This window comes from Giraffa tippelskirchi, chromosome 10 (assembly GCF_054371585.1).
Source record: "Giraffa tippelskirchi isolate mGirTip1 chromosome 10, T2T-mGirTip1v1.2.pri, whole genome shotgun sequence".
In the NCBI taxonomy this organism is placed as follows: domain Eukaryota; kingdom Metazoa; phylum Chordata; class Mammalia; order Artiodactyla; family Giraffidae; genus Giraffa; species Giraffa tippelskirchi.
The window spans coordinates 5,713,251-5,837,348 of NC_137284.1; the positions used below are offsets into that span (position 1 = coordinate 5,713,251).

Genomic DNA, 124,098 nt, shown 5'->3' on the forward strand with positions numbered 1-124,098 from the left:
TGTGCCCACCCCCAGCAGCTGTACGGCAGGCACCCTCCACCTGGGAACACCAGGCAGGGGCTGCCCCGGCCCCAACTTGTGAACTCTGCCAAGCAGGCTGGGACCACGGAGTGGGGGGGCTCCAGTGACAGGACACAGCCCATGTCCTCAGAAGGACATGGGCGGAGGCTCGGGCAGGCTGCCCCAGCAACCCCTGCAGAGGCCTAGACACCGCAGTGTGGACATCACCCAGCAGGGCGGGAAGGCCTGTGGTAATGGCCGGGGTCCCAGGCACTCACCCTCGGCCCAGGCAACCTAGCCTCCGGTTGACATCTCTCTGCAGCAGCCCCTCCAACAAGGAGCGGAGCTCAGGGGAGAAGGAGTCGGGCAGCTCCACAGCCTGCAGGGAGGAGGAGGGGACGTTGGCAGGGGCTCACCCCAGCCCCCATCACAGCTCTGGGCCTCCTGAGGCTGCACTGGGCAGGGGCAGGTGGGTCCAGGCCCCCGGCAGAGGGAGAACTTCCGAACGTTCCTAGCAGGCAAGTTTGCTCTGACAATGTGGGGAAGAGAGAGCCTATAGGGCCAGAGGCCAGAGGGTGGGCTGCTGGCGGCCAAGACCCTGATGCCCACAGGAGACCCCAGCCACACTGCAGCCCCTCATGAGCTCCTCCCAGCCTCCCCGGGTTGGGACCCTCCACGCACCATTGTCAATGTCATTCTGTCGATCTCATGCTTGTCTTTGGTCTTGTGCTGCCGGAAAGGGCTATGCCTGGGCAAGAAAAGCCGAAGTCGAAGGTCAGAGAACAGGAATGTGCAAACTGAGGCAGGCTGCATGAGTGCCTACTGCTAAGTCACTTCAGTCGTGTCTGACTCTGTGCGACCCTGTAGACTGTAGCCCTCCAGGCTCCTCTGTCCTTGGGGATTCTCCAGGCAAGGACACTGGAGTGGGTTGCAAAGAGTCAGGCATGACTGAGCGACTGAACTGAACTGAACCTGCCATGCCCTCCTCCAGGGGATCTTCCTGACCCAGGAATCGAACCCACATCTCTTATATCTCCTGCACTGGCAGGCAGGTTCTCTACCACTAGTGCCACCTGGGAAGCCCATGAATGATCCTTGCCAAAGCCAGGGATGGTGCCACCCCTGACAGCCAGGAGGCAGGGACCGCCTGCCCCCACCCCCCAGCCTCCTTCCTGGCCTGGGGGAGAGCCTGTTTCTGTCCTGTACACCCGCCCGGGGATGGCCTGCTCACCCTCGCAGCAGCTTGAAGAGCATGCAGCCCAGGGAGAACCAGTCAGCGCTGCTGTCGTAGGCCACACCCTTCTGTAGAACCTCGGGAGCCATGTACCCGTGGGTGCCCCTGGCAGAGTAAGGAGGCCATGAGTGGGCCGGTCGGAGGGTGCAGGAAGGGGGTGTGGGGCTGGGGCACTCACACACTGGCGTGAGGCTTCTTCTTGGAGAAGTCACAGGCCAGGCCCAGGTCTGAGATGCGCACGTGGCCATGCTCGTCCAGCAGGATGTTGGCGGGCTGTGGAGGAGGCTCAGTGAGCAGCTCAGGACAGGACCCGGCGGGGCAAGACGCCAGCCGGGCGGCTGTCTAGAGGTAAGGGTGTCCAGAGACAGGGCCCTGGGTTGGGGGGCATGGTGGTGGTAGGGTTACGGAGGGGAGGAGCCAGGCCAGGAAAAGGGCGGGGCACGAAGAGGGGAGGAGCCAGGCCGGGAGGAGAGCGGGGCGGGGAACTGAGGGGCGGGGCCACATCGGGAGGAGGGCGGGGCGGTGCCTCACCTTCAGGTCCCGGTAGACCACGAAGCGGTTGTGCATGTGCTCCAGGCCCAGGATTATCTCCGCGGCGTAGAAGCGCATGTCGGCCTCGGAGAAGACCCCGTGCTGGGACAGGTGGTAGTGCAGGTCCCCGCCTGAGGGAGGCAGCCCGCGGGGGGAGGGGGCGCTCAGCTCCCACCCCGGCCCCCAGCCCGGAGATCCAACAGGGGCCAGGCCAGGCACTCACCGTTCATGAGATCCAGGATGAAGCTGAGCTTGTCTGGCGTGTGGAAGGCGTATGACATGCAGACAATGAACGGGCAGTCCTGGGGGGGGTGGAAGAGGTCAGCGCAGGCTGCACTGGGTTCGGAGCGGGGGCTGAGGCCGGGCGGGCTGCCGCTCACCCCGGTGCTGACAAGCGACAGCATGATGCGCTCGTTCAGGGCCAGGGTCTCCCCTTGCTTCATCTTGATGCGCTTCTTGTCCAGACACTTCATGGCGTACCTGGGGGAGAGGGGCCGGTCCCTCAGTCGGTCCACTGGCACCTGCAGTGCAGGGCCCCAGGGGCGCAGCGGGGTGTGGGAGGTCCTCAGGGCACCCTGGGGGGGTGTCCCTCCTTCCCCTCAGGCATCCCACCCGAGGCAGCGGACCCAGTGCTCACATCTTGCCCGTGTCAGCCTTCCGGCAGCCGTAGACCTCACCGAAGCCACCTCGCCCGATGATGCGGTGCACGCTGAAGTCGTTCATGGTCAGCTGGGGGGGGGGCAGCCGGAGTGGGGGTCACTGCAGGCTGCCCAGGCCCCACCCCGGGAGCAGCAGGGGGTTCTCCCAAGGCCCCTGACCCGGGGCCACCCTTCCCAGGTGCTGCCCTGCCTGGAGCAATCCACACTGGGGGTCCCAGCACCAACCCCACAGCCGCCCCTGGGGGTTGAAGGTAGACTCCCCCGGCTGCCCCGGGCCCTGGAGAGGAGCAGCAGGGAGAGGGCTCTGCACGCCCACCCAGCCCACTCACGTGGATGTTGAGCTCCACATTCTTCCACTGGCAAAATCGTGTGAATTTATCGCTGCAAAAGAAGAAAGAACCCAAGCTCAGCTGAGCCTTAGAAAGTGAGCGAAATTGATGCTGGGGGCAAGCTGGCCTCACCCACTGCTATTGCCTGGGCTCCCAAGCCTCAGGGTCCTCTTCCGGGGCTGCCAGAAAGAATGCCAGCCCGGGCTGCCTCCACCCGCCTCCCGGCAATGCCAGCAGTGTTATCGGTCTTTGGGTTTCTGCTTGGATCAGATAAACTTAGAGGTGAGATCTTCCTATCTGGCCCCAACTTCCTGCTACCACATCCACAACAAGGTTCATCTCGTTTTCCTCCTTGCATACATCCAGTGACACACCACTCACTGCCGGTGAAGCCCCTATGCCATGGCTGGGCAGCTGGGACACATCAAGGAACACCCCCCCGGCTGGCTCTGCCATGAAGGCTACAGGGGGCAGAGGGGTGGGCAGTGTGTCCTCTTGTGCCCATCCTTACCACCAGCATGATACTTCTCATCCCCAGTGGGCCCAGCAAGGGGCTAGACAGTCCATGGGGAGAAAGACACATGGGTGGTCCCTCGCTCCTTTTAGACAGGGACAGGCTTTGAGGTGCCTAGTGCTGAGAAGGGTGGGGCGGGAGTGTGGGGGAGGTGGCGACCTCTCAGGAGTCCCCTCACTGGGGTGTAGACAGGCCCAGGTGCCCACATGCTGGGCACTGAAGCAGGCCGGCTGCTCTTCTCCAGGGCATCCGCACCCCTTCTCTGAGAGGCCTCTTCCCACCTTCTGCTCCTGCACGTGCCCTGCTCTCACCTCTCGATGAATTTCTGGAACACGTCTCCTCGGAGGTTCTGGCAAATTTCTTCAATATATGGCTAAGGAAGGGAGCGGGAGGTGGGTGACTGAGCCACAGTGGGAGCTGACCAGACTCCGGGGCCTGTGCCGCCCATGGGGGACCCCCGCTGGGCTGGGCGGGAGCGGGGACAAGCCCAGTACACACCTGGAAGAGATCCGGAGGCACCTGCTTCTTCACCAGATGGCCCTTGACGTGCTCGATGGCGCTCTTCGAGAAGGGCTGGGGAAGGGAGAGGCGAGTGACTTCTCCGTGGGGCCGGCCCTCTCGTCCCCACACCCAGGCCAGCACGCAGCCCCCGGGCACTCACATGTGAGCAGGCCAGCAGCTCCTTCATGATGTACATGTCGAAGATATCTCGGCTGCAGGTCAGGCGCTCCTCCTCTGTCTCCAGCTTCTCGTATTTCTTGATCTAGAGAACAGGATCCCCACAGGTGAGCCCTGGCCCAGCGGGGGGCGGGACTGTCTTACAGGTTCAATGAAAGCAGCCCAAGCCCCTCCCTCTCCCCATGCGCAGCAGGGCCAGGCCAGCCCGGCCTCACCTCCTCATAGAACTCCACCAAGGGCTTGGCCTCCTCCAGGTGCTTCAGGCAGAAGTCTCGGAAGAGCAGGTACCCTGAAAGCAAGTGTTTTGCGTCAGGCTGAGTCACAACCCCACAGAGACCATCCCATCATGGTAGGTGGTGTGGGCTTGGGGCTTCCTGGGCAGAACTGGCCAAGGAGGTGGCAAAGGTGGGCCCTGCCCCAGACGGAGGCTGGGTAAGGTGGCCTCAGAGGTTGCCACCAAAGAGTCTCAGATTCAGGGTCGGGGCGCCCGAGTTCCCACCCCTCTCAGAATCTGCTTCTTCTGATGGTAGCTGGAAAGTGGCAGGTGCCCTGGTGAGGAAGAGTGTGGGGCTGACTCTGGCACCTGGGCCCCCTGCCCTCTCACTGCAATCTGGGGTCTGCTTCTTCCCCAGGAGGGGGACACACCCAGTGGGCAGGTGGGCTGCATAGGTGCAGTGAGATCTGCCTAGGCCTGGCCAGGGCTGCTGCGTGGGGGCTGGGGGTGCCCTGTCCTTGGACCTTATACCACCCCCTCCATCATCAGGCTGACTCTCACAGCTGCCACTCGAAACAGGTGGACATGAATGGCAGGCCCAGTGGGGGAAACCGAGGCTCAGGGAGATCTGTCAGGCAGGTGGTACTTGGCAGCCTGAGTAGAACTCGGGGCTCTTCTACCAAGTGGCAGGTCCTGGGAAGGACAGGCCGGAAGGTGTGTGCAGAGGGCTCCAGAGAGCACAGCCTCTGGGGATGGGAGGGGGCGAGACGGGCTGCAGGAAGGGCAGGAGACCTTGCAGGACACGGGCCAGGGGCCGGGCCCCAGAGCAGCCCTGGAGGGCCAGCAGAAGGAAGGGTGGCCCCGACTCCCTCTAACACGACATGGGTGCCCAGGCTCAAACTGGGTGGCTTCGCACACCTCTGGGGGCCCTGTCCCCTCTGACAGAGCTCGTGGCCACGGCTTCTGGTAAGGGCTGATGGGCCTTTCAACAGCGGACCTTGAGGAACTCCAGCCCCGGGCTTCCCAGTGGGCGAGGGGCTTTTCATTGCCACCACCGCACCTGGCCCTCCAACAGTCTTGCGCAGTGGGGCTCCAGAATGCTAGCTCTTAGGTGAGGCTCAGAGAGGGACAGCGATGTGCCCAAGGTCACACGGCCCAGGCGGGGGACCCACGCGGCAGGCGTCCCGACACACAGACTCCCTAAGCCTGACCTTCAGGCCAGGCAACTCCCATTTCAGAGCCGAGGTCCCTTCTCCCGGAAAGGCAGCTGTGTGCGGCCCCGAGCCTGCTTCCCCGCGCCCCGCCTCCCGTTTCCTCGGGTGCCAGGTCGGCGGGGCGGACCCACAGCACCTCTAAGGCCGGGGCCCTGGAGGAGGCGACCGAGGGGCCTGCCGGCGCAGGTTGTTCACAAAGAGGGCCGTGGGGGCGGGGGCGACCACAGCGCGGCAGGCGCCACAGGAAGGGCCCCGCCCCTTCCTGTCAGTTCCACCAACGGCCCCAGCAGCTGTGCCTGCGCCAAGGGGAAGCTGCAACTCTCGAAAACAAAAACCCCAAAGGAGGAACTTCCCTGGCGGCCCTGGAAGACTGCTGGGCCCCCACCCCACTTCAGGGGCCTCCCGGAGCGACAACCAGGGGCTGGGAGACGCTGGGTCCCGGCCCTGCCGCCAGCAGCGGGGCTCGCTGGCTGCCCTGTGCTTCCCCCATGGTGGATGGGAGATCTCTTGGCAGAGAGGGGGCACACAGCCCAGTCAGCTGGGGTGGCGCACAAAGGCTGCCCCGAGGGCCTCCTGCCCCCACCCCCTGGACTGGCAGCCGGACCGGGAGGTGGGGCAGATGCCCTGGGGTTGGCAGAGCCTCCGCCATACTCACCCAGCTTCTGGGAGAAGATCTTCTCGAAGGTCACCTCACCCCGGTCCTCCAGGTACTTCTGCATGACGCTGCGGATGCTGGAAAACAGGGGTGGCAGTGGTGACCCGGAGGCCCCATGGCTCCCGCCAGGCCCGCTGGCCCTGCTCCCCTGGAAGGTGGCTGCGTCTGCCCCCGGAATCCGGAGTGGAGGGCACTGCCGGTGGGTGTCATGCTACCTTCCAGGAAGGCAGCCACCCCGTTGGACCTGACCGTGGGTCACACTAGTGGGACCCGAGGAAGCCTGTCTGCCCACCAAAGCTCTGTCTCCCAAAGCTAGGGTGACCAGCAGGTGGCTGCTCAGAAGTCTGGTCCCAGCCCTTCCTCGTGCTGGCTTCAGGAAGTTGGCCGAACCTCAGGAGCCAGGCCTCATTCATCAGCAGATGATGGCTCACGAAAATACGGCCCATCCTCACAATGGCATACCGCTTGGCCATGAAATGGAGTAAAAGGCTGGTATACGTGTGCCCCACGGTACGGACCGACCTGCGAGTGTTCCACCAAGTTAACAGTCACGAAAGCCCACACGTTATATGATTCCATTTATACCACAAGTCCAGAAGGGGCAAATCTACCGGCAGAAAGCAGATGAGTGAGTGTCAAAAGCTGGAGAAGAAAAGAGGAATAACTTCTAATGGGCTGGGGTTTCTTTATAAGGTGATGGGAATGTTCTGGAATTAGGCAGAGATGAGGGCTGCACAACACAGTAACTGAATGGAAATCCACTGAATTCAGCACTTCAGCAGGATGCAGTTTTTGTCATGTGGATTATTATGTCAATATTGGGGGGAAAAAAAAAAAGAGAAAGTCAAGCCTCAGCTCCCTTGTCCCTAATATCTAAAGTAAGACCCCTGGCCCTGAGCTGCCTCCAGGGCAGCAGAGGAGGCAGGGCTGCCCCTGTGACCTCGGAAGCCCAGGTTATCACACTCCCCGCCCCCAGTTATCTCACCCCCAACACCAAGCGCTCTGGGAAAGTCACACCTGGCCCAGCTTCATGCCTCAGTGGCAGCTTGGTCTCCCCTCCTTTCCTGGGACACCTGCAGTCCCGCCCAGCCATCGGCTGCGGTCCCACCTGGCTCTCGAGATGCTCACAGGGCCTCAGGATACGGAGGGCCACCAGCAGGCCACGGGTGAAAAGGACCCTGTGTGCCCACCTCTCCGTATCCCTGCCCACCTCGTGGAGGCCAGCACAGGGCCCTGCTGCCCACCACCTGCTGGAAGGCACCATGCAGCCCTGCCCCCAGGGAAGGCCCACCCAGGGCACCGGTCCTGCATCTGCGGTCCCGTGACATTAGACAGCATGAGACAAACTGCGTGGGGCCCAGTCGGTTGGAGGAGACTCAGGCAGGAAAGAAGGTTCTGGGCCATTGGGAGAGGTCGCGTGGAGGAGGCAGAACCTCACTGCGTTCCTCAAATGCAAACAGGATGTAGACAGATGGTGAAGCCCAGGGCAGGTGGTGGACGTGGGGACAGGCATGGGAGGCCTGGCCAGGGATGAGCTGCTGGGCAGGGAGGAGGCTCGACAGACGACACTTGGGAAGCTCGGTTGGGCGGCGGGTGAATGGACGGACAGAACTGAAAGGCCAGCTGGGGTTTTCGAGGCCCCATCAGAGAGGGGGCCTGAGGTCAGAAGGCCAGTGCAACCAGCAGACCTTGCCCAGCCCCTAGCCCTAACCTAGCTTCGCAGGTGTGGCGACTCCTGCCCTTTCCTTCTGAGGGGGTCGGGGTGGAGGTCCAGCCCTGACCTGGCCAGGCCCTTGCCTACACTTGAGTCATACAAGGCAACACAGGCGCTCACAGAACCACTGTGAGCACAGGCCCGGAGCCGAGATCCCAGGAGCTCGGAGGCCCTGTGACCCTCTGTGAGAACTGTCTCCAACAGGAGAGCAGGGTGCCGATGACTCAGACGGCCCTCCTGTGTCCCTATCCTGTGACTTTGGCCGACAAGAGCCCCAGCTGGGGGCCAGGGGCCCAGTGGCCCTGAGCTACCACCTCAGAGCTGGTTCCATCCCGGAAAGCGAGGACGCCCTCCATGGCCATGGGGACTCCAAGGCTGGGCAATGGCCCTGAGCCAGGCTGGCACACCTTCCCTCCTGCGGATCACACACCCACTCACAGCCACCAGCCTCTGCCAAGGGCACGGCTCCCTGGCCCTGTGGGACTTGCAGGGACTCTGGAGGCGAGACCCGACCCCAAGGCCCTCCAAGCACTTAACACACATCAGGAGTTTAAAAATCTGTGACACTGAGCAAGATCCAGCCCCCGACCCATGCCTGCAGACTAAAGACGGGAGCCCAGGGAGGCTGCGGGCCGCAGTGTGCGCCCATCCCTTCGGGCTCGCAGCCTAGCGGAGGGCAGCTCAGAGCCTCCCATTCGGACTGGCACACAGGCTGGGCGGTGTGCTGGGCGGAGTAGAGCAGGGGGGCCCAGTCCAAGGTAACGGAGGCTCAGCATGTCCACAAGACCAGGCAGCTGGGAGGTAAGGGTGGATGGCCCTCGGGACCCCACGAGGGCCAGATTTCTCCTGGGAGGCAGACAGGAGGCCTGGGCCCTCAACTGCCCTGCGGTTCAGCTCCTGGGTCTCTGTGTCCACATCCCATTCCTGGGTTTCAGGACCTCTTGGTCTATGGAAGGGGATGGTAACGAGCAAGCAAGAGAGAAGTATCACAGAATGTCGATCCTCCATGGAGGGGGACGGTCAGAGGGGTGGTCAGGGGAATGTCCAGAGACAGGTAGGTGCAGGTGACAGGCAGGGTGACACCACCCTATCAGATGACCCCATGGGGCAGCTGGGTGTGGCCCCTGCAACAGTCACTGGGAAGCTCCGCCACCCCCTCGCCCCCAGAATCAGCAAGACTGGCCCAGGCTCAGCAAAGGTGGCACACAACGGGAATGCCCAGCTGGGAGCAGGGCCTCCACTTCCCTCTGCGGGACCCAGTAGGCTGGACACACCAAGGCCAGGGAAACGGGCTCTCCAAGGGCCTGCCTGAGGACCATCGGAGCCAGCAGCTCTTTTCTGGGCACCGCGCCGGGCATAGGCCTCCTCCTCCCTCCCAGGGGCTCTGCCTGCCGGCTGGGCCCTGGGCACAGCAAGCTATACCCCGCCTCCCTCGGAAGACCGCACGGGGTGGATGGCCACAGCATTCTTCCCAGCCCGCAGCACTTCACTTTCTTCCTTAAAAAGAAAAAAATGTTTTCTAAATAAAATAAACAAACCCCCCCAACCCGAACCAAACACGAGGTCAACCTCGGCAGTCCTTGAAGGGGAGGCCTCCAGGCAGCAACATTAGGGTTTCCTGTCTGTTCCCATGGGGCTGGGGCCCAGGGAGCTGGCAGGTTAGGAAAGCGTGTCGTGGGGGACGCTCCTGCCAGGGTGGCAAGTACAGGCTGGCACAGGAGGCGGTGGCGGACTCCTGGGCTGGGTCACCTTTGTCTCCTACCCCCGCACCCTGATACTGGCAGAGTCTGAGTGGCGATGGGCCCACAGCAGCATTCCTGACCCCACCCAGGTCAATGACTCTGATAGCCAGGAGCGTGCGGCCCCCAGATGGACGTCGGGCTGTCGGGGGAGCCCCACGCCTGCATCGTTCCTCCGTCCCTGCCCCCAAAGGACCCTCCGGCTCTCAGCCTCTCAGGGGGAAGGGGCTCGGCCGTCCTGATTCCTACAGTTGCACGGTGTCCAGGCTTGGGCTCCAAATGGCTCTTCCCTCCTCCCTCCCAGAGGCCAGGCCAAGTTACAGACTTTAAATGTCCAGCTTCCCCATTGTAAAGTGAGGATGTCAACAAACGCTGAATCGCCAACACTGAATCGCCAACACTGAGCTGACCGCTGAGAAAGCCGGAGAGGACATGGCGATAGGAGAACGCAGCCTGTCGTGTCGGGCCTCCTTCTCCTGGAGGGAGCCCCCCCTTCTAGAATCTGATCATATCTGCCATGTCCTCAGAGAGTGGGGCTATGACTGGACCCTTCCGCAGGGCTGGGCCCGTGAGCACCTCCCCGAGCCTGAAGGGCTGGAACTCCACTCTGCTCACAGACCAGCCCGGGGGGCCCCGTGGTCACAGCCCAGTACCTGCCCTGCCAGGAGCAAGGGCCCCCTGGTAGGAGCTGCCTGGCGGCCGGGGAGACAGCACTTCCGGCCCCCCAATGCCAGCGCAGGCTGGGGTGATGGGGCGGCAGGGTGAGGGCTGAGGGGGAGAGCTTCCGGCACCTTCTGGTGCCACGTGGTTCAAGGGGAAAGCTAAGTCCCTCACTCTGTGGCGCAGTGGCCTCCCAGATGACGCCCACTCAGGGTCACAGACCACAGCCTGTGTGGATGGGGAGGGACCACAGGGTCGAGAGCAGACACTCATCTTGATGGTGAGGAAATCGAGGCCAGAAGAAGCTGAGAAGCATCACACCCTGAGTCCCAACCAAGCCAGTGGCGAGAAAATGTCCAGCCCCCGCCTGAGAAAGGGCCCCCCACCAGGCGGGGGCTCCCCCGGCCTCTTTGGGAGAGCTGGGCGCAGGGTCCCAGGGGACCCTGGACTTGTATCCTGGCTGCGTGTGCCGATCAGGCTGGGGCAGCCCCAGCTGGCACAGGGCAGGGCAGGGGCCATGGCTCCTGTGCTCCTGGGTGACAACACGCTAGAGTGACAGCGCAGGCTGGCCCGGGGGCTCTGCACTCGGGGGCAGCCACGCCAGGAAGCGACACGCTCTGGGAGAGACTGCGGGCAAGCCAGCAGAGCAGAGGCTGGGGCACTCCTCTGGGGCATTTCCAGGAAACCTGGCACCAAGGTGGCAAATGCTATGAGGAAGTCCTCTGGGGCTTCTGACGAATATTTCTCAATGACTCCCCTCGGGGCTGACAACATCCTCAGAGCTCGAGGAAGGACCACATACCAAATGGGAAAGAGCGACCGAATCGGCCAGCCCTGGAGCAAGTCTGGGGCCAGGGAAGAGAAATGACACCACGGGGCACCGCACTCACGAGCCCACCGAGGCATGGCAGCCACGAAGTGACAGCTCGAGGGAAAAGACACTCCAGTGGCCTTGTGGCACCCCGCCGCTCACTGCTCTCGTCCCGTGAGAACAAACCCGGGACAACTTCCAGGGCTCCCTGCCTTGCACTCCCAGGAAGAGAGCTATCCGGAACCCCAAACCCAGAATGCCCTCCCTGCTCAGAGAACAGAGCAGCGGACACGTCAGCACCAGAAAACCCACTTCAGAAACCCTGCTCTTCAGCCAGTCGAGACACTACCCTGCCTGTTAGCAGCGACGCAGAGGGCAGGTTACTGTCTTAGAAAAGTTTGCAGCCAAACATCTCATTTTTTAGTATCTCCTGTTTGAAACAGATGAGGGATAACTTGAGTGTAACTCTGTTTTCTGTGACCAGCAGAGGACATTGGTCCCTTGGGGCCACAGTGAAAAAAGAAGGGCAGGTGTGGGACTTCCCCGGTGGCCCAGCGGTTGAGATTCTGCGCTCTCAACGCAAGGGGGCCCGGGTTCGATCCCTGGTCAGGAAACTAGATCTCACATGCAGCAACAAAGATTCCTCGTGTGCCAACTAAGACCCGGTGCAGCCAAAAAAATAAATAATAAATAAGGGCAGGTGTGATGGAGGCCGTGTGTTCTTCAAAGGCTCTCAGGTCCTTGTGGCCTCTGCTGTCTGTTCTGAGGCAGGAACATAATATCCTGGAGGCTCCAGCTGTGTGCACGCAGCCCGGCTCCTCTGCACAGCCTCCCCAGGTGCCCGCGGCGGGCAGGAAACGCCGCCCCAGACTGTGCCTACACCTGACGTCACTGGGAGTTTACTACTAAGGACTGATTGTGCATTAATAGGGCACGTTATTCCTGGCTTGACAGAGCCCAGATTCACCGGCACGGATTCCAACCTGTCAAGCTCACGCTCCCTTTGAATCCATTTACTGAGAGAACGGCGGGCGGGCTAGCAACTTAGTGGCAAAAATGTGAAACCCCATGATCTGGAAAAGAGAACAGATGGGGAAAGAGGTCCTGGAGACCCACTCCTGGGGAAAGCGGGGGTGGGGGGGAGCTTCGAAGACCCGGAGGGGATGAGTGCCCTAAAAGATAATCTTGTTTTTGGAGGCGGGGGACGGGGTGTGGGGGGGGAGGTGGAGGGATAGGGTGGGAAAATGCTGCTACTGGAGCGGAACGTTCTGGGTAAGGGATAAAGGCTGCAAGCAGCAGGGTTTCTGCTGGTGACGGGGAAGTGGAGGGAGGAGGAAGCAAGAAAACCACTGCCTGTGCTTCTTCCCTCCGCAGATCAAGGGCAGGAAGTCCTGGGAGCAAAGAGTTAACAGGAACGAAGAAGCAGCGGAGGAAGAGCTGCGGGTCTGGGAGACAGGGAAGCCAGAAAAGGGCAGGAAGGAGGAAATTCATGGCGGGGGGAGGGACCAGGAAAGAAAGAGCCGAGAGAAGGAGAGGCTGCAAGAGGCACCCGGCTCTGACATCTGCCACTGGGGCTGCCGCAGTCACCAGGGAGGACTGGGTATCTCCCAGGACCGCCCAGGCCGGTCTTCTCCGCCAGGAGTCCAGAGATTAATTACAAGAGGCCTCCGTGGTCATATTAAGCAAATGACGATCATTACAGGACCCTGGCCGCGGCTGGGAAAGACAGACAGCAGCTTCTCCAGAGAGCAGCACTGACCACAGACCCTGAGAGCCGAAGGAGCACGGGGGTGTGTGTGTGTCAGGAGGTCCACCGGTCAAGGGCAGCCTCCTCGTTGGACCGAGGTGAAAACTGAGGCAGGCTCGGCCAGGATAAAGGGTGTCCCTAGGGCCCAGGTGAGCTGGCACTGCAGCGGGACTGCAAGCCGGGTCTCCGGACTCCTGCCACACAGCTGCCTCCCTCTGCCAGAAGGGCGAGAAATGAGTCTGTCTCCTTTGGATTCTATGGGGTGACAGAAAGGGAGGCCCCTCTGCCAACTTGAAGTGGTCCTGTGCCCAACAGCTCCTGTTCCCCAGCCCTGAGAAGTCAGAGCTGTGAGCCAGCCCAGCTCCCGGCCAAGCCACAACCCAGGCACCAGCCGCAGGGAGGCTGCCAAGATGGACCACCCCAAGGTGGGAACAGCTCCAAATGGCACCTTGTCCTAGGCAAACTATGGCCTTCCTCCCTGACCCCGACGTCATGGCTGAGGGGAAGATGTGACCCCGGGCAGGGAGTGGGCTGGGCCCTATGAATCAAGACAGCTGATGGTGTGGGGTCTGCCCTGTGGCTTCCAGGCCACCCTCCCCCCAGACCTATGGCTCCCTGGACATGAGGGGCCAGCTGGCACACATTCCTTAAGAGAAGGACCAGGGTGAGCGCAGAGGTCCGGAAGGGTGGGTGGAAGACAGGAAGCACAGCGAGGAAAGAGCACCTGGGAGCCCGGAGACCCCAAATTCAAACACCACCTCGCCTCTGCGACCAAGTCTCTTCCCCTCTCCAAGCCTCAGGTGCTTCGACTTATTAAGTGGGAAAATACCACCTGCCATGCCCGTTTCCTATGGTTGTGAAAAGGATAAAACAAGGTAAAAAGCACTTTGCAAACTGGCAAATGTAAGATACAGTCATAACAATCTTCAGGGCAAGAGGCATCAGACCCAGGGAGAGTGCAGAGCATAAGGCAAAGGACAGCGTCCCCTCTGAGGTGGAAGGTGTGGGTTCCGAGGCCCCTGCCCAGCCTCAGCTCACGGCGAGGGCCTCGAGTGCATCTCACAGGTGCCGGCCATCCGCCCAAGGTCGTGCCGCCAGGTGGTGACCCCGATAGCCCCTGACCCCTGGCTCTCGGCCTCCTGCTGCTCCCCTCAATCTCACAGCCCCCCAGCTTCCAGACACCACGCAGCCCTGCTATTTCTTGAGCAACTACTACATGCAAGACATGGCCTTGCCAACCTTGTGGGTTGGTTTTATGGATCGGCTGAGATGACAGATGTCAGAAATAAATAAATTATCATGATTTCCACCACTATTCCTTTCAACGCCGTCGATATCAAGGGTGTAATGGGGACAGAAAAAGAGGAACATCTTGTTTCTCAGGGTTCCAACACCTGCAGAGCCAACCCGAGGCGGGGCCCCACCGCCAGCAATGCATTCTGGGGCGAGATTACCCAAACGCAGAGAGTTCCAGAAAAAGCCCCGCCTCACGCTTTGCAGAAGTCTAACCTGCTGGAGGGTCTCGAGGCTGCGGCCACCACGGAGAGCCGCTGTGCGCCCCAGAGGCCAGCTCCCCCATTTCCTCCCTCGTGGCTTTGTCATTTCTGAACTCATTTTTTGTTCTAACTGTCGCTGCTCCCCGGACAGCCCCCGGCTGGCAGTCAGTCTGGTTCCTGTTTTGAGAAATCTGATTGCAAATGTCTTAGAAAAAAAGGGCCCTAACGGCCTTTTCAGAACGCAGCCCAATTTTCCTGTCCCAGGCCTGGTGTTCAGTCAATCCGAAACCCAGTGAACGGGCAGGAGAAAGGTATTGGCGACGCGGCACGGTTCCCACCCTCCGAGGCCGTTTGGGCCCCGCTTCACTCAGGAGCCCACAGAGTCACAGCCGTTATTTCACACTGTCCACTTTTCACAGATGAGAAAACTGAGGCCCAGAAATGAATGGGAAGGGACTTGCCCAAAGTCACATGATAAGACCAGGACGGCTAGGATGGGCCCAGGGTCCTGGCTGGCAGGGCATATGGCTTTTTAGGTAGAATGGCCAGGCCTGGGCTCAGGCTAGAGTGGTGCACCCAACATGGAACCACAAGCCGGAAGCCCTGATTCTGGTGGACCAGCACCGCCCTGGCTTACCTGTGACACTGGGCAGACCACTCATCTCTGGGCCTTCAGCTTCCCGATCTGTTCCATGGAGACAAAACCACACCTGACCTACCGGTCCCCTGGGTTGTTGTGAGGCTCAAGGGATGGGAAAAGACTCTCGAAGCCATAACATGCTGGACAGCCTCAGCTACCGTCCCTACGCTGTCCACTCCTGCGCCTAAACCCTGAGCAGGTGGAACTTGGGTATCAGGTCAGTTATCTCACAGAGAGGTGGCAGCTGTGATCCAGCTGCTGCAGGCATGCTGGGACATCCCCTGGCAAACAACACCCCTGGGGTACCACAGGCAGGGCTCTCGCCAGAGGCGGAATTCCAGGGGAGAGGGACAGAACCACGGGGAGCACACCGGACCCTGCTCCCCACCGCTCCCCCAGCCCCCAGAGTACTCTCAATTCCCACCCCAAGCCAGGGACCCGCCGGAAGACCGGGGAAGATCCCCGGAAGACTTGTCTGCCCCAAACCTCACAGAAGGGTCCACCCGAGGGGGCCAGGGTAGGGGCCGGTGGAACCCCAAAGGGGGTGGTGCTGGGAGTCGGGGCAGCGACAGGATGGACGACACAGTCGGGCCCGGGGAGATGGGCAGGCAGAGGCGGGGGACCCCACGGCGGGAAGGGGGGAACCCTGGGCTATCCGGAGGAGGATGAAGGGGGTGCACGGCGCCCCCGGGGGAGAAGGCAGGAGCGAGAGGGCTGACGGAGAAGGGGGCCAGGCGGGGTGTGTGAAGCGGAAGGGAGGCAGGCAGAGCTGGCCCAGGGGCACCGGGCGGGTCGGGGAGCCCGCGCAGCCGGAAAGCCCCCGCGCTGGGGCGCCCCGGGTTTTCAGGTGCACAGGGCCGGGGGCGCCGGGGTCCGGCCAGGGCTGCCGGACGCCGGGCGCTGATGGGGGCTGAGCGGGGATCGCGGGGCCAGTGCCCGGGCGGCCCGGGGCGCGGGGCCGGGGCTCGGGGCTGCGGCGCCCGCCTCACCTGGGCTCGGGCAGCAGGATCTTCTTGCTGGCTCGCGCCGCCGGCGTGGCCTTGCTCTTCTCCATGGCCATCAGGTAGCTCACGTCGGCCAGCACCGCCTCCAGGTCCGCCATCTTGGCGGCGGCGGCGGCCTCTCCCGCCGCTCGGCTCCGCTCCGCTCCGCTCGGCGCGCACGGCCCGGCCCGGCCGCTCCGTCGGCCTCGGGCGCCGCCGCCCGCCCGGCCCCGCTCGGCGCCCGCGGCTCCGCTCGGCGCGGCTCACAGGCGGCGCCGCCCCATGGCGCCGGCTCGGGCCCGGCCCCGGCTCGCTCGGCTCCCGCCGGGACTGCAGTCGGGCCGCCGCCGCCGCCGCCGCCCGCCGCCCGCCGCCCCCCGCTCCCCGGAGCCGCCGCCGCCGCCGCCGCCGCCGCCGCCTCCGGCCCCGCCTGCCGCGCACGGCGCCAGCGAGCCCGCGAGGGGCCGGCCGGGCGGGCGGCGGCGCCCCCTGGAGGCCGCGGGGCTGGACCGAGCCTGACCCCCGCGGCCACCCCGGCCTCGACTTTCCGCCCACAGCTCCCACTGGCCGTGACCTGTCCTCTGACCTGGGACACGACAGGGACCCTCGCCCGCAGAAGACCCTAGACCCAGACGTTGACCACGACTCGGGGCACAATTCGGGTCCCAGACGCCACGATAGACCACGGCCAGCACCCCAGACTTGGCATTGCAGAATGTGACCCCAGGGGCTACGATAGACCACGGCCGGGACCCCGGACTGGCATTGCAGAATGTGATCCCAGGGACATGGATCTCAAACTAGCTCTAACCCCTGACTCCTGAACTTGGACACAGTTGGAAACCTGAGACCAGGCCCGATCACATTCCTGACCCCAGACTCCAAACAGGACCCCCAGAACTAGACCTTGGACCACCACCTCAGACTGACCATGACCTCAGGTCACCATTCTGGACCCAACCCCCTTCACACCCAGACCCTAACGCTGACCCCTGACCCCCAACCAGACCCTAGATCTAGATTTGGGGCCAGGACCTCAAACACTGATCCCAACCACAGACCATGACCTTGATCCCAGTTTGGTTGCTGAGCCCAAACTTGGGCTCAGTCCACCCCCAGACTCAGATCACTATCATGACTCCAAACCCTGGACTTGGGGGCAGAGCCTGGGCCTGGACTTGGACCATCAATCCCAGACCAGGGTTCTGGACCCAACACCAAAAATTCGGGACACGGACCCAAGACCAAGACATCCAACCTGGACCCAGACGACCTGCAGCCCTTAACGGGTCGTCATGGACCTGGGACCTGACAACCGCCATCAGACTCCAGACTTACCCCAGTCCCAGCCCCCACTCCTGCTCCAGACCCAGTCCAGGCCCCAGGACTTCCACTCAAGACTGAGTACCGTCCACCAAAAACCTGGGTGAGAATCACTATGATTCCACAAAGTGGGATCCAACTTCTGTCAGCCTGGGGTAGAGGGCACAGGGGTCACTGGACTGCCTGGCAAGGGAGATTTACTCTGATGAGACTGCACGGTGGAGGTGGAGGGGATCCATGGATCACCAAGCATCAGCCCTATCTCAACGTGTTGCTCTTAAGAGCCTCTCTGTGTTTTCCAAGGTGACAAGATTCCCTCCCAGCCCTGGGCCCATGGAGCCAAAGCCTCATGCCAGTTTGTGGGTCAGTAACCAGGACCTTTTTGCAAAGCCTAGGACTCGCCACCTCCCTCGTCGTGTGCACTTCTCAGACTATCTTCTGAGATCAGCCTCGGCAGAGCCTGGAAGCAGAGCACATCAGTCAGGATGGTGAGGTCCCCTTCTCAGTGGGTGACCCCGGCATCCACCCAGACACTCGAGCCAGAACTCCAGGCATCACCCTTGACTCCTCTGTCTCCCCATGCCCTAACCTATCACCATACCCTCTCATCCGGCCTCCTGAGAATCTTCTTAAACCTGTCTGCTTCTGAGGATCCCCCAGGGCTCCTGCCCTAATGCAGGCCCTGACCAGAGATGCCTTTCTCGAATCTCGATCTGATAGATTTACTGTCTGCTTAGCGCTGAGAAGCAGTGCTCCAGGCCTTCTGGGGATGCTGAGAGTGAGGAATTCAGAGGGGGCTCCAGGCCCCCACCCCACTCTGCCGGAAGCAAATCACGTGAGCAAGTTCCTTAACCTGCAAGTCAAGGTCTTGGATGACTGAGTCCTGGCCCCCTCTCAGGCTGGTGTTGCCATCATCCCCCAAGCCTGAGGTCCCCCCCGCCAGCCTCTCCATCAGCTTTTACCTCCGGGCCTGTGTTCCTCCCTCTGTCTCGAAGCACTCTGTGTGTCCTCTTCCCTGGCTAACTCCTGCCCTTCCTTTGAGACCCACCTCCTCCAGGCCACCCTCCCCAATCCCCGTGTTCCCAATTATGTACGTCTCCAGTTCTGCACTTAGTACCTATTCCCTTGATTCGAAAACATCGTCAATTGCAAGATGCACCTCAATTCAAGCTTTTGACGGGGGAATGGGATGTGTGTGTATGTGGTTGTTCAGTTGCTCAGTCATGTCCAACTCTTTGCGACCCCATGGACTGCAGCACGCCAGGCTTCCCTGTCCTTCAGCATCTCTCGGAGCTTGCTCAAAACTCAGGTCCATTGAATCAGTCCGTGAAGCTTTATTCAATGTTTGCATCCACTGGAAAATAAATGCCTCCTGACGTTCACACCTCCTCTCACTGAAACCAATGCTCCCAGTTTACTTCTTGCCCCCCAGAGCCCACCATGAGACCTGACACAGAAAGATATAGTCAACATTTGATGAGTGAATGAGTGACTGAGTGAATGAGCCCCACAGCCCAAGGGGGTACACGGTGTCTGGGGTAGAAGATGGCCAGAGTAATAGGAGGATGTGACGGAAGGCCTCCGACTTCCTCTCCTCCTGCCTCTCCGAAACTCTTCAGGACTCTAACTACAGTCACTCACTGGCCTGGGGTTCCTGGAACAGCTCCTGTTTTAAAACTTCTGTCCAGTGAACTCATTAGGCCAGAGTCCCTGTGAATTCTGAAAAGGCCCCCATCCTGCTCCCAGAGGAGGCCCGACCTCCTCCACACCACCTGGAAACCCAGAAAGCCCTTCCCACCCACTGCCCAACCTGCAACCCAGACAGGCGTGAAGCCAGGATTGAGAGAGAGAGAGCCACCAGGGCCGTCCTCACTGATTCCTGGGATCCTGGAAAGCAGCTCCTGGAAGCCCTGGCCTGGGGAGGCAGTGTTTTGGATGGTGCTGCCCTCTGGTGGTTGAGGGAAGGTCGACTGTCAACTTGCCTTTTCAGGCTGGCTTCAGTCCTTCTCAACCAGCCTTTGTCTGGTGCCTAGACGGTGCCAGCCTCTTGCTGGGGTGCTGGGAGTGAACGAGGAGCGGAATCCCATCTCCACCCAGCTGGCAGGCCTGCAGATACAGCCATACCTGGCATCTCCCCTGGATGACTAATGCATGTTGCAAACTTAACATGTCCCACGCTGAGCTCTCGCTCCCACCGCCCAGCCCAGTCCAACCTGCTCCTCTCCCGCTTCCCCTTCTCAGCTGTGGCTCCTTCACTTTCTAAAAGCCCAGGAGTCACCCTCCATTCCTCTCTTCCCTCACCTGCTCCTGTGCCCCCTCTCCTGGCTGTCATCCAGCTTGTCCCATTGACTACTGGTGTGACTGTCTCCAAAGTATTGTTGTTGTTCAGTCGCTGAGTCGTGTCTGGCTTTTTGTGACCCCGTGGACTGCAGCACGCCGGGCTCCTCTGTCCTTCACTATCTCCCTGAGTTTGCTCAGACTCATGTCCTTTCAGTTGGTGATGCCATCCAACCATCTAGTCCTCTGTTTCCCCCTTCTCCTCTTGCCTTCAATCTTTCCCAGCATCAGGGTCTTTTTCAGTGAGTCAGCTCTTCACATCAGGTGGCCAAAGTATTGGAGCTCCAGCTTCAGCACCAGTCCTTCCAATGAATATTCAGGGTTGATCTCCTTTAGGATTGACTGGTTTGATCTTCTTGCTGTCCAAAGGACTCTGAAGAGTCTTCTCCAGCACAAGGTATTGATACATCTCAAATCCTTCCACTGTGCCCTACTAAACCTGATCTGAGTCCCATCACCTCCTGCCTGGCACTGACGCCTGCACCAGCCTCCACCCTGCCTCTCCTCTAGCCAGAGTCTTTTACAGAGTCTTCACAGGCCTAAATCCAACCCCATCTCCAATGACAACCCCTGCACTTAGGAAACCTACCCCTTTCTGTGGCCCATGAGACTTACACTCTGGCCCCTGCCCATCCCTCTAACTCAATCCTCCTCCCCTTCCCTGTGCCCTTTAGTCTCCAGTCTCTCTGATCTTCCTTCTGTCACTACAACTAGCCAAGTTCATTTCCACCTCTGGGGTGTTGACTTTATAATTCCCCTTGCATGGTATGACTTCCCTTTCACTCCCTTTCCATAAGGCAGATTCCTGCTCACCCTGCATCCCATGGGTGGAAAGGTTCCTGTTCAGAGGGCTCTCCCTGGGTGCCCCTGTTTGGTGTGGTCACTGCTACATTCCTCACACTGGGTGCAGTTAGGGCCACAGAAACAGAACTCAGGTCTGGTGAGGAAGAAGGCCCCCTCCAATTAACCTGGCAAGAGGATATGTGAGGAGGTGGCAGGCTCAGAAAAAGAGAGGAAGAGTTGGCGAAGGTCTTGAACTTGACATTGTCTGCACATGGGCAGGAGTAAGGTCAGGGGTGAGGACTGGCATGTGCCAAGGCCCAGAAGCACAGGTTTCCTCTTGCTGGGGCTTCACCTCTGTCTCCATCCTGGGCTTTGAAGAGCCAGGAGGATGAACTTGAGGGTGTCCCAATCCATACAGCTTACCAGGGGTGAGCAGACTGACTGGGAGAAACTCCTGCTTAATGTGGGCGGCCACCTCCCTGATGTCCGGGGCCCACACAGTGCTGGGCTCTGGCTGGGATGCTGGGATTTCACCTCGTTTACTCACTAACTCGTCCAACAGTGTACCTTGAGCTCCTACTACATGCCAGGCCCTGGTGCTTGGCCTTGGACATCCGACATAGGAGAGACAGCAAATCTATGGACAAACCATACATAATAATAAACACTGACGCTTCCTGGGTTCTCTCCATGTGCAGGCCACTGTTCCTAGAACCCAGATGATCTCATTTAATACTCGAAACATCTTTATGAGGCAAGTGACAAGTTATGGTTAGGGCCGGGAGCCTGCTCGGGTGAAGTCGGGGGAAAACTCTTGAGGACTGGCACTTCCGCCAAGGACACAGGTCTTGTGCTCGTTCCTGCACAGTCCGAGGGCCTTTGGTAGCCCACAACTCTGTGCCAGGCTTCCAGGCCGCTGCTCCGCCCAACCCGTCTCCTGGGAGCAGTGCCTCTCCCTGGAACCCTCCGGAAGGTCAAAAAAGCCCCCGCGCCGCCCGGGGCCCCAGTCTCCCTTTTCCGCCTTGGAGCCTCAGCGAGACGTGGCCCCGCCTCTGGATCCGGCTCCGCCCCCCGCCCCGCCCACAGGGCACTCTTAGAGCCGTCCCCAGTGCGCATGCGCCTCGTCTTCCGCGACTGAGGCTGAATCGTGCTGAGCTCCTACAGCTTGTTTGTACCTTGACCTTTGAGCGTCTCAGTCAAGGTCTTGTAGCCCCCGCCGGCCCCACTGTAGCCACTGGTACTTGCCGTGTCAGGGAGAGGGAGGATAGGTGTGGAAAAGCCCCTTGCTGGGTGCTTTAGATGAAGTTACTTAACCTCTCTGAGCCCTGCCTTTCTCTTCTGTACCCTAGCCTGGCCTCACTGAATTGTTTTGAGGGTAAACGAAGATGTGTGTGCAGCGTTGCGCTGCGGGAGATGGCTTTCTGAACGGTCACTGTTACACATCCTGAGGACCTTGGACCCCACTTGTGTGTCTCCCTCTCAGCGTCCTCCATGGTCTTTCTCTCCTTTCGTTTTTCTTCTCCCTTCCCAGCTTCTTTGCTTCTTTCTCTGCTCCCCCTTTTCTGGATCTTTCAGGGTGTTTCTCTCTGGGTCCGGGTCTCTTTCTGCCTCTCTACCTGTCTTGCCTTCCTGGCACTGCCATGGCGCAGGTTTAGGAGACAGAAGTCTAGGCTGAGGGCAACTCCAGGTGCTCCCCAACCTTGGGTGTCTGCTCTCACTGTTTCCTGCCTGTACATTGGTGTCAGCGCTGGGGGTTCCTTTCTGGTCTGGGCCCCTGGAAGGAGGGGGAGGTAGGGTGACTCTCCCCAGCCAGCATGTGCCAGGCCTGCTCTGCTGCTGGCTACCCGAATGGCACTTAGCACAGAGCTGACCTGGGAGGGCTGGAGGAGCTGGAATTGGCCTTCTCCCCAGGTCCAGCTACCTCATTTGTGGGGTCCACTGCAAATAAAGTGCACAGCCCCCTTTTGCAAAACTTAAGAATTTCAAGGGACTTCCTTGGTGGCCCAACGGCTAAGACTTCGTGCTCCTAATGCAGGGGGCCTGGATTCGATCCCTGGTCCTGGAACTAGATCCCACATGCAGCAACTAAGGAAAAGTTGACATGGGACAACTAAAAAAGATCTCACATATTGCAACAAAGATTGAAGATCCTGAGTGCTGCAACTAAGACCGGCACAGCCAAACTAAAAATAAGAAAGAATTTCAAGATGGTGACAACAGCACATTAAACTAAGTCTGGGATCCATCTGAGGGCAGGGCCCCATGTGACTGCATGGCTCACTCACCCATGAAATTGGTCCTGCTTCCCTTTCCTATAAATCCACCTTTCATTGTGCTCAGTAAATTTCCTTATCCCTCCACTCCTGGAGCAGATGGAGGGGAAACAGAGCTAGCTAAGTCTAACCCCACCCTCAAGGAGTTCAAAGCGCCATGGGAGGGGCTGTGCGCACACACCCAGTCTGGTTGCTCAGCAGGCACGAGTGACCGGGGGGAAGGCCCAAGCTCCGGAGGCCTTGGCCCAGTGTTCACGTATGTCCCAGCTCTGCCTCCACTTCCTCTCTCTGAGCCTAGGCTTTGTTATCTGTAGAGCGAAGACACCTGCCCACTCCTTTCCTTGGATGGAGTTTGAGTGTGAAATGCCATTACTTGTACACAGAGGCTAGGAAGTGAGGTGGATAGGACTGACTCTGCAGCCAGTCTCCAGGTTTTACTAGCCAAGACACTTCAGGCCAATGTCCATAACTCAGTTTCTCATCTTTAAAATGAGGGTAGGGCTTCCCTGGTGGTTCAGTGGTAAAGAATCCACCTGCTAATGCAGGAAACAGGTTTGATCCCTGATCCGGGAGGACCCCACATGCTGTGGAGCAACTAAGCTTGTAATGCCACAAGTATTGAGCCTGTGCTGTGGAGCCCACGTGCTCCACAAGAGAAACCATCACAATAAGAAGCCTGCACATCGTGACTAGAGAGTAGACCCTGCTCTCTGCAACTAGAGAAAAAGTCCATGCAGCAACGAAGATCCAGCACAGCCAAAAAAAACAAAAACAAGATAATAATAGTAGAGTTGCTATGTATTTACAGTGGCCAAGACATGGAAGCAATGTAAATGTCCATTGACAGATGAATGGGTCAAGATGTGGTGCACATATACAATAGGATATTACTCAGCCATAAAAAAGAAAGAAAGAATGCCAGTTGCAGCAACATGGATAGACCTAGAGATTATCACAGTAAATGAAGTCAGAAAGACAAATACCATGTGATATCATTTACATGTGGAATCGAAAATATGACATTAGGGACTTCCCTGGCGATCCAGTGGTTACAATGGGATGCTTTCACTGCCATGATTCCTGGTTCAATCCCTAGTTGGGAAACTTAAGATCTCGCAAGCTGCATAGCACAGCCAAATAAAATATGACACAAGTGAACTTATTTATGAAACAAAGACTCTTAAGACATAGGAAACAAACTTATGGCTGTTTTTGTTGTTCAGTTGTGGTTATCGAAGGGGAAAGGGGGTGGTTGTTCAGTTGCTCATTCATGCCCGACTCTTTTGTGATCCCATGGACTAAGCACGCCAGGCTTCCCTGTCCTTCAGCATCTCCTGGAGTTTGCTCAAACTCATGTCCGTTGAGTCATGAAAGGGTCTAGGAGAGGGATAAATTAGGAGTTTGGGATTAGCAGGTAAAAACTACTAACTATATAATAAATATATCCTGTGCTACTGTATAGCACAGGGAACTATATTCAATATCCTGTAATAAACCATAATGGAAAAGAATATGAAAAAGAATATATATACATGTATAACTGAATCACTTTGCTGTACACCAGAAATTAACACAACATTCTAAATCAACTATACTTCAAAAAAAAAATAGGGTTGCTGTAAGGATTAGGAGTTACTACGTGTAGCTACTTAGACCAGTCTGGGTCAACACATAGAAGGCTCAGTAGATGCCAGCTGTTTTTATTATTTTGTTGCCTGTGAAAGGTATACAGGATGTCCAGGTTAATCCCTTCTGATTGGAGGAGAAACAAGAAGGGCTTCTGGAGGAAGAGGTGAAGGAAGGTAGGTTTTCATAGTTGTGGTGAGGGTGACACATCCTGAGCACAGCAACCCTGGGGGCTACAGAGGTGCCTGTTCAAGGCCTCTTAGAAGCACCTACCGCCAGCCTGGTGCTTCTCCTTTTACAGATGACGGTGGCAGGTGATGCAGAGGTCAGTGCAACATGACCCTGGAGAGTTACACATGACAACTTAAGATTCCTGTATACAGAAGGTGTATGGACGGTGTACCAGCAAAGGGGACAGCAAAGGCCCAGAGATAGTGGAGGTAGTTATGAGGGTGGAGAGTTGTTTAGTTGCTAAGTTATGTCCGACTCTTTTGAGACCCCATGGACTGTAGCCTGCCAGGCTCCTCCGTCCATGGGATTTCTCAAGCAAGAAGACTGGAGTGGGTTGCACTTCCTTCTTCAGGGGAATCTTCTCGACCTAGGGATTGAACCCGTGTCCCCTGCACTGGCAGGTGGATTCTTTACCACTGAGCCACCAGGGAAGCCCGGAGAGGAGGGGTAAATGATGAGGGAGCTTGAGGACTTATCCCGAGACAAACACACTGATGGGTTTTAAGCAGAGAAGTAGTCAAATCTGAGAGAAATGTTCTGGCTGCCAACAAGGCAGATGGGGGTTGGACTGCAGGCTCCTGCTGGAGTCAAGGTTCTGGAAAATGGTAGCTTCAACTAGGGTGGCAGGCACGATGTTATCCAGAGGTAGATGGGTTTCTGTGACGTTTAGAAGGCAAAATGGACACTCTGCCTTCCTTGGCAACGTCAAACACGGCCACAATTGCAGCCATCCTCAGGAAATGGAATCAGCTGACTGTCCAGAATCCTTCTTCCAGAAGGTGCAGAATTGGAGATGGTCCTTAACAACTTGGTGAGGAGAATGGGCAGGGGCCCCCCAGATCCCCTCAAGGGAGAGATGCGAGCCTTCTCGGGACCTCCCGGGTGTCATATCAGGTCTCCTGAGATGGTGCAGTCAGGTCTGAGGTCAACAGCAGGCAGCATGCAGGACACTCGTCTAAAGGTTGGAAGCTTGTACTCAACAGGCAGGACCCAGTGGGACAAATGCCGATGGAGCGGCATACATACCTTGCTTGGTGGCCTCGAGCAGGCACTGTCCTTGAGAGGCCTGTTCTGCAGCTGGAGTGGGTGGAGGTTGGCCGTGGCCTTGGCTACTGGCTCTCTAGGGATGGCCAGAATAGAAATCCCCAGGCCTGTTCATAGGGGAGCACCACAGAGTCCTTCAAGCTCGCCCCAAGGACTCAGCAGCACCTCTCCAGGCACCGCCTTGTGGGGAGAAGTCAGGGTCAGGTAATTGTATACCTAACCTATTAAAAAGTTCCCTTTGATGTTGTAAAATATAAGCAAATACTGCTTTCGGACATTAAAAAAAGAAGGCAAAGCAAGTCACAGGCACACAGCAATTCTGTTGCCACTCAGGGATGGGGGAGGAACTGCGGGGCTCAGGGGTGGGAGGCTGCAGCAAGTTCAGACTTCCTCTTTCTCATGCACACGTGCACACACACCAAGGCAGAAAAGTTTTTGTTATTTTTGTTTTGGTTTTGAAAGCCTTTTTATTAAAAAAAAAAAAAAAAAACAAAACACACCCCAAATAAAAATATTTCCCACGGGAGGCTATTTCTTTTTTTGTCTTTTAAAAATTTTTATTACACAAATATCTCCCATTCCCACATGTCAGAGGAAAGATGTCCTTGCTCTTTGTAAAACCAATAGTGGAGAACGTTTAGAAAACAAAAGTCCGTCTAGCTTCCCTCCTTTCCCTGGCCCTAAATAACCCCAATGTGTCAACTGAGATAGCGTGACTTGTCCTCTTAATGCTTACATTTAATTTTTTTTTTTTTAGCACAACATTGGAGATTGACTCTAAATCAGCAACAAAAAAATATATATTTACAATATTTCTCCGAAAACAAAAACACAACCAAACCCTTTAAACATAGTGACTTTAGGAGTTTTATTTATGGAGCAGTTATTTTTTTTAATCACCAAGTGATTTTATATTATATATATATATAAATTTTCTTCCTTTCCTTTGTGGTTTTTCGCCCCGGTGCTTGGAAAGATGGCGGCAGGGTGTCTGGTCCTGTGGTCTGCGGAGGGCAGGCTCTCCTGGCAAGGCCATGTCTGCGAGCAGATGGCAGGAAATTCGGTGCAACTCCCGGGTTCCTCTGTCCCCGAAGAGAGACATTTCTGTCCTCCACACGGACCAACCCTCACCTCTAAAAACCATTTTCTCCCTCACAGTCCCAGAGAAAAGAGAAACCCAGCAAGGGCACAGGTCCATTGGCTGCCACTCCTGGGCTCCCTTTTCCTCTGACCAACTTACGTGCGCGGTAAAAGCTTGTTTTTCCAAACGCAAAACAACAAAAATAAAAGCCAAAGCCCAAAACAAACCGTCAGCTTGGAAATCTCTGTGGGTGAGATGTCCCAAAGTCAGAGGCACTCTCCCGGAACAATCCCTGCTCTGAGGGGGTCTCTCCACCTCCCCTTTTATAAAAAGACAAGAAAGCAAAACAAAGTCATCTTTTCAGTATTTTCCACAGGAGCAACCGAAAAAAGGCAGGAAGCTTCCAATTATAGGTCATTAACAATAACATTAATAAGGTTTTTGCTCAATACCCAGGGTTCTTTACAGAGAAGTTCCCCTAACTGAGGCACTCTGGAATAAGTCACTGGCATTTCCTCAAGGTGTCAGCCCCGGGTGGCTGGGGCCTGGAGACCAATGGCAGGGGCAGAGGTCAGGGGAGCAGACTGCTGCTTTCGAGGTGCAGCAAGAGAATCAGAAGATTGGAAGAAACTGACACAATGCCACCCCCTCCCAAGACCCAGTTTTCTCTCAGGAGGCCAGTCAATGCCAGGGTCAAAGCTGGGCTAGGTGGCAAAGAGGAAGCCCCTCTGCCTCTATTGCTTTGGAAGTGGCAAGGGGGCACGTGGCGTCTCTCCTTGGGGCGGCTCACACTTCAGACCCCTGGTGCCTGGGCTCCTTGCCCTCCCCCACAGGGCTTCAGGAGGAGGAGAGCCTGAGGCTGGGCTGCAGGAAAGGGGCCGGGAGGGGACGGGCTGCAGGACGAGACGGTGGGGCAAGGTTGTGCTATCGCCTTCCTTTCGGATGGGGAGCGGAGTGCAAACCCGCGTCTATCGTTTATCAGCTCTTGCCACTGGCTGCTGCTACTGAGCATCTCCTCACACACTTAAATATTGACCCAAAAGAAATCCCGACCTTTCGTTCCTTTTTTTAAAGTGCAAAAAGCTCTCTGCTGCCCTAGAGAGAGGATCTTTGGACAGGCCGTTCAATGCAAAGTAAGAGGGGGCAGCTGACGGGGCTCGACACAGGGCAGTGGAGCGGGAGACGCCAGGCTCCCCTCCTTCCCTCTACACACACGCTTAACACACTCAGCCACACACACAGAGGCACATGCACACCCCCTTCCATGGCGGCAGGCAGAGGGCAGGTGACTGGCTTCTAAGCAGGACCCCCCACCCCTCCGAGGGCGCCCGATCAGTAAGCCGCTGGGGCTGGACAGAGGCCTGGGCTTGGATGGCTACAGGACCCGAGGCCCGGAGCCTGCCGGCGGGGGCAGGTGGGGACTTGCCTAGTTCTCTAACCCCCCCACTGGGGGAAGACAGGCTGCTCCCTCTGAGGATAGACATCCTGGGAAAGCCCTATCCAGGCAGGAACGAGGAAAGTGTGGAAAAGGGCAGGGCAGGCGGAAGAGGGAAGGGATGGGGAGATGGTGCCTGTCTCAGGATCTGCCTGGGAAGCAGTAAAATGGGGTGTCCCTGGGATAGACAGTTCCAGCTCCTCTGAAGAGCCTCAACCCCAATAAGTGCAACAAGGACTTCATAGAAACTAGCAGGAAAGTCTGGGGTGGGGGAACCTCATTCTGTGAACTACCATGAGCATTGGACAGGATCAAGCTACAAGGAGAGGAGGGAGAGCACAGACACGGACAAGAGGTGTGGACACCTCAACAGCACCAGTGTGATCTGCATGGGTCTGGCCTTCCTGGGGCTGCTGGCCCCTCCTGCGTAAGCCGGGAGAGTGTGACGGAAGAGAGACACGCACTGGACACCACGAGGAGAACCTGGCCACGGAGACAGGGCTGCTTTCTTCCCTGGGAGTTTGCTCAGAACCAGGCACTGCTGGGGACCATGGATGGGGAGGAGGGCCCCAGGGCCCAGTGCAGGTGATGGCTGCACAGACACCCAAAAGTGAGAACCCGGCCTCCTGGCCGACGAGTGAGTGGGCGGGCGAGCAAGCGAGCAGGCACTGTGACAGCACACAGCCTGCGCTTTTCCCCTCGGATCAATTTGCTACTCCCTTCTCCTTAGGAGGGAGAGGAACAGGCTGGTAAGCCTGGGGTCCACCCCCCTCTCTGCCCTGACTGTAAGGGAAGGGCTCAAGGGACAGGAGAGCAGAGAGGGAGTGTCACGCTGGCCTCGGAGCCCGTGCAGGGGCGGGGAGAGAGGCTCTCCTGGCTGGGGAGTCAGGGGAAGATCGGTTTCCTGTTCAGTCTGGGCTGGGTGTGTCTTAGCTGATCTTCTGTATCAGCTTCTCATCAGACAGGCAGTAGAGACTGTTGATGGACAAGTCTGAGATGAAGTGCTCGCAGGCTTTTCGAGTGATCTGCTTGCATCCTCGAAGGTCGATCAAGGTGACGTTGGCGATGCGCCGTAGGTAGATCAGAGTCTGGTCTGTCAGTTTATTGCAACCTGTGGGGAAAGTGACCACAAGGAAAATGCTGCATACACACACCCAAAGGAGCCTGCTTCTGAAGCCCAATTCCCAGCTTTCCTCAAAAGGCTAAACAAAAGTCCCTCTTTTCCTCTTAACTAACTGGCTCGGAGAAGGAAATGGCAACCCACTCCAGTACTCTTGCCTGGAAAATCCTATGGACAGAGGAGCCTGGTAGGCTGCAGTCCATGGGTTCGCTAAGGGTCGGACACGACTGAGCGACTTCACTTTCACTTTTCACTTTCATACAATGGAGAAGGAAATGGCAACCCACTCCAGTGTTCTTGCCTGGAGAATCCCAGGGATGGGGGATCCTGGTGGGCTGCCGTCTGTGGGGTCGCACAGAGTCGGACACGACTGAAGTGACTTAGCAGCAGCAGCAACCTGGCTCAGAGACCAGAAGTGCCATCAGCATGACAGCCTCTGAAGGCCCCTGCCACTGTACTCCCTGCACTGCAAGGCTGACCAAACTGCAGCTGGGTGCTGGCTGTGTTCTTAAGCACCTGACAACTGCTCAAGGCCTTGGTCTCCACCAGTTACGAAAGGAACAGAGTTCCATGTCTTGTCCATATGTGAGGAAAAGAATTAACATGGTTTAGTCAACAGCCCATGTTCTTTCTGTTCTACTGGTCAAACTACAAGGAGGGCTGAGCTTCCAAGGGGCAGGGGTACCATCTGTCACAAAACGCGGCAGTGCCATACCTGCCATGTTGAGCTCTGTGAGGGAGTAACGAGTGGAAGACCCAACAGCGGTGAGTAGATTGGAGGACTGGTCTGTCAGGTGGCTGCAGTGACTGAGGTCGAGTCGAGACAGGAGGGGCATGTGGCGAATGATGAGACGAAGCGTGGCGTCTGTGATGTCAAGGCCCGCCAGCCGGAAGTCGGTCATGTTCCGGAGCTTGCTGCGATTGTCCTGGCCTGCACAGGCAAGAGAAGGACCTAGATCCAGACTCTTAATTCTAGTTCAGCTCAAGCTGCAGGCAGCTTCAGTCATGGATACTTGCTGGCCGGGCTGTGCAGGGGTTAACAAGCAGAACTGCCCACACCCAGCCCTGCCTTCAGGGAGCGAGCAGTGTGTGGAGGCCGTTTCTAGGAAACCAGACACGTTTTCTTTCTTCCCAGCTGCTGGATTGTGCCTCACTCACACAGCAAAAGGGTATGTGTGGAATGCTCCCCTCCTTCCCACACTCCCACACTTTTCTAGGCCATCATGGAAACAGCCTTCAACGTTCTACCTCAACCATGAAGCCTTCCCAGACTTCCTCAGGCTTATACTCTCTAACCCCCAAACTCTACTGACCCACAAAATGGACCTACTCCTTTCTTTGTAGGTAGTCATCTGTAAATAGTTAACCTGTACTTGTACATAGTCCATTGTTCTGTTTTCAACTTCTACTTTTCAACAGTGTCATTTCTGGGACTCCCTTAGCTTCTGGGAATGCTGAAAGACAAGCTACGCCAAGAGGAGCACAGGGAAGTCAGGCCCAGAGCATACCCGGTTTATCCGCCGGTGGAGTCAGCAAGTCCCGAATTTGAGGGTCCTTGATTCCTACTGCCCACCGAAGATCAAGGGTCCTGAGAAGGGGGCAGCTGGAGGTGCTGAGGGCAGAGACTGCAGACCAGGAGCAGCCTGCTAGGAGGAGGTCTTTCAGTCCTGCAACGGAAGGAGATAGACATGCAACAATACACTCTACCGGCCGTCCAAAGCCTCAACTACCAGCTGATCTGACCAAGGTAAACAGATCCCCAGTCTAATGGAGGGAGGGACCATATCCTAAACTATTTCTAGTAATCCAGCTCAAAGACTTCTATGCCCTCCTAAATTACATCTAACTCTGGTGGTAAAATGGATTGCTTAGTTTCGAGCAGAGTAACGTTAAGTGTGAGTGACTTCTTTTTCTAATACCTCAAAGAGCTTAAGGGAACAGTCCTTACAAGGGGCTAATCAAGGCGACCTCTTACTCAAATTCTCTCTTCAGTGACTACACCGAGAAGACCCGCAGAGCTGGTGGCAGCACCTGACCCCTCTCTCTTCGTCTTCCGCAGCGACTGGCCTGCCAGCCCACAGTGGCACCTTGGGGACTGGCAGTTAAGGTGGCATCGGCCAGGTCTCTTGCCAACCAGAAAAGCAGTGATGGCACAGACTGCTGCCCTAAATTGCCCTAAAGCGATTCTAAATAGCGCTGCCAATAATGAAACTTTCCCCGCCAGCCCTGGGCCCCTGGAAGGACAGTGTGGGGCTGCTCACCTGGCAGCCTATTGACGAGCCATGTCAGCTGTTTTTTGGAGATGTTGGTCCAACTGAGGTCGAGGCTAACTGGCTGCCTCTTGATGATGCCACTGAGAGCCTGGGGTACGATAGCCTTACACCTACTCAAGTCAATTTTTGTCCAAAGTCTCTTGTCGCAGCACCTGGAACAGAAGGAAAGAGAACCAGTGGTCAAGAACTGATATCCTTTGTCAGAGGAACTTCACCACAGGCTGCTGGAGGCTTCTGGGAAAAGCAGAGCCTTGGAGGATCACCCTCCCTACATGTTTCTACATGCATATAAGGATCATGCCTTGCCATTTTTTGCCTCAGACAATAGAGGCTCTTTATTAAAATCAGGCCTGGAGAGTCCTCCACCACCCTTGGGTTTCTGCCTCAGTGCTATCTTTACTTTTTCTAGCCAGTCTACATCAGAACAGAAGGGGAGAGGCCTGCCCTTCCGCGACAAGTCCACAGGCCACAAATAGCACTGCAACACGCGGCTTCTCTTTAATATTTTATAGTCTCTGCTCCCCAGCCTGGCTCAGCGTCTGGATGGCAGGGGAAGAGATGGCACATAATGGGAGTCTTATGTGGCTCGGCCTAGAAACTGAGGGACTAAGACCTACAAAGAGAAATATTAGGAGAATCTGGGTGGATCACATGTCAATTCAATTTGGGAAGTAAACTCATGGTTGCAAACAATGGAGTCTTCACTTAAAAGACTGAAAAAACTTCACCCAGCGCACATGAAACTAGTGCGGCAAAAACAGAGCACTGGATCTCAAATTTTTAATCCTCTGGTGGAGAATTTATTAAAAACAGATTGCCCAGCCCAACCCTCGAGGTCCTGATCAGCAGGTCTGAGATATGCCCTGAAAACCTGTGTTTCTAACAAGGTCCCAGATATGACACTAGTTTGGGCATCACACTTTGAAAACTACCATAACAGGATTTGACCCATATACAAAAGATTTATCCTAGGGTTCAGGAGCTTAAGGAAAAACAATGTCCAGTGGAAATCTTTGTTTATCACCTCTAGGGATGCTCCCTTATGTCTTAATGTTTAACTTGAGAAGAAATGACAGGTTTCACTAAGAAGGACAACTAAGTCTCAGGAAGCTTCAAAACTGAACCTTGCTTGCTGGAGAAAGGCATTCTGGTCCAGGTTTGGAGTATGAGAATTAAAACTGTGAGCCTGTGAGCACCTGCAAAGTTTCTGAAAAGCATGTATACCTTTCTCGTGAGATGGAGACGTAACGGGGCAGGGGTGTAAGGGCAGTCGTCTGTGTCCCCAGCACCAAGAGTGACTGGCGTATCACAGGCTCTCAACAAATGCATGATGCGTTCAACTGACTGGGGGTAGGGGGATTATGACTCTGAAGTTTTAGGACACACTATACGAACCCACCCCCAAGCCCCAAGGTACAAATCCATTCAAAGTCCAGTAAGGAAAGACGGGAAAGTACAGAGTAGGGAGAAAGGGCAAAGGGCCAGATTTCCCTGATGACATCTGCAGGCACGATCAGCCACATCTCGGGAAACAGACTGGGTGGATTTAATCTTTTAGGGCCCAACCAGCCTCCAGGAGCCAAGACACATGCTGTTCTCACATGGGAAGCTGCCAACCTACGCCCATACCCCTGTGCCTGATCCCTGTAGCCCTGCTCACCATTTATACCACGTCTTGCACACTCGCATACATTCACAAAGTTCTCTGCGGCTGAGGTAGCGGAAGACAGACATCCAGACCTCCCGCTGCATCCAGCTTTCGTCTCCATCCTGAGCCCAACTGCCCCGGCCATTCAGCCTGGCCGCACCCCCCTCCTCTGCACTGTCATCTTCCTCCTCCTCCTCCTCCTCGTCCTCCTCCTCTCCCCCCAGCCCCTCCTCATCCCCGCGCTGGGGGGTTCGGGCTGGGCAGTGCTGGACCAGCACACGGGGGGAATGGCGAAGGTTGGCAGAGGAGGCCGTGATGGCCTGCAGCTTGGGCACAATGGATGTCCCGTGGAGCTCTTTGGTGGGCCTCTGCAGCGTGACAGTGAGGTACGATCCCCGGATCTTGGCTTTCTCAACTTCAGACAGCTCCTTTTTGCCGCTGGGATTGTTCTCCTTTTCCCGTACCATGGTGCGCTCTGTGGCCTGCAGCCGCAGCAACTGCCGCCGTTTGAAGCGCTCATCGCGGCTGGCACTGTGGTGGTCGCTGGGGCCGGCCCCAGGGGATGACCGAGTCACCACGCCCCGGGGGGAGGCCGGGTCGTGGATGAGCTGCAGCATGGAGGTGGGCGAGTGAGGTGGGGGCGTGAGGGGCTCGTCGCAGCTCCGCAGGGGCCGGAGGACTTTGGCTTGCACGGCTTCTTCGTCACTCTCTTCCATTTTCCGCTTCTGCAAAACAGGCCCACAAATGCCATGTCAGTGCCTCCTTTCTTCGAGACCCTCTACTCTTACAGGATCAACCTCTCTGCTGTTCTCGGGGACTAGTGGAGGGCAGGCCGCTGCTTTTCTATGGGGGAGGGACCTCTGGGTGCTGCAGGGTGGTCATCTCCTCACTGTCTGCAAACCAGACTCTGTAACTGAGCTCACGTCTGTGCTCAAGGCAGCTGATTATAGAGCAAAACCTCAAAATAGGTTGCTTGGGAAATCTACCTGTGACAGAAAGGTCTGTGTCCAAGTACAGAGGAATGGGATCCACATTTGAGCTGCATGATTCCAAAGCCTGCCTTACTCATCTCCTATCCCAATTTTTTGGTTATAATATAATTTTCTGGGTAAAGAAATCCTTTAAAGAGACTGCAACTCCTACCCCTACGCAATCTGACCATTTTAAATTCTGCCTCTAATTCAGCTCTTCACCCAAGAGACGCTTCTGATGGAAGAGAAACAGCCTACGTATACACGTTTGAACTAGGATGCAGATTCTGATAGCAGTACACCTACTGACTTTTAGCCTTACCAGGGTCTGAGTGCCACCTTTCCAGGCTGCTTCTACTCAGCACCCCACGCTGTCCTGGGAGACCAACCACAGGTGAGAGAGTACGCCTAGAATGAGACACCGCACTGCTCCTGGAGGAATCTCCTCAGGATGAAAATGAGGAATTCGAGCTTGGTGAAGCCAATATTCCACAATAAAAGCACAACCTCACCCTTTGCCACCTGTGCTCTCTGGTCCCCTTGTCCATTCCTGGAGCCCACCTTGGCTATGATGCAATGAAGCCTGACCACCATGTTCCACTAGGTATCATAGCAGCAGTTCAGACTTCCTTAAGGAGACGTTCTATGTCCCTCTGCAACAATTCTGCTCCCTTTTCTCCTTATATTCTTAGATTATTGTGGCTGAAAGAGAGTGACCAACTTTTTGGTGCTGGCTTTTACAAGGCATTAGAAGGTAACACTAAATATAGTACCTGCCAACCTCTCTGCCACAGCAAGCACCCACCACCACCACCACCACCACCGCCACCACCACTGAAGACAAAAGTAAAAGTTACTACTAGAAGAACTTGCTGCTAGTAGAAGAACTTGAAATGAGAACTCTAGCACTCATCAACTCCAGAAATCCTTGTCCTCAGACCTATTTAGACTGAGAAATTCAATGACCTCAGTGCTTGAGTGGAAGAAATAGAAACAAGGAAACGTTTCCCGACTCTCCTGTACAGGGTACCTGGAGGAGACCACCAGGGTGCAATGACTGGCATGAGGCCAACGGCTGCCTCTGTACGTGCCCTTAGCAGATCTTGTCTTCCTGGCCTGAGTGACCAGTCTTTCTGGCCCTCTGACATTACTGGTGACCATTGGACCAGCAACCATAGTAGCTTGGGGCCAAGGTCACAGCACTGGTTCCCTCTGGAGGAGGGACTGTCTCTGTAGGACACAACTGGGCACAACGGCAGGGCTTTCTGCCACAGAGGTGAAGACGACAAAACTGTGAACCCGCTCAACTGGAAACTCTAGTATACCACTGTATTAACCAGCTGACTCAGGTCACTGCCTCCCCTCAAGTTTCATTCCTCACAGTCCAAGCTCACCTCATGTCCCTCCTCAAACAGTCCAGCTGTGGCTCCTCTTTTTCAAGGGCCCCAGGGTGTAAAAGAACACTGGGAATTTGCAGACTCCCAGGGGAACAATATTTAGTAATGTAAAAAAACCAAAATTTACAACTCAAAAGAAAAATGGCTAACCAAAGGGGAAAAAAGATTACAAACAAAACACAAAATAATCTCCCGGGTCAGAAAGAACATGCAAAGGCAAATATTATTTCCAAACTTGACATTTGCTTCCTTCTCACAGCGCAAGACTAGAAATGTTCCCTTACCTGGGCTTTCTCTGAGCTGTCCTCTTGGTAGCACTTTGGACACTCCCAGCAATTTGGCAATTCCTCGTTAAGCAACCCCTCTCCATCCATCTACAGGCAGAGAGCGGTATTAAAAATCTGTCTCATTTAAAAAACAGACAAAACCCAATGTGTCTCTTAAGTTTCCTTTATCAAACAGTAACACAGACATTTGGTTGGGAAGAGTTACTCACTCCTAAACACCACTGGTCTACAGGGGAGGAAAAAAAAAAACAAAATCAAGAGCCATCTGGCCTCACTCTCAGCCAGTGGGATACTGGCCACACTCACTCTTGGTTACATTGATCAAATTTAGACTCCAAGAGAAGAGTCCCAAGAGTCTGAGCCAATCTGGGGTCTTTTCCCCTGACACATACATTCTCCTGAAGGTCCCATGCCACTCTGTAAAGGGAACTGAACATACAGGAATGGTGCCAGTGTGATCTTAAGTGTGGGGCATAATGGTTATGACGCAGTTATGGCTTTGGTTTGGAGACTAGTAACCAGGTCTCTATGACTCAACTGTTAGGTGAGAATAAATAACAATATCCACCTTACATGGTAGTGGTGAGGATTAAATATTATATAAGATGTTTAGAAAAATGTGTGGCATGTAGTAAACACTTTGTACTAACCATTGTCATCATCATGACGATTATACCCTACTTTATCAAATCCAAGATGCACATTTTTTTACATTTGAATTGTCTGAAACTGGGCTGCTTTTCACAATTAACAGTGTCTTATATAATCATTGTTAGCCAGGTGGCAGTCATGACATAGTTGACACCTTCAGAAAAACCAAGAAAGTACCAGCACCAACCAATGTATTTTAGATTTACAGAAAATCTAAAGTAGACCCAACTTCACAGGGTTGTCTTAAAGATTAAATGAGGAGTCATATAAAACAGTGCTTCTCCATTCTGGCTGCACATTAGAATCACTTGGGGAGCTTTTGAACACACCCGGGCCCAAGGTCCATGGTAGCTGACTCAATACCTTTTTTCTTTTTTTGCCGAGCTGTGTGGCTTGTGGGATCTTAGTTCCTGATCAGGGATGGAACCCGGGCCTTCAGCAGTGAAAGCCCATAATTCTAAACACTGGACTCCCAGGGAATTCCTGTTACTACCTGGGGTAGTGCACTACTGGTGTGCACGGAGCCTGATACAAATTCCACACACACTAAATGTCAGCTGACAGTATTACTCTCACCATCTTTCAGGAACTAATAACCCACGGATACAATAAAGCATGTAATAGAGATGCTTAAAAGATGTGAGGCATTCCAAAACTACGCTATTCCACGATGGCTGGGGACTCCAAACACACCCACCGAGGCCAACCTGTAAGCTCCATGAGGGCAGGAACCAGGACTATTTTGTACTAGTTTAGTCTCAGGGTTTAGTTCAGTGCCCAACACCAAATATAGATGCTGAATCAAGAGCAGATGTTAGACCCCTCTGTGACCCACAGCAGCCTCTCTTGACAGATGTCCCACTCTCCTCTGCTCCACTCAGTCTTTAGACACGATATTAGCTGAGACCTCATGGGCCCCACCCCTTAGGCCTCTCCTCACCTGGAGGCAGCCAGGATGAACAATCTCATTGCAGATACAGCATTCCATGAGTTTCTTCTCAAAGTCCTGTGTCTCCTCGTTTTGATCCACCTCTCCGCAGAGGGAACATGTGACAGAGTGAGGCAGTCTGGGCTACAAGAGGACAAAGACAGAAACCAAGAAAAGAGTGGGCTTAGATTCTTATCATTCAGCTTCCCTTTAACTGAAGATGGATAATTTGGTTCCTGCAATTCTCTAGTAAACACTTAAGAGAGCATGGAGACCACGTGGAAAGAAGAGAGGTTCTGGCAGGAAAGTGACCAGGGAAGAAGATAGCAAGAGTTAACTAGCTGAGGAGTAGAGACCCACAGGGAACAGTTTATTTTCAGTTGGCCTATCCTTGGCCTCCCAGGTCCTTCCTTTCTAGTCCACTTAAAGAGGGAACAGACTGCAGTGATCTGTCCTTCAAACACTAGTCCCTCATTTGAAAATTAGGCAAAAATTAAATTATGTTAAATATTAGACACCTTCCTTCTAAATCCAGAGACAAAAGGGACAAAATGAAAAAAGCCATAAAGACAGCAAAAGCTTTTCTTTCCAGCTCTGAGGTCTATACTATGTATATTTCAGCCCCACCCCCGGCACCACACCCCTCCCCCATATTCTTTACCCAGCAGATCACTCACTGCCAAGCACTGCCGGAGAACACAGGACTGCTTCATGCGACCAGGCCCCCCAAACTTCTTCATGTCCCTGCAGTAGTGACAAACACCACACTCTCCTTGCACGCAGGCTTTGCATTTTCGACATCGCACTCGTCTTCGTCTGGCTCCAGACACGATAGGAGAGGCAGCGGCTGGGCGCACAGGTGTTAACCGCGGGGCTGGTTTCATAGTGTGAGGCTTTGTGATGGGGATGGTAGGAACCCGCACCTTTGGCCGGGTTGGGAATTTAAGCTGGAAAGAGAAAGCAGTGAGGTCAAACATATAAAGTAGCTCTAAGGACTGGAGTGGGTAGAAGATGACATGGCCTGGCAAACTATGGCCTGAGGGCAAATCGCCCACAGACCGTTTTTGTAAACAAAAAATTATTGGCACAAAACCATGCTCTCATTTTTGTTTTGTCCATGGGTGCTTTCTAGTGCAGTGGCAGAACTGAGAAGCTGCAACAGACTGTATGGCCTGTAAAATTTAAAAAATTATCATCTTTATTACATTTATTACCTACACATTATCTTCACAAAAGAAGTTTGCCAATCCCTTCAGACTACTTCAGCCACATCCCTCTCACTCTGTTGAGCTGCCCTTCCTTGAAGCTTTCTATGCACCAAAGGCATTGCAGGGGCCCTCCAATATTTCCTTATCCTGAATATTATTACTCAGAGTACACTCCTGAAGAAGACAGGAAACTACTTGAGGGAGCAACAAGTTTTATTCTTTATTATTCTAAATCCAACCCTACAATTCTGGCACATAGCAGACACTCCCAATAATAGCTGAGCATGAATAAATTTCTCAGGTATATGTTTATAATTTTAGCACCTGTATTTTACCTTACTGGTGATCTTTTTAAGAAAAAGAACTGTGTCTTCCACGTCTTTAATTTTCACTGTGCCTTAAACACTTTTCGGACACAAAACACTCAATAGCCAGGGCAGAAAGGACTCAGCTGTTTTGCGGCAGTCCCGTGCGGCCAAGCAGAGGCCGCGTGGGACAAGAGCACTGAGGAAAGACGAAGTGGTTCTTCAAAGACATATTTTGGATACACACCTTTATATTTTGCCTAAATGTTCCTGGGATGTGATGGCTCTGCAAGTTGTAGCTGGGAAACACCAAAGAAGGGCCTAATTTATTTGCCAGACTCACGACCAAGCTCAGAATGCTATGACTGACCTTGACAATATGGGATAGAATTATACAGGACCTGACTGAAGCGACGTGAAAATTTGTGACAATTTATTAACTTATGGGTAGCTGTTTTCATCTCTTCTCAATTCAATACTGAAAAATCCAAATCAAGGGGAACCTTGAGAGTGTGGTCTCACTTCAATGAAGAAACGTTCTAGCCTTTTAAATGTATATCTAATTATTTTAACTAATTTTACATCAGATCTATAAAAAGAATTGAGTCACTGGGGCAGAAGGATAGGAACCGATCCACTCTGGTGAACAATGCACATGTTGGCATCTGAACTTGGAGGCAGGTCTTCTAGTTTGACAGTCTGTTAAGAGAGTCACCTCCAAAGATAGCTTGACTGAAGAGTCAAAACAGAACTGAGTAATGATTTTCTGTCAGTTCACATTAATGCACCAAAAGCTGTCTGCCTCTGGTTGTTCTTTTTCTTCCTGGAATGGTAATGGTTAGCCAGCAAAATGTTTCAGCAGCTTGAAGAACAGTTTCTTACCTTATCCCTTTTCGGCCACTGTACTATAGGGACTCCAGTGAGGGCTAACTTGGGATCACTGTTGGCAAGCTCCTCCAGCAAAACCTAAGGGTGAGACAGGAGAGAAGAGGTGAAGAAAGGACATAGTGAACAAAGAGTCAACCACTCCTAACAGCACCCAGACAGGCTCAGCCTCAGTTTCCCTAAGCACCAAGGTGAAGAGCAGGCTAGAAACTTTTGACATTTTCCCTTCATATAGAGACCCACTGCGAAACAAACAGAAGATGGAAGAGAACTCAAACTATCAAGACTTTAAATTTACCTTTGCTTCCAACCCCGCACTTGTGCGCTCACTGTAACCACTAACGCTACTGTCGTCAAGTGTTGTCACAGTTCTATACACGACAGTGAAACTTTGCATCAACTCTTTACTTTTCTATACCAGTTAATGAGTACCATCATATTTTAAAATAATGCCTTCATTTCGTTGACGTTATTAGCAAATACTGACTGGCAAAAAAAAAAATAAAAAGGATTGGCTAATGTGAATAGCAGGGTCTTAACATCTTGATTTCAACCCAGGACTCTGTTCTTTGAAGGCTGATTAAAGAAATCTCATTCTCAAATCTCTCTCCCTCACACCCACCCACCCACACACATGTACCCACATGCACACACGGTCACTTATCTGCCTTTATTCCTATAAAGGGGGCAGCAACAATCTCAGGGGCAATAGTTCTCATGCCTTTAGCCAATCTAATTTGAATGCCTAGAGGAACAATACTACAGTAAGAAACTGCCACTCAAGTGAGTCACACTGGTTATTATTTTGAAATAAATCTTTTATGTTTGAGACAGAAATTTCTCAGTCCCAAACCTTCTAACACAATGAAATCTCTCCTCATCTGACCTCATGAGCCCTAAAGCAATGGCAACTGCAAAACAACAACTACCCGCCCCCCCCAACAAATCCAGAAGACAAGTTACATGACTTCTTTCTGATTGCTTTAGATGTATACAAGATATTAACTGTTTCAAGAAAAAGTAAACTTTGATCCTAGACAGGCCAGCATGCCTGGGCCATTTTTAATAATCATTCTCAGAATCCTGTGGGCTCTGTGCCTAGAGACCAGGACTCTTGAAGCATGAGGCATTTCTCTACGAAGTTCTTTCATCCTTAACCTAAGGATGAAAACAAAACAAAACAAAAAAAACACAAAACCTAAGGATCATGCTCCAGATCCAGAGCTGGGACTCAGAAAGACCCTTTAACTAGCACCCACAAAGCTCCTCCAGGATGAGCCCCTTTGCCAAGTTCCCCAGATGCCTCTCTCTCCCCCAAACTGATTTCCTTTGCAGACGTTTTATTTACTTCGAGTTGCTATGGCATCCTATTCTGGAGCCTCCTGTTAGCACCACACTGCGTGGGGGTGAAGAGGCGGGGTGCGGTGCCACGTGGGACCAGGCTCCGTCCCGCTCCCAATCTCCCTGGGGTGAGAAATTCAGGTCCATTCAAAATGTATGCTAGGGAGTGTGAGTTCCCCTCCCCCACTTCGCACTGCTGCCTCGGAGTAGGACTCTGCCCATTTCCTCCGCCCCTAGAGCACTGAACTGTCCACAAACAGGGACTTTCCACTTTCAGCAAAACAGACTGCACAGAAAGATCTGCAATTGTTCAAGAGTAGAACAGGAATCTAACTATCACCAAAAGCAGTCTACCTGCAAGATTTCTGTGGGGAACAGGGAAGGGTAGGTGGATAAATTGTGTCTGTGTTGGGGCGGGGGTGGACGGTGAGGGGTGTGGGGGCAGCTGTTCACACAGGCACGACTCAGTTACTAGGGTCTGTGTGGGTGTGGAGGGAAACGCAGATTTCCTTCCAAGCCCTGTTTCACTGGGGCCATACAACCAAGCACGCCCTGCCTTCATCAAAAAAAGGCAGACTCCAGCTGAGGCCCTTCAAGAAACCATATAAAGAAGCCACCACCCTTCACCAGAGGGGGTTTGGGACAGGGAGCGGGGGTGGAGTGCGGAAAGGCTGACGCCTATCTAGCCTCCTGGCATGAGAGAATGTTCAAGCGAAAGCCCACACCCGACACAGCCCAGGAAGGGGACAAGAACCGCGGGCGCCTGGGCGGAGAAGGGGAAGTGACTCCCAAAGGCAAACAACCCAATTCGAAAGCACATCCCACCGGGAGAGGAAACAAGTGCAGTGACGACGGCACCACCGACACCTCAGCACTGTCCGGACTCGCAGGCAGGCAGTTCTCCTGCCTCTCTGCCGCCGAGACCGGTCCCTGCAGTTCCACACACCACACACCACACACCCCGGACCAGGAGGGCTCTGCCGCCCGCCCGCCCGCCCGCCCGCCTGACCTTGCGTTTCCCGTCCTCTGGAGCTGCCGAGGCTCTTGGATGAAGTTTCCCCAGCGTCTTTGTTTTGCTTTCTGTATTGGAAGTTGTGCTGAAGGAGTTAGGTGTTCTGCCTCTAGGAAAAATCCCAGTTTACTTGAAAAAAATCTGAAATCTCCCAGGGCACCTAAGGCAGGGCAGTCGGGCGATCACCCTTCAGGCTACCCGGAGGGAGCGGCGCGCAGCGCCCTGCGCTCCTTCTCGAGCCCCAGAGCTCAGCCGCAGCTTCCTGTGCCTGCGAACAATGCTGCTGCGTCACCCACATGCAGCTCCCAGAAATGCTTTGCAACGGAAGATGGCAGGAGGGAAGCCGAGCTCGAGTGAGCGAGCCAGCAGAGGGCCCAGCGTCCTGCGGCAGAGTCAGGAGGGGGCGTGCTGGGCAGCGCTCCCGGCGCGGCGATTGGAGGAGAGCCCGCCAGGGAGGGAGTCACCGCCCCGCCCCTCCCTCCCACCGCCCCGTCAGCGCCGGGGCAGAACCCAGGGCCGGCCCCCAGGGCTCTCGCCAGACTTCGGAAGGCGCCAGCAGAGGGAAGGGAAGGCTTTAACCCGTGCCGAGTCGGGTCCCGCGTTCGAACGTCCTTGCCGTGGTCCACACCCCGGCCCTCAGGGTCACCTCCTTGTCACAGCACACAGCCCTGCCACACAGGGCTCTCCCCGAGCCCGGGCAGACGGCGAATCGCCAGAAGTTCAGCCTCTGCGGCGGAGCCGGAGCCCGGCCCGGAGCCGAGCGCCTCTGGAGTTACCTTCTCTCCCCACCACCAGCCCGCCTCACCTGCCCCCCCCCGCCCCTCCCCTAGCCCGGAATCCAGAACGTGCACACGTTTCCAGAAACACCTTGGGCACGACACATTTCCACCGATACCGAAGGACCTGATACCATCCTTCTGTTCATCTCAGCTACTTCCACAACTGAGGAGGCCTCTGCCCCAGCCCGCACCTTGAGAGCCGCCCCATCAGCTCTGCGGGCGGCTCCCTCGTGACCAAGTCAAACCAGCTGAGGTGCACCCTCAGAGGCGTCACTCCCCTGCCTCGGCATCAGGCACCGGGAACCTAGGGCCAGCACCGCCTCCGACTCCACACCTGCCGGTCTCCTGGGGCCTCAGCTAAGGGCGCGGACTCTGCCTCTCACCACTCCATCCTCAGGACACCAGCACTCCCGCACTCTTCCTAGTCCTGTCCTTTGATACTGCCTGGATGAAGCAGCCAGTCCCCCATTCGGTCACACATCTTGGTGCCCCTTCTGACAGCCACTCGAGTGACACGTGTCACCTACTCGGCACTCACCAATCCACAGTCAGGGTTAAACTCAGACTGAAGGAGCACTCTTTGCTCAGGCTTCAGCATCCAGTATATTGGGGCCAGATTTATGTAACTTTTAGACTCTAACAAAGGTAACTTGGCTTTTTGGGAAATCACAGAAGTGGCTTTGAAATAAACACCTCAGGCCACTGAGAACCTAGCTCTTACCACTGAAAACAGGCTTATTTATTCTAGCTTATTCCAGGACAGTTGTTTCAGTGAGTTTCTCCTGCAGAGTCAGTGGCCCTCTGAGGCCTGGGGCTTTGATGACAGGGGCAGCGTGTTTACTTCTGACATTAGTTTACCAAGGAAAAGAGAGACTTTTGTACTCTTCTGTGGAGCTCTTCCTGGAAATGTTTGAATGGTCATTCTAATCCTAAACTTGTACTTTTACGACTCAAAGACTCTCTGTAATTAGCCTATGATGTTAGAAAAACCTTCCTTAACATTGTGAGAGGTCCTCTTGGAAAATGCTTAGTTAGGTCTTAGTGCTATCTAACCTAGAGGGGTGACACAGTATGCACAAATACTTAAGAGAAACAAGCTACTCCAAAACAAAACACAAGTCCAAGTTGTAGCAAGCACAAATTCTAGAGGCCACCAGGAAAGAACAAAAATCAGACAGGGCACTAGGAAACTCACTTCAAGTAAGTTTCCAAATCACACATTATAAATAAGGCCCGATTTTTTTCTAATTCAGAATAAAAGGTAGGCAACAATGATGAGAATTAGTAAGAATATAACATTACATAATACAGGACTATAATGAAAACATTTTTAAAGAATTGTATCTATTTTAATCTAACTTTATATGCCTTGTAGCTGAGTTATTCAAAACTTTTTACTCAGTAAGAATGTGAATTATTACAAATATCAGTAAAAACTACAAATGACTTTTTATTTATACAGGTTGTTTTTTTCCCTCCTCATCTGGCTTAATAGATTAAAATCCAATTATACTGGGCCCTCTATCAGCTCTTCTCTTTGTTAGTGTCAGAATCACTCCCAAAGTGTCAGGTGAAGGAAAATTTCTGATTCGTGTTTCTGTATTCACAACCGTTAACTCTCCTTTAGTCCCATCATGCTCCTGAGATGGAGCTTCATATAAATTTTTAGATCATAGTTACAAAATAAAATGCTAGATAGACTCTTATATAAGAGCAGCAGTAGCCAATTGTATCACAAAGGAAGAGTTTCAAACTTATAAATTTAGAGCTTTTATCATTTACATAATACTATAGTAATCAATCTGCATCATCTAACAGGAAAGTGTATTAACCAGTTAACTAAAAAGAATGACACCTCCTTCCCTCAGGACAGAATCTACCACCTGTCCTCAGTGTCAGGTCCAGCACCTGTAAACCTAGAAGTCACTTACTTTCTTAGCCCACTTAAAATGCCTGCTCCACCACTGGACTGTAAGCCCCCCGAGGATTTGGTCCACAGTATGTTTGCATATTTATACCAGCACTAAGCCTGGTTCTTGGCAGAGAGTGGGCAGGGATTATTCACAGTAGTGAAATAAGTGAATTTCAAAGATTTGTAATTTTCACAACACCTCCACTGAGGTAGATGTTATTTTATACAGGAGAAAACAGGCTTTTATTGATCTAGTATCCTGCCCGACAGTCACATTTTTGCCAAACTTATCAAAATGTTTTACAGAAAAAAGGGAAGTAGAAAAATATTCAAAAACACTGAAATTGTTTCATTAACTGAGTTGGGCAGCCAGATGTATTGATATATTAAGAGCCTCTTTTTATACATACATTAAGAGCTGCTTTATTACCTAAATAAACAGAAACCAATAAAATCTGATTAGCAATTCAGCCTTCCAGCTGATTCCCACCACCTTGCTATGACCCACTGTCAGTAAGTAGTTAACATGTCCACTCCAAGCCCACTGTAATTTTAGCACATACAAACAAAGATCCAACCAGTCCATCCTAAAGGAGATCAGGCCTGGTTGTTCATTGGAAGGACTGATGTTGAAGCTGAAACTCCAATACTTCGGCCACCTCATGCGAAGAGTTGACTCACGGGAAAAGACCCTAATGCTGGGAAGGATTGGAGGCAGGAGGAGAAGGGGATCACAGAGGATGAGATGGTTGGATGGCATCACCGACTCGATGGACATGGGTTTGGGTAAACTCTGGGAGTTGGTGATGGACAGGCAGGCCTGGCGTGCTGCGATTCATGGGGTTGCAAAGAGACGGACATGACTGAGCGACTGAACTGAACTGATACACTCTACATACTATTCCAGGTCCTGCCTCTTTACTCAACATCTCTCAAGGACATGGCCTCTCAATTTTAGATCAGGAGTCAAGGTTACTTTATACCCCCTCCCAAATAGGACTTTATATATACGCATTACTTTCCCCTAACTTTGCTAATAAATCAACCTTTTTTAATGCCCCATATTTCATCTAATCTCCTTGCAACTCTGTATGGTTCTTTCCTCAATACTGTACAACATTTTTAGAAGCTTCAAAGTCCTTTAACCACATCACTAAAACTGCTTCTCCCAGGGAATATGTAATTATGGGTATCTCATCCCACCAATGTTCCTCTAACCTCTTCTCCTAGTTATTTGTGAGAGCCACATAGGCTACAACAAGAGACCATCCCTCTCTCTATAGGAAGGGTAAACTCTGGGCTTGCTTTAGTCCTTCGCTGCAGTATAGCCTTCTGTGCTACCACAGCACGAAGTTCTCTAGCACTGCAGTCTCCAGCTGGGCAGTGATTCGGCACCACCGCCCCCCCTACCCCGATCCAAAGCTTTTTTTTCTTTTTGGTGGTGTTCAGGTTTTCAAAGTATTCAAGTCCGAAACTCACTATTATCTAAAGCTCAAATTAAATATAACAGGTCAAATGTAGGAATAAGTAATCCATTTGATCTTAACTGAAACTACCTGCAGAGCTGGGCTGTAAATCTTTTGTCTTCTGTCATCAGGTATATTTTGATATGGTATTGGGTAAACAAGGGAGAACTCAAACACTGCCAGTCTGTGCAGTCATCCTACTGGGCCACTCGTTCTCTCATGCCCTGGTCTCTATGCCACCTCTGTCTTACTGAGCAAAGGCAGCCATGTTTTCCATGATTCCTGATAAAACAGCAAGCTCTCTCAGGACACTTTTCAGTGTTAAGAGCTCTCTTTAGATGGCTCTTCTTAACTCATTCCCTTTCTTGCTGCCTCCTTTTACTCTGCCTAAAGTTTGACACAAATCTTTCTACATTTTCCCCTCATACTCTGCCTCTATAAATATCCTTATTTAACTGTATTGTTAAGAGTTGTTGTTGTTCAGTTGCTAAGTTGTATCCAACTTTTCGTTACCCCAGGCACTGCCAGGCTTCCCTGTCCTTCACTATCTCCCTGAGTTTGGTCAAATTAGTTAATAGTTTGTGTATTTCTATCATGACATTTGACCTGTACAACTGATTAGCGAATTATAATATGACTTCCTACAACTGGATTCAATGGAATCAAATGTATCTATAGACATCCCTTAGGATTAAAAAAATATTTCTCTTTCATAAATTAAAAATGCAGATCCACAGGCCAAAAGAACATCAGTGAGAGATAAACTTATAAAACCTTCCTTCTTAGGGTTCCTAAAGGCAATTATACAAGTTAGTAAATCATCAAAGTCACAATTTAATGTTTTCCACATCCATGGTAGAAGAGCTAGGAAAAAAGAAATTTCTGGACTTCCTGGTGGTCCAGTTAAGACTACATGCTCTCAATGCAAGGGGCACAGGTTCGATTCCCGGTCCAGTAACTAAGATCTCGCACACCACAAAGCACGGCCAAGATAAAATTTAAAAAAAGAAAGAAAAAAGAAACTTTGGGGAAGTTCCTTGGTGGCCTAGTGGTTACGATTTCAGACTTTCTCTGCCGTGACTCGGGGTCAGTCCCTGGTTAGGGAACTGAGATCATGCAAGCCATGTGGCCTGGCCAAAAAAGAGACAAACTTCTGTAGAAAAAAAAAAAGATGTTATAGTCAAACTCTCAGGAAAATATGTATGTCCCATCACAATGAAAAACAAAAAATATAAGTGTCCTTTGTTCACTCAGGGGTGGGAAGTGAGTTTGGGAACTGGCTTGTGAATATGGAAAAGTATGGCTAAGTTTGTTCTGGCGCACTATATCAATCATTATAGATATAGGACCACACCTACCTGGAACTTAAGTTATTTCCTCCCATAAATACAAGCCACAATACCACCTGCCTTGTCTACAACAACTTTATAAAACTGAACTATAAAATCAACTGCCTAGGTTCTATCACCATGGAGAGGACCAACCTCACAAGGTTACCAATCCTTTTAGTCTTTTAAAGTTTTTATCATTTCAACAATGCATAAATAATAAGATATAGTTAGAATGTCAATTGAAGAAAGAAAAAAATAAAAAATTAGAAGTCTAGGTCTTAGCCCAGTCTTTGGAGTTCTTTCCTGAGATATCTGGCAGAAGGTAGGGAGAACCTCAGCTGGTTGTTTAGTGGTAGCCAAGAAACACTTGTATAAGGATCAGGAATAAACAAGTCGTACTATGAGATTTTTAGCCCATCTTCCTTAAGGTCACATAAAATTATTCCTTATAAATTCTTCCGTGGCTTAAAATAATCTATACAAAAGTTTTACAAATAACACGTTACAAATGGTAAACTAGCTTTCTAATACACATACTCATGTCCTTCACCGAAGACATAATTCCAAACAGTGATTTAAAGACTTTTTCGTGTTTGTATTAATGGTTACTTTGTTTTTGGGTGCGCAGGGTGGCATGTGGGATCTTAGTTCTCTGACCAGGGAATGAACCCATGTCTCCTGCAGTGGAAGCTCAGTCTAAACCACTGGACCTCCAGGGTAGTCCCCAATGGTTTCATATAAGATATATGAGGAAAGATTTACTAGAACTCTCTCCAGTTCAGACAGTTCAAATCTGGATTCCCTAAAAACAAACTCGTTTCTTTGAGACCAATATATGAGGAGTGGGTTGGACTTTGAAGATTACTAAGCATTAAAAAGTAGACATATTACTTTGCCAACAAAGGTCCATCCAGTCAAAGCTATGGTGTTTCCAGTAGTCATGTATGGATGTGAGAGTTGGGACTATAAAGAAAGCTGAGTGCTGAAGAATTGATGCTTTTGAACTGTGGTGTTGGAAAAGACTCTTGAGAGTCCCCTGGATACCAACGAGATCCAGCCAGTCCATCCTAAAGGAAATCAGTCCTGAATATTCATTGGAACGACTGATGCTAAAGCTGAGACTCCAATACTTTGGCCACCTGATGCGAAGAACTGACTCATTTGAAAAAGACCCTGATGCTGGGAAAAATTGAAGGCAGGAGGAGTAGCGGATGACAGAGGATGAGATGGTTGGATGGCATCACGACTCAATGGACATGAGTTTGAGTAAGCTCTGGGAGTTGGTGATGGACAGGGAAGCCTGGCGTGCTGCAGTCCATGGGGTCGCAAAGAGTCGGACACAACTGATCACCTGAACTGAACTGAATGCTGGGAGAGTTACTGAGAAAGAAGAAAAATATACAACATGAAGAAACTTGATTTGGCAATAAGATGAATTACATTTAAAATGATACTTTTCTTAGAAGTTGCCCCAATGTATTTAAGTCTTAATGTAAATAAATTTGAAGCTCAGTTCAGTCACTCAGTCGTGTCCGATTCTTTGCCACCCCATGAACCGCAGCACACCAGGCCTCCCTGTCCATCACCAACTCCTGGAGTTTACCCAAACTCATGTCCATTGAGTCGGTGATGCCATCCAACCATCTCATCCTCTGTCACCCCCTTCTCCTGCCTTCAATCTTTAACATCATCAGGGTCTTTTCAAATGAGTCAGCTCTTCGCATCAGGTGGTCAAGGTATTGGAGTTTTGAGGGCGAGAGTTAGAAGGGGGTGACAGAGGATGAGATGGTTGGATGGCATCACTGACTCAATGGACATGAGCTTGAGGAAACTCCGGGAGACAAGTGAAGGACAGGGGAGTCTGGCATGCTGCAGTCCATGGGGTTGTAAAGAGCTGAACATGACTTAGCAACTGAACAACAACAACAAATCTGCTTGGGATAAGAATGCTAGAGATTTTACTGGCCATTTTTGTTCTGAAATAGGCCTCTTTATCGGAGTGTAACTTAAGTTCAAATAACATTTCTTAATATAAACATTTTTCTCAGGCTCACCCTTTTTCTAGGGTCAGCCTGAAATCTGCATTTTTAAGATTAGATTTAAATCCTAACTGAACATACAAATGTTCACATTTTCCTAATAGGGACCTAACCTCATTTTAGGAACTGAAACACTGTACAGCCCAAACACATACACACACACACACTCTTAAGTTCTTTCTGGTTGAACCAAGATCACCCCAAACTCCCGAATTTTCTCTCAGAATCCAGAAACTGACTGCTCTAGCCAGATTAGCAGCCATTATGCAACACAACGAACCCTTACCTTCACATCAGCAATGAGGGCATCTTCATCTTCTATCCCTGTAGGGACACATTTCTTGTGCAGTGGCAGAGATTCCAATTTATCTACAAGGCAACGAAGGCCTTCAAGCTCAAAATGGGTCAGATGCACCTGTCGGTCCTTTCGGGGGCTACACTGGGAATCCCACACTTGGCCATTCTGGGAACCCCGGCTAGAGTCAGAGGATGAGTCCCCAGACAAAGTTTTCTTCAGACTTGGAAGACTTCGGCAGGTTTTGCCCAGTCCGTCATAATCCAGGTTGACCCCATTGGCCACAGGGCTGGTGAGGACAGAACGTCTGCTGCTCAAGCGCCGGGGCTCTCGGTCTACTGTTTCCTCATCCCCGTTTCCAGACTCCAGCCCATTTAACTCCAAATCTGCCAGCATGAAGAGAGAAGGTGGTATGAATGTACCACTTGGCCATGTGATCAACAGGAGAAATAGGTAGTATGGGAGGGGCCCTAATGTTATAAATGACAAAGTTATCACAGTTTAAAAACGGTCTTCCCTATTCCAACCCATTTGTCTACTGTTGAAAACCAGTTACAGGTAAAAATAGGATCCTGAGTTAGCAGGACAACTGAGGCAACAGTCAATTGGATTTTTAAAAGATTGGGAAGGGTGCAGTCTTTAATAAACAGTGTGCTGAAAATAAGTTACCCATGAAAATAGCTGTAAATGAGTTTCAAGTTCAAATTTAATTTGAGGATTATGATCTCATTATCTTTTAAAAGACTAGTACTAATATGAAGCACATTGGCTTCCCTGGTGGCTCAGTGGTAAAGAATCTGCCTGCTGATGCAGGAGACATGGGTTCGATCCCTGGGTCAGGGAATATCCCCTGGAGAAGGAAGTGGCAACCCACTCTAGTATTCTTGCCTGGAAAATTCCACTGACAGAGGAGCCTGGCAGGCTATAATCCATGGGGTTGCAAAAGAGTCAGACACAACTTAGTAACTAAATAACAAAAACATAAAGCATTTATATTTAAAAACCACCTTTGTTCAAAATTTTGGCAATAAAATTAAGCTTTGGAATCAAAATCTTAGCAACATGGCTAATAAAACAAAGTGAATACTTTTTAAAAGAAAGATTTTGATAGTCAAAACAAAAGAAAGTTTTGATAAAAGAAGAATTTTAAAATGTTAACTAATCTTTTATTATGAAAGTAATAAATGCTGACTACTAATAATTTAGACAATACAGGAAGGTGAGAAGAAGTCAGTCATCCTGCATTTCTCCACCCTTGGAGAAACTCGACAGTGTGCTGGGTCTTCTTTCCATCTTTTTCTGTACATATGTGTGTAACTACGACTTGACATATTTTTAAACAAAATTAGGATCATGCTGTATATATAATTCTGTATCCTGCTTTCACATATTGGTGAGCATGTTTTATTTTCAAATGACAACATCAGTTATCCTCAGAGGAAATGCTAAGGCAAAAAGTATTTTGCTTACATGACCACAGGATATGGCAGTGTTGGCTCCTCTTTATTTTCAAGGCATGGAATAGCCTAAAAAGGTATAACTGAAACTACCCTGACATCCAATAAAATATTTCTCCTGATATAAGTTAGAGAGACATTAAAACTCAGAAGAATATACATTTTAGAATCTTACCAACATGATTTAAGTTGTAACATTCCCATTTATTAACTCTTAGATCATGAGCAAGTTTTTTAATTTCCTTGAACCTTGATGTCACCATTTGTAAAATATGGATAATATATACACCTCACAGGTAATAACAACTTAATGTATATACACTGCTTAGTTTGGTGCCTGAAATACAGTAAGGAGTAACTCTGATGATGCATTCCTAGTTTTTAATTGTGCCAAAGACCATTCTTTACACAATAAAACATGTTAAGACTCTGTTCTTCTGCCCATACAGAACCGCTTGCAGGATCTTAGATCCCCAACCAGGAACTGAACCTGGATCACGGCAGTGAAAGCGTAGAATCCTAACTACTGGACCATCAAGGAATTTCCAACTGATTACTTTCTTGAGGAGCAAAGTACTAACACCAGATGAGATCCAGAATGTTTCATTTAGCCGTAGTAATTCACATCTGGGTAGGAGGATCAACTGTAACCAGTATTCAACTTCAATGAATGGATTCGGTACTTCAAAGTAGATAAGTAAAAAGAAACCATAAAAACAAAACGACTGGGAATAGCCTGTGGAATATTCCTGGCCTTACCCTCAGTCCTGTGGAGTATCTTGAAAGTTCCTATAGGTGGAACACTTACCCATGCTAAGGGACTCTTTCTGAAACTCCTTCGTTAGGTGAGAGCGGTTGGTTATGCAGTACACATAGCGCTCCAACACGTACCAACACATCTCATAGTAGAATGGATAGCGGAACTTATTAGGAACCTAACATGGGAACAAAACAATGAGAAAATCAAGCTAATAACAGTTTTTCAGGAAAGAGAGTAACAAACAATCACTGCAATAATTAGCTCAGGAAAAACAGTCTCTAGTTAACGTGTAATCCTAGGTTGCCATGTGGAGCAAGAATTTAAGTGAATCTCTCAACTTAAAAAATGTTGGTCTTGGGAAATTATCACTAAAGATAACAGGCACTTGGAAAGACCATTTAGAACTATCAAGAAGTTGTCTTGTTGAGTGGGAAAGCATCAAAAAGAAGTTTTGAGACCGAGAGTAAAATGTTAGTAAGGCACAATATACTTACTCAACCATTCTTGCCTGTACCCTGAATCAGAAGGCCATGAAACACAGAATATAATGGAAAATGTTTTTATTATGTCCTTACATACATGAAAGTACGATTAGAGATGCATTCCCAAGCTACACCTCATCTAGGACACTAGACTGAGTAGTTCCCCCCACTATTATTAGCTCTCAGCTTGTCTGGTTCATACTTTGTCCTCTACCAAGATGGCATGTCTGCAAATCAGGTTACTATTCCATGTGGCCTCATCAGCTGCTGTCTTTAGCTTTCTTTCCACCCCCCCCCAAATAGTATGAAATTATTCCAGGTGAATTATAATAAAAATAATTGCTCTTTATTGCTCTAGATTTATCATGGTCAAGGAACTCGCAAATCAGCATGGATCAATCATTGAGCAAGATCAACCATGGAGACTATCTTAAATACAGGCATACCTCATTTTACTGTGTTTTACTTTACGGAGTTTCACAGATATTGTGGCCTTTTTTTTTAAAAAAAAAAAAAAAACAAATTGAAGGTTTGTAGCAACCCTGCCATTTGTCAGATGATGGCCAGCACTGTTTAGCAATAAAGTATTTTTTTTTGTTTTAACTCTCGTCTATCTTTATTTTTTTTGTTTTTGTAATCATTTTTTAATTGAAGGATAAGTGCTTTACATGATTTTGTTGCAATAAAGTATTTTTAAATTAAAGTACACACTTTTTTTTAAAAAGACATAATAATGCTACTGTACATTAACAGACAACAAATAATGTGAAAATAACTAACAGACTGTGTATAATGTGAATATAACTTTTATATGCACTGGAAAAAGAAAAATACTCCTATGATTCAGTTTACGGCAATATTCACTTTATCACAGTAGTCTGGAACCAAGCCTGCCAGATCTTTGCGGTATGCTTGTATATTCTGTCTGTCTTCTTTCAAAAGGATAAGGAAAACAATACTTTTAGGACTGGTCTGAATATGTAACTCCTGAGAATGTTCCCACCTCCTTTTCAAAGCTCCATGTCAGGCAATCTTTCCAAATCAAGGAGACTCAGATGGACGTCCCTTTTCAAAACCCTTCACTAGGTCACAGGGCGTCACTGGGGAATAAGGAGATCACCTTCCTCATTGCAAAGCAGGAGAGATATGTACTTTTCGTTAGCTTTCCAATGCAGAGGCTTTAGGCTCTGAATCTTAGTCTCTGATGCCACTACAGCTTCAACAACTAGAAGAGGTTTCTCTTCCCTTGTTTGAAAATAAAATTAATTTACTCTGGTACAGCAGGAGGGAACACAAGAATTAACAGATACTCGATCCCCCTCAAATTAAACATAATACACGGCGCTTCTCTGCTTGCCTTTTAAGTTTTCAGGAAAGGTCTTTAAGACAACCCCAAATTCTAAACCCTCGGAAACTCTGTTGACAATGGAGTAATACTGACAAAAAAATAAATAAAATAAAGTAAAATAAAATATAAAATGGGCATTATACTTTTAATTTTTCACTTGGAACTCAAGAGACTGTACTAATAATAGCCAAAACATCATACACCCAAACTACCCCATTACATTTTACCTATGCTTCTAAACACCACAGAGCACATCAATTCCTAAGGCTGGGTTAGAATTTTTGAAAAAAAATTTTTAATATTCATTATAAAATTATTGAGCCTTTAAGCACTATCAATAGACTTACCAATACTCAATCCAATACTCAATTCAAATAGTATATTTCTACACTGGCATGGCAAAAGTAACTAACATATTGCATTAAATTTATAACGTATTTTATATTTCTTTACTAAAGCATTCTCTACAGATTCTAAGTTAAACTTTGTAAGTTTAAAGAAGTTGGTAACATAATAAATGTATGTCAGGTTGGTACTGGCAATATAAAAGCTTGGGTGTAGAAAGCAAAAAAAAAAACCTCTGTGGACATGTGTAGAGGACCCAGTGAAATTTCATGGAAACAGAGAGTTCCTTATTTGGAAGTAAAGAATTAAATCATATTTAGGAAAAATGGAATAGTATGTCAGTTAGACACTGAAATTTGATATTTCCTGATAAACAAAGTCTAGGAAAATTAGATAGATAAATCAAGATTAGTTATTACCTGTTTGCAGGAGACTTTTTCATGCAGAGTTAAGGTGCTCATTTTACCTATAATATTGAATATACATCCTCCCTTTCTTCCCTCAAACTGAGCAAACAATTAAGTGACGGGCATAATAGCAATTTTTAGCCAAAAAAGGGAACGCTTTTTAAAAATATTTTCAGATTGAATCTTACAACAGGGTAGATGGTATTATCGCAAAATGATTTTGAGTTAAGTAAAAGTATTTTAGTATGAAATTATGTGATTTTTCTCTTTTAAAACATTTTAACTATTTTTACTGTTATTTTAACTTCAAACTTACTAAACTACTATTGTATCTTCTGTAGTTTCATTACTTTTAACAAACAAGCTATAAAATTCTATAAAATTCACTTCTGTAAGATTTATTTTAAAAGCACTGTATCCTCTCTTAATTCTAACAGGGCAATCTCTATAACTCCAACAGCAACAATCTTGTATCTTATGTATAATATTTATATAATAGGTAGCTCTAACCAAAATACATGTTTCAAAATAGGCACCAAAATGGTTAATTGATCATGTTCACAGTAAACTAGTCAGTAACCATTCCTTCTAAAAATTATGAATTTTTCATTAATTATTTTTTGATTTTTAATCCTGAAAACTTTCAAATCCACCAAGAAGTTTATAGAGCAGTACCACTAAGACTTTCATAGCTTTTTGAAGATTCATCAGTCATTAACATATCACACTTTTAAATGGTGGGGGGTAAGGCAGAATCTAACTAAAAGAGAATTTTGTGACATAAGAAAATTATATGAAATCAAATTTCAGTGTCCATAAATATAATTGTATTATATTTGAGCCATCCTCACTTGCTTAAGGCAGAGTAAGTGCTTGCAACAGATACTGTATGGCCCACAATGCCTAAAATATTTTGGTTCTTTACAAAAAAGTTTGTCAACTCTTGCCTTAAGGTATCCACTGCATGTAACTTTTCCCCTATATATCCAAGATGATTTATCAGCTATGTAACACCCTATGGAAAACTGCCAAAATAAAACACACAAATCATTTTCTACAAAGTTTAATTCTCTCATGGAACCCCAGTTGAGAAAGTCAGTATACACATTTATATGTGAAAGTACGATAGTTTGAGTGTTACACAGTAAGCAGAGTAAAAAGAGATACATGAAACCTCTTCACATTCAATTCTTATATAGTTACTTACCCGTGTTCGATCTTCAATGTTGTATATTTTTAACTGCATGGGGATATTGAAGCTATGCAAAAAATTGCCTCCAAACACCAATGTGTCTGTAGGAGTATACACAGCGTGAATCCAGCCTAGGAGAAAGGCAACAGAGGGCAGAGGCTGTAAGCACTCACTGTAGTGTGGCTCTCTCCGAGCATGAGCACAAGACTTGCAGATCACACTTTTTACCCTAATTCTGCCTCTTCACAGCTGGTCAAGTTACTTCATCTCTTGCAACCTCAATATCCTCTGTATATCCAGGATAAATTATACTTTACATGTGTGTGGCTGATAAGTACTGGATGAGAAAATCCATGTCAAGTGTTTAGCATACAGTAAACCCGGTGCCTGCATTTTCTGGAGCACTTAATATGAACCAGGCTCAATACAAGAGAAGTTACTTGTATTGTCATTTGCTCCTCACAACAAAACGAAAGGGCTTTAAATACTTGACCAAAGTAGTATTAGCAGGTAAATGCATAGTCAGAATTCTAATAAAGGTCTGTGACTCCAAATCTCTGCTCCCTCTAAGTACTTATTTTGGAATTTAGTTACCTGATAAAAAGTAGCACTAATCCAGCACTCTAGGTTTCACAGTTGTCACTTAGCACAGGAAGAAGTTCTTAATCAGGGCTGTTTATCACCTGCGGAACAGGTCTTATCCACAGAGATTCTGAACAGCTAAGGATAAAGTGGGCCCAAATGTGCAGATCTGAAAAGCCTCCACTGGCAATTCTCATACATACTTTTAGTGGAAAACCACGGCCTTGAAAAAAAATTCTCTGGATTTACTCAATAAGGACAAGAAAGAACATGCGACTGTTTTCTGCCCACTTCAGCATCACAACCATTCTTAGTGATAATCTATCAATTTCCCTTTTCTTTAAGAAAAGAAAAGTGGCTAGAGTAGACAACTCACTTTTTTCCATCTTGCTTACCTGAGGGAATGACGAAGGTATAACCCTGCTTGAGCTCAATGCGTTGGCAATCTGATACCCGGTCACCCAGAAAGATGTCTCCCTGTTTCCCTGACAGCAGCCAATTCTCGTACAGCTCCAGGTTGTGGGCTGTAGGGGGGATGAGCCAGAAGACCTGTGAGTTAAAAAACTTCAGTCTGTTAACAGCCATTGACATGACCCAGTCGTCTCCCTCAACTGATAAAACAGGTACAAAGTTAAGACCAACAAGAAGCAAGCAATCCTCCCAGCCTACAGAACTTGACCATTTGGGAAATTCTAGAGGCCTCAGGGAAGTAGACCTTTTCTGTCCTCCACTTGATCAAACAGCATTAGGGCTTCCCTGGGGTTTGCTTGTAGAACCCGGAACCTATACAAGACTCAGAGAGAAGGAGGGCATTAAGCTTGTCACCTAGGCAGTCCCTTCCTTGCCCCTAGCTGGCTGGCCTCAGTTAGTCAGGTATACAGTATCTTCAAAAGACAGGCCTGGGTTGCTCGATTCCAAGGTAGTAACCAAGATCAAAAGAACAAAACTCAGGACACCATTTAAATGGATTTAAAGTAAACAAAGTGACTCTGGATTTGGAGATATAGCTGTTCTAATTCAGCCCTCACATTTTAAAAGCATCATCTGTTTTCATTCTAGTTCTACTTTTCTCTCATAAATGCTTCCACTTCTTTCAAGAAAAAAAGGGTAACAATAAGAGTGTAATACTATAAACCTCTGATATTAATTCTACATTTCCATTCTCACACAGCATTCAGAAGCACTCTCAGAAGCTGGAATGTAAGGCTTTATGAATGAGGATAATCTTTCGAAATCTATTTATATCCCCTGACAGGACTTAAAGGCTTCCTCTGGCTACATTTTAAACCAATGCCTCTATATAGGGAAAAGTGGTCTGGATCCCAATTTGCTGATTTCATTGTCGATCTGGCCGCACTGTGTGTTCCCTTCTACTATTTACTATACTTCCATGTAGAGAAACTATCGTTTCCTCTTAAAACCACTTCCTTGCCTTCATTTGGAGAATTCTGCTTTGGGAATCTACAAACAGGACAGTTGAAGTTCACTAAGTACTGGTGCCAATATTGGTAAATGGAAAATGGGCTAGATGGATACCAATTTCTACCGGATTCTAGCCAAGAAAGTCAACTTAATCTATGATTCTCTCCAGATACGTGTGTGTGTATCTCCTAATAGACTAGTTTTCAGGGCATATGAAGCATGCATGAACTGAAGGTAAGTCATATAACCAGCTTCAGATTCCAATCCCCATCACAACTGTGACCATACCTTTCCCCCTTGATGGATGTGATACCAAACAGAGGTACCACCGAAGTCTACATGGAAGTCAGTATAGCAGCCTCGAACACTCATCAGACAGTACCTGACCCAAAAAAAGCAGTAGCATTAGTGCACTGATGAGAAAAAGGAGACTTTTCCCACCACGATGCCACACTCTCCCCTGTGTACTCCCCTCCATCTTCCACCTGATATAGACTTCCAGTTGGTGAGAGGAATGCAATCTCAAGTCATGATAGTATCAGAAGAAAAGTTTGTTTTCCTTTATGTTACCACGGCTACAGGGCTCTTACATACACTCTTCCTTTGGAACTAAACTGGACTCTCTTGGGACATGAAGCAAGGTTGCTAAGGGAGGACCCATTCCTTGCTATCACTTTGGTCTCCCACAGCACGCTGACGAAAATGCAGGGTAAGCCACTTACTTCTGCACTTTAGGATACTGCATCTCCAAGATGGCATTTGTTGATTCAGTCTGACTTTCTTTCAAATGCCTTGGCCACATATTGTCTACCCAGTCAATGAAATCCACCTTTAAAAGGAGGAAGAACATTTAGGTTGGGATTAAAGAGAATGCTAAAGTCAAGAAAAACAGAAATTCTCAAAATACATACTGAAAGACTACAATTTAACTTCCAGCAAGCAAATAACCTGTTGGTAAATTTAGGGTCAACAAGCAAACATTCCAGATATAATTATTAAGTGAAAATAAAGACTAATGGTTCCACAAGCATGATCACAAAGATAGCACTAATCAAAACAAAGTCATTAAAAAAAAAGTCATTAAATGATGCAGTAGTACCCAACAAAACCCTCTCTGTGTGGCAGACTGGCATAACCAGCTATACTGGTGGGGGTGGGGGTTGCGGGGTGGAGATAAAAGGCACTCTCTGGAAGATTCCTGTAAACTTATTGAAAGACAAACTGCTAGAAGAGCCAAGATACCAAACATTTACGAAAAGGAAAGGAGAAGGAAGGAGAAAAGAATTCCATAGGGATTTGCAGCCTTATATGAGCAATGTGCTATAGAACCTACTGGGTTAGGAATCAGAAGTTCCAGGTCTATCTATCATGTTTTCTCAAGATCTTATGTGAGGCTCTGGAACTTATCTGTAAAATGAGGATAATTACCTCAAAGGAATATTGTGAGGATTACATGTAAAAACATGTTGAAATTTTTTTGAAATAATGTTATCAGAGTTTAGGAATCTGGTTTTTTCCTTTGGCCACACCACGCAGCACGGGGAACTTCCCCCACTAGGGACTGAACCCATGCCCTCTGCAATGGAAGCATGGAGTCTTAACCACTGGATCACCAGGGAAGTCCAGGAATCTGTTTTAAATAATATGTGCTGAAAGAAATGAGAAATGAAAACAGTATGAACTTATTTAAACACTTTACACTGAATTGTAACATGTCCTATATCTTCAAATGTCTGCACCCAACCACTAAACTCCAAGAAACAGTCTTAAGTAGGTAAGTGTGAGTCAAACAACCACGGATTCAGCAAAGCACCGGTGCTGCAGGTATCTAACTTATGGCTATAAAAAAGATGTATCTGGTAAGCTTTATAACTTATGTCTGTATATATTGCATCATTTATTTCCTTACAACATATATCTAGATAAATGCATACAATCTGTGTGTAATGATATGAGGCGAATGTCTAGTGGACACTCAGATGTAAACCGTTGAGTTTTTGGAAGGGGTCACTGATGACATGCAAGTTTAAATAATCAAGATGAGGAACAACTATGAAGATTCACTTTCTGTCCCATTTCAAAGAATTTCCACTCAGGGATCCAACAGCTTTAACCAAGCATCCACTGGGCCTAGGAATACCGACTGAGCTCCAGGTTTCTTTCTTCTCATCAAATAAAACAGACTTTCTGCTCTCTTAGTGTAGTGGCCAGGATCTCCCATCTCCTGGAACTGTCCTTTGGAAAGGCTTTACCAGAATAAAGGATACCTGACTTGTTCAATATACTTACTATAAGTTCTTATGTCTGGACAGGAAGAGGAAAAATTAGGAACACATGAGTATTTTTTGTCAAGTGTTCACTCAGAGATAGTTGGATCTCTCTGGCTAGAATTCTCACCTGCAGTAGGAAGTCACTCTCTGTCCTCTTTTTGTTTGATATTATTGGGTATCATCTGACTACCAAAAGAATACGGTAGTAAGGTGTTCATACCTTTTTCTTAGGTTACTTTTTAGGCTCTGGATAGGCCTTTTGCTAAATGGTCACATCCGTTTGAGAACAAGTCTCCAGGATGGATAATCACCAGTTTCTACCTGTTCTGTACCAATACAGGGCCAAACTGGGACATAGTCACCTAGGACATAATCTAATCACACACTGCAAAAACAGCTCATGGCCTTCCATGAACTAATTTACCCATCACCAAACAAACTTGCACATTATATCTGCTACTTCTTCATCTACTTCTCAGTTACTGCTGGGATGACAGCAGAAGCCATCTCTCTCCTCTACAGAGAATCTCACTTCATGCTACCACCCACAATGGACAGTTCAAAGTTGCCCAGCTTACTCTCCCTGCACTTACTTTTGCACATACTGTTCCTCCTGCCTGGGATTCTGGTCTTCCTTCTCTGCCTCATTTCTTCTTTCATGTCAAGACTGGGGATCTCTTTATATCACACTGACACAACATTTTCTCTTGGTCTGTACATACCAATGTGTTAGTGATAATAATGCAACTATCTAGTAAGTTGAAGGTATGTATGTATATGTATATATAAACAACATTATTATAACCAATTAACCACATCTTAACTTTGAAAGTCAAAGGGTACAATTAGGATAATTTAATTGGAGACGGGATAAAACACTGAGACTTTAAAATAATGTTTAAAATAATAGTACATTCCAAATTTCATTGTTCCAGATGGAATACTTGACTCAAATGAGTTCTGAGACAGGAATAAAAGTGGTCCAAAAATGACTATGTATATTTTAAAAGTGAAACCAATCCCCCTCAAGGAAAGGATCTTGTATAGCCACTTTCATAAGAGAAGGGTTAAATCAGCATCTACCTCAGCAAAGTTAAGCATCAAAAACTAACTTTCCCCCATGCTGGGTTGTCAATCTGTTGCTACTAATCATCCAACTGAATCTACTCATCTGCCTCTAAATCATTTTTCTCCCAAGCATCTCTGCAAGTATAAACCTACAGGATAGAAATTTACTAGGCAAACTTCCTATTTACAGTTCTTATCAGAGTGAATTTTAAGACTCTTCCCCATTACATGCAAGTGACAAAGTTCCTAAATTATCAGAATGGCCTCTCCCTATAAAAAAACCAAGTGATGTTGGAAATGATGAACCCTCGAAAACTACAAGTTATTCTTTTTAAATTTTCTTATTCATCTTCATCTTCATCCTGCTATGTTTAAGAACTTCTCCCAGTGTAGAAACAACCCTCCTGGTGACAAAGACAATGTGGAGACAATGATTAGACTGACCGTGGAGGGCCTCTGCACCATGTTCTCCAGCCTGGTGTGGCTAAACTCTAAGCTGATGACATTATAGAGTTTTTCTCGCTCCTCCTCTGGGGTCTCATAGTAGCGTGTCCACTGAGCCATGGTCATTTCAATGCCTTTCTGTGTGTTCACATCCATGACATCCACCATACGACGACTCCCTGCCATGAAAGATGCATTGATCATTTCTACTGAGCCACTGATATCCTTAAAAATATATTAAGAATGCAAGATACAAATGAAAGTAAACAAACTATTCTTTTTCCTTTACAGTATTCAGCAATAAACAGATAGGAGATAGCTGTCACTTGACAGAGGTAATCAACAGAAAATTAAATCAGAAAGAATGAGAATGACAATGATTAATACTAAAAACAATGACCACTCTCTATGGCATGTTTACTACATGGTCAGGAGTTGAATCTTTATTCAATATCTCAATCCTAACAATTTTAAGTACTAAGTACCATTCATAGATGATAAATTTCATACACTCCATAAATATTTACTGAATGATAAAGACATCTTAATGGACACAAGATTCTCAACCAACTGTAACAACCACAACAGAAGGCAGAATGCCAAAGAGGTAGCATAAAATAGCAGGGGGAGAAAACAACAGCCTCAAAGTCAAAGAGACCTAAAGTTTAAATCTCAGCTCTAATATTATGTAAGCAAGTTATTTAATTTCTCTAAACCTTAATATTTTCTTCTGTAACTGGGGAATAATATCACCTTGTGGGCCAATGTAAGGGTTTAGTCAATGAAGTAAAATGTTTGACATAAAATAGATGCTAATTAATTAAACGGTAGTAAAAATAAAAGAAAAATCAAAAGAAAAAAATTGTTTTAACTAGACTGATCGGAGAAGACTTTTAGAAAAAGAGAGGGAAGAGGAGACATTTGAGTTTGGGCCTAGAGGAATAAACAGAATTTCAACAAGATTCAACAGTGAGAATTCCAAGCAGAGGTAATAGCATAAGAGAAGATATGGAGAGGCAGTCCAGCTAAAAAGCTAAGGAAATAGTGGTCAAGGAGGGGAGGAAAGAAAAAGCTGCCATTGGAATATTAAGAGTACTATTCAATTTGTAAGAAACTAACAAACACCTACTATATATACCTAGCGTTGGTGGATAGACCAAGTATAGTGTTAGGACTTGGTCCCCTGCTCTCAAGGAGTTTATGGTCTTGTTAGATATACAAGATAATAGGCAAGATGACAAGAATATGGTCACAACAAAGCAGATATGGCAGGATACACATAACAAGATAACTGATAATGTAAGACAACAGACTGAACCTTCATTATTTGGAAGAAAAGGCGAATGCTAAATCAAAACTGCCTTGGGATACCACTTCACACCCACTAGGATGTCCATAATAAAAATAAAAGAAAATAACAAGGGCTGGCAAGGATGCAGAGAAATCAGACTGTGCTGGGTAGAGTGTAACATGGCACAGTTGCTATGGAAAACAGCTTAATGGTTCTTCCATAAGTTAAACCTAGAATAACCATATGACCCAGCAATTCTACTCCTAGGTATATATCCAAAAGAATCAAACACAAGTGTTCAAACAAAACTCACACATTAATGTTCTTAGCAGCTCTAATTACAATAGTAAAAAGGTGGAAATAACTCAAATGTCCACCAATGTATCAATCAATTAACAAAATGTGGCATACCCATACAATGAATGGATTATTCAACCATAAAAAGGAAGTATTGTTACATGCTACAATACAATATAAACCTCAAAAACATTATACTAAGTGAAAGAAGTCATACACAAAAGGCTACATGTTTTATCATTCCATTTACATGAAATATCCAAAATGGGCAAATCTACAGATAGAAAGTAGATTAGTGGTTGCCAGGGCCTGAAGGAAGGCAAGAGCAGGGAATGACTACTTAATGGGTATGGGGTTTCTGTTCAGGGAGATGAAGAATTTCAGGAAGTTGGTATTAGTGATGGCTGCACATTGTGAATATACTTAATGTCACTGAGTTGAATACTTTAAAATTATTACAACGATAAATATTAAATTATTTGTATTTTACCATAATTTAAAAAAAAAGTAAATGCTTTTCTTTAGGAATGTAGATCAAAGCAAACACCATTCTGCCAATGCTACCAGAACACTTTTAAATAAAAGAATGACAGTCAGTTATAGTAATAGCTAACATTAACTGAGCACATACTATGTGCCAGACACTGTTCTTCACATTTAAGTAACTTGCCTAATGTTACAAATGTAGTAATTAGTGGAATTGGGATTTGAAACCTGTCAGTTATGAGTCTACACTTTAGAAATCAACATATCCCCTTACATAAAGTTTCCACGATAGAAGGGCTTTCTTCTTTTGGGGACATGAACTGACACTGGAGATGTAACATTCTTTAGGTAGAAAAGAAGAATCAATTAGCCAAAGTATATTTAGTAATAATGGATTATGTAATCACCAATATGTTGTTCACTGAATTTTAACAATCATCAGTTATCCAAGAAAAAAACTACCCAGACTTCTAACAATTTGGGTGCAAAGCATAAAGCTGAAATTTCTGATTAAGTCTTGCCAGTTTAAATATAATCACTGCTTTATTTAAATCACAACAAAGGTATCTGTGACCATCCACAGGTCTATTTGGAAAATATAAGGTTAGGAAGGGCTCCAACCATTTTTACCAGTAAACATACAGAGGACATGAGAAAGTGGTAGGAAGTGGGAAGAAATCACAAGAAAACTAGTGAGTAAATAAGTCCCTATATTAGTGTAGCTCAGAAATGTGGATACTGTAAGTCTATGACAGGATCTAGAAGTCTATATTTTTAACAAGTACCACATATGATTCTGATGCAAGTCATCTGTAGGCTATAAACCCATAAGAATGCCTGACCAACAGAGAAAAGCTGTGGTGGCCCATTAACTTATGGATCCAAGGAATTACTTCCTGGAGGTCATTAGGGAAAAAAAGTCAAGTAACAGACCAATAAGTACTCTACTATTAGGTTTTCTGAAGCCCCCTGAGAACCCTGCCTTGTGAAGAGTAACTACTAAACAGATTTACTGAGTATCTACTACACCTCAGAGACTGTGCTGAGTAATAGGAAATACACAGTGACAGGAAGAAAAGTGGAATCTAACACAGAAACACATAGGGGAGTGAAAAAATACAGGTATTTGGAGAGCCTTCCTCTACCTCGGACATTCACCTCTTGGAGACACAGTTTTTCAGCTGTCTAAAAAAAGCCCCCAAGTGGCCAAGAGATAGTACTGCAATACTGAATTTCAGAGAGAGAGCCTGCACTGAAGCTTCAGCATAGAGGGCAAGACACAACGGAAGTTGTCAGGGGGAAAGCATCCAAAGCTCCTTTTGTTTCACCTTTTGTTAGAAACATTTCTAAAACATTTTAATCCACTTTACTGCCTTATCATACATATGAGAGTAACCATCACTGAATTTCTGAGGATCCTGGCATGTCTCAGGGCCACAATGAACAACAATGATGTGCAGAAAATTGACCCAAAGCCTTCCCTGGTGGTTCAGATGGTAAAAAATTTGCCTGCAATGTGGGAGACCAGGGTTCGATCCCTGGGTTGGGAAGAGCCCTTGGAGAAGGAAACAGCAACCCACTCCAGTATTTTGGCCTGGAAAATCCCTGGAGCCTGGCAGGCTACAGTCCATGGGGTTGCAAAGAGTCGGACATGACTGAGTGACTTTCACTTAGTGACACCGGAAGTCTTCTTTAATTACACTGTTCTGATTTGCTCTTTTCCCCTTAAATTTTGAATGTAATGAAATACAAATCTGATTAAAGACTCAAGTTAACCAATCACTGATGAAGAGATATTTTAATGTCTTTACTTCTCAGTTTACAAAGTTTCAAACCTTAGCCAGGTTACCAAATGTAGCGTTGGTGAAAATTTCCTGGAAATTTCTCTATGGCTTTTAGGGAAGGATGAGAATCACAAATGAGGTTTCATTCTTGGCTCAGAGAAATACAATTCTACTTTTGAAATTTTACCCTGGAAGGCAGGCTCTTCATGGAGAGAAGGAAGGACACACAATAATAAAACTGGAAGGTAGGAAAGAGGCAGATGTTCAGATGCTGTATGTCTAATGAGAAGAACTCAGTGAAGCAACTTCGGTAACTCCCTTTGAGAAAATTCTCAGTTGCTAAATAGTTGTATCTAATCAAGAAACTATTTCAAGTAGTATATACTTCAAACAAACATATAGTTCAATGCTCCTAAACCTTAAGTCTCAGTAAGAGATTTAAGACTCAGCTGTAAATCTTAGATCTTTGTCTCAAAGACACTCAAAGGCCTCAAGTGTAACACTTACCCACACACATTTTGACATCATTCACAGTGAAGTCTGGATCTGGCATCCTGTGAAACAAACACCAGTAAGTATAGTGGGAAGCACAACTATTCTAGTCAGGGTGAGTTTTTCCTTAAAGAACTAAGAACTCCCCAGTCAAGCCCCATCAATCTTCAAATTTAGGATTAAAAAATATATTTTAAATATAAATGTTTATAGGTGTACATATATACGCAGGAAAAAAGAATATATGAGAAAAGGTTAATAGGGATTATTCAGGGTGGTAGATTTCAGGAGATTTAAATTTATTTTCTTTATAGTTCATCTATATTTTCTCATTTACCTGCAACAACACACTTTAGATAGTTTCAATTATCTATGCTTTGGATTATCAATACTGCACTGTCTATAGCCTTGGGTGTAATGTGGCCACTTTGCAGTCAAACCCAATCAGTGAACACTTACTTTATTCCAAGTCCATCGGAATTCTTGAAAATTAGAGGATCTCTTAAGCCACCCCGCTGGATATACTCTACATTAAAATCTGTCACCATAAGAAAACAATTGTTAGAAAGGCCAAGAGGTTTAGCTGGAAAAAGATAAAAGGACCTACATAATACGATAAGAGATGGTGTTTGCTATTTCTGTGTATACAGTTTTGCTGTTAGATAATACATCTTGTTATTAAGAAACGTCTTGTAAGGTACAGGGAGAGCACACTGAGAAGCAGGACTCAAGGGGTTTGGTAAATCTATATTCCACAATAATTCAGAATTTAACCACCAGGGGAGAGTACTATTGAGTCATCTCATAAATCCCAAGCAGAAATCACATTCTGTGCCTTAACAGCCTAAAATGTAATTCTGCCCACTGCAATACATACCATGACATCCCTGACAGTTTGCCAAAGAACAAAGCTGCATGACACACACGGAGCTCAGTTATGGTGGCGCAGGTACACGCATAAAAGAACTGTTACTGAACTATTCTTCATTAAACCCAAACCAAGGCATGACAGAAGAAGGAAGAGGCCTTTAGGGAAAAAATCCCAACATTCCTGCCCTAATAAACGCTTGCTTCTTCCAATATAGCAGAGAATGACTCACAGCGTAGAAGGACTGGGGGGCTGGGGGAGGCTGGTGCATGAGCAGCATTGTGTAATAAGAGAAAATAAAGATAAACAGCATCACAGCATTAACAGGCAGTATTTTGGCTGCAGACATGCTGAGCCCACGGCTCCCAGAGTCTACAACTTCCTACATCAAGTGGCTGCAGGTCTGAATCCAAATGATACTGACCTTTTCCTTCCATAAAAGTAACAAAATTTGCATTATATTTGTTGGTGTGGAGTTTCTCTTCCAAGTCAAAAGTTCTTTTTCCTTCAATTTCATCATCTGAAATGCCATCATCTTCATAACGTCGTCGCATGGTACCACGCTGGGGAGAGAGGGACGGAAGGATGAAATCATACACCTTTTCAAGATTTTCAGTTGCTACGTTAAGCATCCGTTTGCCTTGCTTTGTAGATCTTTTTCTCAAATAAAGGTCAGCTAATATTCTCACAATGTACAAAATTTAAAATGAGACACTAGGTTCCCCACTTATAAATTTTACACTGCTAACTCTTTGAGCCTACAGATATAAATTTACAACAAAAATATGACCAAATAGGGTCTACTAAACATTTTTTTTCCTGGCTGCACCACACAGCACATGAGATCTTACTTCCCTGACTAGGGATTGAACCCACACCCCTTGCATTGAGAGCACAAAATTTTAATCACTAGACCACCAGGAAAAGTCCTACAAAACATTTTATTTGTCTACTATCATTTATCAGAGGGGGGGACAAACTGTCTTTACAGACATTACAGGCCAGGATACAAAACATAATTTTTTTATGGGGAAGGCTATTCTGGATTAGCTTTCTAAAACAACCTTTGAGAATAGACTAAAACATTTTAATTAATGAAGCAAAACCTCTTTTACAGAAGATAAAATTAACCTAAACAACAGCATTCCAAAGAGCAGACCATCAATACTTAGCATTAAAGATAATGTCTTCCCAAAGGAAAATATACGAATGGTCAACAAGCACATAAAAACTGTTTAGGATCATTGGTCATTAGGGAAAATACAAATTAATACCACAACAATATACCACTTTACACCCACCAAAATGGCCATTACCAAAAAAGCAGACAATAATAAGTGTTGAAGAGAATGTGGAGAAACTGGAACCCTTATACAATGTTGATGGGAATGTAAAATGTTGCAGCCATCATGGAAAAGTTTGGCAGTTCCTCAAAACATTAAACAGTAAATTATGATCCAACAATTCTCCTAGGTGTATATCCAAAAGAATGAAAAACATATCTAAAATGCAGATACTCACAGCAGAACATCATTTGTAACAGCCAAATGGCAGAAACAACCCGAATGTCAATCAGTTGATGAATGGATTAACAAAATGGGGTATATTTACACAACGGGATATTATTTGGCCATAAAAAAGAACAAAGTACCGTTATGTGCTACAACATGGAAGAAATCTTGAAAACAACATACTAAGTGAAACGCCAAACACAACAGATCGTGTATTACATAATTTCATTTTTTATTTAATTTTTTGCTGTACAAACGACCTTTACTGTGTACAATGGGACGTGGAAGAGGAGGAGACACAACAGCTCTGGCTCCTGGGGCCGCCCCACAGACTCAGTCACTACCCTCAAAAAGCCAGTTTCATTTTCATGAAACGTCCAGAACAGGCAAATCCACCGAGATAGAAAGTAGATTAATGGATGCTAGGGGCTACGGAGACGGAGGGATAGAAAGCAACTTAACAATGTGGGTTTCTTTGGGGAACAATTAAAAATGTTCTAGAACTAAACAGTGGTGACATCTGTACAACCCTGAGTACACTAAAAACCACTGAGTTGTACACTTTAAACAGCTGAATTTTATGGTATGTGAATTATCTTTATAAGCTGCCTGTTTTAATTTTTCTCTTAAGATAACATGTTGCTTATGCTGCCAATTTACCTTTTGGTATAGTTTACTTTAGCCAGTGCTAAAATTTGCTGAAATTTCTATAACACAAACACATGGGACGACTGTGCGGGAGGCAATGGTAAAGGAGCCCAACTCCAAAGTGTGCTGTGCTTAGTCCCTCCGTCGTGCCCCACTCTTTGCGACCCCATGAACTGTAGTCCACCAGGCTCCTCTGTCTAGGGAGGATTCTCCAGGCAAGAACGTTGGAGTCAGCTGCCATGCCCTCCTCGAGGGGATCTTCCCAGCCCAGGTCTCCCACACTGCAGGCAGATTCTTAACCACCTGAGCGACCAGGGAAGCCCTGTTAACATAAAACCCCAGGGTTCAAGATTTTGGGAAAAGATGCACGTGTCATGGGAGAAAATCAGAAGCCGAATCTCAGAAGGCAGACTAGCAAAGGAAGGATTTCCAAAGAGACATTCCATGGCTTCCTTCCAATCTAACTTGAGCCCCAAGTACAGCTAAAGGTAAGAGCTATGGTCCCACCGGAAGAAGCACAGCAGGGAGGGAGAGAAAGAACACACTCCACTGCTTATACAAGGGCCTGCCTAGCCCAGAAGCTACCACCACCTGGTTACACCCAAGTGGAGCTCCTCACGTTACCCTTCCCATATCCCTGAGTATTAAAGTAGCTTAAATGAAGAAAAAAATATCTACCACCCCACTCAGAACACCCCTCTCCTGGTCAACACAAATAGAAGGAAACAGGGAGCACGGCATGCCTTGGGTTCAGAAAAAAAAAACTGGGAATGGAAAAAGAGGCTGGTTTGGTCCTTAGTTTCCTGGTGAGGTTCCCAGCGGCCTCTGCTGCCGCCATCCACTGCTGGGTGCATCCCCATTCCCCCGCCTGCCACGGTGCTCATCAACTGAGGTTCCAAAGGGTGAAGGAGGTCCAGGTGGGAAGCAGTATGGACTCGGAGACTGAGGTGCCAAAGGCCCCCACCCCAGTATGTGCTAAGAACAACCAAACCTGGAATTTAAAGTTTAGATACTGATGATCTAGAATTGATTACACAGCACCGGAATTTATGTAACACGTTAAGAAAATGAGACACTGGAGAAAAGTCTCTTAGGGAATGGGACCAGGGAAAGAGCAGAAACAAGAAATTAAAATTAAAGTAAATAAAACTGACGGTTACACACTAGAGGACAACGAGATTCAATTTACCAGTTTTAGGTAAAAACACTGATGAATACCTGTTATCTTTTCCAAGTTTGGCAAAAAAAAACCCTTATAACACTCTTACCTAGCAGTTTATTGCCATAAGTCACAGCTTAAAGGCCAAAAGATCTATTTTTAGTAGACCTCTCACTTACTCTAAAAATGCCACCAATGCTCAAAAATACTTTTAGGTACCTTTATATTTGAAGGGAGGCTGGTTATTTTCACTGACAATTTCTTAAATGGGTTTGTGTTTTGAAAGGCATCACTCAGTTCTCTTTCTCACCTTATTTCACATACGTGTCTTAGAAAAGAACTCCGAAAGATGAGTTCCAAGTATGTAAAAAAGCAAGAGCAATACCACTGAAATAAATATGGTTTCCCACAACAATCACTTTTAGAAAGCATTCATTTGCACCCAGAAATAACCTCCTCACATACAAGGTCAATTAATTTATGACAAAGGAGGCAAGAACATATAACAGGGAAAGGACAGTCTCTTCAATAAATGGTGTTGGGAAAAGTGGACAGCTACACACAAAAGAATGAAACTGAACCACTATCTTTTACCATACACAAAAATTAACTCAAAATGGATGAAAGACTTAAATATAAATTTGAAACCATTAAACTTCTAGGCAATAAGCTCCTTGACATTGGTCTTAGCAATTTCTTTTTGGATCTGACTCCAAAGGCAAGGGAAAACAAAAACTAAAATAAACAAATGGCAATGTATGTGTGTGTGTAGACACACACACAGTGAAATACTACTTAGCCACACCGATACATAAAATTTTGCCATCTACAGCAACATGGATGGACTTGAAGGGCATTATGATTAGTGAAATAAGTCAAGGAAAGACAAATACTGTATGATATCACTTATATGTGGAATCTAATAAACATAACAACTTAGTGTATATAACAAAGGAGCAGCAGACTCACAGATATAGAGAACAAACTAGTGGTTACCAGTGAGGGGAGCAACATAGGGATAGAGGAGTAGGAGATACAAACTACTGAATGTAAGACAGGCTCAAGGATGTATAGCCAACATAAAGGGAAAGTAGCCTTTAAAAACTATAAAAATTTCAAAAACTAAAAGCAATTTTTAAATAGTGCTGGGACAACCGGATAATGACATGTAAAAGAATGAAACTGATCTCTACCTCATACCTTATGAAAAAAAACTAACTCAAAATGGATCAGACTTAAATGTAAAGGCTAAAACTATGGAATTCTTAGAAGAAAGCACAGTGCAAATATTCACTTTAGACTAGGCAATAGTTACTTAAATAAGATACCAAAAACACAAGCAACAACAAAATAGATTAACTGGACTTCTTCAGAATTAAAACTTCAAAAACACTACCGAGAAAGGCAAAAAGCAATTAATTTATAGAATGAAAGAATAATTTGCAAATTATATATCTCATAAGGGCCTAACATCCAGGATATATAAAGAACTCTTACAACTGAAAAGACAAAAAATAAAATTAAAATTGACAAAGGTTTGAATAAGTATTTTTCAGAGATACGTAACTGGCCAATAAGCACATAAAACATCATTAGTCTTTAGCTCAGCAGTCATTAAGAAAATGCAAATCAAAACCACAATGAGAAACTACTCAACACCTACTAGGTAGTAAGTGCTGGTGAGGAAGTAAAAAAAGCAAAAGCCTCATACAGCTTCCCATAGCTAGTGGGAATATAGAACAGAACAACTCTATGGAAAAAAGTCTTGCAGTTCCTCAAATTGGTTGAAAGTTACCATACGACCCAGAAATTCCATTTCTAAGTATCTACCCAAGAAAATGAAAACATGTACACAAAAACACACACACTAATATTCATATCAACATTATTCATTATAACTAATGGGTGATGACAAATGGGAAAATAAAATATAGTATATATCCATACACTCTCTTCCAACAATACAAGAGACAACTCCACACATGGACATCACCAGATGGTCAGTATCCAAATCAGACTGATTATATTCTTTGCAGCTGAAGACAGAGAAGCTCTGTATAGTCAGCAAAAACAAGACCTGGAGCTGACTATAGCTCACATCATCAGCTCTTTATGGCAAAATTCAGGCTCAAATTGAAGAAAGTAGGGAAAATCACTAGGTTATTCATGTATGACCGAAATCAAATCCCTTACGACAATACAGTGGAAGTGATGAATAGATTCAAGGGATTAAATCTGGTAAACGAAGTGCCTGAAAAACTATGGATGGAGGTTCGCAACACTGTACAGGAGGTGATGACCAAAACCATCCCCAAGAAAAAGAAATGCAAGAAGGCAGAGTGGTTGTCTGAGAAGGCCTTACAAATACCTGAGAAAAGAAAAGTGAAAGGCAAAGGAGAAAGGGAAAGATATATCCAATTGAATGCAGAGTTTCAGAAATAGCAAGGAGAGATAAGAAAGCCTTCTTAAGCGGCCAATGCAAAGAAATATAGGAAAAAAACAGGATGGGAAAGACTAGAGATCTCTTTAAGAAAACTGGAGATACCAAGGGAACATTTCATGCAAAGACAGGCACAATAAAGGACAAAATTGGCAAGGACCTAACAGAAGCAGAAGAGATTAAGGAAAGGTGGTAAATATACATGGAAGAACTGTACAAGAAAGCTCCTAAGGATTCAGACAACCACAATGGTGTGGTCACTCACCCAGAGTCAGACATCCTGGAGTGTGAAGTCAAGTGGCCCTTAGGAAGCATTACTACGAACAATGCTACTGGAAGTGATGGAGTTTCAGCTGAGCTATTTCAAATCTTAAAAGATGATGCTGTTTAGACGAATGGATAAGGAAGCTGTGGTACATATACACAATGGAATATTACTCAGCCATTAAAAAGAATACATTTGAATCAGTTCTATTGAGATGGATGAAACTGGAGCCCATTATACAGAGTGAAGTAAGCCAGAAAGAAAAACACCAATACAGTATACTAATGCATATGTATGGAATTTGAAAGATGGTAACGATAACCCTATATGCGAGACAGAATAAGAGACACAGATGCATAGAACAGTCTTATGGACTCTGAGGGAGAAGGTGAGGGTGGGACATTCTGAGAGAATAGCATTGAAACATGTATATTATCATATGTGAAACAGAACACCATTCCAGGTTCGATGCATGAGACAAATGCTCAGGGCTGGGGCAATGGGATGACCCAGAGGGTTGGGACGGGGAGGGAGGTGGGAGTGGGGTTCAGGATGGGGAACACATGTAAACCCATGGCTGATTCATGTCAATGTATGGCAAAAACCACTACAATATTGTAAGGTAATTAGCCCCCATCTAAAATAAATAAATTTATTAAAAAAAAAAAAAAGATGATGCTGTTTAAGTGCTGCCCTCAATATGCCGGCAAATTTGGAAAACTCAGCATTGGCCACAGGACTGGAAAAGGGCAGTTTTCATTCCAATCCCAAAGAAAAGCAATGCCAAAGAAAGCTAAAACTACCACACAATTGCACTCATTTCACATGCCAGCAAGATTATGCTCAAAATCCTTCAAGCTAGGCTTCAGCAGTATATGAATCAAGAACTTCCAGCTGTACAAGCTGGATTTAGAAAAGGCAGAGGAATCAGGGATCAAATTGCCAACATCTGTCGGAATCACAGAAAAACCAAGGGATTTCCAAAAAAACATCTACTTCTGGTTCATTGACTATGCTAATGCCTATGACTGTGTGAATCAAAACAGACTGTGTGAATCAAAACAACTGTGGAATATTCTTAATAAGATGGGAGTGCCAGACCACATTACCTGCCTCCTGAGAAACCTATATGCAGGACAAGAAGCAACAGTTAGAATTGGACATGGAACAATGGACTGGTTCAAAATTGGGAAAGGAGTACTTGAAGGCGGTATATTGTCATCCTGTTTATTTAACTTATATGCAGAGTATATCATGAGAAATGCTGGGCTGGATGAAGCACAAGCTGGAATCAAGATTTCGGGGAGAAATATCAATAACCTCAAATATGCAAATGATACCACCTTAATGGCAGAAAGTGAAGAGGTACTAAAGAGCCTTTTGATGAAGGTGAAAGAGGAGAGTGAAAAAGCTGGCTTAAAACTCAACTTTCAAAAAGTGAAGATCATGGCATCTGGTCCTATAATTACATGGCAAATAGACAGGGAAAATGTGGACACTGTCAGATTTCATTTTCTTGGGCTCCAAAATCAATGCAGATGGTGACTGCAGCTATGCTTGAAATTGAAAGATGCTTGCTCCCTGGAAGAATAGCTATGACAAACCTAGACAGTGTATTAAAAAGTAGAGATATCATTTTGCCAACAAAGGTCTGTATAGTAAAAGCTATGGTTTTTCCAGCAGTCATGAATGGATGTGAGAGTTGGATCATAAAGGAGGCTGAGCGCTGAAGAACTGATACTTTTGAACTGTGGTGCTGGAAAAGAGACTTTTGAGAGTCCCTTGGACAGCAAGATCAAGCCAGTCAATCCTAAAAGAAGTCAACCTTGAATATTCATTGGAAGAACTGGTGCTGAAGCTGGAGCTCCAATACTTTGGTCATCTGATGCAAAGAGCTGACTCACTGGAAAAGACCCTGATGTTGGGAAAGATTGAGGACAAGAGCAGGAGAGGGCGAGAGAAGATGAGATGGTTGGATGGTATCATCGACTCAATGGACATGAGTTTGAGCAAGCTCAGGGAGACGGTGAAGGACAGGGAAGCCTGGAGTGCTGCAGCCCACGGGGTCAAAAAGAGTTGGACACAACTTAGCGACTGAACAATATATCCATACAACGGAATACAGTTGAGCAATAATGGAAGGGAGTGAAGTACTGATAAAGGCAACCACAGATGAACTTCGACAAAAACACTAAGTGAAATAAGCTAATTACAAAAGACCATATATTTTATGATTACCATTATCTGAAATGTACAGAATAGGCAAATCTATAAAGACATAGGCTGGAGAGAAGAGAGATGGGGAGTAACTGCTAATGTGTACTGGGGTGATGAAAATATTCTAGAATTAGATACTACTAATGTTATCACAGGAGAAGGCAATGGCACCCCACTCCAGTACTCTTGCCTGGAAAATCCCATGGATGGAGGAGCCTGGTAGGCTGCAGTCCAGGGGGTCGCTAAGAGTCGGACACGACTGAGCGACTTCACTTTCACTTTCCCTTTCATGCATTGGAGAAGGAAATGGCAACCCACTCCAGTGTTCTTGCCTGGAGAATCCCAGGGATGGCGGAGCCTGCTGGGCTGCCATCTATGGCATCGCACAGAGTCTGACATGACTGAGGTGACTTAGCAGTGGCAGTTAGCAATGTTTTCACAACTTTGTAGATTTACTAAAAACTACCGAATTGTGCACTTTATTATTATTTTAAAAAAATATTTATTTGGCTGCATTGGTTCTGAATTGTGGTATGTGGCATCTTCACTCTTTGTTGAGGCATGTGAACTCTTAGTAGCGGAGTGTGGATCTCGTTCCCTGAACAAGGACTGAACCCAGGCCCCCTGCGCTGGGAATGTGGAGTCTTAGCCATTGAACCATCAGGGAAGTCCCTGAGTTGTACACTTTAAAAGGGTGAATTGAATAGCATATGAATTCTATCTCAATACAAAATAGTGATGGGCAGTCTATAACAGAAAAAAGGTTAATACAATGTACACATTTAAGTAAAGCAATGTATTTTTATGATATAAGAATAAAGTTTGACACAGACCAAATGTTGCCTAATAACATTTTTTGAGAAAGCAAAATCATGAACCACCATGATGTGCCAGAAATGCAAAAGCAGTTTGTTAGTTCTGAGAATTTCCACTCCATCGACTAATGTCACTCACCACATTAACAGATTAAAGGAGAAAAATTAAACGATCGGCTAGATCTGAGCTGTCCAAAATGTTAGCTGCTAGCCACATGTGGCTATAAGACTTAAGTTTATTAAGATTAAAAACATTTTCAACAAACGATGCAAGGAAACTAGGTTATCTGCATGCAAGAAAATGTGTTAGACCCTTATCTTAAACCATTTCATTTAGTACAAAAAATTAACTCAAAACACATCAAAGACCTAAACGTAACAGCTAAAACTATAAAATTCTTAGAAGTAAACATGGGAAAATCTTCACAGCATTAGCTTAAAGAGCATTTTTTAAATGACATCAAAAGCAAAAGAAAAAAAAATATGTAAACTGGACTTCATCAAAAATTTTAAAATATGTGCAAAAAACACTATCAACAGAGTGAAAAGAAACCGTAGGAGAAAATATCTGCAAACCATACATCTGACATGGGATTAGTATCTAGAATATACAAGAACTCTTACAATTCAACAACAACAAAAGAAACAACCCAATTCAAAAATGGGCAAAGGACTTAAATAGGAATTTCTCCAAAGAAGACACCCAAATGGTCAATATGCACTGGAAAAGATGCCAAACATCACCACGAATCAAACCCATACTGAGATACTACTTCACATCCATTAAGATTCCTATCACCAAAAAAAAACAAAACCCCCCAAAAACCCTACAAAATAACAAGTGTTATCAAGGAACTGGGGAACTAGAACGCTTACGCATTGCTGGTTGCAGCCTGTGTGGAAAAAAAGTATAGCAATTCCTCAAAAAATTTAACAGAGAATTGGCATATGATCCAGTAATTCTACTTCTAGAACCAAAAGAAAACAACCAAAAGCAGGGACTCAGACACTTAAACACAAATGTTCATCATGCCATTATTCATGACGGTCAAAAAAAGGGTGGAAATAGCCCCAAATTTCCATTGACAGATAAAATGTAGTATTTATATATACAATGAAATATTATTCAGCTATAAAATGAAATGGAGATCTGATACATGCAGCAACATGGGTAAACCCTGAAGACATTATGCTAAGTAAAACAGGTCAGACAAAAAGATAAAATATTGTATGATTCCACTTATGAGGTACCTAAAATAGACAAATTCATAGAGACAGAAAGAGATTAGAGATTTCCAGGGGCTGGGGGTAGGAGGAATGGGAAGTTACCATTTTATGATTACAGAATTTCTATCTGGGGTAATGAAAAAAAATTTTGGAAACAGTAATGATGGCAGCACAACACTGTGAATTAACACCACTGAATTAATTTGCTTAAAATGGTTAGAATGGCAAGTTTTGTTGCAAATATCTTACAATTTCTAAAAATAATGTAATATACCAAAAATCTCCCTTTAAGAGTCACTGTACAATTCCTTCATTTTATATCAAGTAGTTTTTGCCTACGATAACTTCTGAGAATCAGGAAATATGACAGCATTATTTTACAAAGAAAAAAGGTAAAACTGACCTAAGTTTACCCTTTTAGAAACATAAAAACAAGAAAGCTAATCTATCTAAAGGGAGAGCTTATCCCTTGTCAATTCTACTACAGACACTTTGCTGTGTGATCTTAGGCAGTTAAGTGAATCATTTAACCTCTCTAGATCCTAATTTTCCCTTGGAGGTAAATAATACAAGGTTCCCTTGTGCTCTAAAATAAAGTCCTCACCACCTGATTCTCAGCCTTGCTCTCTTTTACATTATACTGTGTTGACATTTTGCTGACCTATAGCCCCCCTCTGCCCTGACCAGGGATACTGAGAGGCACGAGTGGTGCGTTGGCAGGGCAGCCCTCCAAGGGACTTCCACATCATCCTCCTATCTTCCCCACGGCCCCCCGTATTAAACAAATCTCCACGTACCTCAATCAACCAGATGTTAAGGCAGTTATTTCTGGAGAGCTTAGGCAACTACCATTCCCCAAAGGATCAAAGGAGTCAGAGAATGAAGAAATTGTATAAAGTATGAAAAGGCAGTTGCTTTTTTATTAATGACACCCAGAAGGGCTACTGCTTTGAAGGTGAACTATGATGCCAGGACAAAATAACAGTAGTAACAGCAGCTAACATTCGAGTGTTGACTATGTACCAAGTACTGTAACAAGCATTCTGCATGTATTAACACATGTAAGAATACTATCCTCTCTTCTGTATGACAAAAGGCAAATGAAGGACAGAAGTAACCAAGGGCGTTGGTTCTAGAACCCATGGTCTTAACCACTATTCTCTACTACTGAAATCACTGAGCAACAAAACTTTGGCCAGACCAGTCAGTGGCTTGGAGCAGCTGAAGTAACTGTCAAAGGAGATTCCAGACAACTGAAATGGCTCCGGCAGAGCAAGGAGGTGAAGTGGTGGGGCCTGTTGGCAACGAAGCAATCTATAAACCAGAACACCATGCCTGGTACAAAGATCAGCAAAATATCTTCCCGAGGGAGGAAGGTTTCTGATATGTGCTAAGGGATACAATATTTCCCTTAAATGTTATTTAACATTTCACCAATCCTGACTTCTAATTCTAGCTTTTACTTGTCAAATTATCTTCCTGGACATTCAGTTATTTTGGCTGAAATAAAATATTGCTATTTCTAACCAGACACCATTTTACACCAAAGAGTGCTTTGAACCTAGTACACTTATTATCTATGCTAATTAAAATTTGTTTTCATTCTCTATATTTGTAGTCAGGGACATTTATCACAGACCTTCTGTAAAGATGACATTGCCAACATTTTTTTTTTAAACCAAGATTCATTTCTACATCTCCTATTGTCTCTAAGTTCTGATCAGAGATAGATCTACCTCACTACCTTAGAGAAAAGTTTTAATTACACAGCCTCTTTGCTGGTGATGGTTTAAGAAGCCAAGTAACAACTGTATTTTCATGTCCCACATCACGATACTGCTTTAAAGAAAAAGTTTGGGGGCATCTTTTTATAAATTTATAGAGCTATATGGATTAAATCTGAACCTTTCCAACACACACCAAATCCCTACTACTTGATAAGTGCTTAATAAACTCTTATACATCTTCAAAGAAAGAAGCAAGCTCAGGTTCTCAATTGGTCCCCTTCACAAAAGTATGAATACATATATATCCTAAAAATCAACTCAACTTTAAGGTGTTGTTCTCAGTTTCTTTCTTTCCATATTTTTGAAAACTCAATATTACTGTAAGATCACACACTGAGGCAGGTACATATGTAAACGAATCACTGCCTACCACCTTTCCATGTGTGTACGTGTGTTTGTGCTACAAAAATTATCTGAACGCTTATTCATTCATAAAACAGGGCACTCATTATGGAGTTATAGCCAGATGCTCTGCACACAAGGATAAAAGGCACAGTCTAGCGCTAAGATTTCTGGCCAGTAGGGGGAGACAGACATGTAACTAACCTACAGTATTACCATTAATGTGATATGTATTAAGATAGGTAGATACAGAATTTATTAAAGTCCAAGAGGAAGGAGTAGCAGAATGGTTGGTGAAGGCTCCACATAAGAAAAGAAATGTTTCTCATTCAATATAACTTTACTGAACACCTACTAAGTGCCAAGGACTATGGATATAGACTCTATATTGCTCCTGTGTAGCAGTGACCTCTGTAACTTTTGAACTGCGGTGCTGGAGAAGACTCTTGAGAGTCCTTTGGACTGCAAGGAGATTAAACCAGTCAATCCTAAAGGAAATCAATCTTGAATATTTATTAGAAGGACTGATGCTGAAACTGAAGCTCCAATACATAGGCCACCTGATGCAAAGGGCCAACTCATTAGAAAAAGACCCTGATGTTGGGAAAGATTGAAGGCAGGAGAAGAGGACGACAGAGGACGAGATGGTTGGATGGCATTACCGACTCAATGGACATGTATTTGAGCAAGCTCCAGGAGATGGTGAAGGACAGGGAAGCCTGGCATGCTGCAGTCCATGGGGTCGCAAAGAGTTGGACACGACTGAGCAACTGAACTGAACTAAACTCCCCGCTGGATTACTGAGGATCTCCTTAAAAGAGGGTGAATAACATTTTTCAAAAATAAAAGTTATAATATTTGTTTAGAAAAATATGGTAACTTCATTACATCTCATGAGAGATTTTAATGGTAACATCCTAAGGTAGTACAAAAACAGTAGGAATCACTGCCTTACAGTGACTAAACCTTGGGTCCAAGTTTTTACCTTTAGATGTAACACCCACTGCCCTTAAAATAGTAAGAGGCCCGAGGACAAGGATAAAGGAAGACACATGCTTAATTTTAACACAACTGCTTTACTGTATTACAAAGAACATGTACTGATCAACTACATAGCTGAAAAGCTTGCATTTCTTTTGTTGACAGTTCAGCCTTCAAATATTTCTGGGCTAACTGAAGATCAACTTACGCAGAGACCAACAGCACAAGGAACATTTTCTATATATACAAAACATTAGCAGATCACAGTAATTCCAACAAGACAGAGTAATCCATAAATAGAAATTTGGCAAGAAGCTTATTCACATCTAAGTCTCTTTGATTTAAAAAAAAGAAAAAGACAGCTGAGAAGGCAGAATGCTCAAAAGCATAGGGATATACAACACAAAGTGAACTTCTCCCCTAAAAGTTCCCTCAGAACTAATGTCAAATACTTAGTATGTACAGAATGATCCTAAAATCCTTGCGTCAGGATACACTTACTCAACCACAAATATGTCCTCCAAAAAACCAACTGGCTGAGAAATGAGTTACAGTGCTGGATCTCTTCCATCAACATTCCCTGCTTTTCTGCATACTATTTGGTATAATCAACTGTTCAGTGTGCTTGCTGCACAATTAATCATGATATTGCCACAATTCTATAAAAGAAAAAAACTGTGATGTAAGTAGCAAAATCAGTCTCTGAAATTCAGGATGAAGACAGTCATCTCAACAACATCCTGAAGAGAAATAATCTGAGTTCAGACATGATAGAAAAAAACACACTTTCATTCCCCTAAAAGGTTTTTACTAGAACATACATACACTTTTTTTCTTGGATACTGGCAAAAGCAGTACTCAGCAATATTACACATTCTATCAACATGCAAATGTTCAATCAGTTTATCCTCCAAAAGAAGCCTAATCAAACCATCAGAGAAACTGGAAATAACAGCATTTGTCAACGTCCAAGTCACCTTGAGGGTTTTACTTCTTAAGTAGCTGGAAAATAAAGATGTGTAATTCCTCACTCTACTTGCTGTCCCACTCTCAACTTCACCTCCTTTTTGTAACCACAGAATGCTTCTTAAACTTAGCATTCTTACTATTTGACATTCAAAAGTTACTCTGAGTTAAGTGAAATCATTTATCTAAAAGGAATATAAAATGTTTGCTTTTTCTAATTTTTATCTCCCAGAGTAGAAAAGGGAATTTTGGAAGGACTCATCACTAGAAAATAATCTTCAAATTACCTGCACATAACCAAAATGGAAAATACCACCCACCAAAAATGGAAACAATAATGAACTCAGAAATATTCAGTTTGTCCCTCAACTCAGCAAATGTCTTAACTTATTTTCATTAGCCAATGAACATCCTCTGAGATTCAAATAGTCCCTGAACACCTATGTTTACTGCCTGGTTTGTTTCTATAGCAACAGACACCCAGAATGCAAAAACAAAGATAATGCCTAGTTTTTTCACCATCTTCTGTAACTGATCCAACTGTAAGTCATTAGTATGATATATGGCACAAGCAGAGCCATTTCCAGTTCCTAGAAGGTAAAGATTAGTGTATCTGTGGGGCAAAACAATTTATAGAAAAAGATAAAGCCCCTAAAAGTTCACCTCAAATTTAAAAGGGAAGTAAGAACGATCTGCCAGTCACTAAGAAAGGTACAGTGAACCTGAAAGGACAGCTGATTTTGGAAAACATTAACTCAGTAATGATATGAACCATTAAAGGTGTCACACACACTGCTTCTCCTAAATTTTAGTGAGTTAGGGGAGACAGCAAGCAGTCACTTGAAGCCAGAAGGTATTACATACACACACCTATTTCCAGCCTTGCTATATTCCTCTGATCAACATGCGTTTCTCTATTGCCCTCTTCTCTGGAGGTCTTTGATTCATAGACAAAGGTCAATCTCTTGACCAACACGTGACCTCTTTCAAACTGTCAAACCTGAGATTTAGAGGAGTCATGAAATTTCATGTTAAGGAGTAGAAGAAGCTCTGGAAGGAACTGGTAAACAATGAAGAGCTGATATTTTACAATACCCCCCACAAACACATATACTCTTCCCCTCCCCCACTGCCATGGCCACATTAGAATCCTGGCAAGACCGCTTTCCATCTTTCAGTCATTCATTTCTGTCAACTAAGGTTAGGGCACAGAAAATTGTGTCTTCACTTCTGAACTGACCTAGGAATGTAGTAGAAGAGTGGCAAAGTAACCCACTGCACTAAGAAGCCCAACAGCAAAAGGAAACTCAATAAAGAAGTTTTACTCTAGCTAAGAGAGAAACCAGTAATGCAAGTTAATGACCAGGTTTGCTAAATTCCTCCAGACATTTAAAACATTGCCAGTCACCTTCCAACCAAGTGAACATTCTTAGAAAAATTCACCTGCAGGTATGACCCTATTTATTACTTATTATCTTCAGCAAAACTACACAAGGAGCACAAAGCAAAGGGAGTTGGAGTGGGTGTCGGCCTGGGTCTAGGTACTGGTACTTTAAGCTTTGAATTCCCTAAGCTTTCATTTTCTTGTGTGAATATGTCAAGAATTTCATTTAATTCTTGACACACCAGGATTGTGATGAGGTTTAAATGTAGATATGCAAAAGCACTCTGCAAACTGTAAAGTGCCCTACCAGTTCAGTTCAGTCGCTCAGTTGTGTACAACTCTCTGCAACCCCACGGACTGCAGCACACCAGGCTTCCCTGTTCATCACCAATTCCCCAAGCTTGCTCAAACCCATGTCCAATGAGCCAGTGAAGCCATCCAACCATCTCATCTTCTGTCTTCCCCCTCTCCTCCTGCCTTCAATCTTTCACAGCATCAGGGTGTTTTCCAATGAGTGCCCTATACAAAGAGGCTAAATGGAGTAGTGGCAGAGTCTAGGATTCAAATAACAGTTCTGCCTCTTACTGTGTAAGAGCCACTTAACTAACAGTTATACTAGAAGCCACGGCACAGGACTGGATGAGGATTAAATGAGATAAAGAAATAAAATAGCAGGCATGAGCTCAAAAAGTATTAAGAATTGTGGTTTTGAACAGGAATCAACACTGGACTGGGAAAGAACTATCTTCCCCAAAAAGAGTGATTTGGTTTATGTGGCTAGAGACAAGTCCTATTCGACATGCCTTTTCTCATATAGCATTAAACACTGGATAAGATTTTCTCCTTCTTTATCATCCCAGGTGGCAGACTTCTACTAAGTTTTCTAAGTCTAACCCTCTCAGGAGCTCTTTTATGGTTCCACCATCTCTAAATCTTCTTATACCAAATACCTAATCCTAGGGATAAAATTTCATGAAATCCAACAACTGTACCCTGTTCATCCCCACACTGCCAGCTCTTAACTTAATATGAAGTGGTCATTCCTGGAAGGTGTTATTTAGGAGAAGCCTAAGTGGTAGAGTTGGTTCCACTGTTGTTGATTTCTGGGTAGAAGGAATCCAGAAATCAACATTTAAGAAATAATATGACCATTAGAGGAATGGTCACATGTGAACAGGGGAAGTGCAGAGCCAGAACAGAGGAGCTACGTGCTTATGCAAGAAGAGGTTTTTGGACATCAAGACAGACTAGAACAGAAGACTGAAGATAAGACTAAAGGAAAAAAGAGAAGGGACCAAAAAAGGAGAAGGTTTAGAACACAGTTCAATTCTTGACATAAAATAAATTTCACACCTGCCTGCCCGTGTTGCTCTAAAATCTCAGAAGGTGTTATAGGAGCAACAATTATATATGTTTATAGAAAATAAAAATTAAATCATCCCAATCTGAATTATTTGGTATCTATTGCTATGATTCTCTTGTATTGTTGGGATGTAATGAGAGAAAACCCTAGTGAAAAGTAAATTATGTTAAATTTTATACCACCAAGAGAAAAGGGAATAGACAAAGAAACTGAAGTGATCTGATAAACTGTAACTCATCCTTACTGTACTTGTCGGGAAGCTTGTTCAGTACTGAAAGAAAGGTTCTGAGAGAGACAGAGTAAAGACTCAGGACAGGGACCTAAAGCTCTCTCCCCACCATCATCCTCATGGAGATTCTGAGCCTATGAGTCCCATGGCTTTTGTACCAGGATTTACATGCCCTGAGTACTTACTGTAGGCTGAGTTCTGTCCAGGACAGGAAAGAAATAAATAGAAGTGAGTGGCTGTTTTCCAGAAGCTCATAATTTGTTTGGAAAACAAAACCCACTTAAGAAAAGACTAGAGGCATAGGCAAGAGCAGAATGAAAACAAGAACTTACAGCAGGTTTAGACAATCCACTTTCACACAGGTGAGTGTTGCTATGAAATGCTACAGCTAAATATCAATGTGACTAGATGTTACTACATTTTCTATCATAATAATAGCTAACATATGAATGCCTCCTTGTGTTAATTAAGCATTTTCAAACCGATTTTTACAGCTTATTTATAATCCTTACAATAATCCAATGAAGATAGTAAAATGTCAATTTTAGTTATGAAGAAAGAATCAAAAAGGTTAGGTTAGAAACTGTAATTACTTAACAAGTAGCTATTCTTAATCCCTACAACAGAAGTTCTGGAATTCTTTGGTCTCAATCCCTTACACTCTTAAAAATTACCAAGGACCCCAAACAGCTTTTGTATATATGGGTTATACAGGTCAATATTTAGTGATTACAAATTAAAATGGAAGAATTTCTAAATATGTAATTGCAAAACAAGCCTTGTATTTCCACAAAGGCTCAAGGAAAACTTCAGGATTTCAAAGTAGTGTCTCACTGGACCATGATGAAGTTACAAAGATCAGACCAGGTGTAATCAAAAGTAGCTAGTTAAGAGCACGATGAGTGCTGAAAACTGAGTTAATCTCTGAAAAAAAACACATATAAATCCTGCTGCTTTACAAAATTTTAGAAAACACAGGAATACACAAATACACATTCTATTAATCTTGAGAGTGATATCATCACACATCCTCTAGTTCTGGAAAACTCCACTGTATTTCTAGAAAATCTTCACTTTAATTAGAGAATGAGAAAGAAAAAGGTAAATAACATCTTAGTATTACTACGAAGATAGTTTTGACTTCACAGATTCCTATACATAAAAGAATCTTGAGTATGTACCATACTGTGGGAACCATTGTTTCACACCAATCCTGGGTCATAAAAATTAATTTAGGTCATTTATGCATTTTTTAAATGAAATAATAGAATAGAATGAAGTGGAGAGTATCAGAAAACACAGTATGGGTTACCATTTCCTGAAACTTTTGTTACAATTATGTATACCCAAGTGTATGAGTGTACTGGCTCCTAACTGAAAAAGGTGTTTCCTACTGCAGTCAAAAACTGAAAAACACCCTACCACACGCTAATTTCCCTATACTACTGCCAAACCAAAGGCTATACGCACATAACCTATAATCTGTTTACTGAAAACTAAGAATCTGTGATATTCTCTGATATATTCTGAGAACCTAGATATGCTCCAACATGAAGGCAACTAAAGGTTTCAGATGGATAAAATGTCTACAGAACAGTTACAGTGTACCTTACCATGGGTTCATGCTGTTGCCACAGCCATCTCTAATGCTTTTCTACCACCTCCTCTTCCAGTCAGTTCAGGTAAATAGGAAGGCAAGAGGGGTTATCCAAACTCCATCACCACAAAGGTGCTATTTCCTTCCCTCTAAACAGAGCTCCTGCTCTTAATCACAGGTTTACTTCCTAAATGAAGGGCCTGCATTCACAGCAAACCAGTCAACAATCACTTTGCTGCTGGCATTATGGTTACTGCTCTCATCCTGAATCTATAGCATTTCCTGGGTCAAAACAGCAGCATGCAGACAATGGTTCAAGCTGTAGATGTCTCTCCGTATCCTGGCAAAGGCAGGGCTGCATCTGGCGAACTGCAGCAAATGGAAACAGTAGCGAGTGAAAGGCAGAGCCTGTCTGCACCAACAGCTGAAGCTCCACCCACAGCCTGGGCACAGTCCAGGACACTCCGAGATCTCAACAGTGGACTCCCCGAGAGGCAACCAAGACAAACTCTACTGGAGGCAGGGAATGAAGTGTGACATCACTGCCTCTTCCTCTCTACCAGAATGGAACTACAGAATTTTATCTCAGAAGGTGTTTCTCAATTAATCCAAACAGACAAGCCTGAGGAAAATTATTAGAAAAAAGGCAGGGAGGCAGGGCTAAATTCAGTGATGCATCATGCCGCTGCTGCTGCTGCTAAGTCGCTTTAGTCGTGTCCGACTCTGTGCGACCCCATAGACGGCAGCCCACCGGGCTCCGCAGTCCCTGGGATTCTCCAGGCAAGAATACTGGAGTGGGTTGCCATTTCCTTCTCCAGTGCATGAAAGGGAAAAGTGAAAGTGAAGTCGCTCAGTTGTGTCCAACTGTTAGCGACCCCATGGACTACAGCCCACCAGGCTCCTCCATCCATGGGATTCTCCAGGCAAGAGTACTGGCATCATAATGGTATGTATTTTCAAAAAATTGTAGTAACCTACACATAATGTAAGATTTTTAACCATTTCTACATGTACAGTTCAGTGGCATTCACACTGTCACAAACCAACACGACTACCCTTCTCCAGGAGCTTCACACCACCCACACCGGAAGCCTGCCCTTACCGGTGAGCACTTCTTCAGTGACCTTGGTTTTCTGGTATGAGCCTGCCCCAAATCACAAGTGCATCCCTCTCCCAGGAGAGACCCAATCCCACTACTGTCTTCAAACCTGGAGGGGAAAAGGCAAATTCCTGGGGGCAGAAATCTTTGTACTGCTGCCTTCCAAGAATCTAGCGCATGTCTGACAAATACAGATTCAAATATTCATTTATTACATGGCCAAAGTACTATTCCGAGAGAATTTACTAACTGCAAAGGGAAAACATACCTTTACAGTCAAGAGTTCTGCTGGTAACCACCTTAACCACGACTTCCGGGGGTGGGGGGGTAACCGAGCACTGTGCCCCTTCTGACTTGATCCAATGTGAAGTTCTCAATCACCCATGAAGCATCCTTGCCAAATGTTTAACATCAATCTAATCCTCTAGACTCAAGTTCTAGTTTACAAGGAATACAGTTTAGAAAAACAAAGTACACAATGCAGAAAGAGACAAATCCAGAATGTGGGACATTTTAAAAACCAATGTCACTCACATGAGTACAGTCAACAGATTCCTGACAGAAGACCAAGGGCAATTCAACACTTTCCTGTGGAACGAATGCATAGTCTTCAACAACTGGTGCTGAAAAAACTAGACCATCACAGAATTAAAAAATCCAAGCAATAAACCTTATAGATTTCACAAATTAACTCAAAATGGGCCATAGACCTAAATAGACAACAGAAAGCTTCTAGAAGGTAATATGAAAAAACTGAGATGACCCCGGGTTTAGAGTTTTTAAGACACAGTACCAAAAGCACAATCCACAGAAGAAAAATTTGGTGTATTAGTCTTCTTTAGAGTAAAAAAACCTCTGCTCTGTGAAAGACATTAAGAGAATAAAAAGAGAAATCAGACTGGGAAATAACATTCACAAAAGGAGCTGAAAACTTATGTCCACACACTAAAATCTGTACACAAACACTTACAGCAGTTTTACTCAGAAGTGTCAAAACCTGAAAGCAACCAACAAGCCCTTCACTAGGTGAGTGGATAAACAAACTATAGTACAATCATACAATGCAGTGTTGCTGCTGTTTAGTCGCCAAGTTGTTTCAGATTCTTTTGTGACTCCACAGACTACACAGCCCAGCAGGCTCCTCTGTCCATGGGATTTCCCAGGCAAGAATACTGGAGTGAATGCCTTTTCCTTCTCCAGAGGCTCTTCCTCACCCAGAGATCGAACCCACATCTCCTGCATTGGCAGGCAGATTCTTTACCACTGAGCCACCAGGAAAGCCCCACAATGGAGTATTATTCAGCAACGAAAAGAACTATCAAGACACAGAGATATGCAGGAAACTTAAATGCATACTACTCAGTGAGAAAAACTAGTCTGAAAAGGCTACAATTCTGTATTTGGATTCCAACTTTCTGACATTCTAGTAAAGGCAAAACTATGGATATAATAACCCAAATAACTATAAATACAAAGAGCAAACCCTAATATAAACTACGGACTTTGGGTGATAATGTTTTATCACTTTAGGTTCATCAATTATAACAAATGTACCACACTAATGCAAGATGTTAGTAACGGGAACTGGGAGGTAAGGTGGGGGTATGTGGGAACTCTGTACTTTCTGTTCAATTTTTCTGCAAATCTAAAACTGCTCTAAAAACAAAAACGTAGTAGTTAAAAAAAAATTATGTCACAAAAACAAAAAAGATAGAGGGACTGTCCAGAATCAGCAAACTTTTACTGTAAGGGGCCAGAGAGTAAATATTTTAGGTTTCGTGGGACATAAGGTCTCTATCACAACTATTTCAACTATGCCACAGTAGCATGAAAACAGCCAGAGACAACACAAATGCATAAACTTGGCTTCATCTACAGATACTGAAATCTGAATTTCATATAGTTTCTATATGTCATAAAATACTGTTCTTTGGATTGTTTTCAACCATTTAAAAATGTAAAAGCCAAAGAACTGAAAACACGTATTTAAACAAATACTTGTACACAAATGTTCACAGCAGCACTATTTAAAACAGCCAAAAGGTAGAAACAACCCAAATATCCATCACTGGGCAGATAAAGTATGATATACCTATATCAAGGAAATATTATTCAGTCATAAAAAGGAACGAAATATTGATACAGGCTACCATGTGAATGAACCTCAAAAACATGCTGACTGGAAGAAGCCTGACACAAAAGGTCCCATATTATTCCATCTATATGAAACATCCAGAATAGGCTACTCTATAGGAACAGATAGTCAACTAGTGCTTCCCGGGAGCTGAAGGGAGGGGCTGATGGGGACACTGCTTAAGAGTACAGAGTTTCCTTTGTGGGTGTTTAAAATGTCTTGAAACTAGACAGAATGCACTGAATGTATTAAATGTCAATACACCGCACACTTTAAAGTGGTTAATGGTTAATTTATTCATGTGAATTTTACCTCAATTAAAAAAAAACAATACAGGGGGAAAATGTAAAAGCTATTCTTCCTTTGGGGGCTGTACAGAAACAGGTGGTTAGTCAGACTTGACACATGAGTTATATAGTATGTCAATCTCTATCCTAGATTAAAAGAGACTGAAGAGCTATAATTAAATGGAATGCATAAACTTGGAATGAATCCAGAGTTTTAAAAAGCCAGAAAAGAGCCATTTAGGCAAACGTGAATATTAGGTAACAGGGAACTGCTGTTATTTTCTTAGGTTATGACAACAGATTTGTGATCAGGTTTATACCCTTATTTAGGAAAGACATGTTGAAATATTTAGGGGCTTCCAAGTGGGCTTCCCTGGTGGTTCAGCTGGTAAAAAACCCGTTTGCCAATGCAGGAGATACAAGAGACACAGGTTCTACCCCTAGGTTGGGAAGATCCCCTGCAGGAAGAAATGGCAACCCACTCTAGTATTCTTGCCTGGAAAATTCCATGGAGAAGCCAAGTGGGCTACAGTCCATGGGGTCACAAAGAGTCAGACATGACTGAGCACATACACACACAAATATGTCATGATGTGCAAATTACTTTCAAATAATTCAGCCTTGAAAAAGTATATACAGAAATAATGTGGCAATTTTTAGAAAACACTTGGGACTCTAAGTGAAGAATATACAGATGATCTACTCTTTCAACTTTTCTGTATTAGAGTTTTTTCAAACTAAAAAGGTTTGGGGGTAAATGTACTTTGTGAAGGTAGAAAACTGCCTTCAACTGAAGACAGCTGAATACAAAGGTTGACGACAGGCAGATTCTTTACCACTGAACCACCTGGGAAGCTCATATACTTGGATTACTGAGACTATAAAATATAAATTCTAATAACTAGTACTTGTAATATTTAAAAAATTACTAAATACAATCTTTTTATACTTGGTCTATGAAGTAGAAAATACATATACCTGTGTATTATTTGTGTACATGCGGGCGTGTATCCATGTATAAAGGCAAAGAAGACAACATGGTAGGATACATGAACTGATAAAATAGTTCCTTTGTGGTAAGGGATCAAGGCTAAAGCCATTAGGGGCTCTTTAGCTTTATCTATAATACTTTAACTTTACATAATAATGTATTCTTTATCTATAATACTTTATATAATAATATATTCCTACTCTATTTGTATAATTAAAAACCAGTTGTATTTGAAATATATAGAACTAGCTGGTTATATAACAACTTCTGAAAATTATAATAGATACCATTTATTGAAACTTCATTGTTTGCAAAGCAGTGTATATTCATTATCCCATTAAATCCTGAAACAACTCTAAAAAGGCAAGTATCATTATTACCCCTAATTTAGAAATGACTAAACTGAGACTCTGAGAGGTTAAGAAGTACCCTATTTAAGGTCGCACCATGTCAGCATCTGGAAGGGACCCCAAACCACACTAAAGCAAATTCAGACACAAATTGACAGATTAGTTACAGCCTTGCTAAGGGAATATTCAGTTAATGTAGGAGTAAAGAGAAAACACTCTTTAGTTTTTGCCATTGTTAAAGAAAAATATTTGCTTATTTATCTACCAGACTCAATAAAGGAAGCTGTAAGACCATTTCTTGACTGACTTACTAACTACATTGAACATGGTTGTGGCATTCCAAACCTACCAAAAGCGTAACAGATTTAAGTAGAACTGAAGTGATAAGCCATGGACCACCAGCCTCTACACCTCAGCTCTTTTGATTCATTCTAAGCAAAGTACAGTAGATAAATTCATCTGGACTGCACTTCAGGGTGTGGATTATTTATTTTGTTTTTAACTGGAGGGTAATTTCTTTACAACATTGTGTTGGTTTCTGCCGGATAACATCTTGAATTAGTTGTAACTAAATGCACACGGGCGTGCGCGCGCGCGCGCACACACACACACACACACACACACACACACACACACAGTCCCTCCCTCTTGATCCTCTCTCCCACCCACCACCTATCCTGCCCCATTAGGTGGTCAGAGCACCAGGATGGGCTCCCCATGTCATACAGCAGCTACCCCAAGTTATTCATTTTACACATGGTAACGTATATATATTAACAGTACTTTCTCAATTTGTTCCATTCTCTCCTTCCTCCGCTTGGATTATTTGTTTCTGATAAAGGAAAAACCCTACGATTTGAGTTTTATCTACCAAACATCTTTTTTTTAAAGGACAGCAATAATGACAAGTATATAAAGCAACTATAACTGATCTAGTAAAAACTAAGTAAGTGTACACTCAGTCGATATTTACATTACCACTAGAATAAAGTCTTGCTACAGGAATCTCTAACTTAAGGTAACAATGCAGTGTCTCTGAAGCTCATGATCCTTGAACTTCTCTTCCCTTTTTACTTTAATCAAGTTTAGCTAGGTTCACTGACTCCTGAAATTCAGTGAAAGGTATCTCTTTCAACCTGATCTTTCCCAGGATGGCACAAGAGCTGTGGTTAAGCCTGGATGAAACACCAACAAGACTTACCTCTACTTTCATATGCCAAATCTTCCATAACACTATTGTTTTTAAGTTGATTACATACTCTGGAGAATAAGAATAAGGAGATCAAACCAGTCAATCTTAGAGGAAATCAACCCTGAATACTCACTCACTGGAAGGACTGATGCTGAAGCTGAAGCTCTAATACTTTGGACACCTGATGCAAACAGCCAACTCACTGGAAAAGATCCTGATGCTGGGAAAGATTGAAGGCAGAAGAAGAGGGTGACAGAGGATGAGATGGCTGGATGGTATCATCAAAACAATGGACATGAACTTGGGTAACCTCCAGGAGATGGTGAGGGACAGGGAAGTCTGGCATGCTGCAGTTCATGGGGTCACAGATTCGGAGGCAACTTAGGTGAACAACAACAACATATTCTGGGCTTATATGTCAGACACTGTCACGAATCTTAGCTGTGTCAACTTCCATCTTGCATGGGATATTTATATCTGGTTCAGGAAATCTTGACTGCTAGTGCTACAAAGTAACTTTAGTGCTGGGCCAGGTTCTCAGGAAATTTCAAACATACTAACATAATTCCAGATGAACTAAAAAAGCTACCTACATTTAAAAGCTTTCACAAAACATCTTATACTCAAGAAATCAATAGATTAAACTCACTAAAATGAGGGCAGAAAGCATGGAACTATAGTTTATAACCAATATTTTTTATAGCCAATTATTAACCTGAAGTTTTTTTCTACAGCAAAAAAAAAAAAAAAAAGGAGAGAATAAATGGTTCTTTCCCATTCACCATTTCAATATTGCTCATTTTGTATTCAGTGACTTCAATTCATATTACACATGCTATTTCAAGCTCCTTTCCTAAACTCTGTTTCCTGTTCTATCACCTTTCCTTACAAATGATGACCTCATGACTTCATAAAGAACATCAAAACTTTAAAAGCTAGCAATTATAGTTTGCCTCCCGCACAATGGTAGGCCAATACTTTGCTCTTTGTCCTACTCTGATTATCAAGGTACCTTCTCACCCTCTCATTGGGTCTCAGTAATTTCACTCAAATCTTAAGACAACTAGGTTCTAAAACATGCCTTTTGCACTTTACTTTCTGAAATTATTTCTCTGGCTCTCTGTCCTCAATAGTTTAAGATCCAGCATTTCCAGAGAAGCTATTATTTAATTCTGATTCTTGAATATCAGAATATCAGATATCAAGAATACTGATATTCTTGAATATCAGTCTCCCAACAACATAGTTCAAATTTCAGGTACCACGGTATATGAACCGTGGGTAGCTGCCTAAGTACAAATTTTACCGCTTGAAAAAGTGGCTATGAAAATGACAGATGTGTATTGTGTCCAGTGACCAATCACACCCCTTCTTTCAAAGTCTGTTGATGAGTCACTGGGCATGTTATTCAGTTCATACACAAATAGCACACAGTGTGTAGCTGTGTTGACGCCTAGTCTCCAGTAATAAACCCACATGAAACTTTACAAAAATAGATAATCAAAAGAGGGAACTGGCCTTCAGAGATAAAAATGAAGAAAGAGATAAAAAGTGGTAATGCTGGAAGTGAAATCTGTGTAGAAAACAGAGTTACATGCATCAGATGAAGTTAGTGCAGGCAAACTTCTCCACATACACGTTAAGGAAAGTGATGATGGTGATAAGGATGAGGCTGTCCCAGAGAAAAGAGACATTAGCAAAAAAGGAACTCTCGGTGATATTCATGACATTGAAAGTACAAAGGATAAAATGCTGGAAGTCACGGTATCCGGAAGATCTTTGCTCCATATCTTAAGTTACATGACTAGAAGCAGGCAAGCACTGCACCGTTCAAGCTATGGCAAGTTTTTAAGAAAGATACAGAACACTTTAATATTCAATGTTTCTAATGCTTTAAATTATAGTGTATCAAATGAACACCTTCCAGACCCAGGGATCAAACCCAGGTCTTCTGCATTGCAGGCAGATTCTTTACTACTGTCTGAGCCACCAGGGAAGCCCCCCCAAAACATATATTTACTATTGTTTTCACTTTCTCATACATTTATAACCAATGATGAAATCATTTTTAATTTTGACAAAAAAATTTAAAGGGCACATAATTTTTCCCACTGACAAGGATCTTGCAAGGCCTCAGTCTGCAGGGTCATTTTTACAGTCCCATACTACCATGCAAAGTGGGGGTGTGTGGATATATAGAAGTGTGTGTGTGTGTGTGTATATAGGTATGGAATTTATTTACTGAAGCATGGTTGATTTACAATGTGTTAGTTTCTGATGTGCAGCAAAGTGACTCAGTTATACATACACACATTCTTTTTCATATCTTTTTCCATTATCATTTACTATAGGATATTGAGTATAGTTTCCAGTGTTACACAGCAGGACCTTGTTGCTTATCTATTTTATATATAATAGTTTGTATCTGCCTAATAATATCCCCCGCCACCACCACCTTTCACTTTTGGTAACCATGTCTGTTTTCTGTGTCTGTGGGTCTGTTTCTGTTTCGTAGGTAAGTTCATTTATGCCATATTTTAGATTCCACGTATAAGTGATAGGGCTCCCCTTGTGGCTCAGCTGGTAAAGAATCCGCCTGCAAGGCAGGAGACCTGGGTTTGATCCCTGGGTTGTGAAGATCCCTTGGAGAAGGGAAAGGCTACCCACTCCAGTATTCTGGCCTGGAGAATTCTATGGACTGTATAGTCCAAGGGGTTGCAAAGAGTTGGACACAACTGAGCGACTTTCACTTTCACTGTAAGTGATACCATATGGTATCTCTTAACTTATTTCACTTTGTTTGATAATCTCTAGGTCCATCTATGTTGCTATAAATGGCATTATTTCATTCTTTTTTTTTTTGCCAGGCCAAGCAGCTTGTGGGATCTCAGTTCCCCAACCAAGGACTGAACCTGCGATACAACAGTGAAAATGCTGAATCTTCATCACGAGAGCTCCCTATTATTTCACTCTTTCTTATGGCTGAGTAGTGTTCCACGGCATATACGCACCACGTCTTCTCTAGCCATTCAGTGGGATACTTAGGTTGTTTCCATGACTTGGTTACCATAAATAGTGTTGCTGTGAACACTGGGGTGCATTTATCTTTTTGAATTACAGTTTTCTCTGGATATATGCCCAGTAGTGAGGCTGCTGGATTATATGGCAACTCTATTTTTAGTTTTTTAAGGAACCACCGTATTGTTTTCCAAAGTAGCTACACCAATTTACATTCCACAGGTGTGTATTTTTTTGCCCACTTACTCCCAAACCATCTGAGAATAAGTTGCATATATGGTGCCCCTTTACTCCTAAATACTTGAGCGTGTATTTCCTAAAAATAAGGATTTTTTCCTACCAAACCATAGAACAGCTGTCAGAGATTACTTTTTAAGAACCTATCTACTCTTAAGGAATAAAAGATGGAATCAATGCCTGCTGTTCAATGTCAAAGATAGCAGCTGTGAAATGTATAAATTAGTTTTTCAGATGTAGTATCTTTCAGGCAATTATATAGTTTAAACTTTCGTTTAAGACACTGTCAACAGTAAAAATAAATGAATAAAAATAAAGTAAATGGATAAAGGAAACTCCCTAAAGCTAGTCAAATATTCAATTAAGTTTTAATACTCCCCAGTATGTAGGGAATAAAAATAAATTTTCATAATCTTCCCTTTAACATGTTACAATCCTTCAAGTACTCAGCAATCACAGGTGGAGCATCTTGACACTACACAAAAATGTTAACTACACTACAGGGTTAAGTATACAGTAAAACAACAACAACAACAACAACAACCTGTCACTAGTAGATAAGGAGAGAATTATATTTAATCAAATTCATTATATTTTTAATTATCTCGCTTGTGCCAGACATTATTAATATTCTGATAAATAAAACTGTAATGGTTCCTGCCCTCAGAATCTAGAGTAAGTGGAAAGACAATCAGGGTATTATTTGCTATGACAGCAGAAAAATCTACTGTTAAAGAAATAGGGAGAAGAGGTACCTTACCTGCAGGAAAAGAAGGAGATGTCAAAATTTTCCCAAAGGATGAAACAGAGAAGCTGAAATCTGAAGGATAAATTAAATTCAAGAGAGGAAGAAAAGTGTTCAACTCAGAATTACATATGCAAAGGCCCCAAAGTAAAAGAGGACACAGAGCTTTAAGGAAGAGCAAACAGCCGAGTACAGTATCATTTTCAGGTAGCGGGAAATGAGAAAGGGAGAATATCGTGTGACGGAAAGAAATTCAACCTGCAGGAAAAAGACCTGGTTTCCAAGCTTGCTCTAGTAGTTGTATAACTTTAGGACAAGTCATTTTACCTCTCTGGGCCTCTACTTCCTAATGAGCAAAATGAGGACACTACCACATTCCCCTTCAAAGAGTCATCTCAAAAATCAAGTTTTAAAAAGTGTGTTACAAAGGAAAAAAAAAAAAAGATTTTAAAAATTCTGTTTACCAAAATATACCATTAAGAAAATAAAATGACAAGTCACAAACTTTTGGAAAAAATATCTGCAACACATTAAGTCTAACAAAGGACTTGCATCCAAATATATGTTGTTTTGTTGTTGTTTAGATGTTTAGGTAACTGTGTCCAACTCTCTGCGACTCAATGCACTGCAGCCTGCCAGGCTCCTCTGTCTGTGGGATTTCCCAGGCAAGAATACTTGAGTGGGTTGCCATTTCCTTCTCCAGGGGCTCTTCTCAACACAGAGATCGAACGCAGGTCTCCTGCATTGGCAGGGCAGGTGGATTCTCTACCACTGAGCCACCAGGGAAGCCCCATCCAAATACAAAAAGAACTACAAATCAACAATTAAAAGATGAACAAACCAATAAAAAGGGGGTGGTGGTGGTGAAAGACTGAACAGACACTTTTTTCAAAAAAAACCACACACAAATGCTTAATAAGCACATGAGAAGGTACTCAACAAGATTAGTTATCAGAGAAATACAAATTGTAATCAAGAGATACTATTTCACACTCATTAGAATGGCTAATGTCAAAAATGTTGGTAAGGGGACTTTCCTGGTGGTCCAGTGCTTAAAAGACTGCGCTCTCAATGCAGGGGGCAAAGGTTCAATTCCTGGTGGGGGAACTAAGATCCCGAACGCTGCAAGGCATGAACAAAAAAAATGTTGGCAAAGATATGGAGCAAAGTGAAGATCTCATACACTGGTGGCAGAAGCATAAAATGGGACAGCACTTTAAAGGTACATATACATTTACCCTATGACCCAGCAACTACTCCTTTGTATTTTCTCAAGAAAACATGAAAACGTGTCCATAACAACACTTACAAGGATATTTACCACAGCCTTATTCGCAAGAGCCAAAAACAAAACCACCTAAATGTCCAATCAAAAGAATAAACAAATTATGGTATGTATGCACAATGGAATAAAAAGGAAAAAACTATGGAAACACATGGACAAATCTCAAACACATAATGTTAAGTGAAAGAAGCCCCTCAGGGAAGAGCAAATGCTATGACTCTGTATCTATGGAGACTGGCAAATTTAGTCTATGGTGACAGAAGTCAGATACAGGGATGGAAGAGGACACTAAAGACAAAGGGACACAAGGGAATTTTCCAGGAAGACAGGAATGTTACACTGTCAAAACTCACCAAATTCAAGGTAAGACTTGTGTATTTTATTGTATTTTAAATATTAATATATATCAATATAAAAAATAACATGGCTATGAAATCAGCACAATCCACAAAGTAGGAAATTCTATAGGACAAGTAACCAGATCTTTCTACAAGAAAAGAAAAAGAAAAGGGGGAAACAGTGACTTACAGGTTGAGACTTTAAACACATCAACCATACACAACATGTGGATGGACCTTATCTGACTCATGATTCAAACAAACCAATCATTTAAAAAAAAAAAGTGAGAGAGAGTCATTAGGAAAATCTGAACAATGAAGACATTAAGAAGCTGTTCATTTACTGAGACAATAGTTATATACTTTTAAAGCCTCCATATTATGGAGCAACATAGATAAATCTCCAAATGTTGAGTGCAACAAGCCAGACACAGAATACACATTTCAAAGTTCAAAATCAAGTAAAACTACATGAAAGCACTAGAAGTCTCCACTGGAAAAGAAAAAAGAGTTAGTGTTTGGGAGGGGCATGAGCAAACTTCTGAGGTGACAGCAACTCCAAATCTTGATGAGTGATTGTTACAAGAGGATTCATTCTGTGATTACGCGCTGGACTAGAAATGTGTTTTATGTTCTTTTCTGTAAGTGCTTTATACATCACAAATAATAAGTTTTACTAAAAATTCAGATATACATGACTGAAGTATGTTACAGACGAAATAAATTACTCAAATAAAAGTATCTGGGATTTAATTTAAAATAATTCTGAGGGAGCGGAGGATATGGATGAGAGAGCTCCATATGTTGATAATCACTGCAGGCGGGGATGGGTATAGGGGAGTACATCCACTATTATTTATTTTGTGTATGTTTAAATTTTTTCAAAGTTTTTTTTTTCTTAATGTTCATAATCTTAACTACTGTACTTCTAGGAATGATAAGGATATTCCCAGAAACATTAAAAAAAAGTTAAGTTCACCACTTTCTTTTTGGCTGCATCATAGAGCATGCAAGGATCTTAGTTCCCTGACTAGGGATTGAACCTGCAGCCCTAGTAGGAAGTGGAAGCACAGACTCTTAACCACTGGGCTGTCAGAGAAGTCCCTGCACTTTTATTTTCAATGTTCCCCAAATGTTCAATAACACAGAAATGGGCAAATAAACTATAGGAAATCACAGTATACCTTTAATCAATAAAAACTTTAATAAGAATTTTTAGTGACTGGAAAGTGATTATGATAAAGTTAAAAAGCAAGATATAAAATGGTATCAAGCACAATCCCAGCTACACAGAAATACTTTTATGCATGGGGAAAAAAAACTGGAAGGAGATATGTTAAAATGGTAATGACGGTTAAATTTAAGATTATGAGTGATTTTCCTGTATTTTTCACACCCAGCACGTGTAACTTTTATCACTCAGCAAGGTAAAATCCTTTAAACATGTTCCTCATTCACTCACCCAAAATATGGATTCTATCAATGCTGAGGGAAGAAAGCAAAAACACTAATAAATTGTGGAAGTCATCAGTATTACATTCCAAAAGACTGATCAATATGGGAAAAGGTAAAACAAAATTTTACCCATGGGAAAATCTTATTTGAATTTTTCTCAAGTCCTTTGTATTATTTCTGTATTTAGTTATAACGTTAATAGGAGCCTTTTATTATCAAATTAGTCCCACAGTACAACTAATCAATAAACTATTTTTAGGATTTAATAGTATACAAAAAAGTACTGTCCCAAAGGAACAAAAAAGTATACAAAAAAGCACTGTCCCTTTTCAGAAACTGAACGGAGCCTATTTCACAGGTAAGCAAGCCAGTGTGTCTAGTTTAAAGTCCTGTGGCAATGAACCTATCAGACACTTGTCAAATGAACAGACAGGTTTTGATTCAAATGGTCAGCTTGCCATTGTTTTGCCATTAGTGCTTTCACAGAAGTCAATGAATTTGATTAATATGGGTGGGCATATGTAAGTCATTTCAATAGTTATTATCATAGAACCAGATTTTAGAAATTTTAGCCAATAGTTTTTAGTTTTCAGATGGATCTTAGAACTAAGTCATCAAATTAAGGAGCTGTGTACAGGTGATTGGGCTTCCCAGGTGGCCAATGCAAGAGACATAAGAGACATGGGTTCGATCCCTGTGTCGGGAAGATCCCCTGGAGGAGGAAATGGCAACCCACTTCAGTATTCTTGCCTGGAGAATCCCATGGACAGAGGAGCCTGGCAGGCTACAGTCCATGGGATTACACAGAGAGCAACTTAGTATGCATGCCTCCATCCAGGTGATCAGAAAACTCTCAGTCTATAAAAAATGAGAGAAGGCTGTTCTTACACAGGAAAGGCCAAAAGGCCTAGAGATGTGATGCCTTCCCAGATCTAAAACTACCACCACCACCCACTTGACATCTTGATCATAGCACTATAAATTCCTTTTACCCAGTGAAAGTAGAGTTCGTTGGCTCATGGCTGGTAACTGAGAGTTCCTCACACCTCCAACCTGACTTAAGATGGCTAAGTATCAACAAAGTTTTTCCCAAACGTGCTGTTAGAATGGCCACACGGATTCCATGAAGGGAGAAACTCAAGAAATATAATTTAGTTAGAATTACAAAAATTTTTAACAAAGTTTCTCTATAGAATTTTTAAAATAGAATTTGGAATAATTTTGTATCATATATGGAGAACTGGTCTAAAAAATTAAATAAGGAACAAGAAGTTGGATGTTTCCATATGTTTTCCACAATAAAATGTTTGGGACAGTTCCTGGTACTTTCATAAATGACACAGAAGACAATACAGAGTAATATTTCAAACAGCGCAGGATAAACTGAGAAAAGGGCTTAAGCCATGTGAATGAGCATAAGACTATTAGCCTTTGATTTAGGCAAGTTAAAAGTAGAAAGCCTACAGGAAAATTAAGCAATCCACATAGTAATTAAAGTACAATGGTTGTGGACTAGTTTCACCTAATAAAAAGTCATCCCAATACATGTTGATACCTCATGACATTACCCCAGAATCTCTGACAGGGTTCTTCACAGAAGAGATCCCCAAAATAATTGATTATTTAAATATGCTACTGTAGACATAAAGACTAACAGATTAGTCACTCAGGCACATCTGACTCTTTGCGACCCCACGGGCTGTAGTCCACCAGGCTCCTCTGTCCATGGAATACTCCAGGCAAGAATATTGGAGTGGGTGCCCATTCCCTTCTCCAGGGGATCTTCCCAACCCAGGGATCAAACCCAGGTCTCCTGCACTGCCAGCAGATTCTTTACCATCTGGGCTACCAGGGAAGCCCAAGGACTAATACAAACACACCAAAATTACATTCTTACCTTTGAAAAAAACCATGGTATTCTCTTTCAGTGAGTGACAACACCCAGCAACTGGGAACAAGAACAAGCCAAGAACTCAGGAGTCCTCTTCCTCTCCAAGGGCATCTAAGAGGATCATCAAGTCCCACCAACTCTGTCCTAAACTATCTCGACTCAGTCACTTCTCCATGTCCATTCTTGGTACCAAGGCTTGGTTATCACTTCTTTCTAAGCTACTATAGTAAATTCTTATCTGATTTACTTTCCCTCACTAGTCTACCCACCACAACGCCCTCCCAGGGCGGTCTTTCTGAAGCAGGTACCATCAAGTATTCCCATGTTTCTAGTTTCTGTCATGTCTCCTCACTGTCTACTGCATAAAGTACAAACAACCTAACAGGATTCAGACTCTTCTGATCTCAGACCCTCTCCAGTCTGTATCTACTGGCTAACACTGAACTACTGGCAATGCGGTAGTGCTGTTTCATATTTCTTTGCCTCTCAACATGCTGGTTCCTCTGCTTGGAATTTCCTTCCTCATCCTCTGGCCTCTTAAACAACCTTAATGTCCCAATATCCAGTTAGTTTACCTCCGCTTTTAAGACTTTCTTTCCTCAGTCATATCCTCCTTTCTCTTGTCTCTTTACTTTATACCTCCTAAATTTCATTTACCACAGCAGAGCACAATTCTTTGTCCTCCTGACTATGAGGATAGGGTACAGATACTCATTTCTGTATCCCCAACACATGCATTAAACATCAACAGTACACCCAACGATGTTTGCTGAACAAATATATAAATGAGCAAAAGACCAAAAAGAACAAAACTTCTGAACCCATGACAATTCTTACAGTTTTGCTGACCACACTAAGAAGCAGTTAAATAGGTAGAAAAGATTTAGAGAAAGGCAATTACAAAAAGTAAAGAAAGAAAAAAAAAAGCAACTTCCATGTAAGGAAAGATGAAAGAAAACAGGCTTCTTCAATTTACAGAGTATGAGATGGGTAATAACTAAAGGTAAAGTTACTATGTATAAAATAAATAAGCAACAAAGATATACTGTACAGCACAGGGAAATACAGCCATTGTTCTGTAATAAACTTAAATGGAGTATAATCTATAAAAATATTGATTCACACACACAAAAAAAGCACAAGAGATAAATGGAGCAAACATGATATTGTTTACTAAATCCTGGAAGTGTTCAAACAGGTATATTAAAAGGAGTTCTTTTTAGGAACTCGATTATTTAATTTAACAGAGAGTAAATTTAAACTCAAGGCAGTAAGCCAAAACAACAATGGTGGAAGTGGGCCACATGGAAAAGCACTTAGCATAGTGCCAAGCACAAAATATGCATCTGACATATGCTATTATTATGGTTTTCAATAGTAAAGTGTGCAACTCCCTCTGTAAGAAGTAAATGAGTATCAACAATAATCAGTACCTTTCAGTCCACAACAACAACTCGTTGCAGGTAACACAGAGGCAAACATCTATTACTAAGAGAGCTCCTGTTACAGGAGGTAAATACAGTCCCTCAGCATCCACGTGGGATTTGTTTTAGGAACTCCGCTTACCCTCTACCCCTGCCACTGGAAACCAAATTCCACAGATGCTCAAGCCCCTTATAAAATCATGTAGTATTTGCATATAATCTATTCACATCCTCCCATGTACTTTGAACCATCTCTAGATTACCTAATACAACACTATACAAATGATTATAAATATGATATAAATGCTATGTAAGTAGCTGCCAGCATAGCAAAATCAAGTTTTGCTTTTTAAAACTTTCAATTTCCCCCCTGGATAGTTTCAATCCACGGTTGGTTGAATCCATGGATGCAGGCTGCAGGAACACAGTGGGCTGACTGTACGTGTTATCTACTACTGCAAAAAAAGCAACCTCTACTCTTTGATACTTCTTATTCTGCCATACCACTCATTCGAGTCTGCTTAAGAAACGCCTGTACTATATCTTTCCTTTCTCTTAACCACTCTTTTAAGGAGAATCTTCCACTGACAGAAAAGCATGTATGTATGCTAGATGCATATACACAGATACAAGCACATACACATACTCATTCTTTGCTTTGTGCAAGCATCAGTCTTCAAATACTTCTCAATCTACTGCCTCTGATTCAAAAACCTATTTAGCTACTACTAGTTTAGAAAAATGTCCTAAAATTCAACTGGTAGGAAACACATATGAAGAAAAGTTTTAAAAACAAGTTATAAAGTTTAAATTAAGGTAATTAACTCTAATTTCTTTTTGAATGAAGAGGAAAAAAGACTGCTAAAGTAACTCGAGCACTTCTCTTTACCATCTATCAGAATCACTTGGCAGACTTGTCGAAACAAGTCTGGGTCCATTCCAGTTTCTGATTCAGTTAAGTTTGGGTTTAGGACCTGGGAATCTGCATTTCTAACAGTCTCCAAGATGACATGGTCATCTGGGTCACACTTTGAAAACAACTGCTTTAAACTATCTGAAACGAGCAAGACCTTGCAGGTGAATAAAATAAAGCTGAAGACAACTGATACAGACTTCCTGATTACCAAGCTAAGGTTTTTTAATTGTTAGGGTTCAGTTAGTATGTTGTATACGCTTTATGTACTTTCAAGGACGTGCATGACACATTTCTGTTCAATAGACATCTAAGCATACCTTGGAGATTCATATATAAAAGTTGTGTTTAGATTAAGTTATGCCTACTATGTGTCCAAAAGTATTGTCTAAAAAAACGAATATACCTTAATTTCAAAATATTGCTAACAACGAGGCTAACCATCATCTGACAATGCAGAGTTGTTATAAATCTTCAATCTGTAAAAACTGCAATATTTGCAAAATGCAATAAAACGAAGCAGAAATCCAGGCAGTCTTTAGCAACTGATTACATATGGAGAGTAACAGAGAAAGGAGTAACAGTTGATAATGCCATTAACAAAAAATGCAGTGGTCTCTTCCATCTTAAAACAAAACAAACAAACATTCAAGAGAACATCCTCTGGACCCTGCACTTGTGTCTAATGACTTGCTCCCCATCTCTCCTCACAGCCAAACTTCTCTAAACTTCTCTTCACTTACTCACTGTCGGTTTCATCTCACATCTATTTTGAAGAATGTCTTTTGCCCTCAAATGCCATTGAAACTCCTGTTTAAAAGTCTCCAGTAAACTGTATATTGCCGAATGCAACAGAAATCTCAGTCTTCAGTATATTCAGCCTCTAAGGAGCAACCACTTCAGCTGACCATTCTCTCCTCTTTGAAACACTATCAGTGTGAAGAACACAAACTGGAGTCAGACAAACTTGGGTTCAAAAACCAACTTCTCCAGTGGCTACTCAGTGGTCTTGAGCAAATTATATAGTCCCTTCTTGGGTCATTTCCCTGATCTATAAAATAGAGATAATAAAAGCACCTACTTCATAGATTTACAAGCATTAAATGAGTAAAAATACACTAATGCTTAGAACAGTGCCTGATAATCACAGGGCACCACTGTCCCTTGGCTTCCAAGGCACCACTACTTTTGATTTTCCTCATATCGCTCTGGTCCCTCTTTCTTTCCCTCTTTGCAAGTCACTCCCTGTCTGAAATTGAAGTAAAAGTGAAAAATGCTCAGTCTTGTCCTACTCTTTGCGACCCCCATGGACTATACAGTCCATGAAATTCTCCAGGACAGAATACTGGAGTGGGTAGCCTTTCCCTTCTCCAGGGGATCTTCCCAACCCAGGGATCAAACCCAAGTCTCCCACACTGCAGGTGGATTCTTTACCAGCTGAGCCACAACGGAAGCCCATGTGTGAACTACCACACATGTGCCGATGAGATCCAGCTGTATGCTAATAAGCTCTTCCTAAAGCCCAGAATGGGCCTTCCCTCATGGCTCAGATGGTGAAGAATCTGTCGGCGATGCAGGAGACCGGGGTTCAATCCCTGGGTTGGGAAGATCCCCTGAAGAAGGAAATGGCAACCCATTCCAGTATCCTTGCCTGGAAAATCCCATGGATGGAGAGCTTGGCAGGCTACATAGAGTCCATGGGGTCACAAAGAGTTGGACACGAGCGACCAACACTAACTAAAGCCCAGAACCACAGTCAGTTACCTGCTCAACAGTTCTACCATGATGTCTCACAGATATTTCACCCTCAACCTATCCAAACTTACTCAAAACTGAATGTAAGCTCTTCCCTAGAATCTCCAAACCTGTTCTTCCTTCAGAGTGACTTGTATCTCGGTAAAAGGACTCCTGCACAAACCATTCACACGAGAAAAACTTGGAAGTATATGCTTGTATATACCCCTTAACCTTGCCCTTCATACAACCAATGAATCAAAGTCCTTTGACTCTATTTCTTAAATGTTTGTAAAGACCTCTATAATCCTATTGTCAGCCTCTCAAGCATACTAGCATTTTATCTTACCTGAACTGCAGTTTTCACTCCAATCCCAAAGAAAGGCAATGCCAAAGAATGTTCAAACTACCACACAATTGCACTCATCTCACACACTAGGAAAGTAATGCTCAAAATTCTCCAAGTCAGGCTTCAACAGTACGTGAACTGTGAACTTCCAGATGCTCAAGCTGGATTTAGAAAAGGCAGAGGAACCAGAGATCAAATTGCCAATATCCATTGGATCATCAAAAAACCAAGAGAGTTCCAGAAAAACATCTACTTCTGTTTTATTGACTATGCCAAAGCTTTTGACTGTATGGATCACAACAAACTGGAAAATTCTGAAAGAGATGGGAATACCAGACCACTTTACCTATCTCCTGAGAAATCTGTATGCAGGTCAAGAAGCAACAGTTAGAACTGGATATGGAACAGACTGGTTCCAAATCAGGAAAGGAGTGTATATTGTTACCCTGCTTATATAATATATATGCAGAGTACATCATGCGAAATGCTGGGCTGGGTGAAGCACAAGCTGGAGTCAGGATGGCCAGGAAAAATACCATTAACCTCAGATATGCAGATGACACCACCCTTATGGGAGAAAGTGAAGAAGAACTAAAGAGTCTCTTGAAAGTGAAAGAGGAGAGTGAAAAAGTTGGTTTAAAGCTCAACATTCAGAAAACTAAAATCATGGCATCCGGTCCCATCACTTCATGGCAAATAGATGGGGAAACAGTGCAAACAGTGACAGACTTTATTTTGAGGGGCTCCAAAATCACTGTAGATGGTGACTGCAGCCATGAAATTAAAGATGCTTGCTCCTTGGAAGGAAAGTTATGACCAACCTACACAGCATATTAAAAAGCAGAGACATTACTTTGTCAACAAAGGTTCATCTAGTCAAAGCTATGGTTTTTCCAGTAGTTATGTATGGATGTGAGAACTGGACTATAAAGAAAGCTGAGCACCAAAGAATTGACGCTTTTGAACTGCGGTGTTGGAGAAGAGTCTTTACATAGAGTCCCTTGGACTGCAAGGAGATTCAACCAGTCCATCCTAAAGGAAATCAGTCCTGAATATTCATTGGAAGGACTGATGCTGAAACTCCAATCCTTTGGCCACTTGATGTGAAGACGTGACTCACTGGAAAAGACCCTGATGTGGCAAAGACTGAAGGCAGGAGAAGGGGACGACAGAGGATGAGCTGGTTGGATGGCATCACCAACTCAATGGACATGAGTTTGAGTAAGCTCTGGGAGTTGGTGATGGACAGGGAAGCCTGGTGTGCTGCAGTCTGTGGGGTTGCAAAAAGTCAGACACATCTGAGTGGCTGAACTGAATCACAGTAGCTTCCATCGGTCTCACCAAATCCATTCTTGTCTCTCCCTGATCCTTTCTCTACATGACAGCTACAGATACTAGTCTAAGCATGTTATACTCCTCTGCTGAACTTCTGCATTCCCACTGCATTCACAATAAAGCCCTATTTGACCCCTGATAACCTTGTCAAGATTTTAATTGTCTCCACCACTCGTCTCCAGTTACACTATTCTTCCTGGTTTTATTCGGTTGGTAGGTTCCTCAAACACGTCAGATTCCTTTCAACTTTGGTGGGGGGGGTGTTGCTTATGATAATCACTTCTCCCTTTTGCCTGGTTACCTTATGGTCACCCTTCAGGTGTCGGCTTTAAAGGCTTTCTCAAGAAAAGGTGTTCTCTAATGCCTGCTAGCACTCCTGAAGCTTAGATTACGTCACCCTATTATACACCTTCACTGTATCCTATATTTATCCTTATAGTCCTTTGTGTAACTATAACTAACATTACTAGCATTAAGTATTTAATATCTGACTTCCCATTCAGGTATGACCTAAATCAAATCCCTTATGAGTATACAGTGGAAGTGACAAATACATTTAAGGGACTGGATCTGATAGACAGAGTGCCTGAACTATGGACACAGGTTCGCGACATTGTACAGGAGACAGGGATAAGGACCATCCCCACGGAAAAGAAATGCAAAAAAGCAAAATGGCTGTCTGAGGAGGCCTTACAAAGAGCTGGGAAAAGAAGAGAAGCGAAAGCAAAGGAGAAAAGGAAAGATATTCCCATCTGAATGCAGAGTTTCAAAGAATATCAAGGAGAGATAAGAAAGCCTTCCTCAGCGATTAATGCAAAGAAATAGAGGAAAACAACAGATTGGGAAAGACTAGAGATCTCTTCAAGAAAATTAGAGATACCAAGGGAACATTTCATGCAAAGATGGGCTCAATAAAGGACAGAAATGGTATGGACCTAACAGAAGCAGAAGATATTAAGAAGAGGTGGCAAGAATACACAGAAGAACTGTACAAAAAAGATCTTCACGACCCAGATAATCACGATGGTGTGATCACTCACCAGAGCCAGCCATCCTGGAATGTGAAGTCAAGTGGGCCTTAGAAAGCATCACTACAAACAAAGCTAGTGGAGGTGATGGAATTCGAGTTGAGCTATTTCAAATCCTGAAAGATGATGCTGTGAAAGTGCTGCACTCGATATGCCAGCAAATCTGGAAAACTCAGCAGTGGCCACAGGACTGGAAAAGGTCAGTTTTCATTCCAATCCCAAAGAAAGGCAATGCCAAAGAATGCTCAAACTACCGCACAATTGCACTCATCTCACACGCTAGTAAAGTAAATGCTCAAAATTCTCCAAGCCAGACTTCAGCAATACGTGAACCGTGAACTTCCAGATGTTCAACCTGGTTTTAGAAAAGGCAGAGGAACCAGAGATCAAATTGCCAACATCCGCTGCATCATCCAAAAAGCAAGAGAGTTCCAGAAAAACATCTATTTCTGCTTTACTGACTACGCCAAAGCCTTTGACTGTGTGGATCACAATAAACTGTGGAAAATTCTGAAAGAGATGGGAATACCAGACCATCTGACCTGTCTCTTGAGAAACCTGTATGCAGGTCAGGAAGCAACAGTTAGAACTGGACATGGAACGACAGACTGGTTACAAATAGGAAAAGGAGTACATCAAGGCTGTATATTGTCACCCTGCTTATTTAACTTATATGCAGAGTATATCATGAGAAACGCTGGGTTGGAAGAAGCACAAGCTGGAATCAAGATTGCTGGGAGAAGTATCAATAACCTCAGATACGCAGATGACACCACCCTTATGGCAGAAAGCGAAGAAGAACTAAAGAGCCTCTTGATGAAAGTGAAAGAGGAGAGTGAAAAAGTTGGCTTAAAGCTCAACGTTCAGAAAACTAAGATCATGGCATCTGGTCCCATCACTTCATGGGAAATAGATGGGGAAACAGTGCAAACAGTGGCAGACCCAAAATCACTGCTGATGGTGATTGCAGCCATGAAATTAAAAGACGCTTACTCCTTGGAAGGAAGGTTATGACCAACCTAGATAGCATATTTAAAAGCAGAGACATTACTTTGCCAACAAAGGTCCGTCTAGTCAAGGCTATGGTTTTTCCAGTGGTCATGTATGGATGTGAGAGTTGGACGGTGAAGAAAGCTGAGCGTCGCAGAATTGATGCTTTTGAACTGTGGTGTTGGAGAAGACTCTTGAGAGTCCCTTGGACTGCAAGGAGATCCAACCAGTCCATCCTAAAGGAGATCAGTCCTGGGTGTTCATTGGTAGGACTGATGTTGAAGCTGAAACTCCAATACTTTGGCCACCTCATGCGAAGAGCTGATTCACTGGAAAAGACCCTAATGCTGGGAAGGACTGGGGGCAGGAGGAGAAGGGCTCGACAGAGGACGAGATGGTTGGATGGCATCACTAACTCAATGGACACGGGTTTGGGTAAACTCCGAGAGTGGTGATGGACAGGGAGGCCTGGCGTGCTGCGATTCATGGGGTTGCAAAGAGTTGGATACGACTGAGCGACTGAACTGAACTGAACTGATCTGACTTCCCTAACACTGTAATCTTGTGACAGAGGGACCATGCCTCTCTTGCTCATCATTGTATACCAAGTGCTCTGCCTGGTGTCTGACATGTGGTTAAGCGCTTGAAACTTTTTCTCATTCCTACCTCAGGGCTTTGCATTAACTGGTCCCTCAGCCTAGAGCTCTGCTGACCCAGATCTGGTCACTCAAGCCCTTGAATTTCACAAGACTGGCTTCGCATCACTCAGGTCTCAGTTACAAAACACCATCTTCTCAGGGAGCCTTTACCAATGACCCAAGCTCAAGGAGTGATCCCCACACTACAAGTAGTTCATCCCCCTCTTAATTTCTTCAAAGTATTCAGCACTATCTGAAACCACAGTTATTTGGAAGTTCTAAAAAAGCTAGGCCCAAGTTAAGTGCCTGACACAGATTAAGCATTCAGCAAACATTTAAGTGAATGAATCTCCTGAATGAGAAAAGATGACTTGGAGAACGTCCTAAATAGCAAAACATTTACAAGCTGTACTCCAACGAAGTTGAAGAGGCAGTATATCTTAAACTGCTTACTATGAATCCTGGCTCTTTCCCTACTTAGCTGTATGCATGCTTACTCACTCAGTAGTCTCCGACTCTCTGTGACCCCATGGGCTGTAGCCTGCCAGGTTCCTCTGTCCACATTATTCTCTAGACAAGAATACTGGAATGGGTTGTCATTCCTTTCTCCAGGATCTTCCTGACCCAGGGTCTCCTGCACTGCAGGCAGATTCTTTACTGTCTGAGCCATTGGCTCAGCTTACTTAGCTTTATAACCTCTGGTAAGTTACTTAACTGCACTATGCCTCCGTTTCCAAACCAGAAAATGGGAATCATAGAACCTACCTCAAGGGGTTGCTGAAAATTAAATTAGTTAATATATGTAAAATGCCAGTACCAAGCACACAATATACACTCAATTAATGTGTACTACTATCTATCAGACAGGACTTTCTCCCTCTGTTTAAAATATACAAGGTGGCTTTTCTTTTATCTCATCCACTCCTTTTGGGGTTTTTTTCTTTTGCACACTGTGCAACTCCAATGGCATCTTTCACGCAGTTTAAGAAATGTGAATGATACCCTCTGGAACTGTATAACATGGTAGCACCATCCCCATTTCCTAGCAACTCCCAGAATTGTGATTATCAAAAGAAAAAGATGACCAAAAGAAAAAAAATAGAAACGTACTTTGGAAATGATTAAAATACTACAAAATAAGCACTATATTTACAAATCTACATTCTCTCGAAGTTACTGTCAAAAAAAAGGGAAGGGCTGGCTAGATGATACAAAAGAGTTCTGACCTAAAAGCATTTGTAACTTCTGAGATCCAGGGATATAAGGAAATGAATTAAGGTTGGGGCTACCTTTAATTCACACTGAGGGCCACAACCAGTTCATCAGATTGTTTCTCAGGAAGGGCCATGGGTTATTCAGTCACAGGGTAATCAACAATATTTCAATATTTGCTCGTGTCAACACCACACCTTTTATATTTTTTTCTATTCTTCAAAGAGAGTATCAAAACATTTATTATAACTTTATTATTGATCTCAAGACAGTGAGTATTTACTTTGGTTACCCACATTAGTTGCTCTTAGAATAAGTGAAGTGAAGTGAAGTGAAAGTTGCTCAGTCGTGTCCAACTCTTTGTGATCCCATGGACTGTATCCTGCCAGGCTCCTCTGTCCATGGAATTCTCCAGGCAAGAATACTGGAGTGGGTAGCCATTCCCTTCTCCAGGGAATCTTCCTAACCCAGGTCTCCCACATTGCAAGGTGGATTCTTTACCATCTGAGCCACCAGGGAGTAAGTTAAAAGGAGTAATAAATCTCCACCTAGGTTGAGGACTTGTCATGACCATGAAGTTACTTCTGTGACAATTCAACAACAACAAGAAAACCATTTCATGCTTATTTGGGCAAAGCCCTGAGAAATGCAATCTGAGATGATTTTGAGATGTTCCGTGTTGGACTTAAACCTCTACGATTAACAGCAGATAATCAGGATGGAGACCCAGAACCCATCGACCGAATCTCTCTCTTTAAATCTGAGTTTTCAAACTCCCACTATTAACACTGGATAATTCTCTCTTGTAGGAAATGTTTAACGGCACGTTTTAACAGCATCCCTAGTCTCTACTCACTAAAGTATCAGTAGTACGCCCCTAGTCTGACAATCAAAAATGTCTCCAGATATTGCCAAATGTCCCCCCTGACAGGGCAAAAATCACCCCCAGCTGAGAATCTCTGCTTTAAATAAATCTGTCCCATCTGTCTAAAATATCCACCAATATTCTCACCTTCCTCTTTTAAAAACCCTCCCACTGATCTTCCTGATAATCAAGATAATCCCAGAGTCCACCTTAATTCATTTGTCTTTGCCTCCAGAATCCTCAGAATTCACTTAGCAGTACAACTCCCTCAATAACAAGTCAGTTCTCTTGTTCAAAACTAGAGTTGGTAATGCAGTTGGTACGAGGACTCTGGGCTCAGATCCCCAGTCAAGCTCTTTTCCATCAAAATACACTGCCATCCATCAGACAGCAAGTTTTATCAGTCCTTCGTTGCCCAAGTGTCTTGCTTCTATCCTTCCTTTCCATTTCTACTATCTACACCCCAGAGTGGTGGTTCTGAAACTTCTGCATACATCAAAACCACCTGGCTTGTTAAAAACACAGGTCGCTGGGCCTCAACTCCAGAGTTTCTGATCCAGCAAGAATGGGACAGGGTCCAAAAATAAGCATTTCTAAGCAGCTCCCAGATACACAGATAAGGTCTACCTTGCTGGTAAGGGGACCACAGTTTGAGAACCAGTGCACTTGAGTGCAGGTACCTATCACGTCAAGAGGTAATCTATTTCAATCTTCTTTCAGACACCTTCCTGACATAAAACTACAAAAATATCACTCCTACAACACCACTCTGATCAAATCAGTGTTCAATTAAAAACAAACCGTAACTCTGTTTTCCATACCCAGCTTTCATAATTGTTTAAATGTGTTCCCTACATTATCAACACTACCTCCCAAAACAAATCTTCTACTTTAGTCCTATTAACCTAACAGCTTATCAGACCCCCCACTCCATAGTAAGGCTTATGCTATCTTTACCTCCTGCAAGGCCACCCTCTTCCCTCCTCCTCTCTACCTACCTGAAGGAGGCCTTCACCACTGTATTTGTCAAAACCACTGGTTTGGTCACTATCTGCTGCCTTTTATCTTTATGCTTTAAGTTTTTACCAAGTACTCACAGATAGAGAAAACCCCCAAGAACCTAAAATTTAAAACAGAAAACAATGATATGAGTGACATGCATAAATAAAAGGCTTGACATATATACAAACTGCACAAATATTGCTATTTTAATAGACCAAGTGCAATAAGTTCAGAATTGACAAAAAAAGAAAGAACACATCAACTTTTAAAAAACATGATCAAACGTTGGCTGTCAAGTATTTGTAGCCACCTCATTTAGGATGTTAAGTAGTAATTTGTTAGGAAAGATATTGCAAAAGTAGCCTCAAAAAAAAGATCAAGTACTCAGTTTACAACTTCCTACAACAGGAGTACCTATTTGTTTTCTGTATGAAATACACTGCAAGAGAGATGATAAGGAGTGAAAGGGGAAACGGGGTTCAAGGTCTGGCTCCACCGCTTACCAACTTTGTGATCCTGGTCAAATCAAGGCAGCTCCCTAGGCCTCTATTTCCATAATAAAAATATTAAGGTTTAAAATTATATCATCTACCTTACAGGGTTGTTTTGAGGATTAAATAAGGTAATGTGTTTGAAAGAACCTGGCCTAATACCTAACACATGTAAATGTTTACTGAATTTTAACCTCTGTTGATAGGAAAGCACAAAGCAAAAACACAGTATTATCCCAAAAGTGAGACCAAGAGAGCAAATTAATAAAACCTGACTAAGGATGTCCATTTCCCAAGAGGAAAAATCAAGAGAGACATAAAATAAGAATGTTATGTCCCTCTGCATGGTATATACCAAATGTATCCACTCCCAACTTAATAGTCAAAACCAAGACTTGAGAGTAACACAACCACCATCACTTTCAACTTGACAACCGTAAGCTTGTCTTAAAAGTCAGCAAACACCTTAACATACAAGGTTTAGGCCACGATTTGAGGAAGAACTTAAAATTCAGACTGAGCTTTTACAGTTAACTACTATTTTACAGTTAACTAATCTTATTTGTTGTAGTGGCCTAAATACTATAAATGTGTTCATGTGGCATGTGTGCTAAACATTTAAGTTTTCATTTGTTAGAGCTTAGGCGTTCTGGTTCTTATGTATATACTACAGAACTCAAAACCCCAACAGTGTGTTCATCCCTGTACACCAAATTCTCCTTTATTCTTATCTATTCCTAGCAGTCAAGAAAACTCATAGCAAAAAGAAGTATTTATGAAGGGTTTCCACAATATCAACAAATACTTACTGAGCCTTTTCTATATATTGCAGACTGAGAGTACTTTCTTCTCTCTTTTTGAGGCTACTTATTAAGCACTTTCTATCTGTCAGGCACTATTCAAAGCATCTAGTAGATACCACAAACAAAAACAAAGTCCCAAATCTCAAGGAGCTTATACTCTAGCAGAGATATATGCACAAACAAACTTAAGTATGATAGTGATGAGTGCTCAGCAAAATAAAACAAGTAATAGGGCTTAAATACATCCCTCATTCTGGGTCTCCAAAATACAGGTCACTGTGGAAGACTGATGCTTAAGTATAAAGAATTAGCTCCCTCATCATCTGCATTTTGAATACCAAAAATAGGCAACAAGATTTTCCTATATTACTAGGAAACAGACTGCAACAATGTATTCTTTCACCAATAGAAACTGACAGTTAAGTCTAATGGAATAACTATAAATAAGCAAATTCAACAATTTAGACCATGCTATAATTTTTTTAATTGTTAACAAGCTATGGAAAAAATTGGCTTAAAATTAGGTTTTTGTGTTGCCTGGTCTATTCCTGGCCAGAAAAACCTTAGAGAGGGTACATTCACAGTGGGCCTGTTTGTAAAAGGGTTAATCTGTTTATTGCTCCTGAATCTGGAGATACAATTTTAAGGATAACCCAAAGAAAGGTGAGACTATCATAAGGGCTTGGTGCCCTCAGTTTCCTGCAACAGATAAATGATTCAGCTATTTCAGAGAAAATCATACATAAGGCACATTAACAGGATTGAACATCCAATAGTGTAATAACATCCTTTAGAAAATCTCTTAATCTTATCATCAAGATTGACAAGCAAGCTGAATTCTCAAGTAAATCAGCATCTTTCCCTTCAGATAACAGTACTAGCTTAAGTCAAGAGAAAAAAGTATTCAGAAATATAAAAGAGAAAAAAGTATAACTTCTTTTACCCTGAAGCATACTGTCTGAAGTATACCGTCTTCGCTTTCTTTCTACACTAATTTAGTTGTTCATTTGTTTCTGCAATTGCCTTTGGCAGAGGCTAGTGAATTTTTTCTATACCAAGTGTAACTACACCTTACTCATTTACTTTAATGCACATTATTTTGCCCTTGACTTTCTATGCAATAGCAAGAACTACTCAGAATTGGTGTGACTTCAAAAACCTAAAAGATCATCAACTAGGATTTAACTAGTATTTTAGACTAAGAAACCCTAAAAGACTATGTAGAACATTCCCTGTAGATGAACACTTAAATATACATGGCTGTGACAAGCATTCAAAACTGCTCCAACACTTTGGCTCCTGAAACCAAATTAAGGAACAAAACTTCCATAATTAGTACCTGACAATGTCTCTCAGTAAAGTCCTACATCCAAATTTACTAGAAATACAAAAATAAATCACCTTTACCTCAGGACAACCAAATATCCACCCATCACCAAAACTGAAGGTTCTATTCCTCTCACCTTAAGATCTCCTTAGGGATGTCAACTTGCCATGGAGAGCTATCTGCCTTTCTTCTAGAAATCTATACACAAAACTACTAATATTTTCATTAAAAACATACATACCATCTTCAAAGGTGTAATTCTCCTCCACAAATACTAGTTTGACAAAAGAAAAACCAATTTTTAAAAACTATTTCCAATTTTTTAAAAGATGACTTGTCACAAAGATGATATAAACATAATTTATCTCACCAAATCCAAGTCAGTTAAAAGCATTAAAGAGGATCTATTCAATCATGAATAATACACATTCTTATTAGTAAGGATACAACTATTTTTTTTTAAGATACGTCAAAGGTTCTCAATACAAAGAAGTCTTGTTCCAACATGAGTCTGGACTCAGACTGTTAATACTGGTACTACATTTTCTCTCCCAAGAAGCTGTTTTGAAGATATGTCACAGAGGGACTACCATTTAGATTCTTCCTCTAAAACAATATGGAAGTAAAACCCGATAACACTATAATCGATATACTAGGTGATCAATTTGACGAACATATAGCATGACACCAAACTTTAATCACAAAGCCAAGTCAGTATACCTGTCATTTATTCTCTTTCAAACTTTATGTTCCATGGCCAGTAACTGCAAAGCAAAACTAAATTCTATACTCTGACCTACTTGAAAGAGACACAGTGTTATAACTACTGTAAAAATCAGCCTTTATGTCTTCATGTTAGTCTTAAAATTCCTCAAATAACTAACTTAATACAGAATTCTGTAATGTGTTTGACACAGAGCCATTGAGAGCTTGGCAGGCACTCTGCCATTCAAATAAGCCACCAACATCATATCAAAAGTTATGTTATGGAAGGGATTTACACTTTAGATATAATTTTAGATGTAATTTTAAAAAGGAAAACAAACATCAGTCACTCTAAACTCCAAGATTATTACCCAAAATTATAAGAAAGATTCTCCCAAAATTTGTGCTTTACCCTCTTACACAACACTTTTACAAAAGCACAAACCAGAAGGAAAAATATGCTAGATAAAGAAAGGTTAATGTGTGCAACAGGTAGCAATCATTTTACAATTAAAAAAAAAAAAACTTACTAGGACAAAAATCACACTTACCACTACCTTCCCACCTTGTTACAAAATGTGAAAACTTGTTTTGAAAGACTAGATCCCAAGATCTCTTATTTACAAAACAGTTCAGCAATCCTACCAGTTGACATGATAAAAACGAATTCCAAATAGCAGTAACTAACTGGGAAAAGAGTTTTGCAGCATCTTCTTTCTTTTCCCAAAGAAAAATTGAATTCAAGAAATGTCAAAACACAAAATAAACCCTAAATGTACTAATTCCACTAATGATATACTTTATTTATAAAAGTTGGAGATAAAAGAATTATAATCTCAATACAGATTGGGAGACAAGATGTAAATCTCTGAAACAAGGTTTACCAGAACATTATTGCCTACTGGACATATTAATACTTGCCAACATACACCACATCTTTTCAACAGTCACATTAAGGGGGTGGGGGGTGGGGAAGAACAGCCTATTCTCAAAGAGTCTGGAGATGATCAGAAAAAGCTTTAGAGAATCATTCTTTTTTCCTCCAAATTCAGTCTAAAATACAGAGCTAAGTAAAACCAGCATAAATTCCTTTAGTTAATCTTCTAAGTCTTTCAGTTCACCAAATTTACATAATACAGACAGTTCTGTGGCTTTCCTCATTCCCCACTCTACAAACATAAATTCAAAATTCTGAAATGAATATATGGTGAGTATTAATAAAGCTCTCTTTGACTAAGAAAAACAAAAATCAAATTCTTTAACTCCAGCAGGGAAACCCTGAGAGGAAAACAGGGCCTAAAGGACAAAGTATCCACATGCAACACAAGCTAATTCCCTCCAAATCATTACTAAGTAGAAGTTTATTTCCGTAAGAGAGATCACAGACATTCCTCCCCAAATACAAAATACAGAACTTCATCAGCATCCGGTATTCTACCTTCTCTCAATCAATACCCTTCAACACTATCAATGTTGATTTGTGTTTAAAAAAAAAAAATCTTAGTTCTACTCCCCAGCTCAAAGCCACATATCTTGGTACACCACAATCTAAAAACAATTAAACAGAACTATCCATCCTCAAACAGCTTTGTCCCTAAAATTTACATTCTAATCTAACTCAATCAATTAGATTTATTACAATTTCAGTATTTTGAAATTAGGAATCCCTGTCACGCTGTAATTCACAAAATCGTCTGATTTACAATCGCTTTGGCAGAAGTTAAAGGCTATCTATACATTCATTTCCAAATAGGATGACTATTACAGCTGTAACTACTTGGCCTAAAACCCATATGAGATATCAATACATATTCCCTCCTCTGGGGCAGAGAAAAGCCATCTGAAAAGTTTTAATCACAGTATGTTCACAAATGGAAACAAAATAGTTATTCTGCTTCAAAATTGAAGGAAAAAAAACAGACAAGTAAATACTAACCAATCTCTGGCTGTAACGAATCCTTTCTTCTTCGGGTTCCATCTCTCACTCTTCTGTTGAAATTACAGAAAAAAACCACTCCAGGGCTGCCTTCCTCTTCCTCCTTAGGAACCAGATTGCAACACTAAAGAATGATAGGAGCAGAGATGAGAACTCATCCTCGAACTCAAGCTTTTTTTCCCCGGAATAAAGTATTTAGGATATGTGTAAGTTAAAGTTTTCCTAAGAAACCTGGTTCCTCTTCATCAGTTTGGGAACTCTCAGCTTTGGGGCAAGTGGTTCCAAACCAAGATCAACAATCACATTACAACTGTCTGAGGCCTATAGGCAAAAGAAGATGGTTTCAGTTCCTTACAGTCGGGCTACACCACTTGTTTCTCCCCACAGGATTACAATAGGCAAGGCTCCCCTTCATAGCGAAATTAGCAAAAAAAAAAAAAAAAAAGCGGCAGCGACGGGGGGGTGGGGGGGGTAGGACTTTTCTCTCCTAGAGCTGACCAGGTAAAGCAGGCACTGAACTAATCCAGATCCTAACCAGAATAGTTCTCTTTCACCCGTAATTAGAAACTAAAGAAAAGGACAGACTAACTACATAAAGAGAACAAGAAATGAGGATTGAAATGAAGACTACAAAACAATTTCCTATACACCTCCAGCAAAATCCGTATACAATCGTCGCCGTCCTTCCTAAACTCCCCGGATCTTTTCATTCCCAAACCAACCCTCCACCCCAACACAAGATGCGTACAACTCTGAAGCAAATTCAAGAGAGTTGCAAATCAGAAACAAAAATTGATCAGATCCTTCTGTTTAAAGTAATAAAATAAGCGATTTTACTTAGACATATAAGTCAAATTCATCTTTTCCAAACATTATAGACTGGTTTGCGCGACAGTCGATCCCTAATACCAAGGTTTTTCTTTTTCCTAAATAATTCTCAGGGATAATGGCTTCCACAGAGAATGCAGATTTTTTTTTTCCTGTAACTACATTATGGCCACGTTAAGAGCATCCTTTCAAAACTGCTACGAGACCAGAGGACCCGATGACACAGTTTGCAATAGCAGTTCGTGGCAGAGCCCTCCTGGAGGAAGCCCTCGACCCAAGTCGGGAGGCAACCGTGTTTGCACCCCCTGGGCGAGGACAGCCCGGGCTTGGGAACAGTCAGGGCCAGAGAAGAAAAAAAATGGCAAATCTCGCCGGGTTCCCCCCGGGAAAGGCGTTTCAATGGTTCGTTCACCCACCAGAAAAAGAAATAGAAACTTTACATTAAGTCTTTAGATAACACAACGAACCAAAACTTCCAAAGGGGGAGGGGGGTAAACGATAGGAGGGGGAAATCTCACCGGGGATTTTGCTCTTGAGTTCTTGTCCAAGTGAGAAGTGAAAGATTCCAAAAACTGAGAGGAAAAATTAAATCCCAAACGTCGTCTTCGGTTTTTTTCCGTGGATCAATCCAGTATCCAGAGGGTCAGAGCGACCCGGAAAAGAGAGGAAACAGTTGCTGAATCAAACCTCCTCTTCTGGCTTTGGAGACTGGGAGTCGGAGGCGTCAGGAGAGGGGAGCGCGACCCCTCGGCGCCGAGCCCGGGGCGCCCCCGCCTCCCCCGGGCGAGCGGTCAGCAGCCCGAGCGCAAGCCCCGGACCAGCCCCGGCCGCGGGGAGCGCCCTCTTCGCCGTGCCCTCGGCGAGCAGCCGTTCGGCCGCCTCCGGAGCCCGGTACCGACGGCCGATCAGCTGAGACCGGCCGACCCGAGGCTGCCCGCGCCGCCCCGGCCCCCCGGAACGCGGGCCCCGGCCCCGGGGGGCGGAGAGGGCGGGAGCGGCGCGGCGCGCCGGGCTGGGGGCCCCGGGTCCCCTCGCGTCTCCCCCTCAGCCCGAGCTCCGCGCTGCGGGACGAGCCCCCGGCGACTCCCCAGTCGCAGAGGAAGGATTCCGGGGGATGGGCCCCCTTGGCGTTGCCCCTCCTCCCGGAGCGCCCCCTGCCCAGGATAGACAGAGCGGCGACAGGCCCAGCCGCTGGGAAGGTGCTCTACGAGCCGCAGCCGCCGCCGCCGCCGCTGCTGCCGGGGAGGGGTGTTGTTTCCCTCACACAGGAGGAGCCGCTGAAGCAGCCGCCGCCATTTTGAACCCGTCAGACTCTCACATACACACAGCTCCTCCGCGGCGCACTGCGCAGGCGCCGCCTCCCCACCCCTCCTTCGGCTCGCCTCTTCAGCCCCCACCCCCCTTCAAGCCTCTCTTCGCTCCTTACCGCTCTCCGGGGTGCACGTGAACGCGCACGCATCACTCCCCTCTAACGCGGACACTTTGCCGGCGCGCGCACGCGCGGATGCGTCGGCCTCGAATCGCCCGCGCCCCGCGACGCCGACGCGGCTCCCCGCCCCGCCTCGCGTCAGCCTGCCCGCCCTCCCGCCGGCCCACCGCCCCCGCTCCCCGTCGGCCTTCTTCCAGGGCTCCGGCTCTGCCCGCTGCTCGCGCCTGCGCGCAGGCCACGGATCCTCCTCCGCGCGCGCCCTGCCCCCCACACGCCCTCGCTCGAACACACACTTCGCCTCGGTGACCCCGCCCCTCGCCGGCCAGCTGCGCTGGCGGCCCTCCCCCACCTCGCCTGGGAGGGTGGTGACCCCCGACCCCCCAGAAAGCACAACACCCCCCCAAGCACTGGGGAGAAGCGCCCCGGTCCCCTTCAACCGCCCTCTGCCCTAGTCAGCCCGTCACAGTCACACAACCTGAGGGCCGGGCGGCCTGGGCGAGGGCAGCCGTTGCCCGCCTCAAAGCGGGGATCTCCCGGGGTCAGGCCTCTGGGCCAGGTCGGCCAGATTGCCCAGGGCGAGGGGGCGCAGGGAAGGGGCGCCTTCCCGCCAGCTGCCCTCCCCTCGCGCGCCCGCCGCTGGGCCGAGGCCGGCCTGCCCGCCATCCCCGGGCAGGCCCTTGGCGCCCCCGCCGCGGGGCCCGTTCGCCCTCGGCTCGGGGGGCTGCTCGGTGCAGCAGCCCGGCCCCGCCTCACCCACTCCTCGCAGCTCCGAAGGGGCAGGAAACGGGAGTAGCATGTCTGTCCTGGGCTCGGCTCCCCTGGGGGAGCTCCGGGCGCTTGACAAGGGCGTCCACAGGTACCAGGCTCGGGAGTGGTCGCCGCGACGGCCCGGGGGCGTTGGCGACCGGCGCGCCCACCGCGGGCCCGAGGCGCCCGGGGAGGTGGCCCTGGAAGCCCCCGCTCCTCGGCCACGCTCAGGTTTCCGCAGCGCCCGTGCCCCCGGCGGCCCGGGTGGGACGTGACCCCGCCCCCGGCGAGTCGGGGCGCCCCCCACGGAGGGGTGCGCGAGCCGTCCTCGGCCCCCGGGCCGACCCCGCCGCCCCGGGCCGCGGCGGGCGCGGGAGGCCCGGCCGGGAAGATGTCGTCTCTCGGTGCGCGCAGCTTCACGCGAGGGTCAGCGACGGGGCAGCGGCCGCCGAGCCGTGCCAGCCCTGCCCACGAACGGGCTCCCGCGGCTCGACAGCTGCCCGACGGGCTTGCAGGCTGGGGACGTCGTCGGAGCCCGGCCGGAGGTATCTGAGCAACGCCATGCGAGCAGCCCAACCGCGATCAGGGCATTTCCCCAGCCAATCTCGTGCTTTGGGGCCCGTTTAAATTATAAATCCCGTAAAGGACCGTGGCTTGGGCGTTACGCACCCGGGTCAGCTCTACTGGCTTCACTACACTCTTGCTGAGAGGTGTCACACATATCTTTTTTCCTCCCTGCCTTGGTTTCCTACCATTTAAACTCTTGATTCCTGGGATCTGGGGATGGAGAGAGGAAAGGCATGCAGTGAATCATACAACTTCCATAAACAACCTCAAACTGTTTTAGGAAGACGTTAGAGGAAGACAATAATTGAAATAATGATTGAGAGTTTGGTTTGAACTCTAGGGTAAAGGCAGTATGTAAACTCAAGGTATTCATTAGCACATGAGGTTTTTCTACATGCAAACTTGGGGAGCTTTAAGATATTCTCTGCTTTGTCTCAGGACATCTTTGGAAATAAGCTGAAGTGCCTGGCAGCGTTATACTCATTTCAAAGATTAGACGCTTGAAGTACAGAAAGATTAAACAACTTTCATGACTACTCTAATAGAGGGGAGTTCAGCTCTGCCATACCAGACCTCAGCACCTCACAAACAACAAAAGATTTGTTAATATGGTATTACCCTCTTGCATTCCAGTCACTGGGAAATGTTCTTTATTCTAATACCAGTTTTGTTCAGATGTCTTAGATTTCCAGAGTAAATGAAGGGCTTCACCCAAAATTATCAGGCCTAAAGCCTAAGTGTTTCCTACTGTAGTAAAATATATTTAAAAGGCAGCAGTCTTTAACACTGACACTACCAGATGGGATCCCATAGGCATCTGGATCTCCGCAGGTAGAGGAAAAGGCAGCAGCTTGCTTGTTTTGTCTTTAAGGAGAGATTTTGCCATTGTCAGATTGAGTGTCAGGCCTCATTGCTATTTGCAAAATAAATGGCTATATTTCCTTCCACACATCCCTATAAATCCATGAAATATTTACTTGGGGGCAGAGAGAAGGAGGTCTCTAGCAGAAGCTCAACTTGGTCTTGCCCTTTGTCTTAAGATCCAGGACTCTTAAAGTGATTAACCATCTCACCTTCAGATAACAGATGCCTCCTGCAGGTTTAACTAAGGCGCCTATGCTGGGAGGAAACCCACTGCAGCTCCAAGAACAATAATAGTAATACTTACTTTGAACAGGACTTCTGATAAAGGTTTGTCAGATTGCAGCCAGCTCCTTTCCAGTTGAAACCCATTTGTTAACTAGTCTGCATTGGGGGACATGACGTTTAAGCAGATACCCACAGTGGTTTCTCCACAGGCTGGCTTTGTTAATATTCCAAGGCAGATGTGCAGGGTGAGATAAGAGATAGGCAGATGGCTAGTGATTCCCCCTACAATCACAATGGCTCTGGTTGGCAAGGGCATGCCATGAGGCTCACTGCTTTGCCCCAAAAGAGCCATTTTCAAGGAGAACAGAGCTTGGGGATTCCCCAAGAAGGCCGCTAGAACTGTGAACAGCTAGCTATACGTCTTCAGCTGCAGAGAGAGGGCAATAGTAGTAGATGGAGAGAGAGAAAGAAAAATTCCTTCTAGAAGCATTAAGAAGAGACTCTCTGACTGGAATAAACTGGTGTCTTGGTAAGATATTAACAAATATCTGCTTTCTTTTTTTTTTTCAAATATCTGCTTTCTTAAGCAAAGCTGGTGGTTTAGTCACTAAGTCACGTCCAACTTGTTACCCCATGGACTGTAGCCCGCTGGGTTCCTCTATCCATGGGATTCTCCAGGCAAGAATACTGGAGTGGTTTGCCATTTCCTTCATCCAGGGCATCTTCCCAACCCAGGGATTGAACCTGGGTCTGCTGCACTGCAGGCAGACTCTTTACCAACTGAGCTACCAGGTTATATTAAGCAAAGCTAAGACCCAACAAATACTGAGAGCCAAAATCTGTATCACCTTCAAAAAGAGAACCCTGTAATCTGGTCAACTAAGTTAAGCTATTTCCAATGTCATTGCACTCCCTGAATATTAAGGAGGAAATAGGAGAAGGCAATGGCACCCCACTCCAGTACTCTTGCCTGGAGAATCCCATGGATGGAGGAGCCTGGTAAGCTGCAGTCCGTGGGGTCGTGGAGAGTCGGACACGACTGAGCGACTTCACTTTCACTTTTCCCTTTCATGCATTGGAGAAGGAAATGGCAACCCACTCCAGTGTTCTTGCCTGGAGAATCCCAGGGACGGCGGAGCCTGGTAGGCTGCCGTCTATGGGGTCGCACAGAGTCGGACACGACTGACGCGACTTAGCAGCAGCAGGGATGTCCTAAACAGTGTAGATCTAAACAAAAAAAGAAAAGTTGGTCTTGAAGATCTCCTAAGAGTTAGCATGCATGTGTTCTCAGTCGTGTCCATGGACTGTAGCCCGCTAGGCTCCTCTGTCCGTGGGATTCTCCAGGCAAGAATACTGGAGTGGGTTGCTATTTTGTCCTCCGGGGGATCTTCCTGACCTAGGGATCAAACTCAAGTCTCCTGCATTGACAGGCAGAGTCTTTAGCACTGAGCCACCTAATAAGCCCACAGGAGGTAATGTAGCCAGTAATTTAAAAGCTTTGGCATCACAGACTGAAGGTCTGCTCTTCGGGCTACCAGCTACTTGGTCCTAATGAATGCCTCAAAGACTGGTTTTTTCTTCTATACAGTGGGGAAAATACCTAACACTCAGGATGAAATGAATAGTGTCTTAAAGCCCAATGTCTGGCACATAATAGCCACAGATTATGAGCATTTACTATGTTTCTGACCTCCAGTTTTAAGGAGAGATGGCTTCAGTGTTTAAGCAGATTTATGTATCATGTAAGAAGTGACTTATTCATAGCTTTTCCTCTTTCCTTTCCCGGATCCTAGTCTCTCCTCTTCAACCCCTGACTCTGATCTCTATTTTTCTATCATCCCTGACTCTGCCTCTCCCTGATCATCACTCAAGCATCCTAAAGTCTCTTTCTTTTCATCTTTCTCTCCATCACTCTTTCACTCCTCACCTGCTGTGTTCA

General features: G+C 45.2%; 2 protein-coding genes and 1 long non-coding RNA gene across 24 annotated transcripts in view; all 3 read right to left on the reverse strand.

Annotated features, from left to right (window-relative positions):
• Positions 1-16,180, reverse strand: part of GRK2 (G protein-coupled receptor kinase 2) — a 19,016-nt gene extending 2,836 nt beyond the window's left edge. For 2 of the 9 annotated variants that reach the window (XM_081531967.1, XM_081531966.1), the window contains exons 1-15: positions 15,825-16,180; positions 6,029-6,105; positions 4,161-4,234; positions 3,929-4,030; positions 3,766-3,840; positions 3,579-3,640; positions 2,754-2,805; positions 2,403-2,494; positions 2,146-2,245; positions 1,989-2,067; positions 1,766-1,896; positions 1,413-1,507; positions 1,232-1,339; positions 682-748; positions 279-379 (exon numbers count right to left, since the gene is read on the reverse strand). In XM_081531967.1, the coding sequence (XP_081388093.1) occupies positions 279-379; positions 682-748; positions 1,232-1,339; positions 1,413-1,507; positions 1,766-1,896; positions 1,989-2,067; positions 2,146-2,245; positions 2,403-2,494; positions 2,754-2,805; positions 3,579-3,640; positions 3,766-3,840; positions 3,929-4,030; positions 4,161-4,234; positions 6,029-6,105; positions 15,825-15,937 (1,328 nt within the window). In that variant the 5' untranslated portion in view covers positions 15,938-16,180. Of the gene's footprint in view, positions 1-278; positions 380-681; positions 749-1,231; positions 1,340-1,412; positions 1,508-1,765; positions 1,897-1,988; positions 2,068-2,145; positions 2,246-2,402; positions 2,495-2,753; positions 2,806-3,578; positions 3,641-3,765; positions 3,841-3,928; positions 4,031-4,160; positions 4,235-5,077; positions 5,581-6,028; positions 6,106-15,824 lie in introns of those variants that run through there. The other 7 variants (XM_081531974.1, XM_081531971.1, XM_081531972.1 and 4 more) reach the window with 4 other exon arrangements.
• A 10,098-nt stretch (positions 16,181-26,278) lies between these two features.
• KDM2A (lysine demethylase 2A) lies at positions 26,279-120,774 on the reverse strand. Of its 14 annotated transcripts, none has more exons than XM_081531984.1 (23): positions 120,510-120,774; positions 118,846-118,930; positions 117,500-117,623; positions 112,234-112,355; positions 67,219-67,357; positions 66,386-66,464; positions 65,942-65,988; positions 61,577-61,755; positions 58,517-58,623; positions 58,083-58,176; positions 56,768-56,921; positions 55,806-55,921; positions 52,065-52,191; positions 49,791-50,185; positions 39,622-39,705; positions 37,904-38,173; positions 37,239-37,370; positions 35,645-35,734; positions 33,005-33,717; positions 31,333-31,496; positions 30,580-30,738; positions 29,787-30,002; positions 26,279-29,062 (listed from the first exon to the last, which is right to left on the reverse strand). In XM_081531984.1, the coding sequence occupies exons 5-23, from the start codon at positions 67,346-67,348 to the stop codon at positions 28,881-28,883; spliced, it is 3,438 nt and encodes a 1,145-aa protein (XP_081388110.1). In that variant the 5' UTR covers positions 67,349-67,357; positions 112,234-112,355; positions 117,500-117,623; positions 118,846-118,930; positions 120,510-120,774; the 3' UTR covers positions 26,279-28,880. The 14 variants fall into 14 exon arrangements, with proteins under 14 accessions (XP_081388110.1, XP_081388109.1, XP_081388103.1 ...); XM_081531983.1 differs by lacking the exon at positions 120,510-120,774 and adding an exon at positions 119,754-119,842; XM_081531977.1 differs by lacking the exon at positions 112,234-112,355 and having other exon boundaries at positions 120,510-120,742.
• LOC145522869 (uncharacterized) lies at positions 94,953-100,656 on the reverse strand. The gene is made up of 2 exons (XR_014066202.1): positions 99,685-100,656; positions 94,953-96,410 (listed from the first exon to the last, which is right to left on the reverse strand). It is a non-coding gene; the product is annotated as an uncharacterized LOC145522869 (long non-coding RNA).
• Positions 120,775-124,098: the final 3,324 nt, after the last annotated feature.

What these genes read in the sequence shown, in the direction of transcription:
- KDM2A (XM_081531977.1), bottom strand. Translation starts at nt 117,541, where the DNA reads ATGGAACCCGAAGAAGAAAGGATTCGTTACAGCCAGAGATTG. An exon ending in TGATGTCAAAATGTGTGTGG is followed by an intron (nt 61,756 to 65,941) that starts GTAAGTGTTACA and finishes CTTTCATGGCAG; the next exon opens with GGAGTCGTCGTATGGTGGAT. An exon ending in ACATCCATCAAGGGGGAAAG is followed by an intron (nt 56,922 to 58,082) that starts GTATGGTCACAG and finishes TTTAACTCACAG; the next exon opens with GTCTTCTGGCTCATCCCCCC.